The following is a 144179-nucleotide window of genomic DNA, read 5'->3' as shown; positions in this document are numbered from 1 at the left end:
AACCTGCCTCCACCAAACTCTCAGGCAGTGCATTCCAGACCATAAACAAAGGCTGCATACAAATATTTTTTCTCATATGGTTTTTGCTTTTTTTGCAAATTACTTCAAATCTGTGCTCAATCTTTCCACCAGTGGAAACAGTTTCACCCTATCTACTCTGTTCAGACCCCATGAAGTCTCATGGCATCAGGTCAAACATTGACAAGGAAACCTCCTGCAGATTACCATGTACCGCCCTCCCTTAGCTGATGAATTAGTGCTCCTCCATGTTGAACACCACTTGAAGGAAGCACTGAGGGTGGCAAGGGTGCAGAATATACACTGGGTGGGGAACTTCAATATGCATCACCAAAAGAGGCTCGGTAGCACCACTAATGACCGAGTTGGCCGGGTCTGTAGCAGCTGGTGAGGGAACCAACCAGAGGGAAAAACATACTTGACCTCATCCTCATCAACGACGTGCCGCAGATTCATCTGTCCATGACAGTATCGGTAGGAGTGACCGCCGCATAGTCCTTGTGGAGACGAAGTGCCGCCTTCACATTGAGGATACCCTCCATTGTGTTGTGTGGTGCTACCACCGTGCTAAATAGGATAGGTTTAGAACAGATCTGGCAACTCAAGACTGGGTATCCATGAGGCACTGTGGGCCATCAGCAGCAGCAGAATTGTACTCGCACACAATCTGTAACCTCATGGCCCAGCATATCCCCCATTATACCATGACCATCAAACCAGGGAATCAACCCTGGTTCAATGAAGAGTGGAGGAGGGCATGCCAGGAGCAGCACCAGGCATACCTAAAAATGAGATGTCAACCTGACGAAGCTGTAACACAGGACTACTTGCATGTCAAACAGCATAAGCAGCAAGTGATAGACAGAGCTAAGCGATTCCACAACCAATGAATCAGATCTAAGCTCTGCAGTCCTGCCACATCCAGTCGTGAATAGTGGCGGACAATTAAACAACTCCCTGGAGGAGGGAGCTCCACAAATACCCCCATCCTCAGTGATGGAGGAGCCCAGCACAACAGTGCAAAATATAAGTCTGAACCATTTGCTACAATCTTCAGCCAGAAGCACCAAGTGGATGATCCATCTTGGCCTCCTCCAGAGGTCCCCAGCATCACAGATGCCAGTCTTCAGCCAATTCAATTCACTCCACATGATATCAAGGAACGGCTGAAGGCACTGGATACTGCAAAGGCTATGGGCCCTGACAATATTCTGGCCATAATGCTGAAGACTTGCGCTCCAGAACTTGCCGCACCCCTAGTCAAGCTGTTCCAGTACAGCTACAACATCTACCCAGCTATGTGGAAAATTGCCCTGGTAAGTCCTGTACACAAAATGCAGGACAAATGCAACCCAGCCAATTACTGCCCCATCAGTCTACTCTCGATCATCAGAAAAATAATGGAAGGGGTCATCAACAGTGCTATCAAGCGGCACTTGCTTAGCAATAACCTGCTCGCTGATGCCCAGTTTGGGTTCTGCCAGGGTCATTCAGCTCCTGTCCTAATTACAGTCTTGGTTGAAACATGGACAAAAGAGCTGAACTCCCGAGGTGAGGTGAGAGTGACTGCTGTCAAAGAATAAATGCAGCAAATGCAGGTTACTTCAGGAAAGAGTACAATTTATTAAGTGCTGAACCTACAATGGCCATTGGGAGAGATCATCTAGATCTGCTCAAAGTTACAGTGTTCAACAAGCAGTATTTATACAGTACAATTACGTGACTCCAGCATATTTACACAGTGATCTTACTAACTTGAATGATCTTATTAACTTGCCCTTCTTTATTCTCTTATAATTATATCTATGTTAGCTAATTGATTTTGCTTACCCATACAGTTTCTTGATCATCCTTTAACTCTTCTAACAATGTACTATTTATTCCATGAGACAACATCTGTTTGTGTTTATTGTGTCATGTATCCTTTTTATCTACTCTTTGCCTAACCTTTGATCTCAGGTCATTTCACATGTCCAGGCTTATTTTTCTGTTCTTGCTTCCCTTTATAATTTAACCCTTTAGGTGATTTTTCTTTCTCAGTCCCCCCTTTTGTGCTTTGTAGCACAATCCCCTTAGTCCCTTCCCAGTAGTGCCATTTCCCTTCTATACTTGTCTTTTTCCCACTTGTTGATCCTCCTTCTAAGCTGGCAGGCTAAAATAATCAGGATTACAATTATCAAGGCCTGAATAATAACCAGGACATGGGAGAGAATTTTCAGCCATGGATGTACGTTTACATTCATACCCCAATTCCAAATTTGTGACACAACAGAGTTCTCCTTTAATAGTTCACTAGCCATGTCTTGATCAGTCCGAATCTTCTGTTCGATGGTTTTCCATTTGTGAATTATGTTGCGTGTTTCTTTTATCAGTTGCTCCCAATCAGCTCCAATCAGAAGGAGTGTAGTCAAAACAGGAGGTGCAAACTCACATATTGTGGTATCATTGTCCGTGCGCTGTATTGTTGCATCAACTTGTAGATTAGTGTCCTTTGGTATAGGTTCCAGGGTGTCAGTTCCAAAGACAACCTGCTCTTTAGGGGTTTTAATTATTACATTATAGTCTGGCAAGGTGCAGACCTTGTCCCGTATAGTGTAAGTTAGGTTTAGTGGTTACAACATAATAGTGGGTTGCGTTGTGTGTTTTTCCGAAATATAAGCCATTATGTTTAGTCGGGCTGACATATATCGAACAATTATTCCAATGGTTTAAACTGCATGTCCCTTTATTTATGGTGGCGTAGTCTGGACACAACCAGATATCGTCCGTCTGATGACATTGTTCCCATTGCAATCCTTTCATTGAGTTATTCATTATCACTGCCCACTTTGGGGCTTCTGGGACTGTCAACCGCACCCATTCCTTTACCCAGCCCATGTTTTCGACCCGATATAGTCGGGATCTCAACGTATCATCTTTGGTTTTAGGTATGTGTAGAACCATGCCCAGGATTATTGTTTCCTCCTTTTTGTTGCTGCTCTTAAGGTGAGGGATGCGGGTGTCTAGAGAGACATCTCGGACATCAACATTTGCTAGGGATGACCCTAGCGCCCATTTTCGTAAAGTCTCTTCCCCCATCCAATCTGGCATCTGGTGATTTTTAAGCTGCAACAAGTTTTTATCTACTTGGGCCAGAACCCAAGACCTTTTTAAGGTGCATACAGCATCCCTTGTTTCATTCTTTTCTTCACCCTCTTCTCTGTCAATCAGGGCATTTATCGTGTTAGTTACTGGTTTCAGGCGTTTCAAACCTTCCTGGATAAGGACAGTCAACTGTTCATTAGTCTGGGCTGTGTCTTCCTGATCATTATACCCTTTCTGGGCTATCTGCTTCATGTGGGCCTTTACTTTGTCAATTTCCGTTTGTAGAGTTCCTATATCTAAGTTATTTATTGTGGCAGTTCCTGCCGCATTACCTATTCCTGCAACTTCCAAGATCCCTCTCCTTTCTCGTCTTTTTTTCCTGTATCCTCCTTTTTGCGTTATTTCTGAGTAGGGTGTACAGTGGGAGCGCTCACCAATTGCTCCTTTTCAACTTCTAGTTTCAACCCTGTTTGGCTAACTTCCTCTCTGAACAGTTTGGTATGCAGGTTTCTCAGCCCATTAGGGCACCATTCTGGCATATTTAGTCTCGTCAGATTTACTGTTACTTTCACATGGGTGTATCCTGGCACAATAATCACTCCTTCCTTTTCTGGGATTATTACTAGCCCTGTGTTTAGTGGTATTACTTCTTGAGGCATTCTGGGGGTGCCTGGGTGACAATTGTTTTAGTAATATCTTGAGGTGGGGTTGGGGTACCAGCTGTTTTGGGTATCGTTGTGCTGGTTGAGAGGGGTAATGGGGTCGTAAGGCCAGACCTAATAGCCCATCTTATTATCCGGTCTATACAGCTCAAGACAAATCCTCCTCCCACCTGTACCATGGCAATGGTACATGGTCAGATGCCACGGGATGGCATCTGGGTGATTGCACTGTACCTGATCCTTAAAGTCTAGTTCAATAGTGTACGTTCCGTTTCCTGCGCACGGCCAGGTGATGGCAACTATGGAGCCTCCACCGAGGGCCACAAAGGCCAGGATCAAGCTCAGTCCTTTATACATCTTTGGGCACCGGGATCCTTTTACAGTGGGAGGCGTGAATCCAAGTGGTTCTTCCTTCACACTTTACCGCTGTTCTGGTGGTCAGTAGGATTTGATAAGGCCCTTCCCATCTGGGTTTAAAGGAATCCTTTTGTGAAACTCCACAAGGACCCACTCGCCTGGTTTTAGCGTATGGCACTGGAAGTCTCCTGGTTTCTTTTGTGATTCTTTTACCTGTGCATGAATAGATCTCAATTGCTTGGTTAATGCTTGACAATACCGTATCCATTTATCATCTGCCTCATGTAGATCAAAGGATTTGGTTAGCCACGTGGGGTTAAATCCTACTCTCATAGGGCTGCCCATTATTATTTCATGTGGGCTCAATTTCACCTCTGAGTGTGGTATAGAATGCATACTCATTAGAGCTATGGGCAAAACTTCTGGCCATTTTAAGCCAGTTTCCTCACAAAGTTTGGCCAATTTATTCTTTAGTGCGCCATTGTTTCTTTCCACTATTCCAGATGCTTGTGGGTGGTGGGGGCAATGCAGATTTTGTCTAATACCCAAAGCCTTACATATCTCTTGCATAATTTTTCCTGTAAAGTGTGTTCCTCTGTCACTATCTATACTTTCTGGTAGGCCAAATCTGCAGATTATTTCCTTAATCAGTATTTTCGCTACTGTCATAGCGTCCGCCTTATGTGCAGGGAAAGCTTCAATCCATTTAGAGAAGGTATCTATTATAACTAGCACATTCTCATATTCTAATGCCGTAGGTAACTGTATAAAATCAATTTATATATTTACAAAAGGTCCACAGGGATCTATTTTAACAGCAGACCGAGTAGGTTCGATCCTGCCAGCGTTGTGTTTTTGGCAAATAGCACACCTTTGGCAGAGGTTAGCTGACATTTGTGCAAAACCTGGGGCGTACCATGTGTTTTGGATGGTCTCAATCATCCCCACTTTGCTCACGTGTGTCACACCATAAGCAATTTTTGCTAAATAAGGTAACATTTGCCTGGGGGCCACAGGTCTGCCATCTGTGGATCGCCAAAGACCATCCGAATCTTTGTGACATCCCTTAAGGATCCATGACTTACGTTCATTGTAAGGGACGGATTCTTGTAGGGTCACAAGTTCCAATAGTAAACTAGGGAGTTTGTTTTCTGTCCTGTTTCTCCACAGTTAAAGCAGGCACCTCTTCCTGGGGTTGCCTGAATCCCCACCTCCCTGTCCTTTCCCTCTGCCTCTACTTCTGCCTCTGCCCCTTCCTCTTTCCCCAAAATTGTTTCCCTGCAATTGGCCAAGTCGCAGAGCAATCAGTCTTTCCTCCAATTGTTCTTTCCTTTGTTCTAGGCAGCTTTGGCAGTGTGAGGCAACAGCTACTAGCTCTGTGAGGGTTTAGGTTTGCCACCCTATACAGATGATCTTGAGCTGATTTTGGATTTTGGGCAAAAGCCCTCCCACAAAGGATGCTGCAACTGCCTCTGGGGCCATATCTCTGGGCTTGGTGATCCCAGAGTGAGATTCAAAGATTCTAATTATTCGCTGTAAAAAATCTGCAGGAGATTCACTCTTTTCCTGCTTACAATTTTGGATTTTGGACCAATCATCCTTTTTGGGGCATACTACACATACTGCATCAATCAGTCATCCCTTAAAGTCATCCAGGGCTTCAGTGCGACCGGGATCATCTTTGGGCCACTGGGCTGCTTTGAGCAGCCTTTTCTGTACCTCGCTGGGTACTATCACTCTCAGCAATTGCAGCATATCCGACCAATTGAGATTATAACACTGCATTACTGTTAGAAGTTCTTCAGTAAATTTCTCTGGCTGTTCTCTTACAGGGGGAAAGTCCTTAGCCAAATTTCTCAAACCCCCTGGGGTCCATGGGCCATGGACCGTTACCAGTTTGCCATTTGCCCCTGGCAACTGTCTGAGGGGAAGCTGATGAGCAGGTCTGGTTTGTGAATTTTTCCTTTGTTGTCTTGTCTGCAAAGGAGAAAAAGAGGGGGTGCCAGACCTGTAAAGGAGTGGGACTTCCTTCCGAGCTGCTTGGCTCGGAACTAGCTGGACTGGATGAACTGGCCTCTCCCTCCTCATCTCGATGATAGGGAGGTGGGATTACATTGGCCATCCAATCCACCATGTCCGATTTTGTGGAGGAATTATCGTCTTCCTTAGGTTTTAACGGTACGTGGGGATACAAAGGTGCTGAAGGCACCTCTGCGCTGTTATTAGCTTCTTTCAAGGTTTTCACTTCTTTCAGGAGCTTATTATGTGAGTCTTGGAGTCCTCTAACTCTGGAGTCTGCCTGTCTTTTACTGGCTTCTTGGTCCCAATCATAATAAGCGCCTCCACCCTCCAGCACTTTTCTTAAAGGTACTAATTTATCCATATCCCAAGTGCCTTCCATTGGGAATTGCTTCTTGGGATCATCTCTAGTTATCCAATTCCATTTTTTCAAAAATTTGCAAGTATTTTTACCATAATTTTGGTACATGTAATAAGCTGGCGTTCCCTTGGGCAGCACTGGAGTAGCTGATGATGCAGTCCCTCCCATTTCAATCTTGCCTAATCTTTGACTAGTCTTACATTATCCAAATAGAAATGTATACATACACCGTGATCCTTCACGAGTATCCTGACTTCCTTCCTTGAAGTCTGATGTTGCCCCTCCTCGGCGAGCCCCCTCAAGACTTTCACTTTGGCTGCAGCCCCTGCAATCTCGTCTTCGAAGCGACTTCCCTTAGAGAAGTGATAACCTTTATTCCCACTAGCTAGTTTTCCTTAGGCCAACCACTAGGGTTGTCTTACCTGTACTCCTGGTTCATTCCCGTCGCAACCTGCAATACCTCTAGGATCGGATGACGTTGCCCTTCCTCGGGGAGCCCCCTCAAGACTTTCGCTTTGGCTGCAGCCCCTGCAACCTCGTCTTCAAAGCGACTTCCCTTAGAGTGGCATAGTCATCTGAGTCACGGCACCGAGTTCACTGTCAAAGAATAAATGCAGCAAATGCAGGTTACTTCAGGAAAGAGTACAATTTATTAAGTGCTGAACCGTACAATGGCCATTGGGAGAGATCATCTAGATCTGCTCGAAGTTACAGTGTTCAACAAGCGGTATTTATACAGTACAATTACATGACTCCAGCATATTTACACAGTAATCTTATTAACTTGAGCGATCTTATTAACTTGAGTGATCTTACTAACTTGCCCTTCTTTATTCTCTCATAATTATATCTATATTAGCTAATTGATTTTGCTTACCCAGACAGTTTCTTGATCATCCCTTATCTCTTCTAACAATGTACTACTCATTCCATGAGACAACATCTGTTTGTGTTTATTGTGTCATGTATCCTTTTTATCTACTCTTTGCCTAACCTTTGATCTCAGGTCATTTCACGTGTCCAGGCTTGTCCTTATTTTTCTGTTCTTGCTTCCCTTTATAATTTAACCCTTTAGGTGATTTTTCTTTCTCACTGCCCTTGACATCAAAGCCACATTTGACCGAGTGTGGCATCAAGGAGCCCAAGCAAAACTGGAGTCGATGGGAATCAGGGGAAATCTCTCCGATGGTTAGATTCATAATATCACAAAGGAAGATGGATGTAGTTGTTCAAGGTCAGTCATCTCAGCTCCAGCACATCACTGCAGGAGTTCCTCAGGGTAGTGTCCTAGATCCAACCACCTTCAGCTGCTTCATCAATGACCTTCCTTCCATCATAAGGTCAGAATTGGGGAGGTTCGCTGATGATTGCACAATGTTCAGCACCATTCGCGACTCCTCAGAACTGAAGCAGTTCATGTCCAAATGCAGTGAGACCTGGACAATATCCAGGCTTGGGCTGACAAGTGGCAAGCAATATTTGCGCCACACAAGTGTCAGGTGATGACCATCTCCAACAAGAGAGAATCCAACCATTGCCCCTTGATGTTCAATGGCATTACCATCACTGAATCCCCCTCTGTCAGCATCCTGGGGGTTACCATTGACCAGAAACTGAACTGGACTAGCCATATAAATACTGTGGCTACAACAGCAGGTCAGAAGCTAGGAATCGTGTGATGAGTAACTCATCTCCTGACTCCCCAAAGCCTGTCCACCATCCACAAGGCACAAGTCAGGAATGTGACAGAATAATCTCCACTTGCCTGGATGACTGCAGCTCCAACGCTCAAGAAGCTTGACACTGTCCAGGACAAAGCAGCTTGCTTGATTGACACCACATCCACAAACATTCACTCCCTCTACCACCGATGCACAGTAGAAGCAGCGTGTACCATCTATAAGATGCATTGCCGAAATTCACTAAGGCACTTTCAACATCACCTTCCCAACCCATGACTACTATCATCTAGAAGGACAAGGGCAGCAGATAGACGGGAACACCACTACCTGGAAGTTCCCCTCCAAGTCACTCACCATCCTGACTTGGAAATATATCACCGTTCATTCACAGTCGCTGGGTCAAAATCCTGGAACGTCTTCACTAACAGCACTGTGAGTGTACCTACACCACATGGAATGCAGCGGTTCAAGAAGGGAGCTCGCCACCACCATCTCAAGGGCAATTAGGGATGGGCATTAAATGCTGGCCCTGCCTGCGAAGCCCACATCCCATGAATGAATAATAAAAAAAATGTTGTTCTTGACAAAGTTAACCAGATCAAACTAATTATAAAACCTTTGGCCCTATCATAAATACCAACCTAGACTATGTCCAATCCAATACAGATTTTAAAAATTCCCCCGCAGAATGCAAAACCAGGGTACATTCTTTCAACTGAGGACATGGAAATGTGGTACAGTCTATGCAAAATGAGAAAGGAGATTTTTGCACAGATTGAAAGAAAGTGAAATGGCCAGTAGTAAAAGGAGCTCCTAGGCCAGGATTTTATGGCCCCTCCCACCCGACAGGATATTATGGTCCTGCCGAACTGAATGGAGATTTAAATTACTCGCCGCCTCCGCTGGGGGGGGCGGGGGGAGACATGCCGTGACAGGGCTGTAAAATCCTGGCCTTAGAGTTGGGACTGGACTTTAAATCCTAACTGTCTCGTGCTGTAAATTATTATGGGTTAAGTATATTTTGCCAAGACAAGATGCGTAATGGTGAAATGTGACAAAAGGAGAAATAATTATACTTGCACTGTGTGTAATAAGTTAGTTGTTAAAATGTTTATCATGTACTTTGATAGTGTATTAGTAAAATCATTACCACAGTAATGTTTTTCTAATTTTAGGAGGGAGCTGTTACAAATGCGAGACTTTAGAAGATAGTTATGTTTAAAACTATTTATTTTAATTTAAGGTAAAACAGAATGTATTGGAATCAAGGATGGTGAAATTGTTCTGATATCTGCCCAGAGACAGGCCCATGTGATTTGGATGCCATGGGGACAGAAACCCAGGTCAAAACTCATGGAAACTCAAGTTCCAGCTTTCATACCCTGACAAAAAAGAGAGGCAGCTGACCTTGTTGGACACAGATTCACACACTCAGTCAGGCAGAGAGATCTGAAGGAGACCAAAAATGACTGCTGCTGTGCTCAGCAGAGGGAAAAGATGACTTTATGTTTATACCAAGCAGAATGCTGGTGAGAGTGGATTCCCTGTTCGAAGACACTAAACCTGTAGCAATTTAAAGACCAAGGAGACTCCAGAGGATGACTTGCTGCTGGAAGTCAGTTCGATTATACTCAGGAGGTTGAGTAAATGGACTTTTAAAAGAACACTCGAAGACTTGTCCTGGTGCAGCAGATAGCAGAGAACCTGTAGGATAGTTAGGAGAAATGGCATGAGTTTCTGATTTTGTTAATTGGTTAATTTGGGATTGGCATATTCCTGTAGTTTAGTATATTAATTGCCAATAAATAACATTTAGTCAATGTTGATTTTAACTTGTTTGTTACAGTAGAAGTCTTAAAACATGAAATCTTCTTGTGCAATCCTTCTGTTGGCCACTGGGAAATTCATATCTTTTTCTAAAAGTTACCTCTCTCTACAGGGATCGTAACGCTCATTAGTTATGACACAAAGCTTCCATTCTGAGCAGGTGATATTGGTCCTTTTTGAACCCCATTTGAGTGATTTAAATTGTACAATTAGGGGATTCTTCATCCAGGGTGAAACGACAGGCTGACAGTGTGATTTGTAAAATGTCATGTCAGCACAACCAGATCTCACTTCTCCTGGAACAACATGAAGGAACTGCTGCTTTCCAGATCCCTTCCTTTCCCCACACTGATATCCTTGGATAGTTCACAAATTCCTTGTGATATCATCCACAAACACATCTATTGACTTCACTTTGAATACTTGGTGTTACATCAACAGATAAGAATAGGATTGTCACTATCAGAGGATTCAGTCCCAAAATAATATCCCTTTGCTTACAGGGTTTCTTGATGAATTGTCCTGATCCATATCTTCAGACATGCCTTGGCCATCTTGCCATCTGATGGTGGTGAGGTCCCCAGTGGAGGGCTTTCTACATGGGAATCCTCTCCTGATACATTGGGAATCTGGGATGGAGAGTGTTGCATAGATAGCCCAGTGTAATAGGTTTTTAACTTATTTCACTAACTCCCAGGCTGTTTGTAATTTCTATAGTCTGGATGAGTCTGTGTTTCAGGTAGATGTTGAGCGTGAGATGGTAGCCATTAACAAGTCTAGGCAGTGGGCGTTTGAGGGGGTTGTTTGTCTGACTGACTGCCTTTCTTCAGCAGCTACTTTGGAGCCCGGGTGTCCCTGGCAAGGGACCATGCAGGGCGGGATTTTCAATTCTGGAGACTAAGTGTGGTGGTAGGTGGGAAAGTCGGTGTGATTCCTGCTGGAAGTTGGGGGGGGGCGCAGACCTATCCACCCGATTTTCTGCTTTTTAGCTCATTAATTATGCATAAGGAGCTTGTCGAATCTCGTGGCAGGGCAGGCAAGGATTTGTCATCATATTTAAGCTGCACACGCACAGACATTCATTCACTGCAGGCCAGGTGTGTTGTAAAGTTCTGCTTCAACATGGCACCCAAAAGGACAAAACCCTCCACTCCCTGGTTCCGTGAGGCCTCCCTGGGGAATCTCCTCTCGGCCTTCCAGGAAAAGCAGGAGGTTCTCTTTCTGAGGGATGGGAGCAGGAGGTTCTCCCACCTGACCACGCCAGAGGAGGTCACCATGCAGGTCAGTGCTCGTAGCCAACAGAAAAGGACTGCCCTACAGTGCAGGAATGAATTAATGATCTGACGCGCTCTGCCAGGGTAAGTTAAACCTCTACTCACTCCAAACTCACACTCTCATAAGGGCGGCAGTCTTAGGGTTAGAGTCCACAGGAATGTCACAAATGACCATCAAATGGGAAATCAGCACTGAATGTCTGCCAGTCACTTTAAGATCACCATCTCATGTAAGATCCTGCACAAATGGTGTCTCAATCCCTTACCGGGGAGGGCTCAGCAGGCACAATAAACATGTATACTTCTGAAATGCCTTTCATCCATAGTGCTCACAGTCAATCCACCTGTCTTTATGCAGGACAAGATTACCCACAACAGAAGGGAGAGACTGAAGACTCGAGGTGGGACTCCTGAGCTGAGGACACTCTCCTCCCACGAGGAGCCAGCGACAGCGATCGCTGATGAGGACAGAGATTGTTCCTGCATGGAAGGTGAGGTTGGCCTCTCCCAAAAAGCCAGTGAGGGTCTATCCAGTATACATCAACAACATGCGGACAGTGAATGTGAGTAACCTATAATGTTGGAGAATGCCCAGTCAATCATGAGTTATCTCTTCTCTCTATGACAGCTACCAGCAAGAAAAGGTGGAGGAGGAGCTCCAGCAAGCGAGTCAGCCCCAGTTCCCAGACCACTCTAGATGAAGAGGCAGAGGGTCCATCCGATAAAGACCTGTCACTGTGTTCACCTGCACCTTCCACCAGCACAGATACATGCACCTCGGTGGGTCCTAGTTCTAGAGCAGGCTCACGTTCACAATTGTGTCCACAGTAAGTGGAAGTAGTGGCAGCCATTGATATTGGGAGTACTGCTAGAGACCAGGCTGCTGCTGAGACCGAGTCTGATGACGAGCCTCTGGATTCGGCCCTGAGAGAAATGTTGAAGATGCAGAGACAGACAGGAGAACATAAGGTAGAGTTGTCAGAGGCCGTCACAAGACTGGAACAAAGGATGGAGGAGTCCACCCACTTTCTGTCTGATGTTGTGACTCTGGCATGTGAGTGCATCCAAGTTGCCATGGAAAGGGTGGCAGCTGCCTTGGAGACCCAGGTCCAGCAGTTTCTGCAATATTTGTGCTCAGACCTGCACACCATCACTCTAACCATGGGTGCATTCCAGCAGTGGCTAGGCGAAAGCAGGACGGGGCACCTCAACTCCCCTCCAGGTGGCCCTTCTCTTCAAGGAGACAGGGAGGTACCATCAGGCACCCACAGGGAGGAGGGGTGTCAACCAAGCACCCTGAGACCTTCACCCCAGGACACTCCTTGGGTGTCCTGCTGCTCCACCTCCCCTCTGCCAATGACCCCATCACCTCCAACAGGTCAGGCTGTGGAGGGTGCACCTGCTGCAAAGCAGGAGAGCCTGAGCAGGTTGGGGCTCTTCAGGTTTTGGGTCACTAGAGGACACCCGCCAAAGGCATCTCAGACAACAGGGCATAGCCGTCAGCAGGCTTCTTCCACTTCTGCTGCGGATACAAACATACGGACAAGCAGCAGGAGTAGGCCATTTGGCCCCTTGACCCTCTCCACCATTTAATAAGATCATGGCTGACCTGTTGGTAACCTGAAATCTGCATCCCACCTACTCCCGATAACCTATCACTCCCTTGCTTACCAAGAAACTATCCACTTCTGCCTTAAAAATATTCAAAGACTGCTTCCACTGCCTTTTCAGGAAGAGAGTTCCAAAGACACACAACCCTCAGAGAAAAAATTTCTCCTCATCTCTGTTTAAAATGAGCGACCCCTTATTTTTAAACAGTGACCCCTAGTTCTAGATTCTCCCACAAGAGGAAACATCCTCTCCACATCCACCCTGTCAAGTCCCCTCAGTATCTTATATGTTTCAATCAAGTCGCCTCTTACTCTTCTAAACTCCAGCGGATGCAAGACTTATCTGTCTAACCTTTCTGCATAATACAACCCACCCATTCCAGGTATTAAAAAAGCAAAATACTGCGGATGCTGGAAATCCGAAACAAAAACAAAAATAGCTAGAAAAACTCAGCAAGTCTGACAGCATCTGCAGAGAGGAATACAGTTAATGTTTCGAGTCCGTATGACTTCATCAGAACTGATGCTGTCAGACCTGCTGAGTTTTTCCAGCTATTTTTGTTTTCATTCCAGGTATTAGTCTGGTAAACCTTCTCTGAACTGCTTCCAACGCATTTACATCCTTAAATAAGATGACCAATACTGTACACAGTACTCCAGATGTGGTCTCACTAGTTCTCCGTATAAATGAAGCATAGCCTTGCTCCCTTTGTATTCAATTCCCCTTGCAATAAACGGTAACATTCTATTAGCTTTCCTAATTACTTGCTGTACCTGCATACTAGCCTTTTGCGATTCATGCACTTAGACGCCCAAGTCCCTCTGTATCTCAGAGCTCTGCAATCTCTCACCATTTAGATATCTTCTCTTTTATTCTTCCTGCCAAAATTGATAATTTCACGTTTTCCCACATTATACTCCATTTGCCAGATCTTTTCCCACTCAACCTATCTATGGGCAGAATTTTCCCAAATTTGCACTAAGTGCAGTAGTGGGTGGGTAAAGCAACGTTTTACCTGCTGGCCGTGATGGCGGGTTTTCACGCCATATCTCAAACCCGCCTCATTATTTATGCACTCCCGGGAAACATGCTGTTTCCATGGCGGGTGGGCTCTCATTCGCCGGCCCGCCATCATCCCGCCGCCACATCAGGCTGGGCGTCACGTTTAAAGTCCAGCCGCAAGCACAGCGCTCATTGTTTCCAGCTCACCACTGCTGCATGGAAGGCATGGCCAGCAAAGGAAAAAGGAGGGCAGTCCTCGGCTTCAACGACGGGTCCCTGAAGTGACTGCTAGAGGCTGTGGAGGCCTGCAGGGATGTCTTGTACCCCAGCTCTGGCTGCAGGATGGGCAGCAAAGTGACCAATCTAGCTTGGGAGGCAGTGGCAGCGGTGGACAGCGCCAACACCCTTCAGAAGGGAGCAGCCACCTAGTGCCACAAGAGGATAAATGATTTCCTCCATTCCGTAAGTCACTCTTCTCATTACTCTGAACTCACACACTCACAAACCCATCACACGTCCACAGGACCCTCACCCACTGCCAGTTCAAGAGACATCACCATTGTGGGTGAGGGTCCTGTGGATGTGTGATGGGTTTGTGAGTGTGTGAGTTCAGAGTAATGAGAAAAGTGACTTACGGAATGGAGGAAATCATTCATCCTCTTGTGGCACTGGGTGGCTGCTCCCTTCTGAAGGGTGTTGGTGCTGACCACCGCTGCCACTGCCTCTCCACCCTGTCCATGGGACCACTTACCACCCACACATGCCAGGAATACTTATCACCTGGCCTAGCAGGCGTCCTGCTTACACTTTCTCCATCTCTATCCATGCAGGACAAGCTGGCACATGACAAGAGAGAGAGGTCGCAGACCGGTGGCGGATTTCCTGAAATCAAGGTCCTCATGAACTTTGAAAACAGAGCCATCCAGCTGGCTGGCCACAATCTGGACCGGTCCTGTGCTGACAGTGAGGTTGGTGCTGCTCTACCAAATGAGGATCCAGCAATGCAACATCCACCAGACAACCATGACGTGAGTGATGTGTCCTGTTTCACAGGCCACGGCTATGCACTAATTTCTCTCCTTGCTTTCACAGGCACATCTGCTAAACAGCCGACAGAGTCCATGACCCAGGGCCTCCAATCAAGCCCCAAAGAAACCTCTGAAGAGGAATCTGGAGGTACCCTCCCTGAAGTCTTGTCACAGCGCTCACCCACACCCTCCAGCAGCGCAGAGACACACACCTCAGGGAGACTTAGCTTTAGAGTAACCTCGGGATCACAACCTGGTGAGCACATCGCACTGTCTGATCCGCAGCAGGGACTTCCCAGGTTTCCAGTACTCAGGGACTGCTGGAGGCCAGAATGTTGCTGAGTCCGAGTCAGATGACGAGCCTCTGGACTCAGTCATGTCACAGTTGCTGGAGCTGCAAAGGCAAGCTCGGGAACATCAGGAAGGGATGTCCGCTGCACTCATCAGATTGAAAGGCACGATGGAGGAGTCTGTCCGCCTTCAGGCTGAGGTGATAGCGCCGGCATTGCAACGCACCAAGGTCAACACTGATAGGGTGGCAGCCGCCATGGACACCTTGGTCTAGGACTTCATTCCTGCACTGGTGTGCAGGCTTGACTCCATCGCTAATGCCATCGTTGGCCTCCAACAGTGCATATCTGAGAAGGGTGCTGGACAACTTGATCTCACTTCAGCTACCCCTTCCACTCAAGGAATCAGTCAGAGGCCCTCAGGCATCCGCAGGGAGGAGGATCAGCAGGTTCACACGCTGGGCCAATCCATCCAGGTGACTCTGAGAGTGTCCGGCCAATCCGACTCCCCTCTTCCCGTGACCTCAGCAGCTCCAGCTCCACAGGCCGAGGAGGGGGCCACTGTCACACAGCAGGACCCCAAAAGCAGGCCGGTGCCCTCCAAGTCTCGGCCCTCCAGAGGACGCCCACCAAAGTCATTACAGGCAGGGCTGCCCTCCACCTCTGCTGTGAATGTCTGGGGAGCAACAAGACATAACATAAGAACATAAGAAATAGGAACTGGAGTAGACAATTCGGCCCCTCGAGCCTGCTCTGCCGTTCAATAAGATCATGGCTGATCATCTTATTTCGATTTCCACATTCCCATCTAACAGCGATAACCTTTGATTCTGTGGAGAGAAAAACAGAGTTAACGTTTCGAGTCCATATGATTTTTCATCAGAGCTAAAAAGAAGTAAAAATGTGATGAAATTTATACTGTTTAAGGAGGTTGAGCAGGTGAAGCTAGATAGAAGGCCAGCAATAGGTGGGGCAAAGGAGAAATTGACAAAGATGTCATGAACAAAAGGACAAAAGGAGTGTTAATAGTAGTGGTAAGGGCTAAAGGAGGTGCTGATAGTAGCATTAAGGTAAGAAAGCAGAATGTGTTAATAACAGGACAAGGGTAAGCACTCTGAAAAGAACAACATGAACAAGTGACAAGTGGCCCTTGTGGGGGTGGGGTGGAGGGAGGGGATGGAGATGGAGAGAAAAGATCGAAAATAGGATAAAAGGATGGACATGTGGGCATGAGAGTGGGATGGTGTGTTGAAATGACAAGCGACAGGAAGGCTTGGGTCATGCTTGCAGACAGACCGAAGGTGTTCCACAAAGTGGTCATCCAGTCTGAGTTTAGTTTCTCTAACGTAGAGGAGACCTCATTGGGAGCAGCGAATGCAGTAGACCAAATTGAAGGAGGTGCAAGTGAAGCACTGCTTCATCTGAAAGGAGTGTTTGGGCCCTTGAACGGTGAGGAGGGGGGAGGTAAAGAGGCAGGTGTTGCACCTTCTGCGATTGCATGGGAAGGTGCCGTAGGAGAAGGATGAGGTGTTGGGGGTGATGGAGAAGTGGACCAGGGTGTCCCAGAGGGAATGGTCCCAATGGAATGGCGACAGGGGGTGGGGTGCTGGGGAAGATGTGTTTGGTGGTGGCATCATGCTGGAGTTGGCGGAATTGGCGGAGGATGATCCTTTGAATGTGGAGGCTGGTGGGGTGAAAAGTGAGGACAAGGGGGACCCTATCATGGTTCTGGGAGGAAGAGGAAGGTGTGGGGGCAGAGGCGCAGGAGATGGGTCCAAGGTTTCCCACCCACTGTGGTTGAAAGGGCCCTCAACTGTGTCCGACCCATCTCCCACCCCTCTGCCCTCACACATTCCTCTTCCTCCCAGGAGCCTTAGTCGCTCTCTCCTGAGTCTTCTCCGCTCTCTGTAGGCCATCAGGCATAAAGCTAGGTCACCAGGTCCCATGCTCCTGATGTGGTCCTCCTGCGGCATGAAAGAGAGAGGGGCATGGTTAGCTTGGGTGTACTTAGCACCTTTCCTGGCCCTGTGTGACCACCCCTTAACACCTTTTGGAGAGTGCTAGCCGCCCCTCAGATGGCCACAGATGAGTGCACTGCATGGCTGTCCTGTGACATGGGGGAGACTGCTCCTAACTGGGATGCTGAGATTGCAAGAGGCTGTGAGCGCCTCCAGCAGTGACTGCTACATGGTCAGCATTGGCGAGGAGATTGTACAACATGTGCAGTCCAATTGTGCCGGGACCAGGTTGGGGGGGGGGCGGGGATGGTGGGGGGGAACTGGGGTGGTAAGGTATGGATCGCTAGGTGGCATTTTGGTACCTCCGCGCTGCTTGCATGGGCGGGCAGCTTAGAAGCCCGACCCCAATAATATCTCTGTGGCTGGCTGCGCCTGAACTATCTCAGTTTCAGAGGAATGGTCAGTTTATACAAGTGTCCCTACGGCGTGGCCTCTTCCCTCGCTCACCCTGCCCCCAACTCGATGTCTTGTGCGCGGGATCCAATGCCAGGGCAGCAGTTGCCCCCTCCCTGTCCCCCCAACAACAGTCGCCTCCGAGGCTGGGCAGCAGTTGCCCTGGACACTCCCCTCCGACAACAGTCACCTCTGAGTCTGGGCAGCAGTTGCCCCTGGACACCCCTCTCCAACAACAGTCGCCTCCGACGCCGGGCAGCAGTTGGCCCCCCAGACAACCCCCCTGATAACAGTTGCCTCCATGGCAGGGCAGCACTTCACCCCGGCGCCCCTGAAGCCTGCAAAGCAATAGGCGACCCTGGTGAGGTCTGCAGAACGATGCTGTTCACTCATCTCCAGTTCCCCCAAAGTGAAGGCCACCAAGTGCACATCACCTCTGTGCTTTTGTGAAACACGTCAATATGCTTTCCTGCCAACGTGGATGGACGATCCAGTGGGGGACCAAGAGCCTGGCGGGATGGCCTTTTAATGATATGCTGATGTATTACAATGAGCTCCCCGACGACTATTGGTGGGAAACATGGCCCACTGTCGGCGGGATGAGTGCATGATTGCAACCTGGCTTCCCACCGTCGTGGAGCCGATCGCGCCATATTATCCATGTGTGCCACCTATCATACCTGCTGCCAGCGGACATGAAAAATTCAGCCCTATATCTTTTGTAGTCTCCTTATGTCCTCTTCATAAATTACTTTCCTACCTATCTTTGTGTCGTCAGCAAATTTGGCAACCATCCCATCCATCCCTTCACCCAAGTCATTTATATAAATTGTAAACAGTTGAGGCCCCAGCAATGATCCCTGTGGTAGACTGCTTGTTACGTCTTGCCAACCTGAAAAAGACCCATTTATGCCTACTCTCTGCTTCCGTTAGCCAGCCAATCTTCTATCCGTGAAAATATGTTACCCCCTACACCATGAGCTTTTAGTTTCCACAATAACCTTTGATGTGGCACTTTATCAAATGCCATCTGGAAATCTAAGTGCAGTACATCCGCCGGTTCCCCATTATCCACAGCGCATGTTACTTCCTCAAAGAAGTCCAATAAGTTGGTTAAACATGATTTCCCTTTCACAATACCATGTTGCCTCTGCCTGACTACCTTGAACTTATCCAAGTGCCCTACTATAGCTTATTTAATAATAGCTTCTAACATCTTCCCTATGACAGATGTTAAGCTAACTGGCCTGTAGTTTCCTGCTTTCTGTCCCCCTCTTTGAATAATGGAGTTACATTTGCTATCTTCCAATCTAATGGAACCTTTCCCAAATCTAGGGAGTTTATGAAAATTAAAACCAATGCATCAATTATCTTACTGGACACTTCTTTTAAGAACCTAGGTTGAAGTCCATCATTTGGTCAGCCCACAGCTCCAACAATTTATTCAGTACCACTTCTCTGGTGATTGTAATTTTCCTGAGTTCTTCCCTCCCTTCCATTTCCTGATTTATAGCTGCTTCTGGGATATTACTTGTATTCTCAATAGTGAAGACTGCTGCAAAATACCTGTTCAATTCATCTGCCATTTCCTTGTTTTCCATTATCAATTCTACAGACATACTTTCTATAGTACCAATGCTCAATTTGTTAACTCATTTCTTTTTAAAATATTTATAGAAACTCTTACTATCTGTTTTTATATTTCTGGCAAGCTTTCTCTCGTACTCTAATTTCTCCCACCTTATTGATCTTTTAGTCATCTTTTGCTGTTCCTTAAATTCTGTTCAATCTTCTGGCCTTCTACCTATCTTTGCACAATTATATACTTTTTCTTGATATTATCGTTAACCTTTCTAGTTAACCACGGATGGTCAGTCCATCCTTTGGACTTTTTCTTACTCGTTGGAATGTATCTATTCTGAAATATCCCCTTAAATGTTTGCCACTGCATCTCTATTGACCTGTCCCTTAATCTAATTTGCCAATTCACTTTAGCCAGCTCTGCTTTCATGCCCTCATAATTGCCCTTATTTAAGTTTAAAAACATAGTCTCAGACCCACTCCTCTCTCCCTCAAACTGAATGTAAAATTCAAGCATATTATGGTCGTTGCTACCTAGGGACGCCTTCACTCTGAGATCATTAATTAATCCCATCTTATTGCACAATACCAGGCCTAGTACCGCCTGCCCTCTGGTTGGCTCCAGAACATATTGTTCTAGAAACTATCCCAGAAATATTCTATGAACTCCTCATCTAGGCTACTTTTGCCCATCTGACTTTTCCAGTCTATATGTAGATTAAATCTCCCATGATTATCGCTGTGCCTTTCTGACAATCTCCCTTTATTTCTTCCTTTATGCTCCATTCTACCATATGGTTACAATTAGGAGGCCTATATACGACTTTAGTTTCACTTCCGCAACGAGAACAAAGGCACTTCATATGTGAAAATGATGGTTGGACAATACACATGTGACCCTTGCATCTCAAGCAGACACAATTTGGCCTCATGAGAATTCGTCATTAAGGTTAGTGATTATTCTGATGCTGTCACACTGAAGTCCGTAATTTGTGGATGTTACAAGCATTTGTCATAACTGTTAGTGTCTTTTCTCTCAAGTGTACTTTGCGATGGAGCTTTTTTATTAGTGAATGTTTTTGTGAAAAGTAGTATTCATCATCATGCCTCCCTGCAGTGTGTTTTTGTCTCTGCGTTTGAGGGCTGACTGTTATTCTTTTCTTAGTTCTCACTCTCCCCACCCATAATGCTGAATGATTGAAGTAGGTTCCACTCGGTGACATTTGAGTGTGTGATGTCAGAGATGTATGCTCATCCTGATGAAGCCATCTATTTAGCTGTGAGGATCACACTTTGCTGCTGAATGGCTGCCTAGCGGTGCTTTACGGAATCCTTCTGTAAAGCACAGTACACAAATCGATATGGAATTCATTGCATAATGTGCACTCATTGAATTAGGGTAGATAGAAAGATTGGCCTTTGTGAGATGGGCAAAGTCGAGGGCTGTAATGCTATGAAAGCGATGCTTCAGCACATCTCCTGAGTGCTTAGCAGGATCTATGAGGAGAAGTTGTCATAGACTGCTGTGTCAGTACTGACAGGGCCATGTTTCTTCCAAATGCCAGGGCAATGCAGGACTTAGATTTGACAGGCTTCTGACGAATGTATTGTCATGAGTGTTTGTCAAAAATCAAATGATGGTCCTGCTGAGCCACCCTCTGTGATGTCAATTCGAACCTAACTCATAACTTTAGGTGCATGCTGTTGTGTAACAGGCCACTGCGTCCTGATGTCCAATAGCATCTTGGGGCTCAGTAGCAAGATAAGGCCTCGCATTTTTCATGCACGAGAACTGATGTTTGGAGAGATGGTGCTGTCCGGATGTAGATCTCTCTTGAGATGGTTAAGTACTTACCATTGACAAATGTTTTTCTCTCTTGCTAAGCTGCTGTCATACTGGCATGAGCCCATCCATGTGCTCAATGGCATTACAGCTGCTTGAAGGATGCCATGCCCACAGGCTTGTTGACACCATGGTTGAAAGGACTGCACTATGTGTAGTTGCTTATGGAGGTGCACTAGTGGAGTGCTTATCACATTACACAACTGATACATGTTCCTTAGGCTACTGCGCCTTCCAGAAATGACCCTGACATTAGGGTTGAAGGTGACTTATGCTGCCTCTGTGATCATTGTGAGACTGATGACCTTTTGCGATATGTTGACGCTGACAATGGAGGTTTTATTGTGTCCCCTGCATTGAAGCTTGAAGAGAACTTTGATCATGAAAACTTGTCTTCATCTTATTCCTCTTGAAACTTTGTAGCTGTGAGGTTGTCACGGGCACGTCTGGCATTCCGTGCCCATGCAATGGCATCCTCATGTGTCTTGTCTGAATCCTCGCCCTCTTCAGATTCATCCCCTTTCAAGTCCTCGTCATCCAAATAGATGTCTAGCTCCTCAGTGTCTCCCTGTGGCAACACATCCCCGCCTTTGCAGCTCTAGGCTGTGCAGGGCACAGCAATAATGATTATGTGTGACACTCTCTGCAGTGAGTATCGGACAGCACCACCTGAGTGGTCCAAAAATCGGAAACACATCTTTAAGAGGCCAATAGTCTGCTCGATTATGAACCTTGTGGCTGAATGTATCTCTCCTCAGATGCACTCTGTAGCTGGCGAACGGGTGTCATTAGCCATGTCTTCTGGGCGTACCCCTAATCACTGAGGAACCAACACTCTAATCTCTGAGCTCCCTCAAAAATCTCTGCCTCCTGGGAGTGACTCAAATCTAAGAGTCATGTGAGCTTCCTGGTTACCTAGCACAAACGCGCTAACTCTGCATTCTGTGATCACAAATTAGCTGGACATTCAGAGATTGAAATCTTTTTCTATTAATGAATCTCACATGCTGCTGCTAAGGAGCCCTCCAGGCCACGTGCGTGCAGTCAATGGCACCCTGCATTTGAGGAAATCCTGATATTGCAGTGAATCCCACAGCTCTGGCAGCCTGGCTTCTTTCATCCATGCGGAACTACATGACATGGTAAGTTTTACTGAAAAGGGTATCTGTGACCTCTCGTATGCATTTATGTGTTGCTGACTGTGAGATTCCGCAAAGGTCCCTAGTGGAGCTCTGGAAGGATCTGTTTGCAAAAGGTTCAGTGCAGTGCAACCGGCATTGGATGCTCACCAAATCTGTGGGACATGAGTTCCTCATGGAAAGAAGCTACCAAATCCCCAGACAAGCAAAGGCGCCTGAGGCACTGTCTTTTGCTTATCCTCATGTATGAGCTGCATCTTCTGTACACCCTTGGTCACACCAAACGCCTTTATAGATTTGACCCCATCTCATCAGCATTTGGGACTACCTGGGCCCTGCTGGCTTTTGTTCCTCAGGGCGTTGGTCTTCCCTGAGTTGTGCCAATTGGTGATGGGCCCTTCTTCTCCTCATTCTAATCAAAGCCATCAAGAAGGCAGTATTGCATGCAGCCTGCATTCTCCATTCCTGCTTGTACCTGTGAACCAATAAAATTGAACAATCAATGGTAGTTCCCATTGAATGGTCTCCCTCCAAACACAAGGCAGAAATGCAGTCTCTAGCCCTTGACTCACCTTCAGTCTGTAAATGGCATACCAAGGCCACACCTTGCAGGGTGAGATCATCCTGGAGGACAACAAGTGGCTGAGTTTTCCCCTCAGCCATGACTGCACATTCACAACGAGGGTCTTAATTAGAATCAAAAGACCCAGGCCCTAGGATCCACAGTCAGGCTTCTGGTGGTTGCCTTGACAACATCTATTGATGACCCAATCCTTGTATTTATGTCTTGACTACAAGCATGGTGTCTTGAATGCCATGACCAGTGCACTGGAAAAATGTAGGCTTGTAGGGTCTATGCTGCCTCTATGCAGCAGATGTGGCCCTTGGTTATTTGCCCCTACATCCATTCTGACTTGCCTCTGTAAGGATCAGATGCCAATTAAGACCATATGCACCACAGCACCTAAATTTAATGGATTCTCGTTTGAACATGCACCGTTAGGAAAGGAACCATGATCGTTCATTGTGTTCGAGTCCAGCACTCAGCTCAGCCACGCTACCAATGGTTTGAGCAGGACATTTATTGGCTACACCTTCAATCGGCCAAAAAGTGTTGAACTCCTCCCATGCGCCTGGAGACCCCTCCCCAGCAATTATTTTTCTAGCTTGTTTTCAAACTCTGCCATTGTTAGGTGAGATTGAAAATGGTGCTCCTGACTTTCATCCCTGTGACCAGCTTCCAATCTCCCCCACTCATGTACCAAGTTCCTCCCATCATCCCTCGCACTCACCAGCTCCCAATTCCCCTTCCTCCTGTCACTATCCAGCCTCCCACTATTACACTTGATTCCACCATTGTCCATGTGGTTATTCCTGTTATCTCCCCTTGAATCCTTTAATGTTGATGTCCCGACGACCTTTGTTGACCTGACCCCTCCCCCTCTCGAGGCCACATGCACCCTGACATTTCAGAACCTCCCCCCAACCGAGACCATCCAATACCTCCCCCACGACGTTTCAGCTACCAATTTACAGGATCCATATGCCTCCCCTGAACATTACTGTGCCCTCTGCCTCACAATACCATGACTCAACCCCTCAGGACCAAATTCCTTAAGTGACTGACAATGCCCTGCACCCCAGGTGCATGCCACTTATATACAGTAGGCAAACAGAATGTTCTAATTATCCTCTGGAGGGTTACTTAATTTGGAAGGGGAAGTAATTCTGGTCAGCTGGCCTTTTAATGAGTATTCACGAGATGCAAATGTAGTTCCCAACATAGATCAGTGGGAAACTTGACCCACCTTTAACACACCATCCAAGTCGAGAGAACAAAATTCCAAACTAATTTGCTGCCAATGGGAAACTGACTTTTTCTATCATGGCCAATTTAGTGCCCCCGCCTGTCATGATTCCCGTCACTTGCTGGAGCTGAAAATTCCACCCGCAGTGTCTGCTGCTATTTCTGAGGTCCTCTACAACTGGTGGGCAGTGGAGAGACTGAAGAACATCATTAACACATCAAATCAAACTATGGTTTAATTTAACAAAAAGAAAAATACTTGGAAAAACTCAGCAGGTCTGACATCATCTGCGGAGAGGGATACAGTTGACGTTTTGAGTCCGTATGACCCTTCATCAGAACTAAGACATATAGAAATGAGATGAAATATAAGCTGGTAGAAGTGGGTGGGATAGGAGAGCTAGGCGGAAATCCTGTTGGAGTGAAGAGCAATAGACATTCCTTGAAGAGAGGTGGCAGTCAAATTAAACACTAAGGTAAAAGCAAAATACTGCGGATGCTGGAAATCTAGAACAAAAACAAAAATACCTGGAAAAACTCAGCAGGTCTCATTTTTATATGTCTTAGCTCTGATGAAGGGTCATACGGACTTGAAATGTCAACTGTATCCCTCTCCGTAGATGCTGTTAGCCCTGCTGAGTTTTTCCAGGTATTTTTGTTTTTGTTCTAGATTTCCAGCATCTGCAGTATTTTGCTTTTATCTTATGGTTTAATTTAATAAGATTCCTTTTAAACTTTGTTTAATTTCCAATTAAATATTGGTGCCTTTTTAAAAGGGGCCAGCAGTAACTCTTAAAATCAATGACATCATCATCCTTATTAACCAATCAATAGGAAAAATCTGTTTCCAGAGCAGCTGATCATGTTCTGGTGTCTGGCCTGAGTCTCTACAGCAATTACCAATTATTAGTTTTTACCCATCAGCATTTTGTTTGAATCATTTTTTCCTCACGACAAATTTATTTTCTGATGCTTGCTGTGAGGTTTTAACCTCTCTTTTCATTCAAACTTTTACCGAAGAGAGGGATGAACTGATTCAGAACACAGGTGGATAGTGACATTGGGACCAGTAGATGATGCCAGATTACTGTATCTGTCATTGCTGGTTCCAAACCGAAAGCCATCTCACATTACAAACTCTGTCTATACCTCACTGAATTTATCACAGTGTTGAGCACAGGATCAAGGCAGGGCAAGTTATAAATAACCTAGGGGTCATTAGGCCCCATTTTGTCTTAGATTCCTTATCAAAAAGGGGCTCAAAGCCATGTAAAGGCAGCTCTGTATCCAACTGTATCTAAAGCAAATTGTGATGCATGAAGAGTAGAGATAAATTTCTCTAAGCTCTCATCATTTGATATTTGGCATGGCAGAATGATTAACCATAATGCAGCATCTGAGAAATGCAAGTGACCATCATAAAATCTCTGGGCAGAATTGTCCTAGATTTGCACTAAGTGGGGTAGCCGGTGAGAGAAAGAACGTTTTACCCACTGGCTGCAATGGCATGTTTTCGCACTGTATCAGACCATTCCCGCCTCATTAATCATGCAATCCCGGGAAAAACCCTGGGTCGCTTGTGGGGCGGCCTCTGATTCGCCCGCCCCACTGTCACCTCAGGCCTTCAGTAAACCGGGCACCACATTTAAAGGCTGCTCTGGCAAAGGGCTAGCACTCTGCAAGGGATAGGAAGCTGCTAGGAACTGATGGCTGCCAAAGGCAGGAAACATGCTGCCCCCAGATTTAGCGACGCCTCCCTCGAGCCCCTACTGGACGCAATAGAGTCCTGCCACGATGTCCTCTGCCCCCACTCTGGGTGAAGGCCAGCAAAGCAAGGTCACCAATCTAGCATGAGAAGCAGTGGAATTGGGGGTCAATGCCAAAGCCCTGCAAAAGAGGACAGTCACACAGTGCAGAAAGAGAACATATAAATTAGGAGCTACTTTGTCCATTGAGCCTGCTCTGCCATTCAATAAGATCTGAATGTAACCTCAACCTATTCCTGTCTACCCCCAATAACCTTTCACCCCCTTGCTAATCAAAAATCTATCTAGCTCTGCCTTAAAAATATTCGAAGACTCTGCTTTCACTGCTTTTTGAGGAAGAGAGTTCCAAAGACTCACAACCCTCTGAGAGAAAAAAATTCTAATCTCTCTCTTAAATGATCGATCCCTTATTTTTAAACAGTGACCCCTAGTTCTAGCTTCTGCCACAAGAGGAAACATCCTCTCCACATCCACCCTGTCAAGACCCCTCAGGATCTTAAAGGTTTCAATTAAGCTGCCTTTTACTCTTCTAAATTCCAGTGTATACAAGCCCAACCTGTCCCGCCTTTCCTCATAAGACAACCCGCCCATTCCTGATATTAGTCTGGTAAACTTTCTCTGAACTGCTTCTAATGCATTTACATCTTTCTTTAAATAAGGAGACCAGTACTGTACACAGTACTCCAGATGTGGTCTCACCAGTGCCCTGTACAACTGAAGCATAACCTCCCTACTTTTGTAATCAATTCCCCTCACAATAAATGATAACATTCTATTAGCTTCCCTAATTACCTGCTGTACCTGCATACTAACCTTCTGTGATTGATGTACAATGACACCCAGATCCCTCTGAATCTCAGAGCTCTGCAATCTCCCACCATTTAGATAATAAGCTTTTTTATTCTTCCTGCCAAAATGAACAATTTCACATTTGTCCACATTATACTCCATTTGTCAGATCTTTGCCCACTAACCTAATCTATCTATGTCACTTTGTAGCCTCCTTATGTCCTCTTCACAATTTACTTTCCTACCTATCTTTGTGTTGTCAGCAAATTTAGCCACCATTTCTTCGGTCCCTTCATCCAAGTTATTTATATAAATTATAAAAAGTTGAGGCCCCAGAACTGATTCCTGTGGCACACAACTTGTCACATCCTGCCAACCAGAAAAAGACCCATTTATGCCAACTCTCTGCTTCCTGTTAGCTAGCCAATCTTCTATCCATGCCAATATTTTACCCCCTACACTATGAGCTTTTATTTTCTGCAATAACATTGATGTGGCACTTTATCAACTACCTTCTGGAAATCTCAGTACATCCACCGGTTCCCCTTTATCCAGAGCACATGTGATTCCTTCAAAGAACTCCAATAAATTGTTTAAAAATGATTTCCCTTTTACAAAACCATGTTGACTCTGCCTGATTGCTGTGAATTTTTCTAAGTGTCCTGCTATATCATCTTTAATAATAGCTTATAACATTTTCCCTATGACAGATGTTAGGCCAACTGGCCTGCAGTTTCCTACTTTCTGTCTCCCTCCATTTTTGAATAAAGGAGTTACATTTGCTATTTTCCAATCTAATGGAACCTTCCCCTAATCTAGGGAATTTTGGAAAATTAAAACCAGTGCATCAACTATCTCACTGGCCACTTCTTTCAAGGTGTAGTCCATCCAGACCTGGGGATTTGTCAGCCTGCAGCCCCAACAATTTGATCAATATCACTTCCCTGGTGATTGTAGTTTTCCCACGTTCCTTCCTCCCTTCCATTTCCTGATTTACAACTATTCCCTGGATGGTTACTTGTGTCCTCTTATTTAAATGTTTATAGAAACTCTTACTATCTGTCTTTAAGTTACTAGCTAGCTTTCTCTCATACTCTAATTTTTCCCTTCTTATTAACATTTTTGTCATTCTTTGCTGTTCTTTATAGTCTTTCCAATCTTTTGGATTGCACTCGTCTTTCCCTCAAAATGAATGTAAAATTAAATTGTATTATGTTCGCTGTTACCTCGGGGTGCCTTCACTAAGTGGTCATCAATTAATCCTATCTCATTGCACAATACTAAATCTAGTATAGCCGGCTCTCTGGTTAGCTCCAGAACGTGTTGTTCTAAGAAACTATCCTGAACACATTCTATGAACTCCTCATCTACACTACTTTTGCCCATCTGATTCTTTCAGTTTATATGTAGATTAAAATCCCCCATGATTATTGCTGGCAAGCTCCCATTATCTCTTCTTTTAAATTCTGTCCTACAATTAGGGGGCCTGTACATCACTCCCACAAGTGACTTCTAATAACATCATTAATTAACAGAGCCACCCCTCCAACTTTTCCTAACTTCCTGTCTTTCCCGTTCTGCCAGGATAAGTCACTCTTCTCATCACTCTCAACTCACACTCACAAACCCATCACACATCCACAGGAACTCACTCACTGCCAGTTCAAGGGACATCACCATTCACTCCCATCTGCCCTGTGGATCATATCCTCATCCCATCCATGGCACCACTTACCACCCACGCATGCCAGGCATCCTTCTCATCTGGCCTGGCAGGTGTCCTGTTTATACTCTCTCCATCTGTCTTCATGCAAGACAAGCTGGCACACAACAAAATGGAGAGGTCGCAGACTTATGGAGGAATGCCTGAAATCAAGGTCCTCACAGACTTTGAGAATAGAGTCATCCAGCAGGTCGCTGACGATCTGAACCATTCCTGTGCTAACAGTGAGGTCGGCGGTGCTCAACCAAGTGAGGATCGAGCAGTGTAACATCCATCAGACAATCATGATGTTAGTCACTTCCCCTGTTCCGCAGTCTCCTGCCATGCACTAATTCTCTCTCCCTGTTTTCGCAGGCACATCCGGGAAACAGCTGAGTGAGTCCATGAGCCAGGTCCTTGACTTAAGCCCCGAAGACACCTTAGAAGAGGAATCTACTGAGACCCTCATTAAGTCCCATCACAGTGCTCACCCACACCCTCAACCAGTGCAGAGACACAAACCTCAGTGGGACCTAACTTTAGAGTAGCCCTGGGACCACAATCGATGGTGAGCACATTGCATTGTCTGAACCACAGCAGGTGGAGGTAGGGTCTTCCCAGGTCTCCAGCACTCGGAGGACTGCTGGAGGCCAGAAAGCTGCTGAACCCGAGTCAGATGATGAGCCTCTGGACTCAGTCATACCTCAGTTGCTGGAGCTGAAAAGGCAAGCTCGGGAACATCAGGAAGGGATGTCCGCTGCACTCCTCAGATTGCAAGGCACGATGGAGGAGTCCATCCGCCTTCAGGCTGAGGTGATAGTGCCGGCGTACCAAAGCACTGAGGTCAACACTGGTAGGATGGCAGCCACCATGGAGACCTTGGTCCAGGACATCGGTCCTGCACTGCTGCATGGGCTGAACTCCATTGCTTACACCATAGTTGACCTCCAACGGTGTCAATGCGAGAGGGGTACGGGTCAGCGCGATCTCACTCCAGCTGCCCCTTCTCCTCTAGGAGTCAGTCAGGGGCCCTTGGGAACCCATAGGGATGAGGATCAGCAGGTGCACACTCCAGGCCCATCCATCCAGGTGACCCTGGGAGTGTCCATCCCGTCTGAATCACCTCTTCCTGTGACCGCAGCAGCTTCAGCTCCAACAGTTGAGGAGGTGCCACTGCCACACAGCAGGACCCTGAAAGCAGGCTGGGGCCCTCCAGGTCTTGGCCCTCCAGAGGACACCCACCAATGTCATCACAGACAGAACGTAGAAGCCAGCAGGCTGCCTCCACCTCCGCTGTGAATATTGGGGATGCACAAAGATATAGTGGCAATGTTAGGAAGGTTAAGAAAATGTAACTCTTTTCGAGTCAAAACAATTAACTAAATTAACAATAACAAGGGATAAATCAAGCACAGCCCCTAATTCAGGTCAGCTGTAAAACCAAGGACAAAGTTTAAAGGAAACTTACAAACATCAAACCAAAATGTGATTAAAGGGGTCAACAAAACACCCCAGTCCCCGCGGCGCCCACCGGGCACGGAAGGCCTCGATGGTGCCGGCAAACACCGTGTGCTCCCTCTCCAGGGACACCCGGCTGCGAACGTAGCCGCGGAAGAGGGACAAACAATCGGGCAGGACTCCCCCCTCGATCGCCCACTGCCTGGACCTGTTAATGGCCAACCTGGCCAGGCCCAGGAGCAGGTTCACGAGGAGGTCCTCCTCCTTCCCGACCCCCTTCCGCACCGGGTGTCCGTAGATCAGGAGCGTGGGACTGAAGTGCAAACAAAACAGCAACAGAAGGTTTTTTAAATAACTAAAAAGGGAGTGCAGCCTACAACACCCTATATAAACGTGGTCCACGGACTCCACAAGACTGCAAAAAGAGCAGGTGTCTTGGGAGTCCGTGAACCTACACATTTTACGGTTATAGGGGACTGCTGCATGCAACACCCTCCAACCCAGGTCCCCGATAGAAAGCGGGAGGACACCTCCGTAGAGGGCCTCCCATCGGGGGCCACCGCCGCCGGACGGCAACAAGGCACGCCAGGGCGTGTCCGGGCGGCGGACGATGGCGAGAAAATGGAAGGTGTGCAGCAGCAGTCCGTACAGAAAACCCCTCCGCGCCGTGCCAAATGGCACGGAGGGCATGTCCCCGAGGCGGCTCATATTATTGCGGGGCACCGGCACCCGAGGGAGGGTTCGGGGCTTGGGGCCAATGTGGAATTCCGTCCGAACAGGGGAACGTTCAGCCGGAAGATCACCGCGCACCTGGGCCACCTCGAGACCTAAAATGACTTCGGGTCCGAGCACGACCGTCCTTAGGTCTTGGATGGCATCGGCTGCGACCTGGACACTCACTGACGCGCGGCGCGCCAACTCCTGCGGGAGCATCCAGCCCAGTCCTCCGCCACCCAGCACGTCCCCGATCCTGGTCACCTCGGCAGCCACAGCCCTCCTCTCTGCCAGCCACTCAAAGGGACGGAGGGGCGGATTCCTGAGCAGCGGCTCTCTGATGATAGCCGCTACTCCTGACAGGGGAGAGCTGCGTCGCGAAGTGACCACGTTCCAGACTTTGATCAGGTCCTGGTAAAAGATGGGCAACGCCTGTAAGGAGCCACCGAGGCCCCTCTGCTCTATAAACAGGAGCTGCACGTCATAATTCAGGCCGTGCACCTGGCGGAAGAAATACGTCGCCAGGGCACACCATCTCGGAGGAGGCTCGTAAAGGTATCGCTGCAGGGTCTGAAGACGGAAAGTCCCCACCTGCGTGCGTCGGCACACCAGTGCCTGACCGCCCTCCCTAAGCAGGAGACTCAGAACCTCAGCAGCGACCCAGTGCAATCTTTTGTCCCAGAAGAAGTCGACTAGCATTCTCTGGATTTTTACGACAAAGTCCGGGGGAGGGGTCAAAGTGACCAGCCGATACCACAACATGGCGGCGATCAGCTGGTTTATGACCAGAACTCGACCCCGGTAAGACAGCACTCGGAGCAGTCCTGTCCAGCGCCGCAGGCGAGCGGTGACTTTTGTCTCCAGTTCCTGCCAGTTGGCCGGCCAGGATTCCTCGGCAGGGCAGAGATGGACCCCCAGGTAGAGGATGCTGGTCCTGCTCCAGGTGAAAGGCCTGAGCTCCTCGGGTAGGGGATCCATCTGCCACGGGCCGACCAGGAGTCCAGAACATTTATCCCAGTTGATCCTGGCAGAAGAAGCCGCAGAGTAGACCTCCTGGCACTCGCGCATCCTCCGCAGGTCAGCCGGGTCACTAAACATTAGGAGCACGTCATCGGCGTATGCCGAAAGGACCACCCCGATGCCCGGCCCGCGCAGAACCAATCCCGACAACCTCCTCCGCAAGAGGCGCAGGAAAGGCTCCACGCAAATAATATGTAACCCTTTCGAGTTATCAACAGATCGCATGTAACTCTTTCAAGTACATTCACAGTTCTTGGTTTCCGGGAGTGGGACATGAACCCACAACCCTCTGATTCAAAGGCGAGGGTGCTATGAACTGAGCCACAGCTGACACCTCATCGTTAAGATGTAACTCTTTCGAGTTATCAACAGATCGCATGTAACTCTTTCGAGTACATTCACAGTTCTTGGTTTCCGGGAGTGGGACATGAACCCACAACCTTCTGATTCAAAGGCGAGGGTGCTATGAACTGAGCCACAGCTGACACCTCATCGTTAAGATGTAACTCTTTTGAGTCAAAACAATAAACTAAATTAACAAAAACAAGGGAGAAATCAAGCACAGCCCCTATGTCAGGTCAGCTGTAAAATCAAGGAAAAACTTTAAAGGAACCTTACAAACATCAAACTAAGATGTGATTAAAGGGGTCAGCAAAACACCCCAGTCCCCGCGGTGCCCACCGGGCACGGAAGGCCTCAATGGTGCCGGCAGACACCGCGTGCTCCCTTTCCAGGGACATCCGGCCGCGAACGTAGCCGCGGAATCGTTAAGATGTAACTCTTTTGAGTCAAAACAATAAACTAAATTAACAAAAACAAGGGAGAAATCAAGCACAGCCCCTAAGTCAGGTCAGCTGTAAAATCAAGGAAAAACTTTTAAAGGAACCTTACAAACATCAAACTAAGATGTGATTAAAGGGGTCAACAAAACACCCCAGTCCCCGCGGTGCCCACCGGGCACGGAAGGCCTCGATGGTGCCGGCAGACACCGCGTGCTCCCTTTCCAGGGACATCCGGCCGCGAACGTAGCCGCGGAATCGTTAAGATGTAACTCTTTTGAGTCAAAACAATAAACTAAATGAGCAAAAAGAACAAGGGAGAAAACAAGCACAGCCCCTAAGTCAGGTCAGCTGTAAAATCAAGGAAGAACTGTAAAGGAACCTTACAAAGATCAAACTAAGATGTGATTAAAGGGGTCAACAAAACACCTCAGACCCCGCGGTGCCCACCGAGCACGGAAGGCCTCGATGGTGCCGGCAGACACCGCGTGCTCCCTTTCCAGGGACATCCGGCCGCGAACGTAGCCGCGGAATCGTTAAGATGTAAGTTGCACAGCCTGGGCATGGGTGTTAATCACTTGTACATAATGTTCACTTTGTTAATAAACTTCCATGAATGTCTCCTTGCCTATGGCTCCTTGTACTGATGAGCAGTGTTTGTGTCACTCAGTTGTGAAACCTTGGTCCCTGCACAAGATAAAGGCAGGTGTCTCAGTCCAGGGCCTCTTCCCTGTGCAGTGTGTAACCTTCCCAGCACACTGATGGTGCGCCTTCACAGTCACTGGACACATCAGGCATGCCTGCACGTCGATGGGGCTTATCATTGCTGCGAGAATATCCTGGGCCGCGGCACATAATTCCGTCATTCTTTCTGTGTGCTCTCAACACATTTGAGGTGTGGCCCCCACCCCCCCCTAGCTCATCAGCATCTGTGCCTGGTGACAGTGTGGTCCTGAAGGGCGCAGCTCTTGAAGGCCAACTACGGCGTCAGTGATGGAGTTCAGCCTGCGCAGGAGAAGCTAATGTTTCCCTGCTGTACTTCCATTATATAACCTTGTTCACAGAGCGTAAGTGATCTGCCATCAGCCAGACAGGAGTCAAATGTTCACAGATGCAATGTGAGGATCTATGGGGTCTCCTCACTGCACGTCGTCATCATCCTCTGCAAATCTAACATATATGAGGGCCTCCTGAGCACGCCTGCCTTGCCTGGCCACTGTGATGGCCTCATCACTGTCATTGTCGCCTTTGAGGACCACCTCAGCCTCATCCCCGTTGACGTCCTCCTCATCAGAGGAGACCTCCATTTCCTCCTAAACCAGCTCCTCTCCCTGTTGCAGTGCCAGGTTGTAAAGGGCGCAGCGGGTGTTGCCAATGTGTGACAATCTCTGTGGACTACATTGCAATGCTCTACCAGACCGGTCCAGGCACCAGAACCTCATTTTCAACTTTCCGGTGGTTTGCTCCGCCAAACTGCAAGTTGCAGCATGCGCCTCACTGTACCTTCTCTCTGTTGCGCTCTGAGGCCGCTGCACGGACTTCATGAACCACATTCTTTGCAGGTAGCCCTTGTCCCCGAGGAGCCAACCCTGCAGCCTGTGTGGACCCTGGAAGACGTCAGGGATCTGAGACCTACTGAGAATGTACGAGTCATGGGCTCTCCCTGGGAACCGTGCACAGACTGTGGGATGCGTTTATGGTGATCACACACCAACTGAACTGAGCAGTAGATGGCACCCTGCACCTGTGGGAAACCCGAGATCTGGGCAAATCCCAGCGTTTTTACTTCCTGGCTTTCCTAGTCCTGGGTGAAACGCACAAAGTTGTGTGCCTTCGCGAATATGGCATCAATGACCTCATGGATGCATGTGTGTGTGGAGGTTTGCGACATTCCACAGAGGTCACTTGTGGAGCCCTGAAAGGACCCACTGGCGTAGAAACTGAGGTCACAGTCACTTTCACGGCCACTGGCAGTGGATGCCCTCCATGTCCCCGTAGTGCCAAATCCTGCAGCAGGTGGCAGATGTGACCAACCAGTTCCCTGGACATGTGCAGTCTTCAGTGACACTAGCTCACGGTCATCTGCAGGAATGACAAGCGCCATCTACAGACCCTGGGTCTAGTTAGGCGTCGACCAGCAGCAGCTCGCTGTGACTCTTCAGCAGCATGTGAGCCCCAGCTGCCCCTTTTTTTTGAGGGTGCTGCTCCTCTCTCTGTCCAGCCAGATGCCTCTGTTGCTTTTTCCTCCTTCGTCTCCACTCCCTGTAAGCTATGAGGCATACAGCTAGGTCACCAGGCTCCATGCACCTGATGTATTCTTCCTGCAGGATGAGGACGTGTGAGTTAGCATGGGTGTTCTAAGAATCTCTCTTGGTTAAGTCTGGAGGTCCCTTAACACATCCCAGAGAGTGCTGGCCACTCCTTGGATGGCCAGAGTTTAGCACGCTGCATGGCTGCCCAAAACCCCATCCACCTCCACCCCACCCACCTGTCTGATTGGCAGCAGCTTTGCCCATTGGACTGCATGCTGTGCTCTCAGCTCAGGCACAGGCATTCTCCTAACTCGCACTGCAAGGCTCCGCTGTTAGCTTGAACCAAGAGGGAGACTGCTCCAAACCAGGATGATGACATCACAAAGGGCTGAGTGCCTCCACCAATGACTGTTTCAGGGCCAGCTTTCGCAAGGAGATTGTACAACTTGCCCAGTTGTCCAATTGTTCTGCAGTCCACTAAAACACTCATTAGTTTGCAGCCTGAGGGATGAAAAGCTCAGGAGCATTTGGTGGCACTTTCAGGCCTCTGTGTTGTTTGAGTGGGCAGATAAGCTAGAGGCCCGACTCCAAGCATGTCAATGTGGCTGCGCCTGAACTGCCTCAGCCTGAATTGTCTTATGGAATATGCCAAACTTCTGCTCCCATGAATGGATGTTGTTACACAAATTCATATGTTATTTCACAGGAGAATAGGGTTTAAAGACATTTATTGCCTTTCATAGAAATTAAATATAAAATTAAAAATATTACTAATAATCACACATACAATAACTATTAACAAATATAATGAATAATTAGAAGTACAATAAATGTTTATTATGAATAATTACATATGTACAATAATAAGTATTACTAATAATTAAACATATGCTACAGGACCAGAGAATTCACTGGATCACAGGTTTTGAGGTCAAGGGGATCAGTTGGCCAAGCTTTGTCAAATTCTGAAGTATCTATCCTAACAGCCTCATTTTATTCTTTTCCTCACTCTCACTAAGTGAGGATCCACATGTTTCAAAGTATTAACTTATCCAATTAGCTGCAATAACTGCAGTTTTAACAAGAAAAGCTCCCCATAACTTGATCCACTCCCTAATTTTCCAGATCTGGCAGGTGTCTTTTCAAAGCTGGGGATAACAGAGATAGTTTTATGACCTCTCAGTGAAAACACTCTCTGACTAGAATCCCTTTTACTAATTGAATACTACTTTATTAATTGCTAACAGAAACTCAAAATCTAAAGTTAATGTGAAGAATTTAAGCATGGTTAATGCAGAGACAACTGACCAAGAAGTGACAACATCAGCGACCCCAAGCTGACCCGGAAGTGACACCAGAGACCCCAAAGCCGATCCAGAAGTGACACCATAGAGAGACAGGTTTCTGAGGCCCACACATCGAAACAAGGAGTGACATTATCCAAAGTCCCGAAACGGTAAGTAATGTCACCGAGTCTCCAATATCAGGATTAATTTAATAGTTTTAGGGATGCGTACCGACAATAAAATGCTGGAAACACAGGTTCAGTGAATTTAGTTTTAAATGTGTATAAATGCATCAGTGAGCCAGTGATCTGGTGAAATGACAAAGTCCCAGCATCGTAGTTTAATCGAACTTTGATCCTATTGTTAGAGGCGAACGGTCGCAGCCGAGTGACATGGGAATTATGCCGGATCCAGAGAGAACCAAAACCACAATATATGCACCAAGACTTACTGCTGTTCCCAATTCCAGAATTTTCACCCTCCCTCTCCGCACTCCCACACACAATCCCGATTACCCAGTAATCTCCATTCGTCTCCACATCCCAGGAATGGAATCCTGAGGAGAAGCTCTGGGAGCAGAGAACTTGGGGACGGTCTTTAAACATCTCTGGTTGAGGTGGGTAGGGCTGTTTCTGTTCACTCCATGTTACAGATCTGAGATCATCAGAAAGAACCAAGTTGCGGTTTGCTGTCTTTGGATCCAGGCTCAATGACCTTCTCCCTAGAGAGGAGAGAAGAGATTGGTCAGACAGGGTTATTCCACTCAGATCAATGATTGACAGCTACAGGGTAGCAGTGTTAGTATTTCCCAGACACTGTCAGCCCATATTACCTGTTAGACTGTATTCTTCCCAATGTTAGGGGAAAATTAAAAATGCTAAAAGAGAATACAGTAAGAATTTATTGAAAAACCCTTAAAATCTCCAGGCAGACCTGGCTGTTAAACATATTAAGAGTTGAAGATTACCAGATGAACATCGCACAGCCTTGAGAGTCAGACTGGAAGACACAAGCAGGACATAAATTAGATTAGGTGTACTCCCCTCTCACATAGGGAAGGGGCAGATGGTTTTAGCTTAGATATGGGAAGACATAACAATGGACAAAGGGGGCTTTGATGAAACACAAACGCTCTTGAGCTGTGAAAACCAAGGTCTTTGCGTACGTGTTTTAATTTTGATTGGATACTATAATTATGTATACCTCCTTTAGAATAATTGGTTAGCAAAATCACATGTTTATGTACTCAATAGGATAGAGTTAGCATGAGACCGGTGTGTCGGTTACCAATTGGATGTATTCAAATGTATTATGATAAGAAAAAGTACAAAAGTAATGACATGTAATCAATCTGGGAGCTGGGTCTTCATCCTTAGGAATGATTGCGGTTCCCTTGCATATGCTTGAATAAAACCGTTGAAAGGGAGCCTGAGTCTCTGTAGTCGCTGTGTGATCGGGGATTGTAATTTCTGCTCTTCAACTGGCCTATGTGGTAGTTGCAGGATTGGAGGGAGTGCCTTCTTCACCATGTTAAATAAATGGCCTTCAAACAGAATCCCTGTACAATAGCAGTGTGTGGGTCACAGTGCTGTACACTCAGTGCGAACACTGCAGTGAGACACACAGTAACAGTCAGTTTAATCACACAAACCCTGGAACTGTGAACACGTTCTCCCTGTTCACTGTTCCTTCCTTTAGGTGCCTACAGAATTAGTTATTAAATGGAATCGAAACCTTTCAAACACTCGAGACACAATGAAGGGGATTCATAGGAACATTCTACAGCCTCACAGCTAGAGCCCCACAATCTCAGCACTGGTTGTAAAGGAAATGCACAGCTCACAGAGTGTGTCCTGGGCTCTCTCCCTCCTGTCACTGTCCCATCCTGAATACAGGAGTGTGTCTTGGGCTCTCTCCCTCCTGTCACTGTCCCATCCTGAATACAGGAGTGTGTCCTGGGCTCTCTCCCTCCTGTTACTGTCCCATCCTGAATACAGGAGTGTGTCCTGGGCTCTCTCCCTCCTGTCACTGTCCCATCCTAATTCCCAGAGGAGAGTGTGAAAGGAGGACCCTGAGCCAGGCAGTCAGCAGCACCTAGAGAAGAGCAGAGGAGCGATAAAAACAACGCGAGAAGCGGCAAGAGTTCGAGAGCAGAGGTGACTGAGGGAGTTTGGTGAGGAGGGAGGATTGGTTAAGAAGGGGAAAATAGTGGACAAGAGTAAGCTTGCGGGTAACATAAAAACTGACTGTAAAAGTTTCTATAGGTATGTGAAGAGAAAAAGATTGGTGAAGACAAATGTAGGTCCCTTACATTCAGAAACAGAGGAATTTATAATGGGGAACAAATAAATGGCTGACCAACTAAATACATACTTTGGTTCTGTCTTCACAAAGGAGGACACAAATAACATACCAGAAATGTTGGGGAACACAGGGTTTAGTGAGAGGGAGGATCTGAAAGAAATCAGTATTAGTAGGGAAATGGTGTTGGAGAAATTGATGGGATTGAAGGCTGATAAATCCCCAGGGCCTGATAATCTACATCCCAGAGTACTTAAGGAAGTGGCCCAAGAAATAGTGGATGCATTGGTGGTCATCTTCCGAGATTCTATAGACTCTGGAACAGCTCCTACAGATTGGAGGGTAGCAAATGTAACCCCACTATTTAAAAAGGGAGGTAGAGAGAAAACAGGGAATTATAGACCAGTCAGCCTGACGTCGGTAGTGGGGAAAATTCTAGAGTCCATTATAAAAGATTTAATAGCTGAGCACTTGGATAACAGTGGCAAAATCGGACAGAGTCAGCATGGATTTACGAAAGGGAAATCATGCTTGACAAATCTACTGGAATTTTTCGATAATATAACTAGTAGAGTTGATGAGGGGGAGCCAGTGGATGTGGTTTATTTGGACTTTCAGAAGGCTTTTGACAAAGTCCCACATAAGAGATTATCGTGTAAAATTAAAGCACATGGGATTGGGGGTAGTGTATTGAGATGGATGGAAAACTGGTTGGCAGACAGGAAACAAAGAGTAGGAATAAACGGGTCTTTTTCCGAATGGCAGGCAGTGACTAGTGGGGTACCACAGGGATCGGTGCTGGGACCCCAGCTATTCACTCCATAATAATGATTTAGATGAGGGAACTAAATGTAATATCTCCAAATTTGCAGATGACACAAAGCTGGGTGGGAGGGTGAGCTGTGAGGAGGATGCAGAGATGCTTCAGTGTGATTTGGACAAGCTGAGTGAGTGGGAAAATGCATGGCAGATGCAGTATAATGTGGATAAATGCGAGGTTATCCATTTTGGTAGCAAAAACAGGAAGGCAGATTATTATCTGAATGGCTATAAATTGAGAGAGGAGAATGTGCAACGAGACCTGGGTGTCCTTGCACACCAGTCGCTGAAGGTAAGCATGCAGGCAAATGGTATGAATACCTTCATAGTGAGATGATTCGAGTACAGGAGCAGGGATGTCTTGCTGCAATTATACAGGCCCTTGGTGAGACCACACCTGGAATATTGTGTGTAGTTTTGGTCTCCTTATCTGAGGAAGGATGTTCTTGCTATAGAGGGAGTGCAGCGAAGGTTTACCAGACTGATTCCTGGGATGGCGGGACTGAATATGAGGAGAGATTGAATTGGTTAGGATTATATTCACTGGAGTTCAGAAAAATGAGGGGGGATCTCATAGAAACCTATAAAATTCTAACAGGACTAGACAGGCTAGATGCAGGAAGGATGTTCCCGATGGTGGGGGAATTCAGAACCAGGGGTCACAGTCTTTTTAAACAAGTAGCTATGCTTGGACTTAACTGAGAAGCGCCAGGAATAAGGGAAATTTAGGGTCAATACAATAAAGTAATACAAATAATCCAAAGTAGAATAAAGTTAATGTAAGGGAAGTAGAGTTAAGACATGGCAAGGCAGCTCAGTCGAGTGGAATGCATGTCCAATATGTGCAAAATCATGGACGCTACCAGTGTCCTGGACGACTGCATGTGCAGGAAGTGCTGTCAGCTGCAGAAACTTGAGCTCCGGGTTTCAGAGCTCGAGCAGCGGCTGGATTCACAGTGGTGCATCTGCGAGGCTGAAAGCTATGTGGATAGCCTGTTCAGAGAGGTGCTCACACCGCAGCTTAAGAGCCTGGAGACAGAGAGGGAATGAGTGACCACCAGGCAGTCCAAGAGAAGTAGGTAGGTAGTGCAGGAGTCCCCTGGGATTCCGCTCACAAATTGGTTTTCAGTTTTGGAAGCTGGTAAGCACACTTGTTCTTCGGAGGAGTGCAATCAGAGCGAAGTTTGTGGCACCACAAGCGGCTCGGCTGTACAGGAGGGGAGGAAGAAGAAAGGAAGAGCAATAGTGACAGGGGATTCATTGGTTAGGGGAACAGACAGACATTTCTGTGGTCGTAGACGTGACTTCTGGATGATATGTTGCCTCCCTGATGCCAGGGTCAAGGACGTCACAGAGCGGCTGCAGGCTTCATGGGGAGGGTGAACAGCGAGAGGTCGTGGTCGTGGAAAGGAAAGGAAGAAAAGGAGGAGGGGTGGTGGTATTGGTGAAGGAGAGCATTGCAGTGCTGGAGAACGAGGACGTCCCAGAGGGTTCAAGGACAGAATCAATTTGGCTAGAGCTAAGGAATAAAAAGAGTGCAATTACATTGCTCGGTGTAGTCTATAGACCGCCAAATAGTGAGAAGGATGTAGAAGAACAAATCTGCTGGGAAATAGCACTGAGATGCAAGCAGTATAGAGTAGTTATATTGGGGGACTTTAATTACCTGAATGTAGACTGGGACAATGGCACTGTAAAGGACAGAGAGGGGCAAAAGTTCCTTGATTGTGTTCAGGAAAGTTTTCTACAGCAGTATGTGTCCAATCTAACAAGAAAAGATGTACTGTTGGACCTGGTTCTTGGAAATGAGGTGGGCCAAATAGATCAAGTGTCAGTGGGAGAACATTTAGGAGACAGTGATCATTGTATTGTACCTTTTAGGATGATGATAGAAAATGACAATAGGCAATCCAGAATAAGAATAATTAACTGGATGAAAGCCGACTTAGATGGGGCAAAAATGGAGCTGGGCCAGACAGACTGGAATCAAAGATTGGCAGGAGAAACTGTAGCTGAACCATGGGCTACCTTCAAAAAAGAATTGGTTCGGGCACAGTCAAGGTATATTCCATCGAAAGGGAAAGGCAGGGCAAACAAATCCAGAGCTGCCTGGATGAAAAAAGAGATAGAAATTAAGATAAAGAAGAAAAAGTGTGCTTATGATGGGTGTCAGGTAGAAAATGCAATTGAGAACCAAGAGGAATACAGAAGGTTCAGAGGGGAGGTGAAAAAGCATATTAGAGAAGGGAAGCGGGATTATGAGAAAAGCCAACATAAAGGGGAATCCCGAAGTCTTCTATAGGCATATAAATAGTAAAACAGTGGTAAAAGGAGGAGTAGGGCCGATTAGGGACCCAAAAGGGAATTTACACATGGGTGAAGAGGCCATGGCTGAGGTATTAAATAAATACTTTGCATCCGTTTTTACAAAGGGGGTGGATGCTATCCAGGCCATGGTGACAGACGAGGAAACTTTGTCACTAGAATGGTTCAAAATTGACAAGGAGGAAGTGTTGAATAGACTGTCGATAATTAAAGTTGACAAGGCACCAGGACTGGACGAGATGCATCCAAGGATATTGAAGGAAGCGCGAGTAGAAATTGCAGGGGCACTGGCCATAATCTTTCAGTCTTCCCTAGACTCAGAGGAGGTGCCAGAGGATTGGAGAATTGCAAACATAACGCCCTTGTTCAAAAAAGGTTGTGAAAATAAGCCCAGCAATTACAGACCAGTCAGTTTAACTTCAGTGGTGGGCAAGATTCTAGAAACAATTAATCAGGTTAGAATTAGTAGTCACATGGAAAAATATGGGTTGATAAGGAAGAGCCAGCATGGATTTCTAAAGGGAAAATAGTGTTTAACTAACTTTCTGGAGTTTTTTGAGGGGGTAACAGAAAAAGTTGATGAGGGTAATGTTGTTGATGTAGTGCGCATGGACTTTCAAAAGGCATTTGATACAGTGCCACACAACAGACTTGTGAGAAAAGTTATTGCTCATGGAATAAAAGGAACAGTAGCAACGTGGATACAAAATTGGCTGAAAAATAGGAAGCAGAAATCAATGGATATTTTTTGGGCTTGAGGAAGGTTTGTAGTGGAGGTCCCCAGGGGTCGGTATTGGGACCCTTGCTTTTCCTGATATACATTAATGATCTAGATTTGGTGCGCAGGGGACAATTTCAAAGTGTGCGGATGATACGAAGCTTGAGAGTTTTGTAAACTGTGAGGAGGACAATGTTGAACTTCAAAAGGACATAGACAAGTTGGTGGAGTGGGCAGATAGGTAGCAGATGAAGTTCAATGTGGAGAAGTATGACGTGATGCATTTTGGTAGGGAGAATATAGACAGACAATATGAAATAAAGGGTGAAATTTTGAAGGGGGTACAGGAGCAGAAAGACCTGGGTGCAGATGTGCATAGATCATTGAAGGTGGCAGAACAGGTGGCGAGAGCAGTTAATAAAACATATAGTATCCTGGGCTTTATTAATAGGGGCATAGAGTACAAGAGCAAGGAAGTTATGTTGAATTTATATAAGGCACTCATTAGGGGATCCTGTAGATGTAGTATATCTGGACTTCCAGAAGGCCTTTGATAAGGTGCCGCACAAAAGATTAAAACACAAGATAAGATCACACGAGTTAGGGGTAATATATTAGCTTGGATAGAGGATTGGCTAACCAACAGAAAGCAGGGAGTCAGGATAAATGGGTCTTTTTCTGGATGACAAGCTGTAACTAGTGGGGTGCCACAGGGTTCGGTCCTTGGGCCCCAACTATTTACAACCTATATTAATGACTTGGATTCAGGGGTAGAAGGTACTATAGCTAAATTTCCAGATGACACCATGTTAGGGGGAAATAAAAGGATATAGTATAGGGATACAGTAAGAACTTATTGAAGGGAATCGATACTTAAAATATCCAAGCAGGCAAAACTTATCTGCGTAAGCAGTTAACAGTTAAAGGCCAGGCTGGACAGAGAGAAATCTAAACCTTGCACATTCTCAGGGCTTGTGAGTATCAGCAAGGCCATATTGGACGAAGAAGAATGTAAATATGATAGATTGGGTGTTTTGGGAGTCAGACTGGAGCCTTAGGTTGAAAAACAACTAAGATTGAGCCTGTTTACAGCAGATAGGGAAAGAACAGATGGTCTTAGTTTAGGTACGAGGGACGGTCTCTGCCTGGGTGAGAAACAAATAGGGTCATACAATACACGTACTTGTCACTAGACTTGTCAGTTTAATGTAAACCTATATGTTGACAAGATTGAAATCTCGAAACTGTTCTTGTACGTGACCAATAATGTATAAATATGATGAACACTTGCAGTTTAGCAGAGTACTGTCTCAAGCTGTATTGAGCAGGTGCTCTCCTTGCAATTGCTCGAATAAACGATCGTAACCTGTACCTGAGTCTCCTGTGGTCTGTTCATCAAAGGCACCACATCACACCAAAATAGGTGGGAAAGTAAGTTGCAAGGAAGAAATAAGAAATTTACAAATGGATATGGACAGGTTAGGTGAATGGGCCAAAATTTGGCAGATGGAGTTTTAACGTAGATAAGTGTGAGGTTATCCATTTTGGTTGGAAGAATAAAAGGGCGACTTATTATTTAAATGGAGAGAAACTTCAGAACGCTTCAGTGCAGAGGGATCTGGGTGTCCTCATGCATGAATCTCTGAAAGCTAGTATGCAGGTACAGCAAGTAATAAGGAAGGCAAATGGAATTTTGGCATTTATTGCTAAAGGAATAGAGTATAAAAATAGGTAAGTGTTGCTGCAACTGTACAAGGCATTGGTGAGACCGCACCTGGAGTACTGTGCACAGTTTTGGTCCCCTTACTTGAGGAAGGATGTAGTTGCACTGGAGGCAGTTCAGAGGAGGTCACTAGATTGATTCCAGAGATGCGGGGCTTGTCTTATGAGGAGAGATTGAGCAGTTTAGGCCTATACTCGTGAGAGTTTAGAAGGATGAGAGGAGATCTAATTGAGGTATATAAGATGCTAAAGGGGATAGACAAAGTAGATGTGGAGCAGATGTTTCCCCTTCTGGGGCATTCTAGAATGAGAGGCCATAGTTTTAGGCTAAGGGGTGGTAGATTTAAATCAGAGATGAGGAGGAATTACTTTTCTCAAAGTGTTGTGAATCTGTGGAATTCACTACCTCAGAATGCAGTGGATGCTGGGACGCTGAATAAATTTAAGGAGGAGATAGACAGAGTTTTAATTAGTAATGTGTTGAAAGGTTATGGGAAGAGGGCAGGAAATTGGAGTTGAGGCCAAAATGAGATCAGCCATATTCGTAATGAATGGTGGGGCAGGCTCGAGGGGCTGAATTGCCTACTCCTGCTCCTAGTTCTTATGTTCTTATGTTATGTTCTTATTAGACCTCAGCTGGAGTGTTGTGTACAGTCTTGGGCGCCACATTATAGGAAGGATGTGAACACATTGGAGAGAGTGCAGAAGAGGTTTGCTAAAATGGTTTCAGGGATGAGAAACTTCAGTTACGAAGATAGATTGGAGAGGTTGGGACTGTTCTCCTTGGAGAGAAGAAGACTAAGAGGAGATTTGATAGAGATGTTCAAAATCATGAGGGGTCTGGACAGAGTAGATACGGAGAAGCTGTTCCCTCTCGTAAAAGGCACTAGGTCATAATGCTGATTTGGAGAACCGGTGCAGTCACGATGGGCCGAATGGCATCATTTGTGCCGTTAAATTTCTGTGATTCTGTGATCCTGAATACAGGATTGTGCCCTGGGCTCTCTCCTCTTGTTCCTGTCCCATCCTGAATACAGGCTGTTTAAAGCCTCCATCAGTTTACATACAGTGGTGAGGACTCAGTTGTGAATTGAGATGAATCTGATGTCCCTTCTGTACATTAAATTGTGGCACCCTGCTTTATAATCTCAGTGCCGAGTCTGACAGGCAATGAAGTGCCAAATGGAAACATGCAATGCTGTTCTTCACTGAGCTTCAGTGGAACAGTAGGATTTCGATGATAGAAACCAAAGTGAGAGTAGGATGCAGAATTAAAATGGTAAGCAACCAGAAGCTCAGGGTCATGTTTGCAGATTTAAGAAATAATTTCATTAAAACAATCAGCCAATCCTGCATTTAGTCTCCACAGTGTAGCAGCAACTGCATCATGAGCAGTTAATACAGTTTACTAAATTGGAAGAAGTACCTGTAAATTATTGCTTCCCCTGGGTAGAGTGTTTGGAGCCCTGGACAGTGGAATGGACGGAGGTGAAAGGACAGGTGTTGCATCTCCTGCATTTGCACAGGAAAGTGCCATGGGAAGGGGTGGGGGTGTTGAATGTGACGGAAATGTGGACCAGGGTGTGCCAGAAGGAATGGGCCCTTCAGAATGCACTTTGCAGGAGGGACACTGCACAGGGGTCAGGATCAGGAAGTTGTGAGGGTCTTTATTCCCAGCCCAGAGTCCGTGAGAGAGAGAGAGAGGAGTTCCAGCAGGAGGGGGAGTAAATGAAAATTAAAAAATAAATTCCAATTGAGGATCAGAATGTACGAGGAGACGGTGGAAGGAAACTGGCTAGGAAACCATTTCATGGTGTCTGTCAGGCAAGATCCCATTGGCTGTGAGTTTGAGGGAAGCTTGTGTTTACTGATTTTTATTAAGGGAATTTTAAAAATGTATTCATTCAAGGGATGTAGGTGTCACTGGCTAGGCCAGTATTAATTGCCCTTGAGAAGGTGGTGGTGAACTGCCTTCTTGAACTACTGCAGTCCATGTGGTGTAGGTACAACAACAGTGCTGTTGGGGAGGGAGTTCCAGGATTTTGACCCAGCGACAGTGAAGAGACAGTGATATATTTCCAAGTCAGGATGGTGAGTGGATTGGAGGGGAACCTCCCATGTGTCTGCTCCCTTTGTCCTTGTCCTTCTAGGTGGTAGAGGTTGCGGGTTTGGAAGGTACTGCCTGAGGAGCCTTGGTGAGTTTCTGCAGTGCATCTTGTAGATGGTACACACTGCTGCCACTGTGCTTCAGTGTTGGAAGGAGTGAATATTTGTGGATGTGGTGCCAATGAAGCAGACAGCTTTGTCCTGGATGGTGTGAAGCTTCTTGAGTGCTGCACTCATTGAGGCAAGTGGACTGTACTCCATCACAGTCCTGATTTGTGACTTGGACATGATGGGCAGGCTTTGGGGAGTCAGGAGGTGAGATACTCGCCGCAGGATTCCTAGCCTCTGACTTGCTGTTGTAGCCACGGTATTTATATGGCTAGTCCAGCTCAGTTTCTGGTCATGGTAACTCCCAGAATGTTGATAGTGGGGGATTCAGTGATGATAATGCCATTGAATGTCAAGGGGCGATGGATAGATTCTCTCTTGTTGGAGACGGTCATTGCCTGGCGCTTGTGTGGCACGAATGTTACTTGCCACTTGTCATCCCAAGCCTGGATATTGTCCAGGTCTTGCTGCATTTGGACACGGACTGCCTCAGTATCTGAGGAGTCGTGAATGGAGATGAATATTGTGCAATCATCAGCGAACACCCCCGCTTCTGGCCTTATGATGGATGGAAGGTCATTGATGAAGCAGCTAAAGATGGCTGGGCCGAGGACACCACCCTGAGGAACTCCTGCAGTGATGTCCTGGAGCTGAGATGAATGACCGCCAAAAACCACAACCATCTTTCTTTGTGCTAGATATGACTCCAACCAGCGGAGACTTTCCCCCCTAATTCCCATTGACTCCAGTTTTGCTGGGGCTCCTTGATGCCACACTCGGTCAAATGCTGCCTTGATGTCAAGCGCAATCACCCTCACCTCATGTCTGGAGTTCAGCTCTTTTGTCCATGTTTGAACCATGGCTGCAATGAGGTCAGGAGCTGAGTGACCCTGGTGGAACCCAAACTGGGTGTCAATGAACAGGTTATAGCTAAGCAAGAGCCACTTGATAGCACTGTTGATGACTCCTTCCATCACTTTACTGATGATTGAGAGTAGACTGATGGATGGTAATTGGCCGGGTTGGATTTGTCCTGCTTTTTGTGTACAGGACATACCTGGGCAATTTTCCACATTGCCAGGTAAATGCAAGTGTTGTAGCTGTGCTGGAACAGCTTGGCTAGGAGTGTGGCAAGTTCTGGAACACAAGTCTTCAGTACTGTTGCTGCAATATTGTCAAGGCTCATAGCCTTTGCACTATTCAGTGCCTTCATCCGTTTCTTGATATCACCTGGAGCGAATTGAATTGGCTGAAGACTGGCACCTGTGATGCTGAGGACCTCCAGGGGAGGCTGATATGGATCATCCACTCAGCAATTTTGGCTGAGAATTGTTGCAAATGCTTCAGGCTTATCTTTAACATTGATGTGCTGGGCTCCTCCATCATTCAGGATGGAGACATTTGTGGAACTTTCCAGCGAGTTGTTTAATTGTCCACCATATTCATGACTGGATGTGGCAGGACTGCAGAGCTTAGATCTGATCCGTTGCTTGTGAGATTACTTAGGAGAGTGCAAGAGGAGGACCCTGGGACAGGTAGTCAGCAGCACCTAAAAGAGAGACTGAGAGGAGGATCCTGAGACAGTCAGTCAGCAGCACCTAGTGGAGAGTGCGAGAGAAGGACCCCAGGATAGGCAGCCAGCAGCCTGGGACAGATCCTAAAGGATCTAATCTATCTACAGGATCTAGTATCTAGTCTATACTCAGGTAGGATTAGGGGTAAAATAAAAGCAAGGGTCCATATTCTATTTAGTTAAGAGATGTCTCGGTCCCATGATTTGCACATCCTGCGCTATGTGGGAAATCCTAGATGCTCCTGGCGGTCTGGATGACTGTGTGTGCAGGAGGTGCCTCCAGCTGGAGCAACTTGAGCTCTGGGTTTTTGAGCTTGAGCAGCAGTTGCAGTCACTACAGTACATTCATGAGGCTGGGAGGTTCATGGATAGCACGTTTCAGGACGTGGTCAGCCCGCAGCTTAAGGAAGTGCAAGAAGAGAGGGAATGGGTGACTGCCAGACAGAAGAAGGGGAACCAGGCAGGTCGTGAGGGAATCCCCTGAGTGCAGCTTGCTCGCAAATCGTTTCTCACCCTTGGAAAATGGTGAGCGTGACGGTTCCTCTCTCGAGGCCAACCAGAGCCAAGGCCATGGCACTGGGTTTGGTCCAGTTGCTCAGGAGGGGAGGAAGAAGTGCGAAAGGGCAGTGGTAGGGGATTCATTAGTGAGGGGAGTAGACAGGTGCTTCTGCGGTACAAGACCTGACTCCAGGATGGAATGTTGCCTCCTGGGTTTTAGGGTCTTGGATATCACGGAACGGCTGCAGGATATTCTGATGGGGGACCAATGACATAGGAAGAAAGAGAAATGAGGTCCTGCAAGCAGACTTTAGGGAGTCAGGTAGGAAATTGAAAAGCAGGACTTCAAATGTAGTGATCTCCGGATTACTCCCGGTGCCATGCAGTAGTGAGTATAGGAACAGAAGGATAGAGCAGATGAATGCGTAGCTGGAGAGATGGTGCAGGAGGGAGGGCTTTAGATTCCTGGGGCACTGGGACCATTTCTAGGGTAGGTGGGACCTGTACAAATTGGATGGGTTACATCTGAACAGGAACGGGACCAACATCCTCACGGGGAGGTTTGCTAATGCTGTTGGAGCGGATTTTAAATTAAATTGGCAGGAGGATGGGATCCTGAAAAGTAGTTCAGAGGGGAGAGAAGCTGAGATGGGATGAGAAGTTAAAACACTAGTAAGCGAGTCTGGAAGGCAGATGAAACATAGGCTAGATAAGAAAGAAGTGTGTTTAGCAAGGTTAAATGGAATATATTGTAATGCAAGGAGTCTGAAGAATAAGACGGATGAGCTGAGGGCACAGATAGGCATGTGGGAGTATGATAACATAGCTATGACCGAGACTTGGCTAAAAGAAGGGCAGAATTGGCAGCTCAACATTCCTGGTTACAGGGTATTCAGACGAGATAGAGAGGGGGATAGAAGATTGATCAAGGAATCAATTATAGCAGTGAGGAGGATTGATATCTCGGAAGGATCATCAAATGAGGCCATATGGGTAGAAGTAAAAAACACAGAAGGGGCAAACACGCTGTTGGGTGTGTACTATAGGCCCCCAAACAGTCAGGGAGATATAGAGGATCAAATATGTAATCAAACTACCCAAATATTAACTGGGATAGTTTTAGTGTGCAAGGTAGGGAGGGAGCAAAATTCTTAAGTTACATCCAGGAGAACTTTTTAGCCAGTATGTAGAAAGCCCAACAAGGGAGGGGGCAGTTCTGGATCTAATATTTGGAAATGAGCCCAGGCAGGTGGAAAGTGTATCAGTAGGGGAGCATTTTGGAGGTAGTGACCATAACTCAGTTAGATTATGGACAGTTAAGGAAAAGGATAAGGTTGGGTCGGGAATAAAAGTTCTAAGCTGGGGAAAGGTGAATTTTATTAAGATGAGATACGATTTGGCCCAAGTGGACTGGGAGCAGCTACTTGCAGATAAAACTGTGTCAGAGCAGTGGAAGGCATTCAAGGAGGAAATAGCGAGAGTACAGGGCAAATATGTTCCTGTAAAGACAAAGGGGGGGACCAAGTCTGGAGAACCCTAGATGTCAAGGGACATAAAGGTTAGGATTAAGAAAAAAAGATAAGCTCACGGTAGATACTAAGGGCTCAATACGGCAGAGTCCCTAGAGGAGTATAAAAAGTGCAAGGGGGATCTTAAAAAGGAAATTAAGAAGGCTAAGAGAGTGCATGAGAAAGCATTGGTGGGTAGAATAAAGGAAAACCCAAAGGTGTTTTTTAAATATATAAAGAGCAAGAGAATAACTAGGGAAAGAGTCGGGCCAATTAGGGACCATAGAGGTAATGTGTGCGTGGACCCGGAAGACGTGGGTACAGTCCTCAATGAATACTTTGTGTCGGTCTTCACAATGGAAAATGACGACACAGGTATAAACATCAGGGTGGAGGACTGTGAAATATTAGAGGAAATTAACATAGAGAGAAAAGAGGTACAAGCGAGTTTAGCGGCCTTAAAAGTGGCTAAATCCACAGGTCTGGATGAGATGTATCCCAGACTGTTGAGGAAGGCAAGGGAAGAGATATCAGGGGCCCCAGCAGTAATTTTCAAATCCTCTCTGGCCACAGGTGAGGTGCCAGACGTCTGGAGGACTGCTAACGTTGTCCCATTATTAAAAAAGGGAGGAAGGGATAGACCAGGAAACTACAGGCCAGTCAGTCTAACTTCAGTGGTGGGGAAGTTATTAGAAAGAATTCTGAGGGACAGAATATATCTGCACTGGAGAGACACAGGTTAATCAGGGATAGTCAGCATGGATTTGTTAAGGGAAGGTCGTGTTTGACAATTTTGATTGAATTTTTTAAGGAGGTAACCAGGAGTGTTGATGAGAATAATGCATTTGATGTGGTCTATATTGACTTTAGCAAGGCTTTTGGTAATGTTCCTCGTGGCAGACTGGTCAAGAAAGTAAGAGCCCATGAGGTCCAAGGCAAGGTGCCACGTTAGATCCAAAATTGGCTGAGAGGCAGGAAGCAAGGGTGATGGTAGAGGGATGTTTCTGTGACTGGAAGTCTGTTTCCAGTGGGGTTCTGCAGGGCTCGGTGATGGGGCCCTTGCTGTTTGTGGTGTACATAAATGATTTGGACTTAAATGTAGGGGGGTACGATCAAGAAGTTTGCGGATGACACAAAAATTGGTAGGGTGGTATATAGTAAGGAGGATAGCCGTAAACTGCAAGAGGATATCAATGGACTGGTCAGGTGGGCAGAGCATCGGCAAATGGAATTCCACCCAGAAAATTGTGAGGTAATGCATTTAGAGAAGGCTAACAAGGCAAGGATTACACTATGAATGGTAGGACCCTGGAAAGTACTGAAGATCAGAGGGACCTTGGTGTGCATATCCACAGATCCCTAAAGGTAGTAGGGCAGGGAGATAAGGTGGTTAAGAAGGCATATAGGATACTTGCCTTTATTAGCTGATGCATAGAATTCAAGAGCTGGGAGATTATGCTGGAACTGTACTTAATGCTGGTTAGGCCACAATTGGATTACTGCATGCAGTTCTGGTCACCACATTATAGGAAGGATGTGATTATACTGGAGAGGGTGCAGAGGAGATTTACCCGGATGCTGCCTGGGCTGGAGGGTCTGAGCTATGAGGAAAGATTGGATAGGCTGGGGTTGTTTTCCTTGGAGCAACGAAGGTTGAGAGGGGACTTGATACAGGTGTATAAGATTATGAGGGGCAAAGATAGGTTGGATATGAAGGCACTTTTTCCATTAGTAGAGGGGTCAATAACCAGGGGGCATAGATTTAAGGTAAGAGGTAGAAGGCTAAGGGGATTTGAGGAGAAATTTTTCCACCCAGAGGGTGGTGGGAGTCTGGAGCTCATTGCCTGAAAAAGTGGTTGAGTCAGAAACTCTCATAACGTTTAAGAAGTATTTAGATATTCACTTGCATTGCCATAGCCTCCAGGGCTATGGGCCAAGCGCTGGAAAATGGGATTAGTGTGGTCAGATCTTTGTTGACCGGCACGGAAACGATGTACCGAGTAGCCTCCTTCTGTGCTGTAAACGTCTATGAGTCTGTGAGCTCTGTCTATCACTTGCTGCTTATGCTGTTTGGCATGCAAGCAGTCCAGTGTTGTAGCTTCACCAGGTCGAGACCTCATTTTTAGGTGCTGCACCTGGCATGCCCTCCTGCGCTCTTCATTGAACCAGGGTTGTTCTCCTGGCTTGATGGTATTGGTAGAGTGGGGGATATACCGGGTTACAGATTGTGGTTGAGTACAATTCTGCTGCTGCTGATGCCCACAGCGCCTCATGGTTGCCCAGTCTTGAGTTGCTAGATGTGTTCGAAATCTATCCCATTTAGCATGGCGGCAGTGCCACACAACATGATGGAGGGTCTCCTCAATGTGAAAATGAGACTTTGTCTCCACAACGACTGTGCTGTGGTCACTCCTACTGATACTGTCATGAACAGATGCATCTGCAGCAGGCAGGTTGGTGAGGATGAGGTCAAGTATGTTTTTCTCTCTTGTTGGTTCCCTCACCACCTGCCGCAGACCTGATCTAGCAGCTATGTTAGGACTCAGCCAGCTCGGTCTGTGGTGGTGCTACCGAGTCATTCTTGGCAATGGACATTGAAGTCCCCCACCTAGACTACATCTGTGTCCTTGCCACCCTCAGTGGTGTTCAACATGGAGGAGCACAAATTCATCAGCTGAGGGAGGGTGGTATGTGGTAATCAGCAGCAGATTTCCTTGCCCATGTTTGACCTGATGTCATTAGACTTCATGGGGTCCAGAGTCGATGTTGAGGACTCCCAGGGCAACTCTTTCCTGACTATATACCACTATGCAGCCACTTCTGCTGTCTGTCCTGCCAGAGGGACAGGACATACCCAGGGATGGTGATGGTAGTGTCTGAGACATTATCTGTGAGGTATGAATCAGTGAGTATGACTATTGACTGCTTGCGTGCCAAACAGCATAAGCAGCAAGTGATAGACAGAGCTAAGCGATCCCACAACCAATGGATCAGATCTAAGGTCTGCAGTCCTGCCACATCTACTCGTGAATGGTGGTGGAGAATTAAACAACCCACTGGAGGAGAAGGCTCCACAAATGTCCCCATCCTCAATGATGGGGGAGCACACACACCAGTGCAAAAGATAAGACTGAAGCATTTTGCCCCTTGACGTTCAATGGCATTACCATCACTGAATCCTGCACTATCAACATCCTGGAAATACTGGTGAACATAAACTGAAATGGACTAACCATATAAATACTGTGGCTACAAGAGCAGGTCACAGGCTAGGAATCGTGTGACAAATAACTCACCTCCTGACTCCCCAAAGCCTATCCACCATCTGCAAGGCACAAGTCAGGAGTGTGATGGAATACTCCCCACTTGCCTGGATGAGTCCAGCTCCCACTACACTGAAGAAGCAAAGCAGCCTGCTTGATTGGCACCACATCCACAAACATTCACTCTCTCCACCATCGATGCACAGTGGCAACAGTGTGCACCATCTACAAGATGCACTGCAGGAATTCACCAAGGCTCCTTAGACAGCACCTTCCAAACCCACGACCACTACGATCTAGAAGGACATGGGCAGCAGATAGATGGGAACACCACCACCTGGAAGTTCCCCTCCAAACCACTAACGATCCTGACTTGGAAATATATCGCAGTTGCCTCACTATCGCTGGGTCAAAATCCTGGAACTCCCTCCCTAACAGCACTGTGGGTGTACCTAGACCGCATGGAATGCAGTGGTTGAAGAAAGCAGCTCACCACCACCTTGTCAAGGGCAATTAGGGATGGGCATTAAATGCTGGCCCAGCCAGTGAAGCCCACATCCTGTGAATGAGTAATAAAAAAAATGCCAGGCTGTTACTTCACTAGTCTGTGAGACAGCCCACAGATGGTCATGAGGAGGACTTCGCCGGGTCGACAGGACTGTGTTTGCCTTTGTCGTTTCCAGTGCCTCGGTCTCTGGCGGGTGGTCTGTCCATTTTCATTCCTTTTGGACTTTTTAGCAGTTTAATATAACTGAGTGGCTTACTAGGCCATTTCAGAGTCAACCACATTGGCATTGCTGTGGGTCTGGGAGTCACCTGTAGGCCTGACCAGGTCAAAATGGCAGATTTCTTTCCTTAAATGGCAATAGTGAATCAGATGGGTTTTTACAACAATCAGCAATGGTTCCATGGTCATCATAGACTTTTCATTTCAGATTTTTATTGAATTTAACTCACATCATGTGCCATGGCAGGATTCAAACCCAGGTTCTCAGAGCATTACCCTTGGTCTCTGGATTACTAGTCCAGTGACAACATCACTATGCCATCACCTCACCATTAAAGTGGGGCAAAGAGATGGAGTGAGGTCACAGATCAGCCGAGACCTCATTGGTGGAACAGGCTTGAGGGGTTAAGTGGCCTCCCTGTTGCAGTGCCCCTCCTGTACATTAAATTGTTCCACACTGTTCACCCTGAACTCACCCATTACATCCACTCAGGCCCTGGATTTGAGACTCAAATCAATAGAGAGCTGTGAGGAGTAAACAAGAGCGAGAATCTCGAATGCCTAATCACAATCATTGTGATCCCATTTAAGAATATAAACATACCTTGAGATATTCCAATTTTCCTACTGATGCCAGTCGATGGCTGGAGAATGTTCCCTGCAACAGTGGCTGCCCCAGAGGAGCTGTCTGGGGTTGGGGTTACATTTGATGGGCCCCTGTATTCGGTGGAAGCTGGTACTGTAAACAAAGCACACAGTGATTGGGAATTGTGACACAGCGAGGTCCAACCTCCTTCATATTACTCAACGGTGGGTTATATATTCCATCCTTATATATTCTACATTACAACAGTCACTGCACTTCAAAAATAGGGCTTCAATGGCTGGAAAGTACTTTGGGAAATCCTGAGCTTGTGCAAGCTGTTCTAAAAATGCAAGTCTTCCTTAATTTACTTTACTGTTTAAAGAATTTGACAGTCCTGTGAAGGATGGTGCCTCTTTAAGAGACACTCTGATTGACAGTGTATAACCCCACCCCTACCTGACCCATGCTGGGTGAAGCTCTGGCCCCATCACAGTGGGGAATGTTTAAAACAGGTGTCTCTGGGGACTGAGGATCAGGCTCCTGATCCATGCACACAGGGAGCTGATATTAAAGTTCAGGGATATTCTCAGCTGTCTGAACACAACTCACCCGACCCTGTGTGTATGACTATTGACTACTTGCATGCCAAACAGCATAAGCAGCAAGTGATAGACAGAGCTAAGCGATCCCGCAACCAATGTATCGGATCTAAGGTCTGCAGTCCTGCCACATCCAGTCGTGAATGGTGGTGGAGAGTTAAACAACTCGCTGGAGGAGGAGGCTCCACAAATATCCCCATCTTCAATGATGGGGGAGCCCACACACCAGTGCAAAAGATAAGGCTGAAGCATTTGCTACAATCTACAGCCAGAAGTGCTGAGTGGATGATCCATCTCGGCCTCCCCTGGAGGTCCCCAGCATCACAGATGCCACACTTCAGCCAATTCGATTCACTCCACGTGATATCGAAAAACTGCTGAAGGCACTGGATAGTGCAAAGGCTATGAGCCCTGACAATATTCTGGCATAGTTTTGAAGACTTGTGCTCCAGAACTTGCCGTGCCCCTAGCCAAGCTATTCCAGCACAGCTACAACACTGGCATCTACCCGGCTATGTGGAAAATTGCCCAGGTCTGTCCATAACGCAAAATGCAGGAAAATTCCAACCCAGCCAATTACTGCACCATCAGTCTACTCTTCATCATCAGTAAAGTAATGGAAGGAGTCATCAACAGTGCTATCAAGTGGCACTTGTTTAGCAATAACCTGCTCACTGACACCCAGTTTGGGTTCCACCAGAGCCACTCAGCTCCTGACCTCATTACAACCTTGGTTCAAACATGGACAAAAGAGCTGAACTCCTGAGGTGAGGTGAGAGTGACTGCCCTTGACATCAAGGCAGCAAGCAGTGTGGCATCAAGGAGCCCTAGAAAAACTGGAGTCAATGGGAATCAAGGGGAAAGCTCTCCGCTGGTTGGATTCATACCTAGCACAAAGGAAGATGGTTGTGTTTTGTGGAGGTCAGTGATCTCAACTCCAGGACATCACTACAGAGTTCCTCAGGGTAGTGTCCTGGGCCCAACCATCTTCAGCTGCTTCATCAATGACCTTCCTTCCATCATAAGGTCAAAAATGGGGATGTTCATTGATGATTGCAAAATGTTCAACACCATTCATGACTCCTCAGATACTGAAGCAGTCCATGTCCAAATGCAGCAAGACCTGGACAATATCCAGGCTCGGGCTGACAAGTGGCAAGTAACATTCACGCCACACAAGTGCCCGGCAATGGCCATCACCAACAAAGGAGAATCTGACCACAACCCCTTGACATTCAATGGCATTATCAACACTGAATCCTGCACTATCGACAACCTGGGGTTACTGGTGACCATAAACTGAACTGGACTAACCATATAAATACTGTGGCTACAAGAGCAGGTCAGAGGCTAGGAATCGTGTGACAAATAACTCACCTCCTGACTCCCCAAAGCCTGTCCACCATCTACAAGGCACAAGTCAGGAGTGTGATGGAACTTGCTTGGATGAGTCCAGCTCCCACTACACTGAAGAAACTTGACACAGTCCAGGACAAAGCAGCCTGCATGATTGGCACCACATCTACAAACATTCACTCTCTCCACCATCGATGCACAGTGGCAACAGTGTGCACCATCTACAAGATGCACTGCAGGAATTCACCAAGGCTCCTTAGACAGCACCTTCCAAACCCACGACCACTACGATCTAGAAGGACGTGGGCAGCAGATAGATGGGAACACCACCACCTGGAAGTTCCCCTCCAAACCACTAACCATCCTGACTTGGAAATATCTCACCGTTGCCTCACTATCGCTGAGACAAAATCCTGGAACTCCCTCCCTAACAGCACTGTGGGTGTACCTAGACCGCATGGAATGCAGTGGTTGAAGAAAGCAGCTCACCACCACCTTGTCAAGGGCAATTAGGGATGGGCATTAAATGCTGGCCCAGCCAGTGAAGCCCACATCCTGTGAATGAGTAATAAAAAAAATGCCAGGCTGTTACTTCACTAGTCTGTGAGACAGCCCACAGATGGTCATGAGGAGGACTTAGCCGGGTCGACAGGACTGTGTTTGCCTTTGTTGTTTCCAGTGCCTCGGTCTCTGCCGGGTGGTCTGTCCATTTTCATTCCTTTTGGACTTTTTAGCAGTTTAATATAACTGAGTGGCTTACTAGGCCATTTCAGAGTCAACCACATTGGCATTGCTGTGGGTCTGGGAGTCACCTGTAGGCCCGACCTGGTCAAAATGGCAGATTTCTTTCCCCAAAGGGCAATAGTGAATCAGATGGGTTTTTACAACAATCAACAATGGTTCCATGGTCATCATAGACTTTTCATTTCAGATTTTTATTGAATTTAACTCACATCATGTGCCATGGCAGGATTCAAACCCAGGTTCTCAGAGCATTGCCCTTGGTCTCTGGATTACTAGTCCAGTGGCAACATCACTATGCCATCACCTCACCATTAAAGTGGGGCAAAGAGATGGAGTGAGGTCACAGATCAGCCGAGACCTCATTGGTGGAACAGGCTTGAGGGGTTAAGTGGCCTCCCTGTTGCAGTGCCCCTCCTGTACATTAAATTGTTCCACACTGTTCACCCTGAACTCACCCATTACATCCACTCAGGCCCTGGATTTGAGACTCAAATCAATAGAGAGCTGTGAGGAGTAAACAAGAGCGAGAATCTCGGTTGCCTAATCACAATCATTGTGATCCCATTTAAGAATATAAACATACCTTGAGATATTCCAACTTTCCTACTGATGTCAGTCGATGGCTGGAGAATGTTCCCTGCAACAGTGGCTGCCCCAGAGGAGCTGTCTGGGGTTGGGGTTACATTTGATGTGTCCCTGTATTCGGTGGAAGCTGGTACTGTAAACAAAGCACACAGTGATTGGGAACTGTGACACAGCGAGGTCCAGCCTCCGTCATATTACTCAATGGTGGGTTATATATTCCATCCTTATATATTCTACATTACAACGGTCACTGCACTTCAAAAATAGGGCTTCAATGGCTGGAAAGTACTTTGGGAAATCCTGAGCTTGTGCAAGCTGTTCTAAAAATGCAAGTCTTCCTTAATTTACTTTACTCTTTAAACAATTTGACAGCCCTGTGAAGGATGGTGCCTCTTTAAGAGACACTCTGATTGACAATGTATAACCCCACCCCTACCTGACCCATGCTGGGTGAAGCTGTGGCCCCATCACAGTGGGGAATGTTTAAAACAGGTGTCTCTGGGGACTGAGGATCAGGCTCCTGATCCAGGCACACAGGGAGCTGATATTAAAGTTCAGGGATATTCTCAGCTGTCTGAACACAACTAACCCGACCCTGTGAGTATGACTATTGACTACTTGCATGCCAAACAGCATAAGCAGCAAGTGATAGACAGAGCTAAGTGATCCCGCAACCAATGTATCAGATCTAAGGTCTGCAGTCCTGCCACATCCAGTCGTGAATGGTGGTGGAGAGTTAAACAACTCACTGGAGGAGGAGGCTCCACAAATATCCCCATCTTCAATGATGGGGGAGCCCACACACCAGTGCAAAAGACAAGGCTGAAGCATTTGCTGCAATCTTCAGCCAGAAGTGCTGAGTGGATGATCCATCTCGGCCTCCCCTGGAGGTCCCCAGCATCACAGATGCCACACTTCAGCCAATTCGATTCACTCCACGTGATATCGAAAAACTGCTGAAGGTACTGGATAGTGCAAAGGCTATGAGCCCTGACAATATTCTGGCATAGTTTTGAAGACTTGTGCTCCAGAACTTGCCGTGCCCCTAGCCAAGCTATTCCAGCACAGCTACAACACTGGCATCTACCCGGCTATGTGGAAAATTGCCCAGGTCTGTCCATAACACAAAATGCAGGAAAATTCCAACCCAGCCAATTACTGCACCATCAGTCTACTCTTCATCATCAGTAAAGTAATGGAAGGAGTCATCAACAGTGCTATCAAGTGGCACTTGTTTAGCAATAACCTGCTCACTGACACCCAGTTTGGGTTCCACCAGAGCCACTTAGCTCCTGACCTCATTACAACCTTGGTTCAAACATGGACAAAAGAGCTGAACTCCTGAGGTGAGGTGAGAGTGACTGCCCTTGACATCAAGGCAGCAAGAAGTGTGGCATCAAGGAGCCCTAGAAAAACTGGAGTCAATGGGAATCAAGGGGAAAGCTCTCCGCTGGTTGGATTCATACCTAGCACAAAGGAAGATGGTTGTGTTTTGTGGAGGTCAGTGATCTCAACTCCAGGACATCACTACAGAGTTCCTCAGGGTAGTGTCCTGGGCCCAACCATCTTCAGCTGCTTCATCAATGACCTTCCTTCCATCATAAGGTCAAAAATGGGGATGTTCATTGATGATTGCAAAATGTTCAGCACCATTCATGACTCCTCAGATACTGAAGCAGTCCATGTCCAAATGCAGCAAGACCTGGACAATATCCAGGCTCGGGCTGACAAGTGGCAAGTAACATTCACGCCACACAAGTGCCAGGCAATGGCCATCACCAACAAGGGTGAATCTAACCACAACCCCTTGACATTCAATGGCATTATCAACACTGAATCTTGCGCTATCCACATCCTGGGGTTACTGGTGACCATAAACTGAACTGGACTAACCATATAAATACTGTGGCTACAAGAGCAGGTCAGAGGCTAGGAATCGTGCAACAAATAACTCACCTCCTGACTCCCCAAAGCCTGTCCACCATCTACAAGGCACAAGTCAGGAGTGTGATGGAACTTGCTTGGATGAGTCCAGCTCCCACTACACTGAAGAAACTTGACACAGTCCAGGACAAAGCAGCCTGCATGATTGGCATCACATCTACAAACATTCACTCTCTCCACCATCGATGCACAGTGGCAACAGTGTGCACCATCTACAAGATGCACTGCAAGAATTCACCAAGGCTCCTTAGACAGCACCTTCCAAACCCACGACCACTATGACCTAGAAGGACATGGGCAGCAGATAGATGGGAACACCACCACCTGGAAGTTCCCCTCCAAACCACTAACCACCCTGACTTGGAAATATATTGCCGTTCCTTCGCTGGGTCAAAATCCTGGAACTCCCTCACTAACAGCACTGTGCATGTACCTACACCAAGTGAACTGCAGTGGTTAAGAAGGCAGCTCACCACCACCTTGTCAAGGGCAATTAGGGATAGGCATTAAATGCTGGCCCAGCCAGCGAAGCCCACATCCCGTGAATGTATAATAAAAAAAAATGTCAGGCTGTTACTTCACTAGTCTGTGAGACAGCCCACAGATGGTCATGAGGAGGACTTAGCAGGGTCGACAGGACTGTGTTTGCCTTTGTTGTTTCCAGTGCTTAGGTCTCTGCCGGGTGGTCTGTCCATTTTCATTCCTTTTGGACTTTTTATAACTGAGTGGCTTACTAGACCATTTCAGGGTCAACCATATTGGCATTGCTGTGGGTCTGGGAGACACCTGTAGGCCAGACCAGGTAAGGATGGCAGATTTCTTTCCCCAAAGGGCAATAGTGAATCAGATGGGTTTTTACAACAATCAACAATGGTTTCATGGTCATCATTAGACTTTTAATTTCATATGTGGCAGGATTCAAACCCAGGTTCTCAGAGCATTACCCTTGGTCTCTGGATTACTAGTCCAGTGACAACACTACTCCATTACCTCACCATTAAAGTGGGGCAAAGAGATGGAGTTAGGTCACAGATCAGCCAAGACCTCATTGGTGGAACAGGTTTGAGGGGTTAAGTGGCCTCCCCCTGTTGCAGTGCCCCTCCTGTACATTAAACTGTTACATGCTATTCACTCTGAATTCACCAATTACATCCACTCAGGCCCTGGATTTGAGACTCAAATCAATAGAGAGCTGTGAGGAGTAAACAAGAGCGAGAATCTCGAATGCCTCATTGAAGAAATATCACTGAGAAAGAAAGGGTTAAATAGAAACACAAAGGATTAATAGAAAAACGAGAGCGTTAAATATAAATTACAATCATTGTGATCCCATTTAAGAATATAAACATACCTTGAGATATTCCAACTTTCCTGCTGATCCCAGTCGATGGCTGGAGAATGTTCCCTGCAACAGTGGCTGCCCCAGAGGAGCTGTCTGGGGTTGGGGTTACATTTGATGGGTCCCTGTATTTGGTGGAAGCTGGTACTGTAAACAAAGCACACAGTGATTGGGAATTGTGACACAGCGAGGTCCAACCTCCTTCATATTACTCAATGTGGGTTATATATTCCATCCTTATATATTCTACATTACAACAGTCACTGCATTTCAAAAATAGGGCTTCAATGGCTGGAAAGTACTTTGGGAAATCCTGAGCTTGTGCAAGGTGTTCTAAAAATGCAAGTCTTCCTTAATTTACTTTACTCTTTAAAGAATTTGACAGTCCTGTGAAGGATGGTGCCTCTTTAAGAGACACTCTGATTGACAGTGTATAACCCCACCCCTACCTGACCCATGCTGGGTGAAGCTCTGACCCCATCACAGTGGGGAATGTTTAAAACAGGTGTCTCTGGGGACTGAGGATCAGGCTCCTGATCCATGCACACAGGGAGCTGATATTAAAGTTCAGGGATATTCTCAGCTGTCTGAACACAACTAACCCGACCCTGTGAGTATGACTATTGACTACTTGCATGCCAAACAGCATAAGCAGCAAGTGATAGACAGAGCTAAGCGATCCCGCAACCAATGTATCGGATCTAAGGTCTGCAGTCCTGCCACATCCAGTCGTGAATGGTGGTGGAGAGTTAAACAACTCACTGGAGGAGGAGGCTCCACAAATATCCCCATCTTCAATGATGGGGGAGCCCACACACCAGTGCAAAAGATAAGGCTGAAGCATTTTGCTACAATCTTCAGCCAGAAGTGCTGAGTGGATGATCCATCTCGGCCTCCCCTGGAGGTCCCCAGCATCACAGATGCCACACTTCAGCCAATTCGATTCACTCCACGTGATATCGAAAAACTGCTGAAGGCACTGGATAGTGCAAAGGCTATGAGCCCTGACAATATTCTGGCATAGTTTTGAAGACTTGTGTTCCAGAACTTGCCGTGCCCCTAGCCAAGCTATTCCAGCACAGCTACAACACTGGCATCTACCCGGCTATGTGGAAAATTGCCCAGGTCTGTCCATAACACAAAATGCAGGAAAATTCCAACCCAGCCAATTACTGCACCATCAGTCTACTCTTCATCATCAGTAAAGTAATGGAAGGAGTCATCAACAGTGCTATCAAGTGGCACTTGTTTAGCAATAACCTGCTCACTGACACCCAGTTTGGGTTCCACCAGAGCCACTTAGCTCCTGACCTCATTACAACCTTGGTTCAAACATGGACAAAAGAGCTGAACTCCTGAGGTGAGGTGAGAGTGACTGCCCTTGACATCAAGGCAGCAAGAAGTGTGGCATCAAGGAGCCCTAGAAAAACTGGAGTCAATGGGAATCAAGGGGAAAGCTCTCCGCTGGTTGGATTCATACCTAGCACAAAGGAAGATGGTTGTGTTTTGTGGAGGTCAGTGATCTCAACTCCAGGACATCACTACAGAGTTCCTCAGGGTAGTGTCCTGGGCCCAACCATCTTCAGCTGCTTCATCAATGACCTTCCTTCCATCATAAGGTCAAAAATGGGGATGTTCATTGATGATTGCAAAATGTTCAGCACCATTCATGACTCCTCAGATACTGAAGCAGTCCATGTCCAAATGCAGCAAGACCTGGACAATATCCAGGCTCGGGCTGACAAGTGGCAAGTAACATTCACGCCACACAAGTGCCAGGCAATGGCCATCACCAACAAGGGTGAATCTAACCACAACCCCTTGACATTCAATGGCATTATCAACACTGAATCTTGCGCTATCCACATCCTGGGGTTACTGGTGACCATAAACTGAACTGGACTAACCATATAAATACTGTGGCTACAAGAGCAGGTCAGAGGCTAGGAATCGTGCAACAAATAACTCACCTCCTGACTCCCCAAAGCCTGTCCACCATCTACAAGGCACAAGTCAGGAGTGTGATGGAACTTGCTTGGATGAGTCCAGCTCCCACTACACTGAAGAAACTTGACACAGTCCAGGACAAAGCAGCCTGCATGATTGGCATCACATCTACAAACATTCACTCTCTCCACCATCGATGCACAGTGGCAACAGTGTGCACCATCTACAAGATGCACTGCAAGAATTCACCAAGGCTCCTTAGACAGCACCTTCCAAACCCACGACCACTATGACCTAGAAGGACATGGGCAGCAGATAGATGGGAACACCACCACCTGGAAGTTCCCCTCCAAACCACTAACCACCCTGACTTGGAAATATATTGCCGTTCCTTCGCTGGGTCAAAATCCTGGAACTCCCTCACTAACAGCACTGTGCATGTACCTACACCAAGTGAACTGCAGTGGTTAAGAAGGCAGCTCACCACCACCTTGTCAAGGGCAATTAGGGATAGGCATTAAATGCTGGCCCAGCCAGCGAAGCCCACATCCCGTGAATGTATAATAAAAAAAAATGTCAGGCTGTTACTTCACTAGTCTGTGAGACAGCCCACAGATGGTCATGAGGAGGACTTAGCAGGGTCGACAGGACTGTGTTTGCCTTTGTTGTTTCCAGTGCTTAGGTCTCTGCCGGGTGGTCTGTCCATTTTCATTCCTTTTGGACTTTTTATAACTGAGTGGCTTACTAGACCATTTCAGGGTCAACCATATTGGCATTGCTGTGGGTCTGGGAGACACCTGTAGGCCAGACCAGGTAAGGATGGCAGATTTCTTTCCCCAAAGGGCAATAGTGAATCAGATGGGTTTTTACAACAATCAACAATGGTTTCATGGTCATCATTAGACTTTTAATTTCATATGTGGCAGGATTCAAACCCAGGTTCTCAGAGCATTACCCTTGGTCTCTGGATTACTAGTCCAGTGACAACACTACTCCATTACCTCACCATTAAAGTGGGGCAAAGAGATGGAGTTAGGTCACAGATCAGCCAAGACCTCATTGGTGGAACAGGTTTGAGGGGTTAAGTGGCCTCCCCCTGTTGCAGTGCCCCTCCTGTACATTAAACTGTTACATGCTATTCACTCTGAATTCACCAATTACATCCACTCAGGCCCTGGATTTGAGACTCAAATCAATAGAGAGCTGTGAGGAGTAAACAAGAGCGAGAATCTCGAATGCCTCATTGAAGAAATATCACTGAGAAAGAAAGGGTTAAATAGAAACACAAAGGATTAATAGTAAAACGAGAGCGTTAAATATAAATTACAATCATTGTGATCCCATTTAAGAATATAAACATACCTTGAGATATTCCAACTTTCCTGCTGATCCCAGTCGATGGCTGGAGAATGTTCCCTGCAACAGTGGCTGCCCCAGAGGAGCTGTCTGGGGTTGGGGTTACATTTGATGGGTCCCTGTATTTGGTGGAAGCTGGTACTGTAAACAAAGCACACAGTGATTGGGAATTGTGACACAGCGAGGTCCAACCTCCTTCATATTACTCAATGTGGGTTATATATTCCATCCTTATATATTCTACATTACAACAGTCACTGCATTTCAAAAATAGGGCTTCAATGGCTGGAAAGTACTTTGGGAAATCCTGAGCTTGTGCAAGGTGTTCTAAAAATGCAAGTCTTCCTTAATTTACTTTACTCTTTAAAGAATTTGACAGTCCTGTGAAGGATGGTGCCTCTTTAAGAGACACTCTGATTGACAGTGTATAACCCCACCCCTACCTGACCCATGCTGGGTGAAGCTCTGACCCCATCACAGTGGGGAATGTTTAAAACAGGTGTCTCTGGGGACTGAGGATCAGGCTCCTGATCCATGCACACAGGGAGCTGATATTAAAGTTCAGGGATATTCTCAGCTGTCTGAACACAACTAACCCGACCCTGTGAGTATGACTATTGACTACTTGCATGCCAAACAGCATAAGCAGCAAGTGATAGACAGAGCTAAGCGATCCCGCAACCAATGTATCGGATCTAAGGTCTGCAGTCCTGCCACATCCAGTCGTGAATGGTGGTGGAGAGTTAAACAACTCACTGGAGGAGGAGGCTCCACAAATATCCCCATCTTCAATGATGGGGGAGCCCACACACCAGTGCAAAAGATAAGGCTGAAGCATTTTGCTACAATCTTCAGCCAGAAGTGCTGAGTGGATGATCCATCTCGGCCTCCCCTGGAGGTCCCCAGCATCACAGATGCCACACTTCAGCCAATTCGATTCACTCCACGTGATATCGAAAAACTGCTGAAGGCACTGGATAGTGCAAAGGCTATGAGCCCTGACAATATTCTGGCATAGTTTTGAAGACTTGTGTTCCAGAACTTGCCGTGCCCCTAGCCAAGCTATTCCAGCACAGCTACAACACTGGCATCTACCCGGCTATGTGGAAAATTGCCCAGGTCTGTCCATAACGCAAAATGCAGGAAAATTCCAACCCAGCCAATTACTGCACCATCAGTCTACTCTTCATCATCAGTAAAGTAATGGAAGGAGTCATCAACAGTGCTATCAAGTGGCACTTGTTTAGCAATAACCTGCTCACTGACACCCAGTTTGGGTTCCACCAGAGCCACTCAGCTCCTGACCTCATTACAACCTTGGTTCAAACATGGACAAAAGAGCTGAACTCCTGAGGTGAGGTGAGAGTGACTGCCCTTGACATCAAGGCAGCAAGAAGTGTGGCATCAAGGAGCCCTAGAAAAACTGGAGTCAATGGGAATCAAGGGGAAAGCTCTCCGCTGGTTGGATTCATACCTAGCACAAAGGAAGATGGTTGTGTTTTGTGGAGGTCAGTGATCTCAACTCCAGGACATCACTACAGAGTTCCTCAGGGTAGTGTCCTGGGCCCAACCATCTTCAGCTGCTTCATCAATGACCTTCCTTCCATCATAAGGTCAAAAATGGGGATGTTCATTGATGATTGCAAAATGTTCAGCACCATTCATGACTCCTCAGATACTGAAGCAGTCCATGTCCAAATGCAGCAAGACCTGGACAATATCCAGGCTCGGGCTGACAAGTGGCAAGTAACATTCACGCCACACAAGTGCCAGGCAATGGCCATCACCAACAAGGGTGAATCTAACCACAACCCCTTGACATTCAATGGCATTATCAACACTGAATCTTGCGCTATCCACATCCTGGGGTTACTGGTGACCATAAACTGAACTGGACTAACCATATAAATACTGTGGCTACAAGAGCAGGTCAGAGGCTAGGAATCGTGCAACAAATAACTCACCTCCTGACTCCCCAAAGCCTGTCCACCATCTACAAGGCACAAGTCAGGAGTGTGATGGAACTTGCTTGGATGAGTCCAGCTCCCACTACACTGAAGAAACTTGACACAGTCCAGGACAAAGCAGCCTGCATGATTGGCATCACATCTACAAACATTCACTCTCTCCACCATCGATGCACAGTGGCAACAGTGTGCACCATCTACAAGATGCACTGCAGGAATTCACCAAGGCTCCTTAGACAGCACCTTCCAAACCCACGACCACTATGACCTAGAAGGACATGGGCAGCAGATAGATGGGAACACCACCACCTGGAAGTTCCCCTCCAAACCACTAACCACCCTGACTTGGAAATATATTGCCGTTCCTTCGCTGGGTCAAAATCCTGGAACTCCCTCACTAACAGCACTGTGCATGTACCTACACCAAGTGAACTGCAGTGGTTAAGAAGGCAGCTCACCACCACCTTGTCAAGGGCAATTAGGGATAGGCATTAAATGCTGGCCCAGCCAGCGAAGCCCACATCCCGTGAATGTATAATAAAAAAAAATGTCAGGCTGTTACTTCACTAGTCTGTGAGACAGCCCACAGATGGTCATGAGGAGGACTTAGCAGGGTCGACAGGACTGTGTTTGCCTTTGTTGTTTCCAGTGCTTAGGTCTCTGCCGGGTGGTCTGTCCATTTTCATTCCTTTTGGACTTTTTATAACTGAGTGGCTTACTAGACCATTTCAGGGTCAACCATATTGGCATTGCTGTGGGTCTGGGAGACACCTGTAGGCCAGACCAGGTAAGGATGGCAGATTTCTTTCCCCAAAGGGCAATAGTGAATCAGATGGGTTTTTACAACAATCAACAATGGTTTCATGGTCATCATTAGACTTTTAATTTCATATGTGGCAGGATTCAAACCCAGGTTCTCAGAGCATTACCCTTGGTCTCTGGATTACTAGTCCAGTGACAACACTACTCCATTACCTCACCATTAAAGTGGGGCAAAGAGATGGAGTTAGGTCACAGATCAGCCAAGACCTCATTGGTGGAACAGGTTTGAGGGGTTAAGTGGCCTCCCCCTGTTGCAGTGCCCCTCCTGTACATTAAACTGTTACATGCTATTCACTCTGAATTCACCAATTACATCCACTCAGGCCCTGGATTTGAGACTCAAATCAATAGAGAGCTGTGAGGAGTAAACAAGAGCGAGAATCTCGAATGCCTCATTGAAGAAATATCACTGAGAAAGAAAGGGTTAAATAGAAACACAAAGGATTAATAGAAAAACGAGAGCGTTAAATATAAATTACAATCATTGTGATCCCATTTAAGAATATAAACATACCTTGAGATATTCCAACTTTCCTGCTGATCCCAGTCGATGGCTGGAGAATGTTCCCTGCAACAGTGGCTGCCCCAGAGGAGCTGTCTGGGGTTGGGGTTACATTTGATGGGTCCCTGTATTTGGTGGAAGCTGGTACTGTAAACAAAGCACACAGTGATTGGGAATTGTGACACAGCGAGGTCCAACCTCCTTCATATTACTCAATGTGGGTTATATATTCCATCCTTATATATTCTACATTACAACAGTCACTGCATTTCAAAAATAGGGCTTCAATGGCTGGAAAGTACTTTGGGAAATCCTGAGCTTGTGCAAGGTGTTCTAAAAATGCAAGTCTTCCTTAATTTACTTTACTCTTTAAACAATTTGACAGTCCTGTGAAGGATGGTGCCTCTTTAAGAGACACTCTGATTGACAGTGTATAACCCCACCCCTACCTGACCCATGCTGGGTGAAGCTCTGACCCCATCACAGTGGGGAATGTTTAAAACAGGTGTCTCTGGGGACTGAGGATCAGGCTCCTGATCCATGCACACAGGGAGCTGATATTAAAGTTCAGGGATATTCTCAGCTGTCTGAACACAACTAACCCGACCCTGTGAGTATGACTATTGACTACTTGCATGCCAAACAGCATAAGCAGCAAGTGATAGACAGAGCTAAGCGATCCCGCAACCAATGTATCGGATCTAAGGTCTGCAGTCCTGCCACATCCAGTCGTGAATGGTGGTGGAGAGTTAAACAACTCACTGGAGGAGGAGGCTCCACAAATATCCCCATCTTCAATGATGGGGGAGCCCACACACCAGTGCAAAAGATAAGGCTGAAGCATTTTGCTACAATCTTCAGCCAGAAGTGCTGAGTGGATGATCCATCTCGGCCTCCCCTGGAGGTCCCCAGCATCACAGATGCCACACTTCAGCCAATTCGATTCACTCCACGTGATATCGAAAAACTGCTGAAGGCACTGGATAGTGCAAAGGCTATGAGCCCTGACAATATTCTGGCATAGTTTTGAAGACTTGTGTTCCAGAACTTGCCGTGCCCCTAGCCAAGCTATTCCAGCACAGCTACAACACTGGCATCTACCCGGCTATGTGGAAAATTGCCCAGGTCTGTCCATAACGCAAAATGCAGGAAAATTCCAACCCAGCCAATTACTGCACCATCAGTCTACTCTTCATCATCAGTAAAGTAATGGAAGGAGTCATCAACAGTGCTATCAAGTGGCACTTGTTTAGCAATAACCTGCTCACTGACACCCAGTTTGGGTTCCACCAGAGCCACTCAGCTCCTGACCTCATTACAACCTTGGTTCAAACATGGACAAAAGAGCTGAACTCCTGAGGTGAGGTGAGAGTGACTGCCCTTGACATCAAGGCAGCAAGAAGTGTGGCATCAAGGAGCCCTAGAAAAACTGGAGTCAATGGGAATCAAGGGGAAAGCTCTCCGCTGGTTGGATTCATACCTAGCACAAAGGAAGATGGTTGTGTTTTGTGGAGGTCAGTGATCTCAACTCCAGGACATCACTACAGAGTTCCTCAGGGTAGTGTCCTGGGCCCAACCATCTTCAGCTGCTTCATCAATGACCTTCCTTCCATCATAAGGTCAAAAATGGGGATGTTCATTGATGATTGCAAAATGTTCAGCACCATTCATGACTCCTCAGATACTGAAGCAGTCCATGTCCAAATGCAGCAAGACCTGGACAATATCCAGGCTCGGGCTGACAAGTGGCAAGTAACATTCACGCCACACAAGTGCCAGGCAATGGCCATCACCAACAAGGGTGAATCTAACCACAACCCCTTGACATTCAATGGCATTATCAACACTGAATCTTGCGCTATCCACATCCTGGGGTTACTGGTGACCATAAACTGAACTGGACTAACCATATAAATACTGTGGCTACAAGAGCAGGTCAGAGGCTAGGAATCGTGCAACAAATAACTCACCTCCTGACTCCCCAAAGCCTGTCCACCATCTACAAGGCACAAGTCAGGAGTGTGATGGAACTTGCTTGGATGAGTCCAGCTCCCACTACACTGAAGAAACTTGACACAGTCCAGGACAAAGCAGCCTGCATGATTGGCATCACATCTACAAACATTCACTCTCTCCACCATCGATGCACAGTGGCAACAGTGTGCACCATCTACAAGATGCACTGCAAGAATTCACCAAGGCTCCTTAGACAGCACCTTCCAAACCCACGACCACTATGACCTAGAAGGACATGGGCAGCAGATAGATGGGAACACCACCACCTGGAAGTTCCCCTCCAAACCACTAACCACCCTGACTTGGAAATATATTGCCGTTCCTTCGCTGGGTCAAAATCCTGGAACTCCCTCACTAACAGCACTGTGCATGTACCTACACCAAGTGAACTGCAGTGGTTAAGAAGGCAGCTCACCACCACCTTGTCAAGGGCAATTAGGGATAGGCATTAAATGCTGGCCCAGCCAGCGAAGCCCACATCCCGTGAATGTATAATAAAAAAAAATGTCAGGCTGTTACTTCACTAGTCTGTGAGACAGCCCACAGATGGTCATGAGGAGGACTTAGCAGGGTCGACAGGACTGTGTTTGCCTTTGTTGTTTCCAGTGCTTAGGTCTCTGCCGGGTGGTCTGTCCATTTTCATTCCTTTTGGACTTTTTATAACTGAGTGGCTTACTAGACCATTTCAGGGTCAACCATATTGGCATTGCTGTGGGTCTGGGAGACACCTGTAGGCCAGACCAGGTAAGGATGGCAGATTTCTTTCCCCAAAGGGCAATAGTGAATCAGATGGGTTTTTACAACAATCAACAATGGTTTCATGGTCATCATTAGACTTTTAATTTCATATGTGGCAGGATTCAAACCCAGGTTCTCAGAGCATTACCCTTGGTCTCTGGATTACTAGTCCAGTGACAACACTACTCCATTACCTCACCATTAAAGTGGGGCAAAGAGATGGAGTTAGGTCACAGATCAGCCAAGACCTCATTGGTGGAACAGGTTTGAGGGGTTAAGTGGCCTCCCCCTGTTGCAGTGCCCCTCCTGTACATTAAACTGTTACATGCTATTCACTCTGAATTCACCAATTACATCCACTCAGGCCCTGGATTTGAGACTCAAATCAATAGAGAGCTGTGAGGAGTAAACAAGAGCGAGAATCTCGAATGCCTCATTGAAGAAATATCACTGAGAAAGAAAGGGTTAAATAGAAACACAAAGGATTAATAGAAAAACGAGAGCGTTAAATATAAATTACAATCATTGTGATCCCATTTAAGAATATAAACATACCTTGAGATATTCCAACTTTCCTGCTGATCCCAGTCGATGGCTGGAGAATGTTCCCTGCAACAGTGGCTGCCCCAGAGGAGCTGTCTGGGGTTGGGGTTACATTTGATGGGTCCCTGTATTTGGTGGAAGCTGGTACTGTAAACAAAGCACACAGTGATTGGGAATTGTGACACAGCGAGGTCCAACCTCCTTCATATTACTCAATGTGGGTTATATATTCCATCCTTATATATTCTACATTACAACAGTCACTGCACTTCAAAAATAGGGCTTCAATGGCTGGAAAGTACTTTGGGAAATCCTGAGCTTGTGCAAGTTGTTCTAAAAATGCAAGTCTTCCTTAATTTACTTTACTCTTTAAACAATTTGACAGCCCTGTGAAGGATGGTGCCTCTTTAAGAGACACTCTGATTGACAGTGTATAACCCCACCCCTACCTGACCCATGCTGGTTGAAGCTCAGGCCCATCACAGTGGGGAATGTTTAAAACAGGTGTCACTGGAGACAGAGGATTAATCTCCGACTCCTGATCCACACACACACACGGAGCTGATATTAAAGTTCAGGGATATTCCCATCTGTCTGAGCACAACTAACTCAACCTGCTCTCAGTCCCTTATATTGGAGAAAAGCTGCATGTTCTTACTGATGATTCCCAATATGTCTGAGTGGTACACTTCCCATCCATTGAGACTCTTCAGGATAAGTTGAGATACATTGGACAGGTTCAGGGTGAGTGCTGGAACATCTGGCTCTGTGACTCTCAGAGTCTCAGTCACTCTGTAATGAAAGAGGAGAGAATATTTTTATCAGAAGGGACATTTCAGATCAGAAACCCAAAAGGGAATAAATGATCAGCGCAAAAACCTGCACCCCTTCTAATGCTCAGACTGACACCCCACGGCAATGCCCCCATCCTGAAAATGGCAGAATCCCAGGATTTACAGTCCTCCTGCATTTACACATACTGTGAGATCCTGATTTGCTGCCACTTCAGCTCAGTTTGTGATTGTCAAATCCATCTGTGTTCAGTGCAGTTTCTCTGTACTGGAGCCTCATCTTTCCATCATTAACAATGATTATTTTCCTGAGGGTCTCCAGTCTGTGCTCCCCTTTCTCTGCAGGAACACACTCACCGCAATCATGTGAAGTGAGGAGAAGGAACAGTGTCCCAGGGACCTGCGATCAGTGAGATTCCCTCACAGACGTCTCCATTTTAACTCCCAATGATAATGACAGGATTGTGGGTTAAAGCATTGGGACTGAGCCAGCTGACCCCATTGCCATCCATTTAAATTTTCACAAACACAAATCAGACCATTGACAAAGCTCCTGTGAAAAACAGTTGGTGTCTAATTAACATTGAAAAGTTACTGCCTGATGATATAATTGGGGCGATGACTGAAACGTTACTGTAGGTTACGCAGAAGCACGCACTGTCACCTGCCAAGCAGCACATCAGAGTTTGGAGGAACTGACTGGCCAAGGTCAGTTTTAAATAACTGCTCCTTTTAGCACTCCTTGCTGGCCAGGAGTAGCAAAAGACCTGACCCTCAGTTTTCACAAGGAAACCTTGAGCATCCCCCACCCCCAGTTGTTCAGCTTTGTTATTCCCCAGTCCCCTCTCCCAACGGGATCTTGGAGCTCCTGGTTCCTTCTCTAAGTGACCCTGGCTAAGTCCTCCTGCCACTTGTTTTGCTCAAGTTCGCCAGCCAGGCCAATCATTGGCTATTGGGCGGGAGTCTGAAGAAGATTATTTAAATTAGGCTCTGCTATTAGGATCAACAGGCCTCCAAGTCCCCAGTCTTCCTGGGAGCTTCCCACATTAATAACTTCTCCTGCACCCTCCCCATCTTCCCGTTAATGTCGGGGTCAGAGTGCCCAATCATACTGACATTACTGGGAAATCTCAATACCTACTCATTTCTCTGTTAGATAGAATGAGTCAATCACAACTCTGACACTGGGACCTGACCCTCTCCTCATTTCTCCATGGGCTGGTTGATAGGTCAAACCAATCACATAACTTACTGACCCAATGGAATAGAGTCTTTAAGAAGCATTGGTTAGATACAGCTCACTGCAGCTTTCTCTCTCTCTCACTTTCCTGCCCAACAGGTTCCTGAGAAGGGCTGGACTCAGAAATTTACAGCACAGAAGAGACCATTCAGCCCATCGTGTCCATACTGGCTGACAAGTAGCCATCCAGCCTAATCTCACTTTCCAGCTCTTAGTCTGTAGCCTGGCTGGTAGGTTCCAGCATTCGAGTGCATATCCATATAAACGTATACCTTCTTGACCACTGTATTCACCTGTCCAGCCACCTTCAGGAATCCGAGGTCTCTCTGTTCCTTTGCACTTTTCAGTATCTTACCATTTATTGTGTATTCCCTTGCCTCTTCACCTTCCCCAAATGCATTATCTCATACTCTCTGGATTGAACTCCATTTACCACTGTTCCGCCCATCTGACTAGACCATTGATATCTTCCTGCAGTCTACAGCTTTTCTCTTCATTATCAAGCCACAAGGCCAGTTTTTCTAAGGTCTGCAAACTTTATAATCATACCCCTATTTTCAAGTCCAAATCATTGATATATACTACAAAAAGCATGGGACTCAGTACTGGAAACAGCCTTCTAGTCACAAAAATACTTATTGACCAATATCTTGTGCTTTCTGCCTTTCAGCCAATTTTGGATTCAACTTCCCACTTTGCCTTGGATCCCATGGGCTCTTACTTTTATGACCAATCTACCAATGAGACCTTAACAAACACCTTGTAAAAATCCATATAAACTACATCATGTACACTACCCTCATTAACCAACCTCGTTACCTCCTCAAAAAATTCAATCACATTAGTAAGACAAGACCTTTCCTTAACAGATTCATGTTTACTGTCTTTGATTAATCCGCATCTTTCTAAATGAGTAATTATCCTGTCTCTCAAAATTCTATCCAATAATTTCCCACTACTAAGGTTCGGCTAACAGGCCTGAAATTACTCAGTCTATCCCTTTCTTTCTTTAAAACAACATTAGCTGTCAGATTACAATGGAGGCTGGGTCATTGAATATATTCAAGGCTGAGTTAGACAGATTTTTGATCGACAAGGGAGTCAAGGGTTTTGGGGGACAGACAGGAATTAAGACCACAATCAGATCACCCATGATCTTATTGTATAGCAGAGCATGCTTGGGGGCGCTGAATGGCCTATTCTTGCTCCTTTTCCTTATGTCCCCCAGTCCTCTGGCACCACGTGTCTAGCTAGAGCAGATTGGCAAAGGTGGTCAGAACTTCCGCTGTTTCATCTCATGCTTCTCTTAAAGGCGCAGAATATATTTCGTCTTGGCCATGGAATTTATCCACATTTAAAGATGTTAATCTCCTTAATACTTTCTCTCTCACTATGTTAATTTCATCCAACATTTCATTTCATGTGGCATAGTGGTAATATCACTGGACTTGTAATCCAGAGACCCAGGCTAATGCTCTGGGGGCATGGGTTCCAATCCCATCATGGCAGTTGGTGGAATTTAAATTCAATTAATAAATCTGGAATATAAACCTAGTCTCAGTAATGGTGACCATGAAACTATCATTGATTGCTGTAAACATCCTTTAGGGAAGGGAATCTGCCAACCTTACCTGGTTTGGCCTACATGTGACTCCAGTAATGTGATTGATTCTTAATTGCCCTCTGAAATGACCTAGCAAGGTCAGTTCAAGGATAATCAGGGTGGACAACAAATGCTGGTCTTACCAGTGATGCCCACATCCCATGGAAGAATAAAGAAACTCCTCCTCTTTGATTGCAATGTCTGTATCATCCCTCTCTTTTGTGAAAACAGACTTAAAGTATTCATTAAGAACCATTCCAATGTCCTCCACACAGATTACCCTCGTAGTCTCTAGTGGGCCCTGCTCTTTCTTCAGTTATCCTCTTGTTTTTTATGTATTTATAAAAAAAGGAGTTTCCTTTATTTTACTTGCCAGTATTTTATCATGCTCCCACTTTGCATAATTTTCTTTTTAATTTCACTCCTACACATTTTTCTACTTCTCTAGGTTTTCAGCAGTATTGAGTCCTGGGTATCTGTCATAATTTTTTAAAAATTCATTCAAGGGATGTAGGTTTCACTGGCTAGGCCAGCATTTATTGCCCATCCCTAGTTGCCCTTGAGAAGGTGGTGGTGGTGAGCTGCCTTTTTGAACCGCTGCAGTCAATGTGGTATAGGTACACCCACAGTGCTGTTAGAAAGGGAGTTCCAGGATTTTGACCCAGCGACAGTGAAGGAACGGTGATATATTTCCAAGTCAGAATGGTGAGTGACTTGGAGGGAACTTCGAGGTGGTGGTATTCCCATGTATCTGCTGCCCTCGTCCTTCCAGATGGTAGTGGTCATGGGTTTGGAAGGTGCTGTCTAAGGAACTTTGGTGATTTCCTGCAGTGCATCTTGTAGATGGTACACATTGTGCCCCTGTGCGTTGGTGGTGGAGGGAGTGAATGTTTGTTAATGTGGTGCCAATCAAGCAGGCTGCTTTATCCTGGATGGTGTCAAGCTTCTTGAATGTTGTGAGAGCTGCACTCATCCAGGCAAGTGGGGAGTATTCTTTCCTTATTTTCCTTATCCTCTTCTTTAAGCCCCATGATATCCAGGGGGAGGTTCTGGATTTGTTAGTCTGACCCTTTTTTTAAGGGAACATACTTTCTCTGAACCTACACAATCTCTTCCTTGAATGTCTCCCACTGATCTAGCTCTGATTTACCTTGAAATTTGCTTCTAAACACTGATGGAACTGCCCCTGTCACTGCCATTTCTCACAGGTTGCTTGAGCCAATAAACCCTCAAACCACAGTTAAACATCACGCAAAATTCCCATCATTGGGAAGCACCTGAGGAAGGCAAATGGTGTTAGTCTTTATTGCAAAGATGATGAGTCAAGAAGAAAAGGACGTAAGAAATAGGAACAGGAGTAGGCCATTCATCCCCTCAAGCCTGCTCTACCATTCAATACAATCATGGTTGATCTGATCTTGGCCTCAACTCCACTTTCCTGCCCATCCCCAATAACTCCTGAATCCCCTATAGTTTTAGAATCTAAATCAGCCTTGATTATATTCAATGAACCAGCCTCTCCAGGGAAGAGATTTACAAAGATTCACAAGCCTGTGACAGAAGAAATTCCTCCTCAACTCTGACCTAAATGGGAGACCCCTTATTTTGAAACTGTGTCCTCAAGTTCTAGATCCTGCACAAGTCAAAAGATCTCAGCTTCTTTCTGGTCAAGCCCCCTCAGGATCTTATATGTTTCAATAAGATTATATCTCAATCTTCTAAATGCCAATGAATATTGCAGAACCTGCTGAACCTTCATCCCAGGAATCAACTAGTGACCCTTCTCTGAACTGCTTCCAATGCAGTATATCCCTCCTAAATAAGGAGATCAAAACTGTACACCGTACTCTAGCTATGGTCTTAGCTATGGTCTCACCAATACCCTGTACAGTTGTAGCGAAACTTCACTACTTTTATATTCCATCACTGCTTGAGGCCAACGTTCCATTTTCCCTCTTAATCACTTGCTGTACCTGCATACTAACTTTTTGTCTTTCATGTATGAGGATATTCAGATTTCTCTGTACCACAGCATTCTGCAGTCCCTCTATTTAAATAATACTGTTTTTCTATTCATGTGACTGAAGTGGACAGCCTCACATTCTCCAACATTATATTCCATCTGCCAAATTTTTGCCCCCTCAGTGAACCTATCTATATCCCTTTGCTGACTCTTGGACCTGAATCTTAATGCAACCAGTGACATTCCAATATCATGGTAAAAAGTGGTTCTGGAGGCAGCACTCGCTCTCAGTGGGACCATCTCAGCAATTTTACTACAGGCGGCCTTCTAATTAGCCACCTGTGGGACTGCCAGCCAAACAGAGAGCCAGAAGCTCTCAAGCCTCTGCAGCTCCACTGAGAGAGATGGTCACTGCTAAGGAACACAGGAGACCTGGGGAGCTGGGCCAGGAAAACTTAAAAACAATTAAAGATCAGGGGGCCGAGGAGATTGTTGGGGCCACAAGGGCTGTGTCCACTCACCATGGCCCATCTTTGTGCCATTTAGTCCCAGGTTCCCTGGGTTGCTGTAGGGAGCCACCTCCATTCAGCTGGAGGTCTCCCCATGCAGCAAAATCTTGACGACGCCAAAAAATGGCCTCCTAATTGGAATGGGTGGCCTCGCCCCAGTGGTGGGACCGTGTCAGGGAGCCTGTGATTTTACCGTCCCCTCCCTCCCCACCTCCCAGCTGTCAGTAAAATCCTGGCCGTTGTGTCCTCCTCACAACTTGCTTCCCTAACTATCATTGTATCATCAACAAATTTTTCTATAATACACTCGGTCCCATCATCCAAGTCATTAATATAGATTGTAAATAGTTGAGGCCCCAGCATTGATCCCTGTGGCATCTCAATAGTTACAGTTTGCCAACCTGAAAATGACCCATTTACCTCTATTCTCTGTTTTCTGTTAGATAGCCAAACCTCTGTCCATGCTAATATACTAACCTCTAACACCATGAGCTCTGATCTTGTCTAGTAACCTTTTATGGCAGCTTATCAAATGCCTTCTGGAATTTCAATATATCTATTGGTTTCCCTTTATCCACCCTGCTCATTACATCCTTGAAATTCAAGAATAGGGATGTCTTACTCAACTGTACAAGGATTTGGGGGGGCCCTACCTGGAGTACTGTGAACAGTTTTGGTCTGCATACCTAAGGAAGGATATACTTACCTTTGAAGGGGTGCAATGAAGATTCACTAAATTGATTCCTGAGAGAACATGACTGTCCTAAGAGGAGAGATTATGTAGAATGACCCTACACTCTGCAGTTCAGAGGATATGAAAGACATTTCATTGAAAACATAGAAGATTCTGAGAGACTTTGACGGGGAAGATGCTGAGAAGCTGCTTCCCCTGGTAGGACACCCTAGAATATGCGGTGATCGACTCGGGATCAGGGGTCGGCCATTTAACAGAGAAATGAGGAGCAAATTCTTTACTCAGAGGGTTTAATCTGATTTCATGACAATAATTGAGGGATAAACATTGGCCAGGACACTGGGGAAAACTCCCCTGCTCTTCTTAGAAACAGCAACATGGAATCTCTTACATCTACCTGAAAGGACAGACAGGCATCCGTTTCACCTCTCATCTGAACCTCAGCATCCCCGAAAGCACAGCACTCCCTCAGTACTGCAGTGGGACCCTAATCCACAACCTTCTGATTCAGAACTGAGAATGCAACCAACTGAGCCACAGCTGACACTCATCGTACAGAGCCTGGGTCAACTTCAGACAGTGGCCAGCGAGAGGAAGGAAGTCAGTGGCTACAGAATTGAATTTTTGGCTGGTATTGAAGGTAATGGCTTTGACCTTTCCAATATTTAACTGGAAAAAATTTCAGTTCATCCAATACTGGATATTGAACAAGCAGTGAAACAAATCAGAGGCAATGGAGGGATGGAGAGAGGTGGTGGTGAGTAGAGCTGGGTGTCGTCAGTGTACATATAGTGTACACATCCCACAGGCTGCCTGAGCCAATAACCCTTCAAACCACAGTTAAACATCGCTAAATATTCCCACCGTTTGAAAGCACCTTATCTGGGAAGGTTTCCAAGCTGTGATTTTACTTTCACTCTTCTCCCAGATACCGGGGAATGTTCTCAATTAGCAGCGGGTACTTTATGACCGAGAGGAACTTACCTGGAAAGGAGCTGCTTCGAGTTCTGTGAATAAAGAGAGGAGATCAAATCAGTCAATGAACAAGCCAACTCCCAATGGAACCAAACAGTGAATTTGGGACTGAGAGGAAAGAGTTCCGTGTGTAACAGTAGCTGGGGCCATTCACAGGAATGGGGAATAATCTCACATTTCACTGCACTCCATCCTGGGGCATCACCTACACCCTGAGGGCAGGGCTGAGGGGGCAGCACCAACACTCTGAGGGCAGGGCTGAGGGGGCAGCACCAACACTCCGAGGGCAGGGCTGAGGGGGCAGCACCAACACTCCGAGGGCAGGGCTGAGGGGGCAGCACCAACACTCCGAGGGCAGGGCTGAGGGGGAGGTGTTGGCATAGTGGCATTGTCACGAGACTAGTAATCCAGAGACCCAGGGTAATTCTCGGGACCTGGGTGAAATTTGAATTCAATAAAATCTGGAATTAAAAGTCTGATGATGACCACAAAACCATTGTCAATTATTGTAAAAACCCACCTGGTTCACTAATGTCCTTTAGGGAAGGTCTGGCCGACATGTGAATCCAGGCCCACAGCAATGTGGTCTTTAATGTCCCATGACCAAGGGCAATTAGGGATGGGCAATAAATGCTGACCTAGCCAGTGATGTCCATGTCCCATAATTGAATAAAAAAAAGCTCCAACACTCCAAGGGCAGGTCTGAGGGGGCAGCAATTCTGGGAACCATCGACAATCTTCAAACAATTCAGTCCTCACACCAGCCTCACAGAAACACCGCATTCCCCAGCTGTGGCACTGTTTATATTGAAGATGTACCTGAATAAAGGAGAAAGGTTCCCTCTGTACCAGAGTCTGGGTTTCTCCATTTATAAATGTAATCTGTTCCATCCTCTTGTTTAATGCTTCGGAATAGCTTCTAATCTGTTTCAGAGCTCGGAGCCCCTCCTCATTGATCAGTTTCAATGTGGATTCTTCATCTTCTTTCAGCTTTCTCCTCCATTCAGAGAAGCTCTTCGATAACTTTCCTTTCAGCTCATTGATTCGTGTCTGAAACCCAAACCAACTCTCATTACAAACGGCCCTTCCACACAGCTGTTACCCTGAGCACACGGCACTTACCTGGGATGGGACAGTTTGTTTAGATCACCAACCGTTAAAGATAGACAAACAGTGGGGGGTGTCTCCTGGGAGAGAAAACAGAATTTAACCAGTGTTACCTGGAGTTTAAAAGAAAGAGCACTGTATTTAGACTGGGTATGGCCACCTGGTCCATCCACACCTGGAGTGTTGGCTCCAGTTTTGGTGCCCACACCTAGTGAAGGAGATTCAGATTCTGGAGAGGACGGTGACCAAAATGACACAGAGTCTGATGGATTTTAGCTCAGAGGATCAGCTCCAAGAGGCTGAGTGATTTAGAGAAAGGCAGGCTGAGAGGGACATGATGGAGGTTTTTAAAATGATGGAGGGATTATTGGACTCACTTGTTGGATGAGGTACTTGAGATGGATCAGGATAGTGAGACTAGAGAGTCTGTGTATAAAATCCATAGACACAGAGTTAGGTTAGACACCAGAGTCCTCAATCTCTGGAACAGACTTCCTGAACATTGGTGGGTATGGAGTCACTACCACCCTTTAAAAGGGAGCTGGAGAGGAATTTCCCCCAGTTTGTCCTGAATTGGCTGCAGGGGTTTAATTCTCTCTTCTGTTTGTCTTTCCCAGGTGAGTACATGATTCAGGATGGATCAGTGGCGTGTGTGATTGAACCCTGTCTGCATGGAGCAGGCTCACTGGGACTAATGGGCTTTTCTTCCTCTTCCTTTCTATGTTCATATGATACAGACTTCAGGACAAGTCTTCAACTCTGGCTGTGTCTCTTTCAGTAAATCCAGTGTCCAAATGATGGAATAATATTCCCTGGAAGGTGCAGATAGAATTAAGCAGCTCCCCCTTAAATCAAACACATGGGAACTCAGTGTAATCAGTGACTCAACCCAACAGAACCAGTCTGGTTTGGAAGGCTTGTTTCTGATGTGCTCATTGACTCAGTGAGGAGAGAAACCCTTTCAAAATCCAGTTCCACTTTTCCCTACCTTTATTTCAGTTTCTGATTTCTCCAAGTCTCGCTGTTTGCTGGAACAATTCTGCTGGACTTCCCGAAGCTTCTTGATTTCTCTCTCCAATTCTTCCTGTAAAAACATATCATAAGTGTTTAAAATAACAGCCATTTAAAATACCACTTGTTTTACAGAATAAAACTCCACCCTTCTTCATTGGATTCATCTCCCAGGACTCCCATCACTCCCCCCTGAGCAACAATGTCTGTCACCAGACAATCAGTGGCCCCATGGTTTAGCAATACATCCCTGCAGGTTCTCCTCCGGGACAGGAGAAGTGCTCTTCCCAAATGATGGCAACAGGGGACCCTCCCGTCAGACCAAGGAGGCCTCGATGGAGATTGTAGTGGTGGTGAGCAGCTGTGGGGTCCATAATCACTCCTGGGTCCAGAGCCACAAATGGATCAATGATCTCCTCTGATCTGGCAGGATAAGTGGCTCGGTGGCTTTGCATCAATGGGGCAATGAGGGCATCAAGCAATCTGTGTGAGTGGAGAGCGAGTCTCAATGGAGAATGTGTGCTCTGCTTCATTGTGCTTGAGGCCAGAACATGTGACAGTTTGGCTTGGTGAATAAGTGCTGTAAGTGGATGCAGAACGTGATTGGATACCACTTAAAAGTGACGGGCCAGTACATGGCATGGAGTGCATGTAGACAAGATGGCAAGGTGCCCAGTGAGATAACTCTCCCCTTTGTCAATACAGGAGAGGCCAAGGTAGGTGGAGGTGTGCCAGAGATGAAGCTCCTGACACAACTGAGAAGGAGACTGTGAAGCTTGCCAGGGAGCAGGGTGGCCGTGCCATTGCAGACAGTGAGGCAGGAGTGGCAAGGCAGCAGAGTGAAAATGCCTCCAACCTGGTGTCGAGACATGGGCACACAGGAGATGTGTAGAACTGTGATATGCTCATAGAATGTGTTGAACCTTAAGGTCTTTCCTTGTGTTCTCCACTGCAAGTCATTGCAATCTGGAGCCTAGCCCACAGCCCCTAGCCTTCAGGAAAGACTCCACCTCTGAAGAACAAGAACAACAACAAGATCCAGAGGATGCACTCTCCAACAGCGCAGTGGTAGTCAAATTGTTTATAATGGGGGTGGGTTTAGAGTCAGTGACACAATTTGGTGAGCACATGACGCACAAGTTGCAGCAGCTGAGGGAGGCTGTGACAGTCGAAGTCAAAGATACAAAGATACAAAGAAAAGTACAGCACAGGAACAGGCCCTTCGGCCCTCCAAGCCTGCGCCGCTCATATTGCCCGTCAAACTAAAACATTTTGCACTTCTGGGGTCCGTATCCCTCTATTCCCATCCTATTCATGTATTTGTCAAGCTGCCTCTTAAACACCACTATCGTACCTGCTTCCACCACCTCCTCTAGCAGCGAATTCCAGACACTCACGACCCTCTGCGTAAAAAACTTGCCCCGTACATCTCCTCTAAAGTTTTCTCCTCTCACCTTAAATCTATGTCCCCTAGTAATTGACTCTTCCACCCAGGGAAAAAGCTTCTATCTACTCTGTCCATGCCACTCATAATTTTGTAAACTTCTATCAAGTCACCCCTCAATCTCCGTCGCTCTAGTGAGAACAATCCGAATTTCTCCAACCTCTCCTCATAGCTTATAACCTCCAGACCAGGCAGCATCCTGGTAAACCTCCTCTGCACCCTCTCCAACGCCTCCATATCCTTCTGGTAATGTGGTGACCAGAATTGCATGCAATACTCCAAGTGTGGCCTAACCAAGGTTCTATACAGCTGCAGCATGACTTCCCAGCTTTTATACTCAATACCCCTGCCGATGAAGGCAAGCATGCCATATGCCTTCCTGACTACCTTGTCCACCTGCTTTGCCACTTTCAGTGACCTGTGGACCTGTACACCAAGATCCCTCTGCCCGTCAATGCACTTAAGGGTTCTGCCATTTACTATATAATTCCTACTTGAATTAGACCTTCCAAAATGCATTACCTCGCATTTGTCCGGATTAAACTCCATCTGCCATCTCTGATGTTGGAAGGACTGTCGGGGAACAAGTCCATGCTGAGTCCCAGGCTGATGATTGGCCTTAGGTCTTGGCCACAAGAAGCCTGCTGGAGACACAGGGACAGGTAGAGAATGTCCGGCGGAGATGACAGTCTATGTGCAGCCTTGTGTGGGTGGTGGAGGAGTCCATCCAAGGCAAGAGTTCTGTCATGCCTCTGGGAGGTGACCACATGGCTTCATCTATGGAGGATGGTGACTGTCACGGAGAGGACAGCCAGGTCCAGCAGAACTCAAATGCGCTCTTACCTGCATTCCATCACTCTGCCCCTGGGCTCTCTACAGTAGTTGTTAGGGGAGAGGGGAATGGGACACCTGGACCTCCCTCCAGGTGCCCTTCTGCTCAGTGAGACAGGAAGGTGCCATCACGCACTTAGAGGGAGAAGAGTTTGTGTCAGCCTCCTGAGGTGTTCTATCAGGAACTCCCTTGTGTGGCCACACCTCATTCTCCCTGCCAGTGACCCCAGTGCCTCTAGTTGGTGAGGCCGAGGAATGTGACCTTAAACACGCGTGGGAGATCCCAGACTTTTGACTGCTCTCCAAGCTTTCCTGATCCACCCGCAACAATGCCCGCCACTGGTGAGATGGGAAAATCCTGGCAGAGGTTGACACTGGCAGCCCTGGCATGTCTCTCTCTGTTCCTGGCATCTTGGAAGTGTGCCGTGACATTACTGTGCTCTTTCTCAGATCCATCACCTTCATGCTTATCTGATGAGTGCATCTCCTCCATGTCTTCACTTGCCAAACCCTCTCCTTGTTACAATGCAACATTGTTTAATGCATAGCAGACCACGATAACCCTTTGGCGCGTACTGTCGTGCTCCACCAGACTGGTCCAGACAGCGGAAGCACATTTTGAGCAAGCCAAAGGTCTGCTCCATGATAGCCCCGATTGAACCATCAGCTTCATTGTTCCGCTCCTCCTTGTGGCTGTGGGGTGACGCACTGGTTTCATGAGCTACATCCTCAGGGAAAGCCTTTATCACCCAGGATCCAACCTTGCACTTGGGCAGGGGCTTTGAATAGCTCTGGGACCTGATAATAAGATGTAGGAGTCATGGGAACTCGCAGGGAATTGAGCATAGACCTGCAGGATATTTTTCTGTGTTTGCAGATATTTGAATGTTAAGATCATGAAACTCCTTGTGATTTACATGTGCAGCTGGCAATGCCCAGGGAGCTCTTATAGCCATGAGTGCATTCAATGACCCTTGCACCTGATTGAAACCACACAACAGCCCTGAAGCTCATTGCTCTTGCGGCCTGGCTATTAATATCTGTAGTGAACTTGGTCTGGGTGTTGCAGTCTGAGAAATGTCACACATGTCCCCTGTGGACACCAGGAATGATCAGAGGGGATGGAAATTCAACACCATGGACACCTTGAAGGCAACCAGCATTGGGGTCCCTCTCATTCCATGGAGCTGTTGGTCTTGTTGAGGGAGTGCACAGAGGTCAGTGACTGCCTCCCTGGATAGTCTCAGATGTCTCTGACATTGCCTCACAGACATTTGACGATAGTTTGTGTCCATTCTGAACATGCACCGGTGTGCCAATGCCTGATGACGAAGCTGGCATCCCTGGTTTCTTGCCTCCTGACAAGCCTCACCCTCTGGTGAAGCATCTTGATTGGCTTGTGGCTTCTGTTCTTGTTTGGCCACAACCCTCCTATGGCAAATCCTCTCTCCTCTGCCTGAGGTTGTAAAACTACTGAGTGTATGAGACCCATTGTGAATCCAGAAAGTGAATTGCATAAAGAAAGCAGGCAAAGATATTAGCAGCTCTGTGTATATGACCTTTATTCCCCCTTAACAGTTGCAGCTGACCAATAGGAATGCCTGAGACACCCAGGAGCCACACCGAGGACTCTTCAATCCCCCAATATCCTCCTCCCACATGAATCTGGTCTCCGCTAGCTTAACCCCTATTCACTGAGATATCCACAGACACTCCAACTGTGACCCTGGAGCTCTCAACCATCCACTTCCACCCTCTCTTTCTCACTCTCGAGCTTCCGCTTAATGCCCTCACCCATTGCCTTTCAACAATCACCCTTCAGCCTCCCACCATCAACCAGTCACAATGACACTCGACCTTCCTTCTTCCATCTTCGACCCACCTCCCTTCCCCCGCTCACCCCCACCCTGCCTGCTGTCACCCTAGAAGTCTCTCTCTATCACCCTTGACCTGCCCTCAGAAGCTCTCGATTTGACCTCAGTCAGCCTTGACCTGCCCTCCATTAAGCTGGACCTGCCCTCCATCAAGCTTGATCTCCCCTCTGTGAATGTAGATCTTCCCCGTGTGGTACAGCTGCTTCCTTTGGACACACAAGACCCAACGTTGGTCAGGACTGACCCTGCTCTTTCAGCTCTGGTGAACCAGACGCCCTGACCCCCACAACACCCATCATTGTGCCTGACCATGCACCATTATGACCCCATCTCCCCTTCCAGGTATGCAAAGCTTCTCCTCTGTGCCACTGCGCTAACCACAGACAACAGCTCAGCTCAAATCGGAACATCGGCTGGTGCAGGAGACACGAGATTTCCATGCCCGGCTGACTTATTCTCAAAAATGTTTGGCTTTAATCAGTATTCATGTGATGCAAATGTATGGAGAAGAGATGGCCACCACTGGACAGCGAATGCCAGTGAAACGCTGCCGACTTAATTAAAGAAGTTCAACCCAACTCAGGAAACCGGTTCCCTTCAGTCCTGACCTCTCAAACCCCAACACCCCCCAATCCCTCTCGCCCAGCTCCCCCCCCCTTGTTGGGGTCTGCCAACTTGGCCCTGGTGAGACCCCCACCACTTAATCAAGTCCCAATCCAGCAAGAGACACCTCCTCATCCTCCCAAGGTATTGAAGACCTGCTGGCCTCTGATAGGCTAGCAGCTGTCAGAGGCATGATTCCCCGTTCTGGAAGGGTTTCCAACCACGCCTCAGCTCACCTAATGGACAGCTGGCTGTTTAATTGATGCACGGCGGCTGAGTATCAACGAGCTCCCTCCTAACTACGGCTCCCCTAAAATCAAGCCCAATAACTCTGTTTCTTTCTCCATAGCCGCTGCCAGACTTGCTGGATATCAAACAAACAGCTTCATAAATCTGAGACAGTGGAGGGAAGGAGAGAGGTGGTGGTGAGGTAGAGCTTGGTGTCCTCAGCATACATGTGTAAACTGATGTCGCTGAGAGCAGCTTGTAGATGAGAATTAGGAGGGAGGAAAGGATAGATCCAGGGGGGATTCCAAAGGTAACAGTGTGGGAATGGGAGGTGAAGCTATTGCAAGAAATTCTTTGGCTATGACTGGATAGGTAAGAGTGGAACCAGGTGAGGCAGTCCCACTCGACAGGGGACACACATTGGAGAGGAATGATTTGGTCAACTGTGTCAAAGGTTGCAGACAGGTCAAGAAGGATGAGGAGCGATAGTGCACCAGGGTTACAGTTACATAGGATGTCATTGTGACTGTTTAGTTGCTGTGGCAGAGGCAGGAACCTGATTGGAGATTGTCAAACATGAAGTTGCAGGAAAGGTGGACAGATTTGGGAGGTGACAACACGGACAAGTGGGGAGGAAAGAGAGGTTATGATGGGCTGGTAGTTTGCAAGGATCGAGGGGTGAGGTTGTGTTTTTTCAGAAGGGGCTGATAACAGCAGATTTGAAAGTGAATGGAATGGTCCTGGCACCGAGAGAAATATTTCCAACACCAGCGAGAATGTGGACCAGGTAGGGAAGTTAGGTGGTCAGTGGTTTGGCAGGAATAAGATCAAAGTAGCAGAATGTGGGCCTCAAGATGAGCACACGAAGGGCATGAGGGGTGATGGGAGAGAAATTATAGAGAGATGAGAGTTCAGGGCTGGAGCAAGGGAGAAAATTGGGGGAGGTCTGGTTTGGTGAACAAGGGAAGGCAGGGAAGCGACAGAGGAAGCTGAATGAATCTCACTCTTAGCACCAAAGAAGTTCAAGGACTTTTCACGCTTGCTAGAAGAACCTAAGAAATAGGAGCACAGTCAGCTATATGATCCCTCAAGTCTGCTCCATCACTCAATAAGATCATGGCTCATCGCAGGAGTCGCCCTAGCGTAGCTTCACTGTATGGGTTCTCAGGTATGTATTTCCGCCCTTAGGTAAGGAGATCAAAACTGTACACAGTACTCCAGATGTGTGCTCAGCAAAGCCGTACATAATTGCAGCAAGATTTCTTTATTCTTATACCCCAGCTCCACTGCAATAATGTTCTATCTATCCAATATCCTCTTTTTGTCTACCCATCCATCCATCTTACCTTATCTATCTAGTTGTTAATTCTTCAATGTTTATATCTATCTATTGCTGTCTGTTTATCTCTCTATTTCCATCTTATCTGTCTGGTCTATTTTATCAATCAATCTTACATGTCAACCTTTATTAACACAATGTACAGATTAGAAGATGACTAAAGATGAGGGAGGCCATTCAGCCTATCTTCTATCATTGAGCACAACCCTACAACACTCACACTGCACCAGTTAATCAGTCCTTAACTGATTCCAGGGATTCTCACTGTCACTGCTCCATTGCAGTGTCTATTCCAATGCTGTTCCTGTGCAAGCAACTTCCTGACATCAATCAGGCTTTTGATAAGGTCCCTCATGGCAGATTGGTCAAGAAAGTAAGAGCCCATGGGATCCAAGGCAAAGTGGCATGTTGGATCCAAAATTGGCTGAGAGGCAGGAAGCAGAGGGTGATGGTAGAGGGATGTTTCTGTGACTGGAAGTCGGTTTCCAGTGGGGTTCCACAGGGCTCGGTAATGGGGCCCTTGCTGTTTGTGATGTACATAAATGATTTGGACTTAAATGTAGGGGGTATGCTCAAGAAGTTTGCGGTTGACACGCAAATTGGTCGGGTGGTAAATAGTGAGGAAGATAGCCGTAAACTGCAGGAGGATATCAATGGACTATTCAGGTGGGCAGAGCAATGGCAAATGGAATTCAACCCGGAAAAGTGTGAGGTAATGCACTTGGGGAGGGCTAACAAGGCAAGGGATTACATTATGAATGTTACGACCCTAGAAAGTACTGAAATCAGGGGGACCTTGGTGTGCGTAACCACAGATCCCTGAAGGTAGCAGGGCAGGTAGAAAAGGTGGTTAAGAATGCTAATGGGATACTTGGCTTTATTAGCTGAGGCATAGAACACAAGAGCAGAGAGGTTATGCTGGAACTGTATAAAACGCTGGTTAGGCCACAACTGGAGTACTGCATGCAGTTCTGGTCACCACATTATAAGAAGGATGTGATTATACTGGAGAGGGTGCAGAAGAGATTTACCAGGATGCTGCCTGGGCTGGAGGGTCTGAGCTATGAGGAAAGATTGGATAGGCTGGGGTTGTTTTCCTTGGAGCAACGAAGGTTGAGAGGGGACTTGATAGAGGTGTATAAGATTATGAGGAGCAAAGATAGGGTGGATATGAAGGCACTTTTTCCATTAGTAGAAGGGTCAATAATCAGGGGGCATAGATTGAAGGTAAGAGGTAGAAGGCTAAGAGGGGAGTTGAGGAGAAATTTTTCCACCCAGAGGGTGGTGGAAGTCTGGAACTCAGTGCCTGAAAAGGTGGTTGAGTTAGAAACTCTCATAACATTTAAGAAGTATTTAGATATTCACTTGTGTTTTCATAGCCTTCAGGGCTATGGGCCAATTGCTGGAAAATGGGACTAATGTAGCCAGATCTTTGTTGACTGGCGCATACACGATGGGCTGAATGGCCTTCTTCTGTGCTTAGACATCTGTGAGTCAGTCCTAAAATAGCCTTTTATTTTTTCACCCTGTGATCCCTTGTCCTTTATTTACATTGTCTGCAGCTACCATTTACTCATTCTTTGTGCAACTCTTGAGCCTAAACCCCATACTTAGACCCCAACTGTTTCCATTTACCATCTGACTGGGTTCATTTTTAGGGCAGCACATCTGCTCCACATCATCCAACTATCTTTCCTTCGCTCTTCAGAGCAGGAATGTGATCACAGAATAGCTGAGCAAAAACAGAGGGCCTCTCATGAGAGAATGAAGCAGGTGAACAGAACAATACAGTCTCTGCAAAGCCAGTACCAGGTAACATCTTAACTGAAAGAAACAGCACCTCTGACAGTGCAGCACTCCCTCAGTACTGCAGGCTAAACTGTCGGGCTACTTTATGTGCTTAAGTCTCTGGAGTGGGTCTTGAGCCCAAAACTTTCTGATTCAAAGGCATTACAGCTACCACTGAGCTATGACTGACTATTTTGAGATAATTATTTAAACTGTTTGAGAAAATGATTGATGATGAACGTGTTTGGCGATTATGACAGTGAAGGAAATGATGATAATTCGAGGCCCAGGGATCATAGTACAGAACAGCAGCTGGGAGAGTAGAGGAGGCAACTCTTCCATTCATTTTTCTACGTCAACTGTCACGGTGGATACAGATGTTGATATGACTGACATCCCCTCCCCCCATAGCATTACAGCTGAAGAGTGGTGCCTGGGAGGAATTACTGAGGTCAGTCTGACCCTGTGGGACACGTCCCTCCCTGAGTCAGGAAAGGGGATGAGATATAAAATGAGATACAGCGGATTAAAAAACACGTCCAGAAAGTATAGAGCGAGAGAGCCAATGTGACTATTGATCTTCAAATACATTAGAGCAATGTAAAAATAGGCTGCGGGGCAAGCTCCGAGCAGCTGCCAGTGATACAGAATCAGAAACATCAAGATACTGTCAGGGTTTTGGATGAGAAAATCATGCAATTGATGATCAGTGAAGAGATAAAGAAGAGCATAAACTACTCCGTTCCTCCTTTATTCTAAACTCACATATACTCACATCTACTTATTTCCCTTTATCCCATTCCGTCTTTATTCTATATAATTACAGCCTCCCATATACCAATGGAAAGGTCAGAGGAGAGTTTTCAGCAGCATTGAGAGAGAAATTAAAAGTAAACATCGGAATTTTAAAGGTAAACTGAAATGAGAGCAAAAGACGATTTATTTTGTTTTCAGTGTATTGTCACTTTAAAAAGACCTGTAATTGTTCAATTTTCAGATGCTCCATTCCCTGTTAGAGCTTGTAGTATTAATCCCTTTTGTAACATGAAGAATGTGACACAAGTTTCAAACCATGTCTCTTTCGCTCCCACCAACTTTCAGCTGTGCTATGAAAATCTTCCACCGAGCTCTGATCTTTGATTGACTGGGACCGTTCCCGGTGTTCCCGGCTCCCGCCTTGTACCGCAGGATTTCCCACCTGGCAGTGCTCAGCCTCTCAATCTGGTCGGCTGCCGTGTGGAAAGCAGAGTAAAAGATTTCTAATGAGGCCCTGATGTTAAATCTGTCTAACGTTTCACATTCCCGGCATTTCCAGACTCCCTGGCTGCTGGCAGTGTTCCCAATCCCTCCCTCTAAATCTTGGGGTTCAGTTTCTGGATCCAGAGCAGAAATATCCCTCTGTGGCTCTCAGTTAGAGACTCTCCCTGCCCTGTGTATGCTGAGTAACCACACACACTGGCTTCTTTTCACAGTCACACACCGTGTGCTTCATTTTCACATGGACTCAGCTCCTCCATTTCCAGAAATCAGTTGAGGGGAAAGGGAGACAAATCAGAAACACCAGAGTTTCTCAAAAAAGAATTCCGTTTGTTGTGAGGAACCGGTTTTCCATCCAGTCCCTGAGCCTCACACCCCCACCGTCCCACAGCTCCCCCCCCGCACCCCAACCCATAGCTCCCTGCTACTCAGATGGCAGACTTCCCCAGCGTTACACAGGTTACATGATCTGCTTCACAGCCCTATGCCATGGAGTGCCAGTTCTCACAGGTGCCCACATAGTGAATTACTGAGCTGTACAACCCAGCTCAGTAATTCACTGTGTGGGCACCTGTGCCCAACTCAGGAAGGGGCTGGGTGTGGGTGAGGGACACAACGTAGGCCACTCACACCCACTACCCCCATCACCCCTTCCCCCGGTGCCCACCCTGTTCTCTCAGGCAGACTGTAAGAGAAAGGGGAAGGAGCAAATATAACAAAGAACAAACTTCCATAAACCAAGACTCAGGGCAACAAGAAAACACTGAGTATCAGCACTGTCTGCAATCAGTTCCAATTAATGTTAGTCATTAACAGGAAAACTCTCCCTCACTATATTTAATATCAGGAATTGTGTCACTCACCTTAATTGCAGCTTGTGCCTCATCCAGGCTTAGCAATGTGTGGGATTTATGTTTCCCTATTATTGCACAGGAAACGCACACACACTCTTCATCATCTTTACAATAGAAGATTAGGGGATCCTTGTGGTCAGGACACTGCCTGCCTGTAAGGTCAGACACAGGTTCAATGAGAGTATGTCCACTGAAAGCCTTGTTCCGTAAATGTGGCTTTAAATGAAGGGAGCAAAGAGATATTTCACATTTCAGACAAGTCTTCACAGCTGGGTTTGGATTACTATCACAGTAATCACACACGACATGACCAGCAGGAGGCTGTGAGTGGTTATATTTTTCCACTATATTACACAGAGTGAAGTTTCTCTCCAGACTGGGTCTGGGATTGAATTTACGGCGACACTGAGGACACTCAAACCTTCCTGGGCCTGCTGTGTGGGCCCAAACTCTCTCAATACATTTCAAACAGAAACTGTGCTGACAGGGCAGAATTACAGGATCCTGGTACACCTGCAGACACACAGCACAGGTTAATTCATCCTCTAAAGCTGCAGGATCCATTGTTACAGCACCTGAAGAGGTTTCATACAGCATCAGAGACACTGTGAAACCAGAGCAGGAAGTAAAATCTTTATAAACACTTGATGCAGGGAATGAGAATGTTAGTTTCGCTTTCATGATTCACTCTGGCTGAAGGTTAACCCTTTACAGGCCTGGAGTAGCAGTTCAGAACCAGTTTCAGAAAAACAAGATTGCATTTTATAACATGGAGTCAGAATACAGCAAGCTGGGCTTAGGAAACACAAGCTGAAAACTAATCAGCTTAGACCAGACCCAAAATAACTTAACAAATATATTAAAACCTATATGAAGATGAAAAATAACCTGGAAGGAGGAAGGAGTTTTCTGGGAAGAATAGAAACAAATGCAGAAAAAGTTAACAGTCATCAGAGGGGCAAAGAGAGATGTAAAAAATAAAGCAGCAGAGGCCCCAAGTCTCAGTAAACTCAACATGAAACATGTATAAACAACAAGTAGCTGCAGCAACAAAGACAAATTAATGATGGAGTACAAACCCAAAACAGGAGAGGAAATCATGATACAAATGTACATTGTTCTGGTCAGACTCACCCTGAGTGCTGTGCGCAGTTTTGTCATAGTAAAAAAGGAACAGGAGGAGGTTATTGAGCCTGTCGAGCCTGTTCCAGCATTCAGATAATAGCTGATCTGTATATTAACTCCATCTGCTCAGGGTCTGGAACACGGTCACCCCCAGCCAGAGCAGTCTCAATAACCATTACCATAACTAGTCTTTACCCATCAACCTATAGTTCAAACTATTTTCTCCTCATAACAACTACTTAGTGATGCTTGCTGTGAGGTTTTAACCTCTCTTTCATTCTAACTTTGGACAAAGGGAGGGGTGAACTGATACAGAATACAGGTGGATAGTGACATTGGAACACCAGTCAACAGCCCCAGATTACTGTATCTGACCCTGCTGGTTCCAATCCAAAAACCATCCCATATTCCAAACTTACCTAACTGAATTTATCACAGTGTTGAACACTGGATCAAGACTGGGCAGGTTATAAACAACCCACTGAACATTCAACCTCTTTGCCTGAGACTCCTCATCAAAGTCAGAAAACCATATAAATACATCTCTGTATCTGACCATATCGAGTATAAATTTTGTTGCTTGAACAGCAAGGATAGGTTTTTGTAAACTCCCATTTAACTTCAAGTTTGATAATCGATCTGGCGCAATGATTTATTGTAATGCTACAACATTAAAAATCAGATAAATACAGGTTGTTATCATCAAAATCTCTTTCCTATGGAACAGGCCGACACTTTTGTCTCCTTCAACTGTTAAGGAATGGATATTGTTACACAAATTCAGGTTACTCCACAGGAGAATAAGGTTTAAATGCATTTATTAGCTTTCAATGGAATTAAATATGAAATTAAAATATTACCAATAATCACAAAATAACTAATAATGATCACAAATAGAGTGTAAATTGACTGATCAAATGATAATTACGTCGATTCAATAACTATTATGAATAATCACATACACAATATATACTCACTCCCTCATTTTCATTTTCAAGATCTATGTTGTTTACAAAATACAAAATCTATGTTTTGTTTACAAAATTATGAGGGGTATAGACAGAGTAAATGCGAGTAGGCTCTTTCCACTTAGATTAGGAGAGATAAACATGAGAGGACATGGCTTTAGGGTGAAAGGGGAAAGGTTTAGGGGGAACATTAGGGGGAACTTCTTCACTCAGAGAGTGGTGAGAGTGTGGAACGAGCTACCATCTGACGTGGTAAATGCGGGCTCACTCTTAACTTTTAAGAATAAATTGGATAGATACATGGATGGGAGAGGTCTGGAGGGTTATGGACTAGGTGCAGGTCAATGGGGCTAGCGAAATAATATTACGGCACAGACTAGAAGGGCCGAATGGCCTGTTTTCTGTGCTGTAGTGTTCTGTGGTTCTATGGCTGGTGACTTTTCCAGGCTGGAACAAAGACTCTCACTTCCTCCAAATAAAAAGTGTGGCTATGGGTACCCGCATGGGCCCCAGTTATGCCTGTCTCTTTATGGGATATGTGGAACATTCCTTGTTCCAGTCCTACTCTGGCCCCCTCCCACAACTCTTTCTCCAGTACATCGATGACTGCTTCGGTGCCGCTTCATGCTCTCATCTAGACCTGGAAAAATTTATTAATTTTGCTTCCAATTTCCACCCCTCCATCATTTTCACATGGTCCATCTCTGACACTTCCCTTCCCTTCCTTGACCTCTCTGTCTCAATTTCTGGTGATAGACTGTCCACCAATATTCATTACAAAGCCTACCGACTCCCACAGCTACCTCGACTACAGCTCCTCACACGCCACTTCCGGTAAGGACTCCATCCCATTCTCTCAGTTCCTTCGCCTCCGTCGCATCTGTTCTGATGATGCCACTTTCAAAAACAGTTCCTCTGACATGTCTTCCTTCTTCCTTAACCGAGGTTTTCCACCCACGGTGGTTGACGGGGCCCTCAACCGTGTCCGGCCCATCTCCTGTGCATCCGCCCTCACGCCTTCCTTTCCCTCCTAGAACCATGATAGGGTCCCCCTTGTCCCCACTTATCACCCCACCAGCCTCCACATTCAAAGGATCATCCTCCATCATTTCCGCCAACTCCATCATAATACCACCACCAAACACATCTTCCTTTCACGCCCCCTGGTGGCATTCCGCAGGGATCGTTCCCTCCGGGACACCGTGGTCCACTCCTCCATCACCCCCTACACCTCAACCCCCTCCCATGGCACTTTCCCATGCAACCGCAGAAAGTGCAACACCTGCCCCTTTACTTCCCCTCTCCTCACCATCCAAGGGCCCAAACACTCCTTTCAAGTGAAGCAGCATTTCGCTTGCACTTCCCTCAATTTAGTCTACTGCATTCGTTGCTCCCAATGGGGTTTCCTCTACATTGGAGAGACCAAACGCAGACTGGGTGACCACTTTGCGGAATACCTTTGGTCTGTCCGCAAGCATGACCCAGACCTCCGTGTCGCTTGCCATTTCAATACCCCACCCTGTTCTCATGCCCACATGTCCGTCCTTGGCCTGCTGCATTGTTCCAGTGAAGCTCAACGCAAACTGGAGGAACAGCACCTCATCTTCCGAATAGGCACTTTACAGCCTTCCAGACTGAATATTGAGTTCAACAATTTTAGCTCATGAACTCTCTCCTTCATCCCCACCCCCTTTCCGATTCCCCCCCTTTTTTTCCCCCAGTAATTTATATAGATTTTTCTTTTCCCACCTATTTCCATTATTTTTAAATGTATTTCCATCCATTGTTTTACCTCTACCTTTTAGCCTATTTCGATCCCTTCAACCCCCCCCCCCACCCAGGGCTATCTGTACCTTGCTTGTCCTGCTTTCTACCCTTAATTAGCACATTCCTTAGATAATATCACCACCTTCAACACCTCTTTGTCCTTTTGTCTATGACTATCTCCACCTATCACTGGCCCTCTATCCAGCTCTATCTGTTCCACCCCCCCTTAAACCAGCTTATATTTCACCTCTTTTCTATTTTTACTTAGTTCTGTTGAAGAGTCATACGGGCTCGAAGTGTTAACTGTATTCCTCTCCGCAGATGCTGCCAGACCTGCTGAGTTTTTATTTTTGTTTTGGAACAAAGACAGTTTTGCAAACTCTACTCATCAGTGTGTGTTAAGTCTTGTGGTTTCCAGAAGTTCTCAATAATCACACCTTTAGACATAGATATTGGAGCTGAGATCAAATGTATTTCCTGCAGTTTACCATTGTTTAATAAGCAAATATCCATTTACCAAATCAGGCAACAGAAGACATTCTATGAATCAGAACTGTTTTATTGTTAAACTATAGTTCTGCACAAATACCAGTTTCCACTCTTCCCTTCTGGATCCTCTTTCTATCCAGAAGCAAACCCAACTCCTTGTGATAGGGGAAAACCCAGCTTTTAAGTATAGGCTTCAATGAGCATCACCTGTTCTCAATTCACTCTGATTTTATCTTGGTTTACTCTTAGAGGGACCTGAATTTGTTTCATTAGCCAGGTCTTCTGGGGGTATCCCTTGTTCCCAAGGTGCCAGTCCTATGGTGGCCAAGGTCCTCCAAAAAGTTGTGGCACCTAGGACTGGGTCAGAATATAGGTGCCATGAGAGCTCCCTGGGAATCCAGCACAAACATGCAGGATTTGCCTTCTGTGATCACATTCATCTGTATGTTCAAAGAGATTTTCTACTGATGAATGTGACTGGCTATTGTCAGGGAGCTCTCAAGGCCACGTGTGTGCATTTAATAGCACTATGCCCCTGTGGGAAATCTGAGATTAGTACAAAACCCAATGCTCTGGCAGCCTGGCTTTCGGGTTCCAGGCCAAATTGGACAAATTGCTGCACTCTCCTGAATAGGGCATCAGTCACCTCTTGTATGCACTTGTGCGTTGTTGACTGGAAGATGCTGCACAGGTCCCCAGTGCCCTGGAAGGAGCCACTTGCAAAGAAGTTTAAGGCAGCGGTGACCTCCAATGCCGGCAGTATGGGATTCCCTCCAAATTCTTGTGGCTGCAGGTTATTACTGGCTGATGTAAGGAACCACATTTTGGCACATCTGAAGGCACCTCCAGCATTTCCTTTTGCTCATTTGTAGATAACTGTACTGCCTGCGATACACCTGTGGTCGGACCATCGCTCACTGTTGCAGTGGACCCTGTTTACCAGCATCTTGACATTCCTGAGGCCCCGCTGCCTCTTGCAGCCCAGGCCGTTGCACCTCATGACCATGTGCCAACCTGTGATGGGCTTGCCTTCTCCTTATCTGGATAAGAGCCAGTAGAAAGCCAGGCCTGGAGCCTGCATTATCTACACCTCAGTGGATCTGTGAACGAATTGAAGTAATAAATCTAGTGAGCATATTCTTTACAGGTTTGCCTCCAACTTAGAGCCACCAAGCCAGTGCTAAGCCCTGTGCCTGGCCTCCGTCTAGAAATGGCATCCCCACCCCACCTCTTCCAGGTGAAGGACATCCTGAAGGACAAGAGTTGGGTGTTTCTCCTGTTCATACATGACTGCACATGGAAAAATTGCTCTTTGACCCTGATGACGAGAGCCATTTATGGGAAACCTCCCTCTGACACTATTCAGTTTGCCTCCACTGCCCTCAATACTCTAGAGAGACTATTGCCTTGGTATTATAGAAAGACTAACCATATGACCCCTATCCTGCATGACTGTTCACCTAGGAGGATGGAGATTTGGAGTCAGGATCTGGCCACCATCCACCAGCCGTGCCCCATGGAGGCATTCACCTCTCTCCCATCCTTCATTTCTGATAGCAGCAGATGGCAAATGGCACAGAATGAATGGCAGCTCTACACCTTGCTGGGATCTTGAATCATGAGACCTATGAGTCAGGAATTAACCTGCTGCCATGTGGGCTTCACCATAGAGGGAATACAACTATCATGGTTGCCATCCAGTTGCCAATTTGTCCCTTTAGTCAGCAAATTGTGCTGACCTTGAACTCTACACACTCGAAAAGACCCTCCTCCCAATTCTAGGTATTGCAGCATTGTATTGTTGTTTCTGGAAAAATGGTGAGCGTTAATTTTGAGACTCGTTCACCTACCTTCTATCCTTCTCCTGTCACCCACCAACTTCCCCCATCACACTTGACCCACCCAATATCACTATTCCTCTCCCGTCTGCCACCCTTAAACCTCCCCCATTACCCTAAACCCTATTACCATTCACCTCTGTGATGGTTCTACTATCTTTACCCTCCAAGGAGGATAAATTTATTTAATCAAACTTATTGTTAGTCTTAATCCTCTACTAGGAGTAATTTTAAATCATTATAAGAGCTTAGTCAGCTATTATTATCTACAGGCTTGGCCTTAAAATAAAATGTCCTCTCTCTCAGGAGTATATAGGCTAAACAAAGGTATTTCAGAATAAAATATACTTAGTAGGTACATTATAATAGAATTAACTCCCCTAAGTTAACCTACCTCAGTACATAGAATTCCTCTCTAAGAACTCTAGAGAAGTTAGGGCCCTGAGGTATAAAGAGTGAGTCTACAACTTTTATAATGATTACTTAATATCATTTTATTATAAGAATAAATCCCGAATTACATTATAGTAATGGTTGCAACCTTACAAAGTGTAAAATAATTAAAATAAACAAATCCACCTAAAGTTAAATGCAGGATATCACAAACAAAGAATATACTAGGTTTATCTTCACAACCAAAGTATAAAGGTTAGTTTTATCTTGTCTCAGTTAAGCACGAAGAAACCTATCTAAGATCTCTACTCACTGCTGTTCAGGATGGAAAGGTCTGACCCTGATGCTTGCTTAGAGGCTATACCTAAAAAAAAAATTCTTGCCTAATTCTAGTTACTGGGTAGGAACAAGCTCATTATTGGTATATTTTATCAGGTTTTTAGCTTTTCTTAGGACTCTTTTGTCTCAGAGTTCTTGAGGATCAATCAGTCTGTCTTGTAAGTATTTTTCCAGCTTGCAGCAACCAGTCTCAAGTCTTTTTGGCTCACAGAAACCAGTCTCAAGGTTAGCTATGTTAATTTTTCTACATTTTGTATCTAATTGTTTGTCACTTTGCTCTCCCTGTTCTTGGGCAAGATTCAACTTCTTCATCAGTTGGGTTAAGGACTTGACTGTTAAATTTCATAACACTTCCACATGCCATCCCTCTCCTTAGAGCCAATACCCGTTGCTGTCCCCATGCCCACCCTGACCCCTCCTGTTATCTGAACCATCTGTGTAATCAGCCTCAGTGACCTCCACACCCATGGAACCTTCAACTACGCAACTATCACCCTGGACCTACCACCCTACCGCACCCCACTCCCCCCTCTGATTGTGTTTCCTCCTCTGACCAGTACCTTCAGTTCAACCCCCAGAGCGCCACCATCAATTGCACAGTCCCATCCTCTAGGACCATTCTCTCTCCAACCATCCTTGTCCGTAAAGTCCCCTCCCTGACCCAGCCACAGAATCCCCAGGTCCACTACGAAAGGCCCTTCCCTCATCCCACATCACTGCATTCCTTGCTGCCTTCCCCTTTCTCCAGAGAGTCTCTTCCTTCTTTGGACACTCTACCCTGTGCCCTCCATCCTTTGCCTGCCACTGGTGTTCAGCATCTGCTCCACCCTTCCCTCCCTGCCCCAATCCCCTCCAGGCTTCGTCTGCCTCTCATGTCCAGCTTCACCTCCACCCTACCCCCTCCACCCTTAGCCTGCCTCCCTTGTCCAGCCTCTGCTCCAGCCTTTGAACCGACTCCCCCTTCCACCCTTATCCTGCCTCCCATATCTAGCCTCTGCTCCACCCTATCCCCCCTTAGCCATACCAAGCTCCACACTTTCACCCACTCCCCATGGCCCCTTATGCCCCCTATGCCAAGCTCTGCCCTTCCACCCACTCCCTATGGCCCTTCATGCCTCCATGCCATCTCTACCCTTCCATCCACCCCCTATGTCCCCTCATGTCCACTCTGCCAAGCTTTGCCCTTCCACCCACCCCCTCTGGCCCCTCATGCCCCCACGCCAAGATATGGCATTTTCAAGCCCAGTGACCCACTGTACACTTTTGAGAACCAATGAACTGTAAAGTGTTTTTTGACGTTTAAAAAAAAGCTTCGAAGAAAAGTAATCCATCCATAACTTTCTCCTATGTTTGAAAAAAAGTCTGCACTACAAACTAATAAAAATGTCAATCATCCAGGCCCTTTAAAGTCTCAAAAAACACAAACCCTTAAAACCACTTAACTTGTATAAACAAACATTATGAAATTGACAGCAGAGATCAAAGGGCCTGAGCGGTCAATGAAACAATGTTTTCTCTGGGGAGCAGGTGTTCCATATTCTAATAGCTGTCTGGGCTCTCAGCCACACCTTGTTTTATATGTGTGTACTAGTATACAATTGTAAAATACGAACATATACATTAGGAGCAGGATTAGGTCATTCGGCCCCTTGAGCCAGCTCTGCCATTCAATAAGATCATGGCTGATCTGATTGTGGCCTCGGCTCCACTTTCCTTCCTACCCGCTATACCCTTTGACTCCCTTGTCAATCAAGAATCAAACTAACTCAGCCTTAAAACCCCTCTGAGAGGAAACATTTCTCCTCATCTCCGTCTTAAATGGAAGATCCCTTATTTTAAAACTGTGCTTCCTAGTTCTAGTCTTTCCCACAAGGAGAAACATCCTTTCAGCATCCACTCTGTCAAGTCCCCTCAGGATCTTATATGTTTCAATAAGATTGCCTCTCATTCTCATATTCCATCCTTATATATTCTTACATTACAACAAGGGCTACACTTCAAAAATAGAACTTCATTGGCTGCCAAGACCTTTGGGATATCCTGAGGTTGTGAAAGGTGCTACAAAATGCAAATTTCCCTTTATTTTACTCTTTAAACATACTTATCGCCCTATGAGAGAGTGTCCCTTTAACAGACACTCTGATTGAAACCGTGTATGTCCGGCCCTACCTGACTAATTGTGGGTGAAGATTTGGCCCATTTCAGAGAGGAATGTTTAAAGCAGGTGTCACTGGGGATTGAGGATTAATCTCAAGCTCCTGATCCACACACACACAGGGAGCTGATATAAAAGTTCAGGCATATTCCCAGCTGTCTGAACACAACTAACTCGACCTGCTCTCAGTCCCTTATATTGGAGAAAAGCTGCATGTTCTTACTGATGATTCCCAATATGTCTGAGTGGTACTTTTCCCATCCATTCAGCCTCTTCTGGATAAGTTGAGATATATTGGACAGGATCAGGGTGAGCGCTGGAACATCTGGCTCTGTGAGTCTCTGAGTCTCAGTCACTCTGTAATGAAAGAGGATAGAATGCTTTTATTAGTGTAGACATTTCAGATCAGAAACCCAAAGGGGAATAAGTGATCAGTGCAACAACCTGCACCCCTTCTAATGCTTGTACTGACAGTGCACAGCACTGATAATGGCAGAATCCTGGAATTTGCAGTCTCCCTGCATTCACCATCTCCACAAGTGCAGTAGGATCCTGGTTTGCTGCCATTTCAGTTCAGTTTGTGATTTTCAAATCCATCTGTGTTCAGTCCAGTTTCTCTGTACTGGAGCCTCATCTTTCCATCATTAACAATGATTATTATCCTGAGGGTCTCCAGACTGTGCTCCCCCCTCTCTGCAGGAACACACTCACTATAATCATGTGAAGTGAGGAGAAGGAACAGCCTCCCAGGGACCTGTGATCAATGAGATTCCCTCACAGACCGCTCCATTTTAACTCCCGATGGGAGGGGGAAGAATGTGGATTAAAATATTGGGATGAAGCAATCTGACCACTTTCCCATCCATTTAAATTTTAACAAACACAAATCAGGCCATCGAAAAGACTCCTAGGAAAGGCAGTCACCATCTAATTAACATTCAGAAGTTACTGCCTGATGACTGGCAGTGACTAAAGTGTGAGCCTAGGTCAGAGGGACGACTGAGCTAGCAAAGATCAGAGGCCAGAGGAGCCAACTGGCCAAAGTCAGTATTAAAGAAGTGCTCCTTTTAGCACTCCTTGTGGGCCAGGCGGAGCAGGAGACCCAAGCCCCATCTTTCAGCCTTCATTCCCCAGCCCTTGATGGGGTCTCGGAGCTTCTAATTTGCTCTATGAGTAACGGCAACATCCTCATGGGTCTCTAGCTTTGTCCCCTTGCCGCTTGTTTGGCTCCCATCTGCCAGTCAGGCCATCAATCACCACTGTTAGGTGAGAACCTGAAGAAGATTATTTAACTGAGGCCTGGATGTTGAGATCGACAGGGCCTCCACAAACCAGCCTTGCCAGGATCTTCTCATGTTAACAGCCTCCCCTGCACCCTCCCTACCTCTCCATTAATATCAGGGTCAGAGTGTTCAGTGACACTGACATTGCTGGGAAATCTCAGCACTCAGTCATTTCTCCAAGTGGACAGAATGAGCCAATCAAAATACATTTTACCGTCACTCTGACACTGGGACCTGACCCTCTCCTCATTTCTCCAGAGGCTGGTTGATAGACCAAGCTAATCATATGACACTCAATGGAATAGAGCTGTCACTGAGACACATGGAGCCTTTAGAAAGCCTGGATTAGATACAACACACTGCAGCTTTCTCTCTCTCATTCTATCACTTCCTATCTAACAGGATCCTGAGAAACTCTACACACCAATGGAACAGTCCATGTCACTGCCATTTCCCATAGGCTGCTTGAACCAATAACCCCTCAGTCAAACATCACTCAATATTTCCACCATTTGAAAGCACCTTATCTGGGAAGATTTCCAAGTCTTGATTCTCTTTCACTCTTCTCCCAAATACCGGTGAAAGTTCCCTATCAACATCAGGTCCTGTATGACTGAGAGGAACTTATCTGGAAAGGAACTGCTTCGAGTTCTGTGAATAAAGAGAGAAGACCAAATCAGTCAACAAACAAACCAACACTCAATGGAACCAAACAGTGAATTTGGGATTGAGAGGAAAGAATTCAGTGTGTAACAGTAGGTGGGCCAGTCACAGGAATGGGGAAAAATCCCACAATTTACTGCACTCCATCCTGGGGCTGCACCAACACTCTGCGGGCAGGGCAGTGGGGTAGCACCAATACTCCGAGGACAGGCTGAGTGGGCAGGGGAGGATGAATTCTTGGAGTATGTACAAGATGGGTTTCTGGAGCAGGACATTGAAGGACCAACTAGGGAATGGGCTATTTTAGATTCAGTATTATGTAATGAGAAAGGACTAATTAATCACCATGTTGTAAAGGAGTCTTTATGAAATAGTGACCATAACATGCCAGAATTTTACATTCAGTTTGAAAGTGATATAGTTCATTCTGAAGCTAGGGTCTTAAAGCTGAACAAAGGAAATTATGAAGGTATGAGGGGCAAGCTGGCTGTGGTGGATTGGGAAAATACATTAAAAAAATTGATGATAGACAGGCAATGGCTAGTATTTAATGGAGCATTACATAGTCGACAACAAATATGTATTCCTTTAAAACATAAAAACCAACAGGAAAGGTGAATCGACCATGGCTAACAAAAGAAGTTAAAGATTGCTTTAGATTAAAGGAAGTGGTTCATAAGGTTGCCAGAAAAACTGGTAAGCCCGAGGATTGTGAGCAGTTTAGAATCCTGCAAAGGAAGACCAAGGAACTGATAAAGAAAGGGGAAAGAGAATATAAATGCAAGCTAGCGAGAAACATAAAGGTAAGAACTTCCTTAGGTTTGTAAAAAGGAAAAGATTAGCAAGGACAAATGTGCGTTCATTACAACTGGAGACAGGAGAATTATAATCAAGAATAGGGAAATGGGGTAGAAACTAAACAATCACTTTCTTTCACAGATGAAGATACAGAAAATCTTCCAGAGATACTAGGGAACCAAGGGACTTGTGAAAATGAGGAACTAAAGAAATTAATGTGAATGAAGTGCTAGTACTCAAAAAATTAATTGGACTGAAGGTTGATCAATCCCCTAGACCAGATGAGCTACATCCCAGAGTGTTGAAGGACAGGGCTGCAGAGATAGTGGATGCATTGGTGGGTATCTTTCAAAATTCTATGGGCTGAATTTTCCCCCCGTTGGGGGGGAAGTTGATGGGCGGGCACGTACGGGCGCACTTCCGATCGGCACCCCCGATCGGAGGTACGCCGCCATTTTACGTGGGCAGGCCAATTAAGGCCCACCCAGCGTGACATCTGCACGGAAGCACTATGTGCTCCCTGTGTGGGGGTGGGGGGGTGGTGGAATCCCAAAATCGAGAGTGCGCTCTTTCGCTAAGTGCAGCCTCAGGGAGATCGGCTCTACTCTCAAAAATATTAAAAATAGAAAAAAAAAATTCCCTGACATGTTCCCTCATGTGACAATGTCACATGAGTTGGGACATGTCCATAATTTTTACAAAATCTTCATTAAAATTTTTTAAAGCCTACATGAAACCTCATTCCGCCCGTGGATGAGGTTTCATGCTTTTTCTAATTCCTGCTGGGGCTCCTGGCCTGCCCACCAACCTTAAGGTTGGACGGGCAGGTCCTTTAATTACTTAATTGACCTTGTCAATGGCCTCAATTGGCCATTGACAGGTCAGTGGGCATGCAGCTGAGTTTGCTGCGCTCCCGCCTTCCTGAAAATTTAAATCAGGCGCGGTGACATTGGGAGTTCCCCCCGACGTCACTGCACATCATTTTACGTGTCAGCGGGTGGGCCCCGCCCCCCGCCCTTGCTCGCCGACTCGTAAAATTCTGCCTATAGGTTCTGGAAAGGTTTCTGTGGACTCGAAAGTAGCAAATGTAACTCCATTATTTAAGAAGGAATGGAGAGAGAAAACTGAGAACTACAGACCTGTTAGTTTGACATCAGCAGTAGGGAAAACATTAGAATTTATTAAAAAGGATGTGATAACTGGACATTTAGAAAAAAGTGATATGATTGGGCAGAGCCAACATGGATTTATGAAAGGGAAATCATGTTTGACAAACCTGTTGGGAGTTTTTTGAGGATGTTACCTGTAGCATAGATAAAGGAAAACCAGCAGATTTGGTGTATTTGGATTTTCAGAAGGCTTCCGCTAAGGTCCCACACAAGAGGTTCATAGACAAAATTAGAGCACATGAGATTGGGGATAATATACTGCTATGGACAGACAGAAAACAGAGAGTAGAAATAAATGGGTCATTCTCAGGATTGCAGACTGTTACCAGTGGGGTACCATAAGGATCAGTGCCCGGGCCACAGTTTTTCACAATCTGTACAAATGATTTGCATGGGGGGACTAAATGTAACGTTTCCAAATTTGCTGATGATACAGAATTAGGTAAGAATGTAAGTTGTGAGGAGTCTTCAAGGGGACTTGGACCAGAAATTTCCCCCTGTCGGAAGGGCTGTGCGGGGGTGGGTGCGAACCCGATCGGTGCCCCCGATTGGGGATGCATCGCCATTTTACGTGGGCGGGCCAATTAAGGCCCACCCAGCGTGACGCTCGCCCAGAAATACTGAGCGCTCCCTGTGCGGGCGGGAGGGGATTCCCTGAGAGGTTCCCTGCACTCTTTCATGCACACACGCGAAAGAGCCCAGAGATCTCCCTGAGGCATCTCCATGCCTCAGGGAGATTTGTTTCAGTGCTGAAGTTTTAAATAAAGGTTTTTAACACTTTGAAAACATGTCCCCTCACGTGATACTATCACATGAGCTGGGATATGTCAAAGAATAAATGTATAAATTTTTATTAGATTTTAAAGCACTTCATGAAATCTCATCCCACCCGCGGATGAGGTTTCATGAAAAATGCTAAGGCCACTTGGGCTCTTTGCCTGCCCGCCAACCTTAAGGTTGGATGGGCAGCTCATTAAATTGAATTAATTAGGTTTCAAATGGCCTTAATAGGCCTTTGACAGTTCGGCTGCGCGCCCGCTGAACTGAAAATCTAAATGACGTGCAGTGACGTCGGGACGCCCGCCCTATGTCACCGCGCATCATTCTATGCTTTGGCGAGTGGGCCCTTGGAGAGGCTAAGTGAATGGTCAAGAACATGGTAGATGGAATATCATATGAATAAGGGTGAAGTTATCCACTTTTGTAGGAAAAATGGAAAGGCAGAGTATTTCTTAAATGGCTAGAGATTGGAAAGTGTTGATGTCCAAAGGGACCTGGGTGTCCTTGTTCATTAGTCACTAAAAGCTAGCATGCAGATGCAGCAAGCAATTAGGAAGGCAAATGGTATGTTGGCCTTCATCGCAAGGAAATTTGAGCACAGGAGTAAAGATGTCTTGCTGCAATTGTATAAAGCCTTGGAGAGACTGCAACTGGAGTATTGTGTACAGTTTTGGTCTCCTTATCTAAGAAAGGATATACTTGCCACAGAGGGAGTGCAATGGAAGTTCACCAGACTAAGCCTTGGGATGGTGGGATTGCCTTATTAGGAGCGATTGAGGAAACTCAGCCTGTATTCTCTAGCATTTTGAAGAATGAGTGGTGATTTCATTGAAACTTATAAAATTCTTACAGGGCATGACAGGGTAAATGTAGATAGGATGTTTCCCCTGGCTGGTGAGTCTAGAACCAAGGGACACAGTCTCTCCAAGTCCCCTTGAAGCCTCAGAATAAGGGGCAGACCATTTAAGACGGAGCTGAGGAGGAATTTCTTCATTCAGAGAGTGGTGAATCTTTGGAATTCTCTACCTCATAGGGCTGTGGCAGCTCAATCAATGAGCGTGTTCAAGACAGAAATCGATAGATTTCTGGATACTATTGACATCAAGGTACATGGGGATAGTGCAGGAAAATTGAGTTGAGGTAGATCAACCATGATCTAATTGAATGGGGGAGCAGGCTTGACAGGCCGAATGGCTTACTACTACTCCTATGTCCCTAACATTCTGAGGGCAGGGCTGAGGGGGCAGCACCAACACACTGAGGGCAGGGCTGAGGGGGCAGCTCCAATGCTGAGCCCCACCAACAACTTTCAAACAGTTCAGTCCTTCTCCAGCCTCACAGAAACAGCCCATTCCCCAGCCATGGCCCTGTTTATATTGAAGATGTACCTGAATAAAGGAGAGAGGGTATCTCTGAACCAGACTCTGGGTATCTCCATCTATTAATGTAATCTGTTCCATCCTCTTGTTTAATGCTTCAGAACAGGTTCTAATCTGTTTGAGAGCTCGGAGCCCCTCCTCATTGATTAGTTTCAATGTGGATTCTTCATCTCCTTCCAGCTTTCTCCTCCATTCAGAGAAGCTCTTTGATAACTATCCTTTCAGCTCAATGATTCATGTTTGAAACCCAAACCAACTCTCATAACAAATGGTCCTTCCACACACCTGAGCACACAGCACTTTCCAGAGAAGGGATAGATTGTTTAGATCACTACGCCATCACCCGTTAAAGATAGACAAACAGTGGGGGCTGTCTACTGGGACAGAAAACAGAGTTTAACCAGTGTTGCCTTGAGTTTAAAAGAAAGAGCACTGTATTTAGACTGGGTATGGCACTGCCACCTGGTCCATCCACACCTGGAGTAATAGCTGCAGTTTTGGTCTGGAGAGGACGAGCCAACCTGGTTTGGAAGTGCTCATTGGCTCAGTGAGGAGAGAAACCCTTTCAATATCCAGTTCCACTTTTCCCTACCTTTATTTCAGCTTCTGATCTCTCCAAGTCTCGCTGTTTGCTGAAACAATTCTGCTGGGCTCTCCGAAGCTTCTCGGTTTCTCTCTCCAATTCTTCCTGTAAAGATATTTAGCTTTATGAGGCATTTTTAACATAGTAAAACATCCCATGGCCCTTCACCAGAGAGTAATCCGTCAAAAATTCATACTGAGTCAAAGGAGGAGACATTAGGACAGGTGAGAAAATGCTTGGTTAAACAAGTAGGTTTTAAAGAGCTTCTTAAAGGAGGAGAGGGAAAGGTGGAGAGACAAAGAGATTTGGGGAGGGAATTCCAGAGCTGAAGGTCAAGACTGTTGAAGGCCTGGACACCAATGATGGGGCAAAGGAAACTGAGGCTGCACAAGAGGCCAGAAATGGTGGAATGTAGAGTCCTCAGAGTGTTGAATGGACTGGAGGGAGTTATAGAGATAAAGAGGAGTGAGGCTGTGGTGGGACTTGAACACAAGGATGAGCATTTTAAAAGTGATGTTTTGCCAGACCGGGAGCCAATGTAGTTCAGTGAACACAGAGGTAAACAGTGAAAGGGATGTGGTGCGATTTAGGAAATGTTGGGCAGATGAGTTCATGTTTATGGAGGGTGCAAGGTAATCAGGAAAGCATTAGAATAGTTAAGTTTGGCGATATCAAAAGCAGGATTGGAAATTTCATTTGTTGATGGGCGGAGGAATGGGTGGAGACAGGCGATATTATGGAGGTGGAAGTAAGTGGCCTTTGTGATGCCGAGAATAAAGGGGTCAGAAGCTCAGTGCCATGAAGCTATTAATGTATATAATATTTTGGAAAATATTTTTCTTTTAAAGTAGATGTTTAGTCTGCAGGTGTGTCTTAATTGGATTAAATCTAGCTAGTCTGGGTGCTTTGATATATACTAGTTTGAGATGTAAACATGGAGGTAGAGTGTATTTGCATTTTTTGAATAGATCATTCAAGAAGTGGGGTGAAAACTTGATGCCTTTCTAGCAGCTACCAAGTAATATGTTTATATTACTAATAAAATTGGTACAATGAATGACGTTTCATTGTTAAAAGATAAAGTTCAAAGAGACTGGTGAGACAATGAGAATTAGAATTCAATCAGTGGTGGTAGGTATAACTTCAGTAGTTTTTGGGTGTGCAGAGCAGAGGCAATGTAAGATCAAAGGCAGCTGCAAGCCTCCAACTGGCTCCACAGTGAAAAGAACCTCATTTTGAATTCATAAGGTGAAAATGCTTTGCCTGGTGTTTGGTTAAGTCTATGAGTTGCTGTTGCCTTAATGGAGATTAGTTTGGGAATTTGTTAAAAGTTATGATTGTAGTAATTTGTAGCCAGGTGTATATATATTTTTAATCTGTTTAAATTAATAAAATGTTTCAATTAATTTAGTGTAAAACCTCGCGAACTGATGGTCTGATTCCTGAATTTAGAGTAACATCTCAAACATAACACTTAAAATTATAGGCTATGACAGTTGTTCAAAGTTTCCCCCTGGGATTTTTAAATAACTTCACTTTACCAACTGCATTGGTCATAACAATTGGGGGCTCATCCGGGATATAAATTATATTTCTAATTCCTTGATTGGTTAGAAATTAGTGAATCTTATGCTTACGAGTACAAGAGGCACTTTGAATTCAGGAGTTGGTGAGGTATTTTAGGAGTGGTGAGACAGCAAGATGGCTTTGGCAATTGCTAAGACATGTCTAGGAGTAGAACAGATAACTCTGAGTGGGTTGGAGAAAATAACCAAAAGTAAGTTAGCAGAGCTGGCAGATAAGTTACAATTGGGGTTACCTGCAGAAGCTAGGAAATCAGATATAGTTAAAAGTATAGCACAGTGTCTACAGTTGGAATTGAAACCTGACACTAGTGAGTCACAGCTGGAGGTAGTGAGACTTCAGTTACAAATGAAGATGCTAGAATTTGAACAAGCAAAGGAACTGAAAAAGCTTGCATTTGAAGCAAAGGGCATAAAAATGGCTTTTAAAAGGGAATTAGAAATTGTGACGAGAGAGGAGGAAAGAGAAAAAGAGAGAGAATTCCAACTGCAAATGTTGGCAGTTAGAAAAGAGATGTCAGTAGGTGAGGAAGGATTTATCTCTAGAGTAGAACCCAGTGGGAATATGTTTAAAGTTGTACAAGCTCTTCTAAAGTTTGAGGAAAAAGATATTGAAACATTCTTTATTTCATTTGAGAAGCTAGTTAAACAGATGAAATGGCCACAGGAAAACTGGACATTATTATTACACTCTACACTATTAGGTAGGGGACTTGAGGTACATGCTTCGCTTTCAGAAGAAATGTCAGTGAATTATGATGTTGTGAAAAAAGCTATTTTGGGTGCATATGAGTTGGTTCCTGAAGCATACAGGCAGGCAGAAATTTAGGAATATGAGAAAACATCCTGGGCAAACTTGTATTGAGTTTGAAAGAGCAAAACAAAGTAATTTTGACTGGTGGATACGGGTGTTAAAAGACAACCTATGCAGCTCTTGAGTCATTCTTTTGGAAGGATTTAAAGATTCAATCCCTTCAGTAGTGAGAACTCATGTGGAGGAACAGAGGGTTGATTCTGTAAGACAAGCAGCAGAGATAGCTGATGATTATGAGTTAGTGCATAGAGCTAAACCATTTTTCTGTCCCCTTTCAAATTGGAAAATGATAATAAGCGGCATGGTGAAAGGAAGGCCGGTAGTCAGGAAGAGAAAGAGTAGCTGGAAGTTCTCAGGAAGTTTTTTTCTCAGAACAAAAAGGAAGGTGCTAAAGGTAGAAGTGACATTTGAAAATTGAGCTGTTTTTATTGTAATAAAGTGGGGCACACAAAGTCAGTGTGTTGGAGATTGCAGGAAAAATCTGTAGGAATTATTAGAAAAGCTCTGGAAGTAAAAGTACTGTGGGTTCTGAGGCTCAGGCACAGGAGAAACCAGTGGTTTGTGTACAGGTGAAACAGGGAGAATCTGTGAAAGGTAAAGAAGTGGGAATGTGTTCACAGTTTACTCAAGAGAATTCTGAGAAGGTCACAGAAATGTTTAAAGATTTTGTATGTGAAGGGAAAGTCTTTTCATGTGTACAGGGTGGAGTAGGTAAAGATTAAAATTTTAAGAGACACAGGGGCTAGTCAGTCCTTAATGTTGTTGGATAGTGATATTTGTTGTTCAGAGGGAGTGCTGCAGGAGAAGGTAATAATAAGTGGGGTTTATGGAGATGCTAAATCAATTCCATTGTGGAAGGTAAATTTAAAGAGCAGATGGAAGATGGGTGAGGTTATTGTTGGAGTGTTGGAAAAATTGCCCATTGCAGGGGTTCAGTTTATTCTGGGTAATGATATAGCTGGATCACAAATGTGGGTGATGCCTGTGGTAGTTGAGCAGCCTGTAGAAGTGTTTTCAACAGAAGTGCTACAGAAGGAACATCCTGAATTGTTTCCTGATTGTGTTATAATGAGATCAAAAGTCCGTAGGGAGGAACAAAATAAACAAGATTAAGCAGGCAGTTCAAAGGCAAGAAGAAGTTGTCGAAATCCAATTAGCTGGCACTGTATTTGATAACATTGTTCAGGAGGAAGGAATGCAGGACAGTTCAGTTAAAGTGTTTAACTTAAAGCGATTAGTGGAGTTGCAGAAAAATGATTTGCAATTAAAACATATATAAAAAATATATCAGAAAGCTTATTCAGAAACTGAAGCAAAATGTATTCCAGTATGTTATTATCTTTGAAGGAATATATTAATGAGAAAATGGCGGTCGGACCATGCTCAGCAAATGAAAGCTGGAGGGAGGTGCATCAGATTGTTATCCCATTAGGTTACAGAAATGAGATTCTGAGGATTGCTCATGAAATTCCAATGGGGGGACATTTAGGAATTAGGGAAACACAGGAAAAGATAACAGAGGTTTTTTTTTTGGCCAGGGTTGCATAGGGGTGTAGGCAAATTGTGTAGAACCTGTTATATATGTCAAGTAACAGGAAAAGCACAAGCAGTGATTAAGCCTGCGCCTTTGATCCCAGTACCAGCGTTTGAAGAACCTTTTACCAGGGTCATGATTGATTGTGTAGGACCCCTCCCTAAGACTAAAAGTAGAAATCTATGTTTATTAACAATAATGGATGTGTCTACTAGTTTCCTGAAGCGATACCTTTAAGAAATATTACAACTAAGAAGATTGTGGAGGAGTTAATTAATTTTCTCACGAGATATGGTTTACCTAAAGAAATACAATGAGATCAGGAGTCAAATTTCATGTCACAGCTGTTTAAGGAAGTAATGAACAGTTTGGGGATAAAGCAGTTTAAGTTAACAGCTTATCATCTGGAGTCACAAGGAGCTTTGGAAAGATGGCATCAGACTTTAAAAACTATGATAAGAGCATACTATCATGATTATGCACAGGACTGGGATACAGGAATTCCATTTTTGTTTTTTGCTATTACAGGCACTCCTAATGCATCAACTGATTTTAGCCCTTTTGAACTAGTTTACTGTCATAAGGTAAGGGGACTACTGAAATGGATTCATGAGAAATTGGTGGCTCAGAAATCAGAAACTACTCTCCTGGATTAAGTATCAAATTTCAGGGAAAGATTGAACAGAGCATGTGAGTTGGCTAGGGAACATTTAAAGATATCACAGCAAGTGATGAAAGTGAAAGCAGATAAGATGGCTAAAGTTCGCAGTTTTGTTTCTGGAGAGAAAGTATTAGTTTTGTTACCAGTACTAGGTGAGTCATTAAATGCAAGATTTAGTGGACCTTAAAGTATGGAAAAGAAATTGAGTGAAGTAAATTATTTAATAAATACTCCAAATAGAAGAAAGAAGCAGAGGGTGTGTCATGTAAGTATGCTTAAAAAATATTTTGACAGGGAAGAGGAACAAAAAGAGGTATTAGTGATGGCGGGTGATGAGAAAGAGGTAAAAGTGCAGGACTCTGAAATTGATTTTCCTCTAATCAAATTGGATAATGAGGGGGTGCTTGAAAATTTAAACGAAATATTGAGTTACCTTCCAAACAAGTGTCAAGGTGATTTGGAAAAGCTATTGCCACACAAAACTATTTGGGAAGGACACATTCAGCTTCAAATGATGTATGTCTAGAAATATTATTTTCAATAAGGCAACAACCTTATAGATTAAATCTTGCAAAGTTATCACAAGTACAAAAAGAAATTGATTTCATGCTTCAAAATGATATCGTTGAGTCTAGGTTGCAGTAACGGAGTTCGCCTGTTGTACTGGTACCGAAACTGGATGGAACACAAAGACTGTGTGGACAATCGAAAGGTGAATGCAGTGACAAAAGCGGATTCATATCCCAGACCACAGTTGAAAGATTGCATTGAGAAAGCGGGACAATTGAAATTTATCACAAAGATTGACTTTCTAAAACGATATTGGCAGGTACTATTGTCAGAAAGGGCAAAGGAGATATTAGCTTTCATAACGCCAAGTGGACTATATCAGTCTAAAGTCATGTCATTTGGTATGAAGAATGCACCTGCGACATTTTAAAGACTGACAAACAAAGTAATTGCGGGTCTAAGCAATTGTGCGGTTCACAATGATGACCTAATTGTTTTCAGTCAGACGTGGGAGGAGCAATTTCAGCATCTAGAAGAATTATTTACTTAACTACAAGAAGCTAATTTGGTGATGAACTTGGCTAAAAGTGAATTTTCAAAAGCGCAAGTTACGTATCTAGGCCATTCCATTAGATATGGTAAGGTGACCCCGAGAGTTGCAAAAGTCAAGGCTATTGTTGATTTCCCAGTGCCTACAACAAAACGAGAAGTTTTGAGATTTCTGGGCATGAGTGTGTTTTACCAGAAATTTGTACCAAATTTTAGCCAAGTGGTTGCTCCACTGACTGAACTATTAAAAAAGAACAAGAAGTTTCAATGGACACTGGAGTGTCAGAAGTCATTTGACAGTTTGAAAACTGTATTAACTATGGCACCAGTATTGGCAGCACCCAATTATGCCAAGCAATTCAAGTTGGCCATTGCGCAAGCGATATAGGCATTGGGGCTGGACAGTTACAAGAAGATGACACTGGAATTTCAAAACTGATAGAGTATTTTTCACAGAAGCTGAATGTACAACAGAGAAGATATTCAACAATTGAGAAAGAGACTTTGAGTTTAGTGTTAGCATTTCAGCATTTTGAAATTTATGTTGGAAACAATTCATTAGAAAAAATTGTTTACACACACCATAATCCCTTGAAGTTTTTGGACAAATTTCGTGACAAAAGTGCAAGGCCTTTCAGATGGAGTCTATTATTACAACCATTTAATCTACGTATTATACATATTGCTGGAAGAGATGCATTATCAAGAGTCTGAAGCTTAAAGGAAATTGGTACATTTAATAAAAAAAACCTGGACACTGAACTGGAGTGATTTCTGTTGATACCAAGGACTTGTATATATATATTTATGTTAATGCATGCATCTGGTAATGTAATAGAGTAATAAGTATAGGAGATGGAGTGAGATGAATTATTAAAATGAAGCTGTGAAAGGTGAAAATGCTTTTCCTGGTGTTTGGTTAAGTCTATGGGTTGCTGTTGCCTTAATGGAGATTAGTTTGGGAATTTGTTAAAAGTTATGATAGTAGTAATTTGTAGCCATATATATATATATATTAACCTGTGTAAATTAATAAATTTTGTCAATTAATTTAATGTAAAACCTCGAGAACTGACTCCTGAATTTAGAGTTGCATCTCAAACATAGCACTTAAAATTATAGGTTATGACAGTTGTTTAAAGTTTCCTTCTGGGATTTTAAAAAAACTCCGCTTTACCAACTGTATCGTTGGAACTACACTCAGCTCCGGGTCAAATAGATCACCAAGATTGTGATTGGTTCAGACAAAGACAAGGGCCAAGAAGGTGGATGGAATCAGTGAGTGGACATTCTGGAAGAGAATTGACAGTGAATTAAAAGCAAAATACTGCAGAAGCTGGAAATCAGAAACAAAAGCAGAACAATCTGGAAATGCTCAGCAGGTGTGCCCAGCATCCATGGGCATGAAACAGAGTTAATGTTTTGGGCCAATGACCTTTTGTCAGAATCCTTTCTTGTACTCTGATGAAAATTCACAGACCTGAAACATTTACCCTGTTTCTTTCTCTACAGATGCTGCCAGACCTGCTGGATGTCAAACAAGCAGAATAATAAATCAGAGACAGTGGAGGGGTGAAGAGAGATGGTGGTGAGATAGAGCTTGGTGTCTTCATCATAAGTGGGTAAACTGATTTCAGATAATGTCATCGAGGGGTAGCATGTCGATGAGAAATAGTACGCAATGAAGGATAGATCTATTGGGGATTCCAGAGGTAACAATGTGGGAGTGGGAAGAGAACCTATTGCAGAAAATTCCTTGGCTATGACTGCATAGGTAAGAGTGGAACCAGACAAGGGTAGTCCCACTCAGCTGGACAGCAGGGGACACACATTGGAGGGGAATGATGTGGTCAAATGTGTCAAAGGTTGCAGACAGGTCAAGAAGGATGAGGAGGGATAATGCACCAGGGTTACAGTCACATAGGCTGTCATTGAGACTGTTTAGTGGCGCTGTTTAATTGTTGTGGCAGAGGCAGGAACCTGATTGGAGAGTGTCAAACATGGAGTTGCTGGAAAGGTGGACACGGATTTGGGAGGTGACAATACGGTCAAGTGGAGAGGAAAAAGGTTACGATGGGGTGGTGAGAAGAAGGTGGGTCACATGGACAAGATGTGGACGGAAAGGCCATGAGGGGAAATAGGAGAGAAATGAGAGAGAGATGTGAGCTCAGGGATGCAGCAGGGGAGAATGCTGGGGGAGGTCTGGTTTAGTGAGCAAGGGGAAGGCAGGGAAGCTACAGAGAAGGCTGAACAAATGGTCGCAATCCTGGTGACAAAGAAATCTAAAAGTTCATATTATAAGAACTGTTACGGACAGAGTGAGAGAGAATGTTGAATTCCCTGTTCCTTTCCAATTGTCAACAACCAGTAAGCTTTTGAGAGGAAGGTGTGTGTATTTCTTAACCACTGAGTGTGTGGATAATCTGAATAACCAGCAGCAAGCTTCTCGTGGGCTTAATACAGAGGATTGTTTATTTACATGCTCACCCTGAAATCTTACGCCAGTTACACACATAGACACACTCCAGGAAAGTACAATTGAAGAGAATAGTGCACTTTTACAGACTATAAGCAAAAGAGTAGTTCATAATTCACATAATTGTCTTGTTACAGAAAAACACACTTTGCAGGCCTGATGAAGAAGATGCCTTCACTCTTGAAGAGTATTTTAGGTGAAGTCAGCAGCCAAAGTCGTATTTAAGGTTCTCTTGAAGAGATGGACTTTCTGCAGTTCATGAGTTAGTTGCTTGTAGTCTCCTTACCAGGAGATCAGTGTACTGTATTGGTGGACCTGAAAAGGGACAGGCTTGGACACCTTGTGATGTTCCAGCCTTCAGTTCTTTTAAGGCATAGGTGTTATTGCCTTTTCTGCTACAGCTACTTTCTGCAGCCAGCCCTTAAAGATTACAAAGGGACAAACATGGCTGCCTTACCGTGTGACTCTTCACAATTGCTGTTCCTGTTCTAATGATGGTGGTGGACTTGAGTTTATTAGCCACGTTCTGGTTTATTGTTTAGAAGACATTCATCCTGAGGGGCTTAAGACAATTACCTTCTTTGGGCGAAATTTTCCATCCTGGATACTAAGTCAGATGGCAAGCTGGAAAGTCAGTGTTTTTCCCGCTGGGTGGTGAGATGGCTGAACATGTGCGATCTTCCGTTTTTCAGCTCATTAATCATGCATTATCAAGGAACATGGAAAATCTTGTGTGATGGCGGGCAGCGATTTGCCGCCATGCAATTACCTCATGGGGTTGAAAGTTCTGACAGGACCAGGACAGACATTCACTCACTGCAGGCCAGGTGTGTTGTGTCATTCAGGTTTTCAAATGCACCTAAAAGAACCAAACACTTCACTCCATGGTTCAGCGAGGCCTCCATAGGAATTCTCCTCCAGGTCATCCAGGAAAGATGGGAGGTCTTCCTTCCTTGGGACGGGAGCAGGAGGTCCTCTCACTTGACCACACAGCTTGGGAGGTGGTCGCCAGGGAGGTCAGCGCTGTGGGCAACAAAAAGGACTTCCCTGCAGTGCAGGAAAAGGGTGAATGATCTGATGCACTCTGCCAGGGTAAGTGAAACTTCTACTTACTCCAAACTCACACTCTCATAAGGGGATCAGGCAATCTAAGGGTTAGAGTCCAAAGGGGTGTCACACACTACCAGCAGATGCGACATCAGCACTGAATGTGTTCTAGCCACTTTAAGGCCTGCATCTCATAATAGTTCCTGGACAAATGGCTTCCTAACCACCTACTGGGGAGGGATTGTAACCACAATAGGCATGCATGCTTCTGAAATGCTCTTTCATCCATTGTGCTCAGTCAATCCATCTGTCTTTATGCAGGACAAGATCTCCCACAACATAAGAGAGAGAACCAAGACCAGAGGGGGGAACCAAGACCAGAGGGGGGAACCCTGGAATTGAGGACACTCTCCACTCACAAGGAACAGGTGGCAGAGCTGATTGGTGAGGACAGAGATTGGGCGAGTTCGGGCCTTCCCCAACAAACCATTGAGGGTCCATTCAGTATACATTGCTACATGCGGACAATGACTATGAGTGACCTATAATGTTGGAGCCTGACTGGTCAATCATTAATTATCTCTTCTCTCTATTTCAGCTACCAGCAAGAAAAAGCGAAGGACATCCTGAAGCAAGTGTCTCAGCCCCAGCCCCCAGACCAGCTCAGATGAGTATGCTGAACACTCATCTAATGAAGATCCATCACTCGTTCACCTGCTCACTACACTAGGTGGGAACTCGGTGGGACCTAGTTCTAGCGTAGGCTCAGGTCCACGATTTGGTTATCACCTCATTGACATGTGTCCACAGTAGCCGATGCCTCTGACACTTGGAGGACTGCTGGAGACCAGGCCCCTGCTGAGTCTGAGTTTGATGATCAGCCTCTGGACTCAATCCTAACACACTTCTTGGAGATGCTTAGCTAGGCAAAGGAACATTAGGTAGAGTTTCCAGAGGCTGTCAGCAGACTGGGAACGAAGGACGAAGGAGTCTGTCCTCATTCTGTAAGATGTTGTGGCTCCTGCATGCAAGTGCATTGAGGTCTCCATGGGAAGGGTGGCGGTCGCCTTGGAAACCCAGGTCCAGCTGTTTCTGCCGGATTTGCTCTCAGACCTACCCACTATCTACCTCCTTCCAGAAGCCCCTTCTCTTCAAGGAGTCAGGGAGTGGCCCTTGGGCATCCAAAGGGAGGAGAAGCGCCAGCCAGACAACCCGAGTGCATCCACCCAGGAAATTCCAAGGGTGTGCTGGCACTCCAAATCCCCTTTGCCAGTGACCCCATCAACTCCAGCAGGTCAGGCTGAGGAGGGTACACCTTCCCCAGAGCAGGAGACCCTTAGCAAGCCAGGGTCCTCCAGGCCTTGGGCCATCAGAGGACGCCTGCCAAAGTCATCACAGATAACAGGGCATAGCAGTCAGTAGGCTGCTTCCACTTCTACTGCAGATGTCAGGGTTGCACCTGGATGTGGCGGTAGGGTACGAGAAACTAAAAAGTTTTCAATGCACAATGGTGGTACAGGCGTTCAGACACTATATGTACTCTTCACTATTGAAAATATAGTTTGCATTTAACCCTCTCCAAGTCTCAGGTATTCAATGGCTAACTGATGTGATGCAAGGTCCTGCGTTCATTCAAGGGTCCAAAATGTACCATCCCCCCTGCCGCACCCCGCCCCCCCCCCCCCACCCCCCTCCCCCAATTAGCTCCCATCTGGTTCCTCAGTTCCATTATCTCTCACTCAATATCATCATAGTGATTAGGCTTTATTTCCACATCTGCGACAGTAACAAAGACACTTCACATGTGACAATGATGGCTGAACAGTACACATGTGACCCTTGGATCTCGAGCAGACACTATTTGGCCTCAGGAGAATTGCTCATCAAGGTTAGTGATCATCCTGATACTGTCGCATTGAAGTCTGTAGTTTGTGGATGTAACAAGTATTTGTCACGACCAACGTTAGAATCTTTTCTCTCAAGCGTATTTTGCAATGATGTTTATTTTATGACAGTGAGTTTTGGGAAAAGTAGTATCCATCGTTTAGCACCATAGGCTTTCATGCCTCCCTGCAGCGTGTTTTGAACTCCACATTTAAGGCTGAACATTATTCTTTTCTTAGTTTCCACTCTCCCCATGCATGACGCTGAACGATGGAAGTAGGTTCCACTTGGTGACATTAGAAATGTTTACAAAAGAGGAATGAGTGTATGATGTCAGAGGTCTGTGCCCATCCTGATGAAGCCGTCTACTTAACTGTGAGGATCTTTGCTCCTGAACGGCTGCCTAGTGGAGCTTTACAGAATCCTTCTGTGAAGGCATAGTAAGCAAATCGATATGGAATTAATTGCTTCACTCATTGACTTAGGGTTCAGATAAAGGATTGGCCTTTGTGAGATGGACAATGTCGAGGGCTGTAATGCTGTGAAAGCAATGTTTTGGGACATCTCCTGAGTCCTCAGCAGGATCTATGAAGAGAAGAAGTTGTCACTGACTGCTGACTGGGCCATATCTCTCCCAAATACCAAGGCAATGCAGGACGTAGGCTTGTCAGGCTTCTGACAATGCAGGGTAATGAGTGTTTGTAAATAATCAAACGATTGTCTTGCTGAAGCAAAAACAAAAATAGCTGGAAAATCTCAGCAGGTCTGACAGCATCTGTGGAGAGGAATACAGTTAACGTTTCGAGTCCGTATGTCTCTTCATCAGTCTTGCTGAACCACTCTCTGTGAGGACAGTGGAAACATAACTTGTAGCTTTGCATGCTGTAGAGTAACAGGTCACTGCGTCCTGATGTCTGAAGGCATATTGGGGCTCAGCAGCAAAATGAGGCCTCTACATTATTCATCCATGAGAGCTAGTGTTTGGAGAGATGGTGCTGTCCAGATGCTGCTCTGTCTCAAGATAGTCAAGTGGCAACCATCACGAATTTTTCCTGTTAGTGCCACCTTGCTAAGCTGCTGTCATACTGGCATGAATGCATCCATGTGTGCAATGGCGTTTCAGCCGCTTGAAGGCTGCCATGTCCACTGACTTGTTGACGCGTTGGTTGAAAGGACTGCACCATGTGTAGTTGCTTAAGGAGATGCATTAGTGGAATACTAATCATGTTCCACGGTGGCCACATGTTTCCAAGGCTACTGTACCTTCCAAATATGACCCCATTGTTAGGGCAGAAGTGACTTATGTTGCTTCAGTGATCATTGTGAGATTGATTACCTTTCCTGATATGTTGATGCTGTGAATAAAGGTTAGGCTGAATCCCCTGCATTGAAGCCTGAAGAGAACTATGATTGTGAAAACTTGTCTTCACCTTATTCCTCTTGAAATCTTGTGGCTAGGAGGTTGTCACGGGCACGTCAGCCATGTCTTGCCCATGCAATGGCATCCTCATGTGGCTTGTCTGAATCCTTACCCCTTCAGATTCATCCCCTTTCAAGTCCTCCTTGTCCAAGGAGAAGTCCAACTCCTATGTCTCCCTGTGGTAACACATACTCCCTTTGCAGCACTAGATTGTGCAAGGCGCAGCAAACAACAATAATGTGTGACACTCTCTGTGGTGAGTATTGGAGAGCCCCGTCTGACCATTCCAAACCAAACATCGGAAACGCATTTTTAAGAGGCCAATAGTCTGCTTTATTAAGGATCTTGTGGCTGAATGTGCAGCATTGTATCTCTCCTTGGATGCACTCTGTGGCCAACGAACAGGCATCATTAGCCATGACTTCTGGGGGTACCCCTTATCACCAAGGAGCTAACCCTCTAATCACTGAGCTTCCTTAAATACCTTTGGCACCTGGGAGTGACTCAAAACGTACGAGTTGTGTGAGTTCCCTGGGTACCTAGCACACACATGTTGGATCTGCTTTCTGTGATCACAAATGAGCTGGATGTTCAGAGAGTGAAATCCTTTTCTATCAATGCATCTCACAGGCTGCTGCTAGGGAACTCTTATGGCCACATGTGTGCAGTTGATGGAGCCCAGCACTTGCAGGAACCCTGAGATCACAGTGAATCCACAGCTCTGGCAGCCTGGCTTGCTTCATCCATGCAGAATTGCACATAATGGTGAGTTTTATTGAAAAGGCATCTGTTACTTCCCTTATGCATTTATGTGTCACCTCTTGTGAGTTACTGCAAAGGTTCCCAGTGGAGCCCTAGAAGGATCTGGTAGCAAAAAGATTCAGTGTGGTGGTAACCTTCGGAACAATTGGATGCCCTTCAAGTCCGTGCAGTGTGAGTTTCTCATGAAGAATGGGGCAAGTGTGAGCTACCGCATCTCTAGACAAGTGAAGGGGGCTGCGGCATTGTCTTTTGCTGATCTCTATGTATGAGCTCCATCTTCTGTAGACCCTTTGTCGTAAATGTCTTCGTGGATTTGGCCCCTCCTTGTCAGCATCTGGGACTTACTGGGTCTTGATCCTCATGCATTGGTCTTTCTTGAGCTGTTCTAATCATAGCTATCAACAAGGCAGCGTTGCCCAGAGCCTGCATTCTCCACACTTCCTTGTATCTGTGAACGGATACAATTGAGCAATCAATGGTAGTTCCCCTGGAATGGTCTCCCTCCATATACAAAGCAGAAATCCAGTCTCTAGCCCTTGACTTGCCCTCAGTTTGTACATGGCACACAAAAACCACCCCTTCCAGAATGATAGTACACTGGAGGCCATAGCTGGCTGAGCTTTCCCCTCAGACATGACTGCACATTCACAACAAGGGTCTTAATTAGGATCAAAGACCCTTGTCAGGCATCTGGTAGTTGTCCTCTAGTAGCCTTGATTATAACTATTGATAACCAATCCTTGCACTTATGTGATAACTGCAAGCTGCTTTTTATTCTTTCATGGGGTGTGGGCATCACTGGCTAGGCCAGCATTTTTATTGCCCATCCCTAATTGCCCTTCAGAAAGTGGTGGTGAGCTGCCTTCTTCAACCACTGCAGTACTTGTGATGTAGGTACACCCACAGTGCTGTTAGAGAGGGAGCTCCAGGATTATGACCCAATGAGGGTGCAGGAACAGTGATGCTATCAAAGAATGCCATGATCAGTACACTGGGAACATGGAGGATTGTAGGGTCCATGCTGTCTCTGTGCACCAGTTGTGGCCCTTGATTGTTTGATTAATGCCTCTGTAAGGATCAAATGCCAATTTAGACCATATACACTACAGCACCTAAACTTAATGGATTGTCGCCTGAATGTGCACCGGTAGTAAAGGAGCCAAGCTCGTTCATTGTGCATTAGACCCTCAAGTCCAGCACTCAGCTGAGCCATGCTCTCCATGATTTGAGCAGGAAATTAATAGGGTGCCCCTTCAATCGGCCAATAATTGTTTGGCTGAGCTCCTCCCACATGTCCAGAGACACCTCCCCAATTGATTTTTTCTAGCTTGTTTTTCAAACTGCATCATTCTTAGGTGAAAGTGAAAATGACTTTTGTCCGTGAGACCAGCTTCCAACCTCCCCCTATCATCCACCAAATTCCTCCCATCCTCCTCCAGACTCACCACCCCATAATTCCCATCCTGCTACAACTATCCAGCCTCCCCGTGTTGTCCTTGAGCCCATCATTGTTCCTCTTCCACCCCCGAACCCTTTAATGTTGATGTCCCCATGTCATTTGACGACCTGACCCCTCCCCTTCTCGAGGCACCCTTACTTTTCAGGACCCCCCCCCCACCAATGGGACCATCCAATACACCACAATGACTTATCAGCTACAGACTTACAGGATCCAGATGCCTCTCCTGAACATTACTGTCCTCTGCCTCACAGTCATGACTCAAACGTCCAGGACCAAATTCCTTAGGTGACTGACCACACCCTGCACATCAGGCTGTGCACAACTGTCACTGCCCAGAAAGGCCTTTCCCCACCCGAGGCTGGGATTAAGACATGCGTGCAATGCAGCGTTTTCTAACATGGCCTGTACAGCCTCTGGGCAGTCTCTTCAATTTGCCCCCACTGCGTGGCCTAAGCCCCAAGACAGTTACTGACTCTTCCTTGCACAGTCTTACAATGCTTGCCCCAGGACAGTCTTTCACTACTCCACTCTGTTTCCTGACAGGTCCTGTCTCTGTCTCCCCACTCCCCTACCATGCTTTCCCCTCCCAAGTCCTGCGTCTGTCTACCCCTCCCCTCTCAAGTTCCTCATACCACCCCACTCTTGTCCTGCCTCTGTCTTACCCCTCCCTGCTGGTCTTGCCTCCCATGCCCAGCCTTGCCGCAACTTGTGCTACAGGCACCCAAAACTCCGCAGCTGCCGTGTGAAAGGAAGGTAAAAGCAGAGTCTACTGACCTCCAAGTCATGGATGAACTGAAGGTTACCAGGTGCATGCCACAGTCGTGAAACCTACCATTCTAATTATCCACTGGCGCGGCATTTGATTTGGAGGGAGAATGTAATTCCGGCAAGTTGGTCTCTTGATGAGCATTCATGAGATGCAAATATGTTAACTGACAAAGCTCAGTGGAAAAACCCAACCTGCCTTTAACCTGTCATCAAAATCGGGACAGCAAAATTCCAAACTACTTTTCTGCTGCCGGGAAACTGACATTTTTCATCATGGCAGGTTTAGTGTCCCCGCCCTCCAAGGTTCCCACCACTGGCAGGAGCAGAAAATTCAGCTCTTTGATTCAAAAAGACCCACCCAATTCAGGAAGGTCTTTTATATCCTGAGACTATGTATAGTTGACAACTTTTCATCTTTGATGTCCTCTTTTGCCTCTGTTAGACAGTGAGTCAGTTTTTGAATATTCCAGAGATGAGGTGAGAGTGACTGCCCTTGACATCAAGGCAGCATTTGACCAAGTGTGGCATCAAGGAGCCCGAGCTAAACTGGAGTCAATGGGAATCTGGGGGAAACCATCCGCTAGTTGGAGTCATACCTAGCACAAAGGAAGATGATTGTTGTTGTTGGAGGTTAATCGTTGCAGTCCCAGGACATTGGAGCAGGAGTTCCTCAGGGTAGTGTCCTAGGCCCAAATATCTTCAGCTGCTTCATCCATCATAAGGTCAATAGTGGGGATGTTTGCTGATGATTGCACAATGTTCAGCACCATTCGTCACTCCTCAGATCCTGAAACAGTCCATGTACTGTTATCTGCAGCAAAGACAGACAGTCCGGAAGGCTGTGTTGCCTACCTGGTGCCAAGTTTAAGGACATCTCTTCTGGGCTGGAGAGGAACTTAGAGTGGGAGGGGAAGGATCCAGTTGTTGTGGTCTATGTAGAACCAACAACATAGGTAGGACTAGGAAAGAGGTTCTGCTGAGGGATGACGAGCAGCTCAGAGCCAAATTAAAAAACAGAACCACAAAGGCAATAATCTCTGGATTACTACCTGAGCCACGTGCAAATTGGCATAGGGTAAATAAGATTAGAGAGGTAAATGCATGGCTCAAAGATTGGTGTGGGAGGAATGGGTTCCAGTTCATGAGTCACTGGCACCAGTACTGGGGAAGGAGAGAGCTGTTCCGTTGGGACGGGCTTCATCTGAATCATGTTGGGACCAGTGTCCTGGCGAATCATATAGCTATGGTTGTAGATAGGATTTTAAACTAATTAGTTGGGTGGAGGGTTCAATTGAAGGGAAGTTTAAAAAATCAAAAAGAAACAAGGGAGCAGAGGTGCAGGGTAGCGAAGAGGTGAACGATAATTAAAGTGTGACAGGAAGGGGCAGAAAATATAAGTAAAAGAGTGCAGCAGAAATTAGAACCAGAATGAATAGTAATGGTAAAAAGTTGAAGCTTAAGGCTGTTTATCTGAATGCACGCAGCATTTGTAACAAGATAGATAAGTTGACGGCACAAATAGAAATAAGTGGATATGACTTGATAGCTATTACAAAGACATGGTTGCAGGGTGACCAAGACTGGGAACACAATATTCAAGGGTATTTGACATTCTGGAAAAATAGGCAAAAAGGAAAAGGAGGTGGGGTAGCTTTGTTAATAAAGGAAGGTGGTGAGTAGTGATATAGGTGCAATAGATCATGATATGGAATCATTTTGGGTGTAAATAAGGAATATCAAGGGAAAGAAGTCACGGGTGGGAGTCGTCTATAGGCTCCCGAAGAGTTACCTCACCTTTGTAGGACAAAGTATAAATCTGGAAATAATGAAGGTGTGTAAGAAGGGTGCTACAATTGTCATGGGTGATTTTAATCTGCATATTGACTGGACAAATCAGATTGGCAGGGGTAACATGGAAGACAAAATTGTAAAGTGCATCAGGGATTGTTTCTTAGAGCAATATGTTGCAGAACCTACCTGGGAACAGGCTATTTTAAATCTAGTAATGTATAATCAGGTAGGATTAATAAGAGATCTTGTAGTTAAGGATCCTCTAGGGGGTAGCGATCATAACATGGTAGAATTTCAAATTCAGTTTGAGGCTGAGCAACTCGGATCTCAAACCAGTGTCCTCAACTTAAATAAGGGCAATTACAGAGGTCTGAAGAAACAGTTGTCTAAAGCGGGCTGGGAAAATAGCTCAGTGGATGAGCAGTGGCAGACATTTAAGCAGATATTTCATAACACTCAGCAAAAATTTATCCCGTCAAAAAGAAGGATTTGATGAGAAGGATGAACCACCCATGGTTAACAAAAGCGGTCAAGGAGAGCATCCAATCAAAAACTATGGCATACAAAGCGCCGAAAACTAGTGGTAGGCCAAAGGATTGGGAATTTTTTTGGAACCAGCAGCGGATGACTAAAAAGCTAATTAAGAGGGATAAAATTGATTATGAAAGTAAATTGTCAAGAAATATAAAAACAAACATCAAGAGCTTCTACGGGTATATAAAAAGAGAGTAGCTAAAGTGAGCAGGGGACCCTTGGAGGATGCTACTGGAGAATTGATAATGGGAAACAGAGAAATGGCAGGTAATTTAATATTTTGCATTGGTCTTCATGGTGGAGGACACTATAAACATTCCTAAGATATCAGATAAGCAAGGAGCTAATGGGAGGAAAGATATTGTAACAGTCTCTATCACGAGGGACAAAGTATTTGACAAAGTATTAGGACTAAATACAGACAAGTCACCAAGACCTGATGGCCTGCATTCAAGGGTTTTAAAGGAAGTGGCTGCAGAGATAGTGGAGGCCTTGGTCGAAATATTACAGAACTCACTGGATTCCGGGAGGGTCCCAACGGATTGGAAAACCGCTAATGTGACACCCCAGATCAAGAAGGGAGACAAAAAGCAGGAAACTATAGACTAGTCAGCCTAACATCTCTCATTGGGAAAATGCTAGAGTCCATTATTAAGGAAGAAATAGCAGGACATTTAGAAAACCTTAATGCAATCAAACAGAGTCAACATGGTTTTGTGAAAGGGAAATCATGTTTGACGAATTTGCTAGAGCTCTTTGAGGATATAACAAGCAGAGTTGACAGAGCTGTTGAGCTGCCTTCTTGAACCGCTGCAGCCCATGTGGTGTAGGTACGTGGAAGGGAGTTCCAGGATTTTGACCCAGCAACAGTGGAGGAAAGGCGATATATTTCCAAGTCAGGATGGTTGAGTGGCTTGGAGGGGAACTTCCAGGTGGTGGTGTTCCCATGTATCTGCTGCCTCGTCCTCTTAGATGGTAGTGGCTGTGAATTATGAATGTGCTATCTAAGGAGTCTTGATGAATTCCTGCAGAGCATCATGTAGATGGTACACACTGCTGCCACTGTGCATCGGTGGTGGAGGGAGTGAATGTTTGTGTATGTAGTGCCAGTCAAGCGGACTGCTTTATCCTGGACGGTGTTGAGCTCCTTGAGTGTTGTGGGAGCGGCACTCATCCGGGCAAGTGCACTTGTGGGGCGGTGGGGGGGAGAAAGAGGAACTGATTGATGTGTGTTTGTAGAGGGGGGGGGTGGAAGAGGGGATAATTGCTGTATGTGTGAGTGGTGGTGGTGTGAGAGCAACTGATTACTGTGTGTTGGGGGTTGTGGAAGAGAGGCTGATTACTGTGTGTGGGGGAAGGGTGTGGAAGAAGGGCTGCTTACTGTGTGTGTGTATGTGAGAAGGGGGGGCTGATTACTGAGAATGTGAGGGTGGAAGGGGAGAGGGGCTGATTACAGTGTGGGGAGGGGAGGATGGATGGAGAGCGACTTCACTGAGTCTTCTGTTACTGCGGAATGTGGAGACATTAACTGAAATCTGCATGAATACATTTAAAAACACAGATTTTCATATTTATATGTTGTATTATATGTTGACCTGTAATAGGCAAACTTTTATTTAAATACTGAATGTTATTGTTTTGTTTTTGCTGGCGTCTTATTTTCAAGTATTAAAAATAGAATTTCATTGGAAAATAGTTTGGGATGCATTGTGTTAATGGTTCCCTCTCCTTAGGTACTGTTCTACCCCCACTCGTTTAAACCTGCTGTCATCACCGCTCTCCACAAAAAAAACCCCTCACTTCGCCCTGTAAACGACCATTCTATCTCCAGCCTCCCTTTCCTGTCTATGGTGCGTGAATGTTGCTGTCACCTCCCAAATCCATACCCATCTTTCTTAGAACTCCATATGTTTGAATCCTCCACAGTACCGAAATAGCCCTTATCAAAACACTGTCTCCTATGAACACAATACATGGCTGTGCATGTGCACTGGTCCGTGCATGCGCAGGAATCCAATGATGTCACTCTGCTGCACCCAGCCCGCCAGAAAGTATTTGCTGTTCGAAGGAAGAAAGGGGAACAGGTTAGAAAGGAAGGGGTTGAACGGTTAACTTTAAGAAATTGCATTTGCGGAGTCAGTTGACTCAGATAGTGCTTATCATTGATACAATATGGGCAATGTACATGCTGATCAGTAATCACTGGATTGTGTACACTTGAGCTACCAATCCATTTGCTTCTGTGTTCCACTAAAATCAAGTGAAATAAAAATTGAGATACATGTAATAGGGGTTGGAGGTTTGCTATCCCTTCATTTACACACACCCCCTTGGATCTATCTCAAACTTTGGGAATCAGCTTGAAACGGTCTCCAAGTTAGTCACTTTTACATTGTGAAGGCTCTAGTTATGCTTACTCTTTCCTGCACAATGACATAACAGAGTAAAACACCAGAACTGTGCATGCACAGCATTGGCAACAAATGTAGCTTTATCAAAATCAAAAATAGCATTCTGTGTTATGGTGATTGAGGTAATTATCCCTCCTTGTACTTCTCGACCTGTCTGTAGCTTTGACAAGGTTGACCAAACCATCCTCCTCTAACGCTTCTCCACTGTCACCCAGCTGGTAGGTCTGCTTTCATTCTTATCTATTCAGTTGTAGTCAAAGAATCAGTTACAATGGTTTCTCTTCCCGATCCTGCACTGTTATTTCTGGAATCTCCCCGTGTTTTTAAATATCTCTCACTCCCTATCTCTGTAACGTCCTCCAGGCCTACAAGCCTTTGAAATCTCTGCACTCTTTCAATTATAGCTTCTTGCACATCCCCAATTTTAATCACTCCACCATTGGCGGTCATATGTGTCTTTGATTTGCTTCTTCTGCCCCACATATACGAAGCTGAATTTTTAAAAATGACGTCAATGAAAACCAAGTGATGAACCAGGATGAATATTGACCATCATCTGCCTGTCTGCTTGTCAGAGATTCCTCCACATCTTGACAGAATGTTTACTCAGCACTAGCAACAAGTTTCATGTTAAGTAAGAGAAAATAATAAATGTTGATTTGTATAACTCATTTTTATTCAGTAAACAATACCTGTGTTATAGAGCGTCTGAGGAACTTTATAACACGGGAGGGGTATCAGAAGTAGCAAGGTTGAGAACCCTGATCTAGGCTGACACTCCTGTGCAGTACAGTGCAGCATCTCGCAGTACTTCAGATGTAAATCTAAGCTGAGGCTTCAGCTACTTACTCAAGTGGCAGTAAAAGATTCTGTGGTCACTATTCAAAGAATCTCCTTGGTGTCCTGGTCAGTATTTATCCTTCTTGACATCACTAAAACAGGTTATTTGGTCATTTGGCTGTTACATTTTCTACATTAAAACTGGCTACGCTTCAAAATTACTTCATTGAGTGTGAAGCACTTTGGGACATCCTGAGGTTATGAAAGACTATATTAATATAAGGGGGTAGAAATTGGTTTACCCTCCTATCTATGCTCAGGACCATGATTCACAGTCTACCCACTGTAAGAAATAAATGGTGTTATAATGGATCTCTCTTTCTCTAGTTAAAAAGGAAGTTCCCCAGCAGTCTACTTCAACTGACACAGAACAACGTTAACTCATAATGAATAAGGTTTTTCACATGGGGTTGTTATCAGGCTTTCATGTCAGCATAGCTAGGCCTGATAAGAGGCTGGGAGGAAGAGTCGTAACCCACACATCCAAACAAGCTGTTTGGGAGAGGATAATAAGTTGTCCATACAAGAGATAAGCAACAGATGATGATATGGGGCTGAGATCTAGGATCCACCTTGGGTTCCCCAGTAATCAGACAACTGAATCAGTAAAAGCAATGAAACAAATATCTACCTGCCCCTAAAATAAGGCATCTAAATAGGCAGTTGAGAAGTGACAAACACTTTGGACAGAGGAAAGCTCCCTAGGTGGTTCCATGTTAACTTTGGCTTAACACCTCAGCCTGCTTGAGACAACCAAAGAATGAATGCAGCTCCAACAACACTCAAGAAGCGCAACACCATCCAGCAGATCAACACTGTGTCCTTCGATAGATTAGTAGGATTTCTGAGGCGTTGCCCTAGGCAGGGTGTCAGTCACTCCATGGAACACAAACTTGCTGTTCTCTCTCAGGATGACAGCATTTGTGCTTTCACTGGTCCCATAATGCATGTCTGTACAAGATATCCAGGCTGTTGCTAGTCCAGTCTCCCACCGGTACTCACACCTTGAAGATTTGAGACAAGAGCTACACTTTAAAGAGGTGGTTGATGACACCTGTGAGGAGCCCAAACCCTCGTGTCCAGGAAAGGTACAACTGACAACTTTTGTGCTCATGTGGCGTAACTTATCAAGCAGACAGGATGATTCCGGTGCCTTGACAGGGATCTCCTTCAGTTTGCACCAACATAGATTTCCAGAATGGTAGTGGCCTGTACAAGGTGCAGCAACATTGCACAGAAAGAGGACTGGAGCTCTATACATTGCCCATATCCAGGAACGAGGCACCACACAAATGCTACTGATCTCCCTCTGGCCACTTTCAACCGTATCTGCTTGTACTCTGAGGCTGCTTTCTTCCTCTTGTTCACGGGGAACAGTCCTCCCTATGGCCACTCACAGCATGCTGTTCAGGAACACAATGAAGAGGCATGATGCTGCCTTTCCATGTTGAGCCTCCATTTGTGAGGTTCCTGGCTCTGTTATGACACTTTGACAATCCTTCAATTCTAACCCTCGCAGGTTCCTTGTAAATACTGGAGCTGAAACAGATTGATGAGGGTTGGCATCAGCCCGCCAGCTCCAATTGGTCAGGAAACCCAGAAGTTAGATGTAAATGCAATAGCTGGGTTAAAGAAGCTTGCAGGTTACTAACATGTTGCCAGACTCCCCCAGTGTGAGTGGGTCTGAAAGTTAAAATTCAGCCGTATATCTGACGCTGACACCACTTGCTGGTTATCCTAAACTGTCTGTCTCTGTCTCAGAAAATGCTGGAGCTTCACTGTTCAAATCAGTGATATAAGATCAAGTTCTGCTCATTTGTTAGTAATTGCAGTTAATTCATTCCAAGCTAATCAACAAAGGAGGTTTTGAGGCCTTCCACCCAGCAGAAACAGGGTGATAGCTCCCTGAAAGCAGTGGGGATAGGCATCCAACTGATTCCCACCAATTTAGGAGACAATCCCTATTTTCCCCAGGGCCCACAATGAGACAGCCAGACTGTACATATCAGTCACACGATTGACTCCTTTTAATATGGGATTCTGGGGTCTGTAGCGTAAGCACGTGCCTGATCATTATTTTAAGATGGTACTGGGAGTAACGTGCATTGTGCACCCTCTGCCCAGTTACAGCCACTGGTCCAACGGAAGAGGATCCCACAGGTAAGTTTCAATTTATTTTTGTGGTGATTGTCAAGACCTAGTGTCAGTAATATCAAATTCACCACCTCATAAATCATGAGGCAAACACTTTAAAATGAACTGAAATGGTATAGAAATCATGAGTTTATATTTTGTTCAAACAATATCCAATATAGATTGATAGCTGCTTTACAAACCTCATTAGTGGTTTAATAGGTCAAAGCACTTTATAAAGCTGCATCTGAAAATGTTTTATTAAAAAATGTTTTAAAGTTCTACCTGTTATCCATACGTGTTAAAAATAAGGATCTACCCTCTCTTCACAGTCACTACTGGCTGAAACAGTTGCCTTCGTTTCAATTGGTACAGACACAATGGGCCAATAGGCATCCTACTGGGGTGGAAATCTTCTGTTTCTATAAATAAGCTAACATCATAATTCTGTAAGGAATTCCATGGAGTGAGGAGCAGGGCCTGTCTCTAACATCAGGGTTCTGTGTGAGTATCTACACGAGAAGATTTCACTTCCCATCCTACAACAGAGGGGTCTGCACCATATGAAGATCGACCGATAGTTAATACGACACAAGAGAATACTTTATTTTAAATGTTTAAAGCTCCACATTTACAAATCATTGAATTAAGCAACAGTTTGCCCCTAAGAACAAGAGGAAGTGGAGGAGGATCAGAGTCTCTGTGTTTTGCCTTCAGTCTGATTAGGACAGCAGCAGTTAAGTGCACAGCTCTTTTGCAAGGTGATCCTCAGAGTGGGTCAGATACATTGTTCTGACTGTAAACACGAAAAGGTGACCGAGTGTGCTCAGAGCTATTCATGTGGATTATGGAACAAGGATCTGCAGTCTGTGACAAGAACTGATTTTGTCAGAAAAATCTTGAACCAACTGCCCTGAAATGTGTCTTGGAAAGTCTGTGTATCTCACTGTGGCTCCCAAAGCTACTTCTCAATCAAAGAGGATGCCTCAACGTTACAAGAGCTGGTGGCCTCCTCACTGTTTCCATTCAGAGCCAACAAGCAAACCAGGCTGGAATGGACCTGTCAACAGAAGTAGGACCTTGAATCTCTGTTTCCATACTTGCTGAATGTTTCAGTTGCACAACATCAGACTCCGTCTTGGTCTCAAAACTGGGTTGTTGGAAACTGGTGAATTGAATTTAGGGATCTGGCCATCAGTTGTGGTGTATTATGTCATTATGACAATATCCAGTAAGCAACATGAAAGGACATCCTCCATCTTAACTGTAGTTCTGATCATAAACATCACTGTTTCACATACTGGGACTAAATCTTCATCTGTTACTTGGTCTGGCTAATAATTGGGTGGTACCAGGATCCCTAAAACAACAGATACAGCACACTGTTAAATCAGGAATTGTAGATATATAGTAGCATGTTACTTGACTGGTAATCCAGAAGCCTGGATTAATGATCTAGAGACATGAGTTCAAATCTCCTCAAAGCACCTGGGAGTTTGAATTCAGTTCATTAATTCAATAAATCTGAAATAAAAAACTAGTATTGTTAGGAAATTGTGATAGTTTAAATAATTTATATTTGTATTTGTGGTGTTAGGAATGAGTTTTAGCTTTAATGTTTAAGTTTGATCTGTATTTCTGTATCTGTTCGTTAAGATAAGGTTAAATTGAGTTTTAGTTTCACTTTAAAAGGTGCCTGCATTTCTAATGGGAGTTTTACGACTGTTGCAGCTAAATTAAACAAACAAGAGTTGAGAAACAGCTTCTTAATCCCAGGGTCATTAATCTTAATCCTACAGTGGGTAATGATTTTTAAAAATAATTTAAAGTAATTTTTTGTCAAAAATGTGATCACAAACTAAATATTACAATTCTCCATATTGGAAGTTGAGAATCTTATTGATTGAAATTTCCTGATTATATATCTTCATTTACTGAATGCTCAGAAGCATGTTTTACAAAAGAAACAGTTGCTAAATGAAAGGTGGACTAGATATGAGAACTTGCAATTAGTTAAGTACTACACAGATCTAAAAATGGGTAACTTGGGTTAAGACCTGGCAGATGGAGTGTAATATGGGAAAATGTGAAATTGTACATTTTGGTTGGAAGAATAAAAGAGAAGCATATTATCTAAATGGCGAGCAATTGCAGAGCTCTGAGGTGCAGAGGGACCTGGGTGCTCTTGTGCATGAATCACACAAGGCCAGTATGCAAGTACAGCAAGTAATTAGGAAAGCTAAAAGAATGTTATCATTTATTGCGAGGGGAATTTAATACAAAAGTTGGGAGGTGATGCTTCAGTTATACAGGGTACTAGTGAGACCACATTTGGAGTACTGTGTACTTATTTAAGGAAGGATGTAAATGTATTGGATGCAGTTCAGACAAGGTTTGCCAGACCAATATCTGGAATGGATGGGTTGTCTTATGAAGTAAGGTTGGACAGACTAGGCTTGTATCATCTGGAGTTTAGAAGAGTAAGAGGTGACTTGATTGAAGCCTATAAGATACTGAGGGGTCTTGACAGGGTGGATGTGGAGAGGATGTTTCCTCTTATGGGAAAATCTAGAACTAGGGGTCACTGTTTAAAAATAATGGTTCGCCGATTTAAAACAGAGATGGGGCAATTTTTTTTCCCCACTCAGAGGGTCATGAGTTTTTGGAACTCTGATCCTGAAAAGGTGTTGGAAGCAGGGTCTTAATATTTTTAAAGCAGAGGTGGGTAGATTCTTGGTAAGCAAGGGGGCGATAGGTTATCAGCGATAGGTGGGATGCAAATTTCAGGTCACTATCAGATGAGCCATGATCTTAATAAATGGTGGAATAGGCTCAAGGGGCTGAATGGCCTACTCTTGTTCCTATGTTATTTTATCGTTAGCCTGTTTCAAGCTCTGACACTGACATGGCAACTAAGCATGTGCAGGAAGTGCTCTCCAGTGTTGTGGCATAAATAAATACCCATTAAGAAAAGGAGTTTCATCATTGTCTTTCTTTCCTTTGTCTCAAAGTAACCTTGCTGAGCCATGTTACACAGCAACTGGCTAATTAGTTGCTTCTTCTGATGGCAGCTCTGGTCTAGGAGCACTAGTTTTGTGGCTGCCATAAATTGAGACTTCTTCCTCTCAAAGTGGGAGAAGGCCAACCAACTTGATGAGATACCTCAGTAAACTGAGTGCTCCTGCTTTGATTTGTTGGTCAACACTCTCTAACTTGAGTAGGAAGAATTTGACCAATGACTCTGTATAAGCCAGGGTCAAGACTGTGAAACAGCAAAGGACCAGATTGTCTTTCATCACAGCAAGATGGTTATTAGAACTCTAAAGGCAACAGAGAGCTGACAGAGCCCACAGCTTCCATTATTGGGATACTCACTTCAGAGAACACCTTCTCAAGATCAACCTTGAACAACAGACTATAGATAACGAAAACGAAAAATGCTGGAAAAACTCAGCAGGTCTGACAACATCTGTGGAGAGAGACACAGAGATAACATTTCGAGTCCATATGACTCTTCAGATTGAAAGAGAGGTAAAGATGTTGTGAAATATATACTGATTAAGGGGGGGTGAAACCAGTGAAGCTGGATAGAAGACCAGCGATAGGTGGCGGCAAAGGAGAGATGGCAAAAGATGTCATAAACAAAAGGTCAGAGTTGTTAATAGTGGTGGAACTGGCTAAATGAGGGGCTAATGGTGACATTAAGAAAGCAAAATGGGATAATGGCAGGACCAGGGTAAGCACTCTGGAAAGTTACAGATGGCCCTAGTAGGGGTGGGATGGGGTGGGGGGAAACGGTGGTGGGAGGAAGGATCGAAAATAGGCTAAAAGCTGGGGATAAAACAATGAATGAGAATGGAAATAAATTTTTAAATTAATAATAATGAAAATAAGTGGAAAAAAATTAATACATTTTTTTTTAAAAATGAATATGGAAAAAAGGGGGGTGAAAAGGGGGAGTGGGGATGAAGGAGATAGTTCATGGTCTGAAGTTCTTGAACTCAATGTTAAGTCCAGAAGGCTGTAAAGTGCCTAATTGGAAGATGAGTTGCTGTTCCTCCAGTTTGCATTGAGCTTCACTGGAACACTGTAGCAGGCCAAGGACGGATGGACATGTGGGCATGAAAGCAAGATGGGGTGTTGAAATGGCAAGCGACAGGAAGGCCTGTCATGCCTGCGGACAGACCAAAGGTGTTCCACAAAGCGGTCATCCAGTCTGTGTTTGGTCTCTCCACTGTAGAGGAGACAGCAATGGGAGCAGCGAATGCCGTAGACCAAACTGAGGGAAGTGCAAGTGAAATGCTGCTTCACTTGAAAGGATTGTTTGGGCCCTTGGATGGTGAGGAGAGGGGAAGTAAAGGGGCAGGTGTTGCACCTTCTGCGATTGCATGGGAAGGTGCCATGGGAGGGGGTTGAGGTGTTGGGGGTGATGGAGAAGTAGACCAGGGTGTCTCAGAGGGAACACCTAAAGGGGTGGTGAAGGGAAGATGTATTTGGTGGTGGCATCATGCTGGAGTTGGCAGAAATGGCAGAGGATGATCCTTTGAATACGGAGGCTGGTGGGGTGAAAAGTGAGGACAAGGGGGACCTTGGGAGGGAGAGGAAGGTGTGAGGGCAGAGGTGTGGGAGATGGGTCAGACATGGTTAAGGGGCCCTGTCAACCACCGTGGGTGGAAAACCTTGGTTAAGGAAGAAGGTATCACCAGAGATTGAGACAGATAGGTCAAGGAAGGGAAGGGAAGTGTCGGAGATGGACCACATGAAAGTGATGGAGGGGTGGAAACTGGAAGTAAAGTTGATAAATTTTTCCAGGTCCAAATGAGAGAATGAAGTGGCACCGAAACAGTCATCGATGTACCGAAAGAAGAGTTGCGGGAGGGGGCCTGAGCAGGACTGGAACGAGGAATGTTCCACATACCCTATAAAAAGACAGACATAACTAGGGCCCATGCGGGTACCCATAGCCACACCTTTTATTTGGAGGAAGTGAGACAAGTTTAAGGAGAAATTGTTCAGTGAGACAACAAGTTCAGACAGACGGAGGAGTGGTGGTGGATGGGGATTATTCGGGCCTCTGTTCAAGGAAGAGGCAGAGAGCCCTCAGACCATCCTGGTGGAGGATGGAGGTGTAGAGGGATTGGACGTGCAAGGTGAAGAGGAGGCGGTTACGGCTAGGGAACTGGAAATTGTTGATATGATGTAGGGCATCAGGGAAATCACGGATGTAGGTGGGAAGAGACTGGACAAGGGGAGAGAGAACGGAGTCAAGATAAGAAGAAATGAGTTCCATGGGGCAGGAACAGGCTGACACGATCAGTCTACCGGGACAGTCCTGTTTGTGATTTTGGGGAGGAGGTAGAAGCAGGTTGTCAGAGGTTAAGAGACTATGAGGTTAGGAGCTGTGGAGGGAAAACACCAGAGGAGATGAGGTCAGTGACAGTCCTGGAAACAATGGCTCGATGTTCAGTGGCAGTGTCATGGTCCAGCAGGAGGTAGGAGGAATTGTCTGAGAGTTGGCGCTCAGCCTCTGCGAGGTAGAGGTCAGTACACCAGACAACAACAGCAGCACCCTTGTCGGCTGGTTTGATAACAAAGTCAGGGTTGGACCCGAGAGAACGGAATGCGCAAGTTCAGAAGCAGACAAGTTAGAGTGGGTCAGAGGAGCAGAGAAATTAAGACGGCCGGTGTCACACCGACAGTTCTCAATGAAAAGATCAAGGGCAGGTAAGAGGCCAGAGGAGGGGTCCAGGTGGAGGGAGAGTACTGGAGGCGGGTGAAAGGATCTGTTGAACAGGGGAAGGGCTCCAGCCCAAAGGAGTGAGCACGGAGATGAAGGCAGCGGAAGAAGAGTTCAGCATCGTGCCGAGCCCTGAATTAATTGAGGTGAGGGCGTAAGGGTGTGAAACTGAGTCCTTTGCTGAGTACTGAACGTTCAGCATCAGAGAGGGGAAGATCAGGGGGTATGGTGAATATACGGCAAGGGCTGGATTAGAAGACGGGAAGGGGTCAGAGGGGTGGAGGGTCCTGGATGGGCGTTGGTGTCGATGAGTTGTTGGAGCTTGCATCCTTAGCACCTGAAAGAAAGAGACAAAGTTTCTTGTTAAGGCGTCGGATGAGGCGAAGAATAAAATGAAACTGGGGGCAAAGACAGCTTTGAGATAGGGCGCTGCTGGAGGGAGAAGTCGAATGTGTTCATATGGCTGCGCACGGCACTGAGTGTGGATCTCAGGATGCGATGATGAGAACAGCAATCCGAGGAGCATTGTATGTCCCAGGGATACCTGTAATCCTGGGAGGATTTGAAACATGAGGGATGGAACTTCAGTTGGAATCCACTTGGGGTAAATCGGAGATGGAAACAGTCACTGAGGAAGGAAATATGGCTGTGAAAATGAGTTTTAGTAAACACCTTGTCAAACACCAGGGAGGGAAATGGAAAGCAATGAAGGTGAACAAGGCAAAAGAGAGAAGCAGAAATCCTGTCGGAGAGAAGAGTAGTACATCTTCAAGGTGGGCATTCCTGGAAGAGAAGTGGCAGTGAATTGAACACCAAAATATAGACAAAATACTGCGGATGCTGGAATATCTGAAACAAAAACAAAAAATGCTGGAAAAACACAACAGGCCTGAAAGTATCTGTGGAGAGAGAGAGAGACAGAGTTAATGTTTCGAGTCCATATGACTCTCCTTCAGATCTAATAGGAGGTAGAGATGTGGTGAAATATATACTGATTAAGTGAGGGGTGGAACTGGTGAAGCTGGATAGAAGGCCAGCGATAGGTGGAGGCAAAGAAGGGATGGCAAAAGGCTATAGATAATGTTGATTATAGTGGAGCAGGCTCTTTAGTCACTGTAGTATTGGTGGCTTTCTCTACATTTCCCTGATAAATCAGGAAACTTGCTAAAACTTCCCAGCGTTGAGGTGAATACAGACTTCAGCTCAGCCTGTTTAACTCCAATGAGAACTGGAATCATGGTCCCCAAGATAGATTTCAGTAACGGCACATTGCCATACGCATTTTCCATTGACATTTTTAAATCAAAATTATCACCATGTTCACATGAAATTTCTTGATGTTGTTTATAAACATCATTTATGACCCCGAAGCTCACTGTAACCTGGAGATTGCTTGTCAGTGCAGACAAAGAGATAACTTTCTCAGCGAGTGCTTGACTAATTTGATCAGGGGTGTCCTTCATAATCATCACCAATACTACAACTCCTTGTGGAGCTGTTAGTGTGGTGTGGGATAGTCATGGCTGGTCATTATCACTATTTCTAGGTGCTAACAATCCAGTGTGGGAAAGGTGGGAACACATTTGGGGAGTGAGAACACATTCAAGGAACTTGGAGAGGAAAGGGAGGTTAGAAATGGGGCAGGAGATTGCAAGTACAGAGGGCTCGAGAATACATTTTTGAGGGGAGGGATGATAGATTTGAAGGAAATGGAGACAGTAGCTACACTGAGATCTCTCCAGTCCTGAAATCCATAAACAGCAGTTGTCCAGAATTTTTTTGAGCAGGCCCCACTACTTTCAGACTCAGCACTTGCGGCACTGCAATAGCGAAATCAGCTCACCCATAATTGCCCTCGAAAAAGTGATGATGAGCCATCTCCTTGAATACGACCAGGTGGCGTGCTAGGCCATTTCAGAAGATATTTAAGAGTTAACCATAGTGTACAGGTCTGAAGTCACACATGTATAGATGGCAGATTTCCATACCTAAAGGACATTAGTAAAAGTTGTACAACTAAACTAATACAAGCTTTTGATTCCAGATTTACTTAATTAATTGAGTTTAAGTTACCCAGTTGTTGTGGTGGAATTCCAGTTTAAAATTCAATAATTCAACCACTGTGACCAACTTTCATCTTCCTCAGTGTCACCTTCATAAGGGCAACTAAGAATGTTGAGGTACATTTGAACAGTCTTTCCACAGCTACACAAAGTTTAGAATTCCTCACTTCAGTATGAGCTTATTACTGTCCTCACACTGAGCTGTCTGATACATTCTCAGCAGCTCGATTCGATCCCGTTCTTTGCTTCAAGTTCTGAGATTCTTCAATTTGAAGAAATATTTTAACCAGAGTTTGTGGCTAATGATTGATTGGAATCAGATCTCCAGTTGTGCAACTCTTTGCTCTCTTGAATGTTCTTTCTCTCCAGTAATAAACACCAGTGGTTGTGTACCGCCTGAAAAACAGGCACTACTCAGCACACTTCAAATCCCCAGTCTTGTATTACCTGAATGAAGGTGAGTGATTTCAATTGAACTCTTACTGATGAAAATTCAGGATTCTTCTTCATAGCAACAGAGAAAGCTCCATATCCTGCTAATTATAGACTCTGTAGTACTATCACATTTCTATTCTACTTTTCGACCCACTAGTCAGCCTTCTGTGCCATGGTGCCTTGGGCTGCATTGTGGCTGTCCTCGCTGCAGTCTTTCTTCTTTTCCTCACAGTAGCGAGTACAACATAGCTGTTGGTCAGGACCAGTGTCTGTGGGACCTTGTAGATTGTAAATAGCACTGGTCCCAGCATTAATCCTTGCTGCACCCCACTGCTTTAAGCCTGCCAACCTGAAAATGTCCTGTTTATCCATATTCTCTGCTTCCTGACTGCTAACTAGTCCTCCATCCAGATTTCCAGGTGCTGTTTGGAGATTCAACTGAGGAATCTCACACAGGGATCAGTCCCCCTCAGGGTCAACATGGAGTAGAGACCTGGAAAATCCTAGTAGAAAATTGTATTGATTCCAGAAATGACAGAAGGATAAAAATAAAATCCATTAATGTTTACTGCATAATTTAGAGAAAAAACTAAAAATCAGACCAGTGATGAGATTTTACCGTTTGGATTCTGGTCAGTACCTGGTGGAGCGGATCTAAAACCGCCTGATTTTAATCCCATTCATTTCAACACATGTGAAAATCAGGCGGTTCCTATAACGAGCGGCTGATCCACTCGCCAGTTCAACACCCGGGCCGTGAGTTAGAAACTCGATATCTTAGTGTGAAAATCAGTCTCGGGCGATGGTGTAAAACGGTCAGAATCACATCGGCCGCCCGATCTCCACCTCGGCCAATATTCAGTCCCATTGGAGTCAAAGGGCGGAGAACAAGTGAGCGATGCGATTCCGCCCGTTTTATGCCGCTGCCCCAGTTGAATAGCTCCCCTTGTATCAGGCAGTGGTTGAACCATATTGAACACAGGTTATTATTGAGACTGGGTTTAAGGAGCTTCAGTACAAAGTGCTGCCTCCTCTCCTCCTAGGAGGGATCTTCCTGCAGCAGAATGGAGCCATGGAGATCAATGCTTCATTCTGACAGTTGACTCTATGATGGAGGCTCAGAGCTCAGCCTAACACCGAGAGATTGGCCCCTGACACCAATCACCGCCTCATTGTTCCTCACACATTCACACCAAGACGGGGAAAGGAGCCACCACAATGCTCTCTCTGATTTCCTTGCCTGATTTTTCTCTCTCTCTCCATCCGGACGGGGCTGAGCTGCTCCGTCCACTCGGCTCCAATCAGCCGCTGGCCTGAGCGTGCAGTACATTGCGCATGCACTGAGACCACATTCAAATTGTAGCGCGAGGTGGTCAAGCACCTCGCTGAGTTATTGGCTGAGGGTCACGTGCAGCAACCGCCGCGGCCATGGATCACGTGCAGCAACCGCCATGACCATGGGCTGAGGGTTATGGGGTTTGGGAGAGTTGGGGAGGAGGAAGAAATGAATAGTGAGTGGATGAAGGGAGGAGAAATGCAGAAGGAGAAAAACGATGGGGAAGAGAGCAGGATTTGGGGAGAGTGGAATGAGAGTTAAAGAGTTGGGGAATGGAAAGAGATGAGCAGAGAGTGAGATGGGAAGGGTGTTGACTGAGTGGAGAAGGAGGGGAAGTGAGAGAGTGAAGTTTTTGAATTTGTTCATGATATGTGGTCTTAGCTGGCTAAACCAGCATTTATTGTCCATCCTTAATTATCCTTGAGAAGGTGGTGGTGAGCTGCCTTCTTGAGCCGCTGCAGTCCATGTGGTGTAGGTACACCCACAGTGCTGTTAGGGAGGGAGTTCCAGGATTTTGACCCAGTGACAGTGAAGGAACGGTGATATATTTCCAAGTCAGGATGGTTAGTGACTTGGAGGGGAACTTCTAGGTGGTGGTGTTCCCATGTATCTGCTGCCCTTGTCCTTCTAGGTGGATGTGGGTTTGGAAGATGCTGTATGAGGAGCCTTGGTGAATTCCTGCAGTGCATCTTGTAGATGGTACACACTGCCGCTACTGTTCGTTGGTGGAGGAGGGAGTGAATGTTTGTGGATGTGGGGTCAATCAAGCGGCTGCTTTGTCCTGGACAGTGTCCAGCTTCTTGAGTGTTGTGGGAGCTGCACTCATTCAGGCAAGTGGAGAGTATTCCATCACACTCCTGACTTGTGCCTTGTAGATGCCCTTTGGGGAGTCAGGAGGTGAGCTACTCATTGCAGAATTCCTAGCCTCTGACCTGCTCTTGCAGCCACAGTATTTATATGGCTAGTCCAGTTCAGTTTCTGGTCAATGATAACCCCCAGGATGTTGATAGTGGGGGATTCAGTGATGGTAATGCCATTGAACGTCAAGGGGCGATGGTTGGATTCTCTCTTGTTGGAGATGGTCATTGCCTGACACTTGTGTGGCGTGAATGTTACTTGCCATTTTTCAGCACAAGCCGTGATATTCTCCAGGTCTTGCTGCATTTGGACATGGACTGCTTCAGTATCATCGTGAATGGTGCTGAACATTGTGCAATCAGGATTAATTGATAACCTCCTAGGGAAGGCACCCCTAGATAGCAGCGACTATAATATGATTGGATTTTACATTCATTTTGAGGGAGAAACAAGTGCGCCCAAGACTAATATTTTAAACTTAAATAAGGGCAATTAAGAGGGCATGAAAGCAGATCTAGCTAAAGTGAACTGGCAAATGAGGTTAAGGGATAGGTCAATAGAAGTTCAGTGGTAGATATTTAAAGGGATGTTTCAGAATAGATACATTCCAGTGAGAGAAAAATTCCAAGGGGAGGGCCCACCGTCTGTGGTTAATTAGAAAAGTTAAAGACAGTATCAAACTTAAAGGAAAAGGATATAATTACGCAAAGACAGGTGGCAGGTCAGAAGATTGGAAAGAATATAAAGAATAACAAAGAATGACAAAAAGATTCATGAGGGAAAATTTAGATTATGAGAGAAAGCTAGCTAGTAACATAAAAATGATAGGAGTTTCTATAGATACTTAAATAAGAAAAGAGTTAACAAAGTGAGTGCTGGTCCTATAGAGTCTGGGGAATTGATAATGGAAAGTAGGGAGATGGCGGAAGACTTAAACAGGTATTTTGCTTCGGCCTTCACTATAGAAGATGCAAGTAACATCTGGGAAATAGCTGTAAATCAGGAAATGGAAGGGAGGGAGGAACTCGGAATCAGCAGGGAAGTGGTATTGAGCAAATTGTTGGGGCTGTGGGTTGACAGATCCCCAGGCCTAAGGTCTTGAAAGAAGTGGCCAGTGAGATAATTGATGCACTGGTTTTAATTTTCCAAAATTCCCTAGTTTCGGGGAAGGTTCCATTTGAGGCTATTATTAAAGATGTTATAGCAGGGCACTTAGAAAAATTCAAGGCAATTGGGCAGAGTCAACGTGGTTTTGTAAAAGGGAAATCATGTTTAACCAATTTATTGGAGTTCTTTGAAGAAGTCACATGTGCTGTGGATAAAGGGGAACTGGTGAATGTACTGTATTTAGATTTCCAGAAGGCATTTGATAAAGTGCCACATCAAAAGTTATTGCAGAAAATAAAAGCTCAAGATGTAGGGGTAACATATTGGCATGGATAGAAGATTGGCTAGCTAACAGGAAACAGTTGGCATAAATGGGTCTTTTTCTGCTTGGCAGGATATTATGAGTGGTGTGCCATGGATCAGTGCTGGGGTCTCAGCTTTTTACAATTTATATAAATGACTTGGATGAAGGGACCGAAGGAATGGTGGCTAAATTTGCTGACGACATAAAGATAGGTAGGAAAGTAAATTGTGAAGAGGGTGTAAGGAGGCTACAAAGTGACATATATAGGTTAAATAAGTTGGCAAAGACCTGGTAAATGGAGTATAATGTGGGTGAAGAGGAGATGTTACACTCTCCGATCCCGCAACGACCACATGAGACTCAGGCTTCCTTTTAACCGGTTTTATTCAAGCATATGCAAGGGAGCCGCAATCATTCCTAAGAATGAAGACCCAGCTCCCAGATTGATTACATGTCATTACTTTTGTACTTTTTCTTATCATAATACATTTGAATACATCCAATTGGTAACCAACACACCGGTTCCATACTATCTCTATCCTATCGAGTACATAAACATATGATTTTGCTAACCAATTATTCTAAAGGATGTATACATAATTATATTATCCAATCAAAGTTAAAACACATACACCAAGACCTTGGTTCTTACAACTCAAGACTGTTTGTGTTTCATCAAAGCCCCTTCTTTGTCCATTGTTCATCTTCCCATATCTAAGCTAAAACCATTTGTCCTCTCCTTGTCTGAGAGATGAGCATACTTAACCTAATTTCATGCCATGTTTTATCTCCAGTCTGGCTCTCAAGGCTGTGCAATGTCCATCTGGCTTTCCTCAACTGTTAATAAGTTTAGCATCAATGGCTGCCTGGAGTTTAAGTGTGATCAGCAACTTCTTATTGTGTTTTCATTTAATATATTTAATTTCCCCCCTAATATGTGGGAAAATGTGAAATTGTTCATTTTGGCAAGAAGAATAAAAAAGAAGCTGATTATCTAAATGGTGAAAGAGCTCTGATTCAGAGGGATCTGGGTGTCCTGGTGCATGAATCACAAAAGGTTAGTATGCAGCTAATTAGGAAGGCTAATTGAATGTTATCATTTATTGTGAGGGGAATTGATTACAAAAGTAGGGAGGTTATGCTTCAGTTGTACAGGGCATTGGTGAGTCCATATCTGAAGTATTGTGAACAGTTCTGTTCTCCTTATTTAAAGAAATATGTAAATGCGTCAGAAGCAGTTCAGAGAAAGTTTACTAGGCTAATACCAGAAATGGGTGGGTTATCTTATGAGGAACGGTTGGACAGGTTAGGCTTGTATCCACTGAAGTTTAGAAGAGTAAGAGGTGACTTAATTGAAACCTTTACGATCCTGAGGGGTCTTGACAGGGTGGATGTGGAGAGGATGTTTCCTCTTGTGGTAGAATCTAGAACTAGGGGTCACTGTTTAAAAATAAGGGGGTAAGACAGAGATGAGGAAAAATGTTTTCTGAGGGTTGAGTTATGGAACTCTTTTCCTTAAAAGGTAGTGGAAGTAGAATCTTTGAATATTTTTAAGGCAGAGCGAGAGTAATTCTTGATTAACAAAGGGGTGAAAGGTTATCGGGGGTAGGCAGGAATGTGGGGTTGAGGGTTACATTTAGATCAGCCATGATCTTATTGAATGGCGGAACAGGCTCAAGGGGCCGAGTGGCCTACCCCTGCTCCTAATTCGTACGTAAAACAAAGAATAAACCAAACCAGAAAAGAAGAATGAAGTAAAATGGATGCAAAGGCTATGATCTAAAATCGTTGAACTCATCGTTGAGTCCAGAATGCTGAAAAGTGCCCAATCAAATGATGAGGTGGTGTTCCTCAAGCTTGTGATGAGCTTCATTGGAACATGGCAGTAGGCTAAGGACATTTCTGTCAGAGTGAGAGCAAGTTGGAGAATTAAAATGACAGGAGACTGGAAACTCCAGGTCATGCTTGCAGACTGACTGACTGTTGTATGAAACACCACCAGTCACTCTGTCTTTGGTCTCCCCAATGTAGAGGGGACCATTGCTTGAATACAGTATACTAACTTGCAAGAAGTACAAATAAATCACTGCTTCACTTGGATGGATTGTTGAAGCCTCGGACGGTGAGAAGGAGGAGGTAAAATGGCAGGTTTCTCCTGCACTTGCGTGGAAAGATGCCATAGAAAAGAGAGAGGGCACTGGGGATGAATGAGGAGTGAACCAGGGTATCATGGAGGGAACAGTTCCTTTGGAATGCTGAAAGGGAGGGAAAGGTGATGGCATCACACTGGAGGTGGTGGAAATGTCGGAGGATGATCCATTGAATGTGGAGGCTGATGGAGTGGAAGGTGAGGAGAACGGGAACCCTATTGTGGTTCTGGAAGGGATGGGAGGGAGTGAGAAGTCAGAGAAATAGAGGATCCTGCCAACCACGCTGTGCGTGCAGGGGGAGATATGGTGGGGGTAGTCCTTAGTTGAGGAGAAAGGAACACATATCAGAAGCACTAGTATGGAAGGTTGCATTATACAGGTACGATGGAGAAACTAGGAGAATGGAATAGAGTCCTTACAGGAAGCAGTGTGTTCAGAAATATGGTCAAGGTAGCTGTGGGAGTCAGTGGGCTTATAATGAAATTGCTTGAGAAGGAAACATAGAGATCAAGGAAGGAAAGAATCTGAGATAAGACATTTGAAGATAAGAGGATAGAAATTGGAAGCAAATCAAATTTTCCAGTTCTGGGCAAAAGAAAGAAATGGTACAGATACGGTCATCAGTGTCCTGAGAAAGAGTGAGGGTGGTGTTCTGAGTAAGACTGGAACAAAGAATGTTGTACATATCCCACAAAA

General features: G+C 45.5%; 1 protein-coding gene across 1 annotated transcript; it reads right to left on the bottom strand.

Annotated features, from left to right (window-relative positions):
• Positions 1-35189: 35189 nt before the first annotated feature.
• Positions 35190-91212, bottom strand: LOC144685704 (E3 ubiquitin/ISG15 ligase TRIM25-like). The gene is made up of 7 exons (XM_078550503.1): positions 90595-91212; positions 80345-80440; positions 79069-79299; positions 78259-78281; positions 71133-71266; positions 54035-54169; positions 35190-36483 (listed from the first exon to the last, which is right to left on the bottom strand). The coding sequence occupies exons 1-7, from the start codon at positions 91180-91182 to the stop codon at positions 35966-35968; spliced, it is 1725 nt and encodes a 574-aa protein (XP_078406629.1). The 5' UTR covers positions 91183-91212; the 3' UTR covers positions 35190-35965.
• Positions 91213-144179: the final 52967 nt, after the last annotated feature.

The sequence above is a fragment of the Cetorhinus maximus genome, chromosome 10, assembly GCF_964194155.1.
Source record: "Cetorhinus maximus chromosome 10, sCetMax3.hap1.1, whole genome shotgun sequence".
NCBI lineage: Eukaryota > Metazoa > Chordata > Chondrichthyes > Lamniformes > Cetorhinidae > Cetorhinus > Cetorhinus maximus.
The sequence above is the reverse complement of the archived record's forward strand: the minus strand, read 5'-3'. Positions and strand labels throughout refer to the sequence as shown.

What these genes read in the sequence shown, in the direction of transcription:
- LOC144685704 (XM_078550503.1), bottom strand. Translation starts at nt 91,182, where the DNA reads ATGCTGTATGAAACCTCTTCAGGTGCTGTAACAATGGATCCTGCAGCT. An exon ending in AATCAGAAACTGAAATAAAG is followed by an intron (nt 79,300 to 80,344) that starts GTAGGGAAAAGT and finishes TTTGGGTTTCAG; the next exon opens with ACACGAATCAATGAGCTGAA. An exon ending in AGACATATTGGGAATCATCA is followed by an intron (nt 54,170 to 71,132) that starts GTAAGAACATGC and finishes CTTTGTTTACAG; the next exon opens with TACCAGCTTCCACCGAATAC.